General features: G+C 34.1%; 2 long non-coding RNA genes across 5 annotated transcripts; both read right to left on the bottom strand.

Moving 5' to 3' along the window:
* Nucleotides 1-57,630: 57,630 nt before the first annotated feature.
* On the bottom strand, nt 57,631-95,513 carry LOC311589297. 3 transcript variants are annotated; one of them, XR_014776487.1, is made up of 10 exons: nt 95,390-95,513; nt 91,973-92,152; nt 87,976-88,095; nt 79,236-79,404; nt 69,214-69,413; nt 66,578-66,695; nt 64,125-64,267; nt 63,537-63,796; nt 59,749-59,846; nt 57,631-58,068 (listed from the first exon to the last, which is right to left on the bottom strand). It is a non-coding gene; the product is annotated as an uncharacterized lncRNA (long non-coding RNA). The 3 variants fall into 3 exon arrangements; XR_014776488.1 differs by lacking the exon at nt 64,125-64,267; XR_014776489.1 differs by lacking the exon at nt 79,236-79,404.
* A 2,721-nt stretch (nt 95,514-98,234) lies between these two features.
* LOC311589298 lies at nt 98,235-117,212 on the bottom strand. Of its 2 annotated transcripts, none has more exons than XR_014776490.1 (4): nt 117,139-117,212; nt 114,884-115,084; nt 100,129-100,192; nt 98,235-99,195 (listed from the first exon to the last, which is right to left on the bottom strand). It is a non-coding gene; the product is annotated as an uncharacterized lncRNA (long non-coding RNA). The 2 variants fall into 2 exon arrangements; XR_014776491.1 differs by having other exon boundaries at nt 116,897-117,180.
* Between the last annotated feature and the right edge of the window lie 26,967 nt (nt 117,213-144,179).

Genomic DNA, 144,179 nt, shown 5'->3' with positions numbered 1-144,179 from the left:
TTCTGTTTTTCTATTTTGGCAGAGGTATGTTTTGGGTTGCACCATTTTTTCAGTCTTCTCAGTGATTATGCATATTTCCACTGCCTCTCTTTAATGTAGTAAAAAAAAATATCGTCTCACTCTCAATTCTGAGTATCCGTTCTTTATGGGCAGTTGTAAGTGTTTTATGTTAGTGTAATTTTTTTTATACAAATAAAATCTACCAATATTACAGGATGAGGAGGAGGCTAATTTGTCAATAATACCAAGGACAAAGATTAATGGTTAGAGACCTGTTGAGATACTGTTTATTCTTTCTACATTCATTAATACAGTAAATTGTTAAGATAGTAGTTTTCTGGAACTACCTAGTTCCCCAATGACAGACACAGAGATGCTATGATTTATTTTTAAGCTGAAAGCACTATGCTAGGCAGAATCTGAGTTACTCTAATGGTATACCCCTAAAACTTACAAATAAACCAATAATTGCCAATATGATGACTCCCTGCTCAACTTCTATTTCATCAGGCTCTTCAGCCACATTTGGTCCCATCTTTATAAAGAGGTTCTCAAACATATAGTTTATCACAAGCATTATAAACTCTTAACATTTAAATGTATGAGGTGTGTAGGATGCACAGAACAATTAAGGCTGGTTCTCTGCTCTGTGTATGAGCAGAAGAAAGACATCTGTACATCTTCATTCATGCCACATGAAAAAATGGCATCTGATAATAGGTAGTGGGAAATTTGTAACTAATAAGAATCTTTGCTTTTGCATAGACATCATGTCTCTTCAAGCCTCATAGTTATTACTACATAGCTGGATAAGCAATATAAGTTAACTGCTATTCTACTGTTTGAATTCATATAATTATAGACTGACTAAAGTTAGCAGTCTCTCTTTCATCCAGGTCTGTTTTGTTTTGCTTTGTTTTGTTTTACCTCTTTAAAAGAGGAAGCATAATATTACCATTACCAAAGAACATACAATCATTATCCAACTGAAATTAAAATAAGATGGTATAGCTCTAAATGTTCTTCTCTATGTTCTACGGTGCCTGATGTACAAGTCAGACTTCTCCCTCTTTCCAGAGAGAATGCATCCCATTTCAGAGCAGGCCTGTTGCCCTGAGAAATAGAAATGACAAGAAGTTTTAAATAAACTTTATATAAACTCCCATTTTTTTAGAGTTTATGCATACCTTCAGCATCTTGTACCTGGCTTTTACATTTGTTGCAGGTTTTTTTGTCTCAACCTTCTCTCTTAAGGGATGGACACTTCCACCTCTTAAACATATGAATTGTAGCCTGAGTTTCTGGGACCTAACTAAGCTGACATGTAATTTGTCACCTGTCTCCTTGCATTAGGCACAACCTCCACCTGTCCCGTGTGAAAGTTGCTCATGTTTAGAGGGAAAAACTTGCTGCCAGAGCACTTATACCTCAATTCATTCCTCATACAAAAGCTTTTCACTGTGGGAGGCAGGCAGCTTGCATGTTTGTCTTCCTGCCTTTCTTGGGTGTCTATATTGACCAACACAACATATTCCTTAAGCCAAATTACCCTTTGGTACCAGTTCTCCCATGGAGGCCCATCTTTCTTTTTTTTTTTAATTTTATTAATTTATTCAGAATACAACTCAATTGTTATCCCATCACTTGTATCTTCCATTCCTCCCTCCCTTCCACTTTCACCCTATTCCCCTCCCAGGTCTATGATGACCGAGTGGGACCTCCTCCCCTCTATATGGTCATAGCTATGAAGTCTCAACTTGGTAGCCTGCTTATTCGTTTTTGAGTGCCACCAGGCCTCCCCACCAAGGTGAGGTAGTCAAATGTGGAGCACCAGAGTTCATGTCAAAGTCAGTCCCCGCTCTCCACATAACTGTGGAGAATGTTCTGTCCATTATGTAGATCAGAGTACATGTTCAGTGTTTACTATTGTATTGTCCTTGATTAGTGCAATAGTTTGTGCAGACCCCCCTGGGACCTGATCCACCCATTATGAAATTCTTCTTGTAAGTTTTTAGGAGGCCCCACTTAGAAGGAGATTGATTGGCCTTTTTCAAGCATTATGATACCATTTCTCCTTATATGAACCTAAGATTGATGCGTATCCATTTTAGATCAGTAAGGACATATAATCCATTATTAATAAAAAGGGACTTACATAGTAATGATAAGGAACTTTTTGTCATTTTGAATCCTAGACTGTCTAAGTAGCTTATTTTATCAGCAGGAGTCACAATTTACTGCGGAGACCAGGCTGGTCAAGAACTCACAGAAATCTTCCTGTCTTCCTTTACACTGTATTGGGATTAAGTGTGTGTGCCGCCACTGTCTTTCATCTCAATAAAAGTTGAAATCTTCAGAAATCAAGAGGCAACAATCAAGCAAGGAAACAAGAAAATTCTAAGTCTTGGGAGAGTTGTTCCAAATTTGTCTTCAACCAGTGAAGTCCTATTCATCATTCTTTGGAATTTAATTGTTGCTAAATCCTATCACTGGGCCCTTTCTAGAAAGAGCTGATAAACATCTTGCTATAGGGCCTTGAGCTCCAGTTCCCATCAAATTACCATTCTCTATCAGGACAAGTTCTGTTTGTTCTTCTTAATTTTCTCTCTTTGTGTGTGTGTGTGTGTGTGTGTGTGTGTGTGTGTGTGTGTGTGTGTGTGTGCACAAAATCTCCAGGGGTCTTCCTTTGTCATATCTGATTTTTGTCAGTTTTGATGGAACCTATAATTTCTCCTTTCCTTTATGAACATATGCAAAATCTCTACCCCAGCATAACACATTTCCTGTTCTCCATTCTGAGGCTAGGATGTCCTTGAAATAGACAGGCTGATGTAATTCAGATGATTTTTCTGTAATCCAATGTCTCTCAGCAGCCATTGTTTTATGTTCACTAGAATTCAAGAAATTTAAAGTCCAAAATGCATTATATAATCTTATCTGGGGGGTCTTTGATACCCCTCTTTGTTTTATAAGCATTTCTTTTTTTAAAGTACTATTGGATTTTTCAATGACTGCTTATCCTGTAGGATTATATGGTATAACTGTAACATGTTTTATGCTATAATACATAAAAAAATATTTCATTTTATTAGAGACATATGATGGAGCATTGTCAGTCTTAATTTGTTTAGCTATACTCATAATTGCCATAACTTCTAATAAATATGTAATAAGAGAATCAGCCTTTTCAGAACTTAATGCTCTTGTCCATTGAAATCCTGAATATATGTCTGTAGTATGGTGCCCATAGTTCAGCTTACCAAAGTCTGTAAATGAAATACATCCACTTGCCAAATTCCATTTCTTTGACTACCTTTTGAGTTACTTCCTGTAGATAAATGGAGTTTGGTTACATAAAGAACAAGTTGGACATTTTCTTACAATTTCTTTCACTTGTTGGAAAATGATAGAAAATTCCTTCTTTAAATTTTGTTATTAACATGGTGATTTTTTTTATGAAACTCTGAAGCATCTAACACATACTATCAATAGTTGTTCAATTTCATCACTAGCTTGTGCTAGAGGGCCTGGTAGATACGTATGAGATCTTATGTGTTATACATAATGGATGTTTTCTATTTCTGATCACATGTTGTAACTAAATGAATAGGGAAGTTAAATATGAATCACCCTGAATTAGATCAGCAGCTTCCATATGCAAAACAACTCTTTTATTGTATTGAGAGTCAGTTAATATATTAAGAGGTTCTTGAAACTCTGATAACACCAACCATATTGCATAAAATTCTGATTTTTGAAGTGAATCATACGGACTCTCATTTACCCTACTTAGATTTTCTGATTTACAGCCTGCCTTTTTTTTATTAATTGGCATCAGTGTAACATGTAGGAACATGAGAAATTGAGATCCTATTAACTATATGAGGAAAAATCCAATTATTTCCTTTTATGGATTGAAGTTGCTTACTTTTGGGGTTCTATTGTTAATTTCTCTACAAAAATCACTGGAAGATCTCTGTCTATATGCATTGTCTGCCCATAATGAGGTTATCTCAGCATTAGTAAAAGGCACCACAATCTCAGCAGGCTCTATTCCAGCTAATTGGCAAAGTCACATTTTTCTATTTACAATCTATTCAGAAGCCTTTCTATGTATGTTTTTAATATTTTACTTTGTTTGTGTGGTAAAAATATCCATTCTAAAATACAGTCTTCCCTCTGCATAAGAATGCCTGTGGGAGAATGAGTAGAAGACAAGATAACCAAATAACAGGCCAGCTTTAGATCAAGGAGATCAATATATGAATCATGCAGTTTCCTTTATAAGAGAGCCAATTCCTTTTCAGCTTCAGCTGATATCTTTTTTAAGCTATTTAAGTCCTTATCACTTTGTAAGGTTTGAAATAAATTACTTAATTCTTGGATAGTCAAACCAATTGTGGGCCATAGCCAGGTACTACCTCCCAGCTATTTTTGAAAATCGTTAAGAGTCCTTAGTTGTTTTCTCCTGATTTGTAGTTTCTGTGATCTAATTTTTTGTAAGCCTGTTTTGCATCCTAGATAATTAACAGAATCTCTTCTCTTTTTTTTTGGGGGGGGGGGAGCAATTTGTAATCCCCAACAAGACAAAATTCTATTTATTTCATCAGAAATCTGTTCTAATGTATTGGTATCTGAATCAGCTAATAAGATATCATCCACATAATGGTAAATTATGGATTGAGGAAATTTCTTACAAATTATCTCCAATGAATGTTGCAGGAAATATTGTCACAAGGTAGGACTGGTTAACATTCCTTGTGGTAAAACTATTCAATAAAACTATTGGGCAGCATCTATTAAAAGTACGTACTGAGAAAGCAAACCTCTATCATGTTTACGTAAAGGAATCATGAATAAGCAATCCTTTAGATCATTCACTATAATAGGCCACTCTTTAGGTGACAAGGAAGGCAATGAGATTCCGGATTCTAAAGTTCCCATTGAATGAATAATTTTATTGTTCTGAGATCTGTTAACTTCCTCCATTTTCCTGATTTTTTTTAATTATAAATACAAGAGAATTCCAAGATCTGTTGGACTTCTCTGTATGTTGAGCCTCCAACTCTTCTTGGACTAGTTGTTCTGGTGCCTCTAAATTTTGTTTAGAGACCATTGTTCAATCCAAATAGGTTGCTCATTAGATCACTTTATCAGCAAGGCTGCTGGTGTTTTATCCGCAGTGGTTTCTCAATATAAAATAGAAGAGCCAACTCCTGCAATATACTCTTTGTGGACAATTTGGACAGTCTGTGACTGTCTTTGATAACCCTTTTTAAGAGGTTTATTTATTTATTTATTTTTTTAATCAAGATGATCACCTGTTTTCTGATTTGTCTCTGAAATTGAAGAGATGTTAATCTGGGATTTCCATTGTTGTAACAGATCTCTTCCTCATAAATGTATGGCTATATCAGCCCTGTATGGCCTTAATTTTACTAAATGAACTTCTGTCCCTGTACATTTAAGCCATCTGACACTTTGTTTTATATGAGACAATGTTCCAATCCCTAGGAGCTGTGTAGATATCTTTTGGAGTGCCCAAACTGGATGGCAGAAATCTTAAGAAACTATTGTAAAATCTGCCTCAATATCAAGTACCTCTCAATCTATATAACTGTATTTTTAACTTTGATCTCTTATCATTTATAGTAGGTTGCCAAAATATTTGTTTTTTTTTTAATCTTTGGTACCTTTTATTTTATTCCTGGGAGCCTCTTTATCTCCATTAAATGGGTTTTCTAAGTTTTCAGTAGCTCTATTTGCTTATCAGACCTTGAATTATCTTACTGTCTTTTAGAATAATCCTTTTTTGTGTGTACAACAGCAAAGAAATAGCTCAAGTTGGGTATTTTTTGGGGGTTGGACCTTAAACATAGTCCCTTCATCAGTTTTTCAAAATTAAGGAATTGTCTTGGGTATCTTTGGATGACCTGCATTCCTGAGCAACATGAACTTCCATACCTTTTACATTTTATAGGAAATATTTTTCCAGGAATTATTACCATTGTAGAATAATTTATCTTTAGGACCAATTTGTTCACCATCCTTTAGCGAATGATTTGAATTTTCACAGTCACAACAGTGAGCATTTTGTGTTTTGATTTCTTCTGTAGTTGTTTATCCAACTGTATCTGAATCATGGACATTTATTTCTACTTCTTGAGTAGTTTTAGTCCATCCGTGAAGAGGTGCAGATGTTGGCCTCAAGGGTCTTATAGCCTTTTTGCATTCAGCATTAGCATTTTCAAAAGCTAGAGATGAAAGTAGAAACTCTCTAGCATTTTGGGTCTGCTATCTATCGTTCTATTCAGAGCTTTAGTTGTTCTCTCCTGTTCCTGTTTTTCAGCCTCATCCCAAGCATTCACGGCCATTGTTCAGCATTGTTTTAAAACAACATCATCTATGATAATCTGTACTCGGAATTCAGAATATGGGCCTTCACCTACTAACTGACCCTTGATAATATCAATGCCTCTAGTCTTGTTGCATTGTTCCATAAGTGAGGCCGCATCTTTCTATGATGCCACCCATTGTAATCTGGGACCTGGCTCTAGAAGGGCACTCAGCAAATCTCTCCAATCTTTTGGAATTATATGATTTTGTGTGGCCCAGATACTTAGTATCTGTTTGACATATGGTGAATGTAAGCTATAACTGTTTATGGCCTCCTTAAATGCTTTTAAATCTTGTACATCTATAGGTTTCCAGTCAAAAACCTGATAACCTTGTGGATTTTCCTCATTTCCTACTAGTTCCCTTATCAAGACTGGGAAAATAATTTCTCTATTCTTGTTACAAAATGATGTTGCATGTTCTGGCCTTTTTTTCTTCTAGCTCTATCTTAGTATCATTATTCCTGGATATAATCCTTTCTATCTTCTCTTCTAAAGTTTGTTTCCAAATTTTCTATTTTGCATTTTGACTTTCATTTGATACCTTAGCATTTTCCTCGGTATGATTTATAAATTTTTTCTAATTTTTCCTCTAAAGCTTTTTCCTTTGAATAAATATAGAAAACAAGAATGATTAGTAAAGTAAAAATAGTAGTTACAGTCAGTAACATGATCTCTTTCTCCAATTGGTAAGCTCGCATCAATTAAAAGAACATTTAACAAACTACAAAAACTCTGTGTTGTTTCATCTTTCATCTTTATATGCCTATTATTTCAACCTTAAGACTATTTGTACCTGCCTATGAAATTTTAAATCCAATTTCTCACCTTATGACATAAACCCCAAAATTTTACCTTTCTGGAGCTTTGTTGTCACTGATGCTCTGAGAGAGCTTAGTCTCGCCTGTGGAGGCCCTCTTGCTAAGCTAGAGAAGTGAATTTCAAATCTTGCAAGGTTTTAGAAAAGAACCACCATTGCTAAGGACTCAGTCTTTGCAGTAGCTAAAGTTTGGGAAATGGCTTGTGTCCCAGGCAGGTGTGACAGGATCACTTAGAGACAGTCAGCTCTGCTATGTTAAGTGTGCTCCATTTGTCTCCCTCCTGACAGCAATAGGTTATAATCTTGGGTTATCTCTTTGGGAGCTTGTTCCCTCCTCCAAACTATGATAAATTATGATATACAAGGATGTGGATACATTAAATTCATTGGGCACCAATATGTTGAAATACTTTTTATTCTTCTTACATTAAGTAATATAATAACTTATTAATACAGTAGTTTTCTATAATCAGCTAGGTCCACAATGACAGACACAGAGAGATTATGGTTTATTTTTAAGATGCAACCGCTATGCTAGGCAGAATCTCAGCTACTCAGATTCTAATCCTAATACCCATAAAACCCACATACAAACCAATAATTTACCAATCTGATGACTCCCTGGCTTCTACTCCACCAGTCTTTCTCCAGGTACCTGCTCCACCATCCTTCTCATGTCCCCCTCTCCTACCCGTACGTCCAGCCTTCTGGACTTCTGCCCAGCTGATTGGGCAAACATCTCTTTATTGACAGCTGGTACACCCACTCAAGGCATTCCTCCACAACGACCATAGCTACAGAAAGGAAGAGAAACTTTCTCATAAAAAGTAAGAGGTGCCTGTGCACAGAATAATAGCAAAAGGGACAGAAATTTTCCTGCCCAGACAAAAGGCTTTAATATTAATTTACCAATAAAGCTAAAATGATAAAAATCATTCACTGTGTATAGCTTCAGACTGACATGGAAATGGGGGGACTTTGGAAAAAAAGTGGATAAATGTAAAGATAACCACTAATGAGTAAAGTAAAAATCATATAAATCTATGTTGTTAATTTTACAAATTTAAGTCTTCAATAGTGAATTATTTCCACAATTAAGACACCCTTAGAAGTGCATTCTTTTATCTTTATTTGCCTTATATTTGTTAAAGTTCTTTGCTTCTTTCCTATTATACAATGAATAATTTTTATAGAAAATGTAACAAAAGTAATTTATATCTGATATGCACTCTAAGGTTGAAATGAAAGAGATTTTGTAACAGCAAGATCACACAATCAATGTAAACATATTGACTTGGAAGTAACATAAAAATAAAATAAGCAAAGTTTTGAAATATTAGTACCATGAAACCAAAAGATCAAATAAAGGCACTATTTCCCATTGATTCCCTACTACTTATGATGGCATTTAAAATTAACTGGCAAGCATTGCTGACTTCTTGGGGAAGTTTGATAATTTTTTTTTTGCTAAAATTTGTGGTTATGCTTTTAAAGTCATACTATCTGTCTGAAACAAAGTATCTTCCTTTATAAACTGTAATTGACTACTTCTCTTACAAGTGATGCACACGTTACTTATGATTCTGGCCTCAACAATGACATTTAGATTAAGGATTTAAGAAAGTACGGGAAGAAGAAAGAATGTGAAACCTCATAAAAGTAACTATGTTTGGAGATTATCAGAACTTGTCATATTTCAATAAGTCAGAGGTAATTCATAATCTATGTGAGACAGCTTTCATTATAATTTTAAATAAATACTATGTAAATACAGATGAAGTCTACTATAATTCTGTCATTCTCTAAAATGCCCCACTATTACTTCTATATTTTACATCTTCCAAGTTCCCTGCTTTTAATTTCAGAATAATTATTTCTTTACATTTATTAGTAAGTACTTTTGACAAATGTTATTAGAATCACAATTTTAATTTTCTTTACTGAGCAGTCTCTATTCTTGGATTATTTTCTTCCTGTTTCTTTGTGTCATGTAACTTATTCACCATTCCACATTGATATAATAGCTGACACACTTGTTTTTTGTGGATAAGTTTTCCCATTAAATGCTGAGTAGTGTGCGGTTTTAATTCTAGCATCTTAACCATATTCCTTGTCACTAGCACATTTTCACTGTATTAATAGAGTGCTAGGAATATTTTCTAAAAAACTGGTAAATATTGTCTCAATGATACAAATAAGATACGTATTTGGTGTAAGGTTAAATCTCTTGTGAACAAAGGTTTTGTCAATGAGCTTTATGAAATTAATACACTAAAAACTAAATATACAAACTAATAAACAAGCAAAAACCTCTCTGCTCATTTGCAGTTTAATTTATCTAAGTTAAAATCATACAAACAGTATTTTACATACAATTTACAGGAGAAAAATTTTAAAACAAAAGTAATAACCATTTAAGGCATCAGGCCTTTGAATCTGATTCAGTTATAAACTGACACCATGAAAGCAGAGGGAATATAAGAAAATGAATACATAATTACATTATAAAAACAGTAATATTGTCTTTGTATTTAATTTTAATTTTCTTTATGTGTGAGATACACACATTTCATCTAGTTCCAAAAACAAATGTGCCAATAAGCTGTTTGCCTGTGATATATGTTGACATTGGAATAAAAGTAGAACCATATTTTATTTACCATTTTACTGCCATTTTCTGTTATTTATGTAAAAATGTATAAATTAATGCCTTAAAATACACCGTATTTGAAATTCCATCATTACTTTCTATAGTAAAGTTTTTATTAATAACATAAGACATGCCACCTCATTTCTAAGATATAATAATTGCATGCAAGAACATGGCTGTTTTTCCAAGAGATCACACCCAAAGGCTTTCTAAGTCTGTGTGACCTGGCTGAATTAAAAACACACTTAGAAATTTAGAAAATGCATGTGTGTTGCAAGGTATAGCTGTAGCTAATGACACATCTGTACAAACTCTGTGTATGTTGACTAGATTTTTAAATTCAGAGTTATGTACTCATGTGTAATATTTGTGGATTCAGTACCTTGGGATTAAATGAATTTCTCTGGTTTATAATGAAAATGCACAAGTGCAATTAAATATCTGAATCCAGAATACCCTAAGTGGCAATACAGAATATAAGCCATCCTAGTAGATAAATATCTAAGACATATATTTGGATTTTTACAAATTCTGGAGTAAACATTTCAGGAAGTAAATCTGCGGCTGCTTCCTGAACATTTATTTATTCATAACCCCAAAGAGTGGTCAGTGTCTTGGTAATTATCAAGTTTAAGAATTCCAACAACAGCATATTTAGATAAATTTACATAAGCATGGAGAGATTGCAAAGATCTCTGTGTCCCATTTGTGTCTTCACCAAATGTTAGCTTCTTCTTGAAATGTATTCAATAATCCAATGATCAAGAAGGCCTGGATGGTGAAAATCATGCATTTTATTTTTAACTACCCTGTCCATATATTATATATCTATGTAAATGCTCTCATTGGTGATGGTATGTGAACCTTCTCATGAGTGAAATTTTTAACTTCTAAAGCAAATATCTAACATGTAGATGTTATTATGTTCCATGTGGAAATAGTTTCTGGTATCAAAATTATTTTATTGAATGAATTAAATCATAGAAAATATAAATAATTTTCTTCACTGGTATAGAACTATTTTGCATTACTAACTGTTGTATATCTAAGTTTACCACCCATTAATTTACCAGCTGTCTATCTGACAACGTGGTTTTCTTCAAATAAATTATTTTATGGATGGATAGATTTCAAAGCATAACTAGTACATTAATGTCCTCATGCTTATGATGTTCACAGGACTTGCCACATGCCTCATCAACCAAAGGCAAGCTGATTACTGAATAATATATAATTGTGAATATGCAACCAAAATACATTATTTAGAATATGGCACATTGGAAAAATAGGCTTCCATTTATATGCTATAGAATTTTTTAAGTCTTTTCAATATAGAACCTGATATTGGATGCCCTATTATTGGTCTGAAAATCAAGTTTTATATGTATTGTTGTTTTGTCTTCTGATTGTGCATTTCTTTTTGCATTTTCTCCCATTTGTTCCTACAGTTTTGAGCTGTTGCATGTAAAGCTATGTTTGTAAAACCATTATATCAGAGATCACACTATGATGTTGCATCAAACTGGAGCTTGAGTCTACCTCACAGTTACTAGCTTTCTTGTTTTATACTTGATTTTATGGCCTTTTTTCTTTTGTTTTTGTATTTTCAAGATAGGGTTTCTCTGTGTAGGCTTAGTTGTCTTGGACTCACTTTGTAGACCAGGCTGGCCTTGAAACCACAGCAATCTGCCTGCTTTTGCCTCCCTGAGTGCTAAAAGTACAGGTGGTCTTAAGCCAGAAGAAAAAGCTTTTATTTTGGGCAGACTAGATCTCAAAAATTATAAGTAAATAAGCATTTCTGAATTTCATGAAATTCTAGAAGACTTGTGTCTGCAAACTACTTGGGTGTCTCATATTAATTTTAATGTCATATAATAAAATTAATGCAAAATCATAGTACATAAATAAAGAAAAACCCAAAGAAGGTATGCCACATACTACAATATATCTTTTGTTCCTCTATAGGTAAATATCTAGACATACTAAACTTTCACTAAAGAAGAAACACTTGAGGAATGGGTAATAACATATCAACCCTAATATTAAAGCTAAGTAAAGGAATTATAAAACATGCCATTCATACATATCTGTTCTCAGTTTTCCTAAGAACATTTATCTGTATTTCTCTGTTTATTTGCAAATAAATTTCCCGTTCTTTCCTCATAATCATTTTATAGTGTTTGCTGGTGACTGTTAAATAATTTAGCATACGTAGAAATAAAATGTTCATATTGGACTTAATGATAATGTCAAAAATTGCCAGCACATCTTTGAGAAGTATATCTCCAAATCTTGGATGTACTTAGTGAGTGTGGAGATGTTGTATAATTTTGTGAATAGCACAAGAGCAATTTTGTTTATACAATGGAAAATTGCCTCTTGTTAAGGAAATCACAGGTTATTTTAGTTGTAAAAAATACATAGAAATGTAGGACTAGATAATTGCCTACTAGCTCTTCCCTTCCAATGTGTCCTGTCATCTTTTGTCTCTATTGGTGTTGGGAATCAAAAACTTATTCTTATATCACAAGCTGGATATTTTCAGAATCTGCCCATCCTGAGTTTTAGAGAAACAAAGAATGGGAGTTATTCTTACTACTAGCCATCCATAATGTTCTCTTGTGGACAGTGAAGCTGTTTTTGTTGTTGATGATTTTTAAAGGTTTTGTTTTGTCGTTGTTTACTTTTTGCCTCTGGGTTTCCTACGTCATGAGAAACACTGTGACTATGTGTCTTCCAGCTTAAGAATGGTTGACTACCTCTCTCTTCTCAGAAGAATGAGTCTCAAATAACGTTGCTTATCAGTTTGAAATCCCATTCATATCCATTTATTCTTTTCAGATAAATGAGTTGTGGTTGTGCTATGCAATTCTTAACTCTTACTCATGCCCATTATAGACAACCAGGACCTAGTTAGTGGCTTTGTCAAGTGCTTCCTGCTAAAATAATCAGTGTGGATTCTACCAATGATGTGCCCTCACTAATGTAAGAATTGTGCAAAGAAATGGAAGCATAACAACAAACACAAATTTATATTCACAGAGACAAAAAAAGGGAGAGATAATGCAGACAAATAAAGAACTAGACATATTATTATGTAAAACTATTTTTATAAAACCTGGTGGTTATATTATTAAAGTCAGAAATGCATGTATTTTTATCATTATTGCTGTATTATGCTGATTGCATTTAACCCATAAATGTAATTTATATTATTAAACAACAGAGTTTATATCTGCATTATATTTTTGAATACTCTTTTGGGAAAAAAGAGAGAAAGTAGGGTGAATAATAATAATACCCTTGTGAATTATTCATTATTAGTCAGGGTTCTCTAAAATATCAGAAATTATAGAATGAATCTCAATATAATACCAGAAGGGGATTTATTAGCATGACTTGGGATATATATTTTGTTGTCTGGTTAATCCAATGACCACTGGTTATGAACAGAAATACAGTATTCTAGTAGTTGGTTAGTACAAAAGGCTGCATGCCTCAGATAATTTTCACCATACAATAAAATTATGAAGCAGTAGGCTGTAATGCCAGTGAAGGAATGGACTTTCTAGCGAGTTGAGAGCATTCAGGTAAAGAGAGAAGCTTCCTTTTTCTATGTCCTTATGTAGGGTTTCAGCAGAAGTCATGGCTCATATTAGAACTGTGTCTTCCTACATCAAAAGATCTTGATTAGTAGAGTATCTTTCTACTTCAAAGATATGGAGTAGATCTTCCCACTTCAAATTAAGCCACAGCCCTGACAGGGGCACCCTTTCAAATTTGGGAGATTAGTTAATTCTAGATGTAATAAATTTGACAAACAGGAATGATATGTCACCATGTAACTATTTTGTGCATCTCTTTATTCAAAGAAGACAAAATTATTGAATTCATAGAGACAAATATAAAATATAACAAGATTAAAAACTTTGAAAGGAAAAAATAAAAATAAGTAACAGCTTGTGGAAGCCAGTGAGAAATGAAAAAAAAAATAATTCTTGAGACTAAGGACCATTTTTCCCTCTTTTTAAAAATTTTATTATATTATTTTATTTTTACATATACATTTACATTATTACACACATATGCAATGGATGACCTATAGCAATTAGAATGATGACACAATCAGAAATCATATAAATGTTACATTATTAGTGTTTTGGCTATTTGTATTTGACAGCCTTGAAGAAGACATCTTTCCTATCTTGGTGCATCTAAATTTCTGACTGTAAGTCAATCTCTATCACATATTTTCATTACCAACTTAAAACACCTATTTAGACCAAAAAACATCTTAACCCCCTAAACAACTAAGCTTCATTGTAAAACTAAGCTACCTGGTCTTCAACTCCATCAGAGAGTTGAGACTTGAAAAGGAATCAACTTGGTTACTTGAGTATGCAGAGACTGCAGTTTAGTAACTTTCCAAATGAAAAGATGATAGAGACAGTTTTCTACCTGAAAAGTCAGCCAAAATTCTCTATAACATTGGGGCATCTTTTTCAGACTTTTGGCCCAACATATCTGACAAACATGTTTGTAAGGCAGGAACTATTGAGGACGTGCTTACCCTGTCTTGGCAGAGTTTGGCTGTTGACTCTGCCAGCATCCAAGCTTGCCCTTTTTATAGGCAGAATTTTCTTGTAGGAAATGACACTGTAACAGATCCTATAAGTTATGTATAATATAATTGTCCATAAGTGAAAAGTAAATATCCATCAAAAACAGCTGTGAATGCTGTCTTTTTATTGATGAAAGATCAATATAAAGTTGTAGAATGAATGCATATTTACTGAGCTTATATTTATGTTTTTACAACTATAATATAGGAAATAAATACATCCATCACCCCAAAACTTGATGTAACTATTTGTTTTGTTATTCTGTGAAAAGAACATAACATGAGCTATATTCACTTGCCAAACAACAGGTGATGATATAGCTCAGTAGATTAACTGCTTGCATTGAACACTTTAGGACTCTTTTTCTAATCCAGAAAACCTACTAAAAATTATTACACATTCCCTGAGGATTATATTTCATGCAGTCCTACTAGCTCTTTTGAAGCAAAAATATTGGGAGACAAAGTGATGTGAGAGATAGTTAGAGAGTGGAAAGTGATAAGATGTCTGACTTTTGCTTATACTTTATTACACCATGTACATTGCAAACGAAAAGGAAGATTTAATTTAAGGATGACTGTTAGTTAATCATCTCTTTGTCATTTTGGGGTATTCCAATACTCAGAAAAACTTTCAAAGAAGTAGATTTATTTTCTGACGTGATGACTCCTTGCAAGAATATGCATGTAGACATACATAAATATAACAATGAGTAATTGAACAATGAATTTGTGATGTTTTAAATGTTTTAAAAGGAGATGCTCTTGACTTACTTATATTCCGATAGGGTTTGTTTATACTAATGTATTTATTGATGCAAAGTAAAGTATTCCTTGTGGACACCTAAAGTCAAATACTTAGTATTCTTTAAAAATAGCTGTCTAGAGGTATTTATGCTCATTTAATCATGCCTGTTACTATATCACATGATTATCTAGATTAAATCACTTCACCTATCATTACATGTGCTTATCTATAAAAGGTAATATTAGTAGTTCTGTAGCTATTATATAATGAATATATTTTAAAAAACTATCATGCTAGAGCTAATTACTTTTCATTGTATTCATAATCAGCCAGAAGAGTATTATTAACAGGCCGACTTTCTAGAAGGACCTGATACACAAATAAGTATTGAAAAACAGAATCTAAAAGAGGTACAAAAGCATTGCTACTTGCCTGACAGAAAAAAAAATAATGAGAAAAGCATCTGTGGAACATGCTTTTTGAGTCAGGGAATAAGATTTAATTTGCTAGCACAATGAACTTTAATCCTGTTATTGTCATTGAAGTTTTCTATCATCTCTGAAGAGGGTTCAAATTTCGATCATTCATAATGTGTATCTAAGAATACAAATATTTTTAACCTTTGAAGCATATGAGTAATAATTTTCATTATAATATATAAATATGTGTGTGTATGCATTTGTGTGTGTCTATAGAATTTTTAAAAAATATATAGATAATTGTAAGACTTTTATAGAGAATAAGAAAATAGACCTAATTTATGATTAATGGAACTAATATCTAATGTAATAAACATATATAGAAGTAAATAATTAAACATAAAAATAAATATGTAAATGTACCAGATGGTACAGAACTTAGATACTGTGAAAGACACACTGAAAATAGTTCTAAATATATGGAGTAGTGTAATATTTAGTTAGGTTAGTCATAAAAGGTTTTCTATCCTGAAAAAGGTGTGGAGTTAAGTAGTATAATGTAGCAGAAATTACAGAACTAGAAATGTAGAGAAAGACACATAGAAAACCTGAATGAATATTTACTTGACCAAAGTTTAGCTGGGAGTAGAAGACGACGAAATGACCTACAGAAAATGGGCAGACTTAACCACATATGGACTTGTCTTCCCTAGATTTTATATGCCTTATACAAGAGCTTTTCAGAAGGATACTGCATGAATGTATAATATTATTTACTTTATTCTTAAAATGATCCTTCACCTTTGTAAAATCTATCTTGGCAAAATTAATACTGCACACTTGACACACAAATTAAGAGTATTTTAACAACTACAAAATGCCGAGCAACGATATTCAGTAACATGAAAGAAGATTTATACAAGTCATAGTTATTTCTGAAGTTATGGGCTTAGAAATGAAATGTGAGAGGATAAATAAAATTAATAGCAAATGTTACTCGACCTGAGCACATGGCAACATGGAGACTTCATAGTAGGAAAAACATTTGCAAAAGATAATAATCTAAGATATGTGTTTGACATCTCTTAGATTGTCATTAGCGCCTTGGTTGTGGTGGTTTAAATAAGTAGGGCACCATAAGAAGATAGATTTGACTGTTTGTCACTAGGAAATGGCCCTACTTGACAGGGACTAGGGAGTGCGGATTTGTTGGAGATAGTGTCATTGCATGTGGGCTTTGGGGTTTCAAATTCTCAAGCCATGCCCAGTGTATTTTTCTCTTCCTGGTGGTTGTCAATTGGATGTAGAATTTTTGACTACAACTCTGGAAATATTTCATCCTGCATACCGCCGTGTTTCCTACCATGATGATAATGTTATAAACGAGTAAAACTGTAAGACAGCTCAAAAATAAATATTTCCTTTATGGGAGTTGTCATGGGCACGGTGTATCTTTACATCAATACATTAACTAAGACATTATTAAAATTGGTTTTCTCTTTGATTTTTAAATTTATTCTCTTAATAATTTCATATTATTAAGAAATTGGTTAATACTAGCCACTTGCATTACCTCTTTTTAACTCTTCTGATTCCTGGTGAAACCTGTCTTCCCAATAAGTCTTATTGATACTTCCATGTTTTTAATATTTCTGTGTGACACACACTGAGGTTACTTAGGATTATCTGCATGACTATGGGTTGGGGTTTTTGGATAAACAATTTACCAGCAGTTATAACTCTAAAGATATTAATGGACATTTCTATCATCTTTACCATCTGTTAAATTTACTGTAGACATTTCTCTGAGGACTTTTAACATCTTACATTTCTACATCAACCCTTTTCCAGCTTCGAAGCAGTTAGATTTATTTGTGCCCCCAAATCCATTAAAGTGGTTAAAGTGACCCCTAAGTGAGGTAAAGGAGGAAGTGGGAGTTAGATAAATTGCATATTAGGCAGTCAGATAGGAAACAGGTTCATGACAAGATAATAAGGAGGGTGAACTTTCATCATGACTGGCCATTTCTTCTCCCTTTGACCAGAGACAGAAGCTTGTATGCCTTTTTATGCTGCCACTAGGCACCTTTATCTATGATAGCTTTAACGAATTCAATACCAGAGCAAGATATATATGTTTGAATCTTGTGTTCCAACCCCTCCCTCCTCTCTCTCTCTCTGTTCAAAATGGAAAAATCCTAAATTAGGAGAGGAACACTTTCAAAGACCTTCCAATCCCAGTTGTCAAGGAGAGGTTAGTCTTCAGCTTCCTTTGTAGAGGTTCTGTTTCTCTGTACCTTTCTATGTTTATGTAGTTCCTCACTCCTAGGAAAACAGTTTCTTTACTGTCTAGGATAAAAAAAAAAGAAAAAAAGAAAATGATTTCCATTTTGCCTACAGACCATTAAGTGCCAAGAGTTCTTCGGTACCCAGGAGATAGCAGTTCGCAAATACTTTTCTCCTGCTTGTTCCTATATTTTCTCTGTCCCTTATTCCACAATGTTTTCTAAGTATGAGAGGGGAAAATATAGATGTCTTATTTATGACTGACCATTCAGCAATTGCTTATCGTAAGAATTGTGAACAACCGCTAATTTCTGAATTAACCACCATCTAGAAAAAAGGAAGCTTCTATGATTGAGGTTGATAATAGCACTACTCCTCAATGATAGTTAATATAAATAGTTAAAATGTAGTTTGAAGACATGCCAATTTAGTAAACACTATTAGCAGATTCTAATGAAGAAGACATGTCATCCAAAGAAATTACCTTTAGACCTGGTTTAAAGTTCAAGCCATAATGTCCCTCCCATAAAGAAATTGACAAATTTGTTCAGACAGCATTTATTTACCTCCATAACAGTTGTATTTTTCTGTACCAATGGTCATGCCTTATCTACTAGGCCAGTCTTGCATCACAAGAATTCAAAACTGAATAATACCATTGATTACTTTTCTCCTCAGGCAACCTGCTTAACACTATCAAGTCTTGTGTGGTTTTGGTTGAAGATCAAGAGTGAGACTATGAGGATATATTGTTTTTTGCCATGGAGTTTTCTTCCTTCGTTTGTGGAGAGCCACAGAGCCCTTTGCGGACCTCGCCCCCAGATGGTGCCACAGATCTGCCTCGGTGAAGGTAAACAAATTCTTATTTGGAAGATGCCTGCTGCTTGCATTAGCTCTGCCTCTATGAGCCTATCAGCATGTGAGACATGGCTTAGTGTGATTGGCTGTTTGAGTGTTATAAATGAGCGTGACAGGAGTGGCTCAGGGGATTCTCCTGGAAACAAAGCCTGATTAAAACCACTTGAGAGAAGAACTGGTGGTCGCGTCTTTCTTGCTGGTCAAGCGAGGAGCGACAAGTGGTGGCCCGTACAGGGAACCGACTCCCCCACCGTTAAGTTCAGAATTCCAAGTGGTCAGGGATTGCCTGCGGGTAAGTTCCTGGTAAGTGGAGCTTACGACCCCTGGGGAAGGGGAAAGTCCTTGGGAGGGAGGCTATCCTTAGGTCTCCAGAAGGGAGCTAATTCTTAGGTCTCCGGAAGGGAGCTAATTCTTAGGTCTCAGGAAGGGAGCTAATTCTTAAGTCTCTGGAAGGGAGCCAATACGTGAGGTTTATCACAGAAAAGAAAGTGAAAATATGGGTGTGTCACAGTCTCATCCGGTTTTCGCCGCTCTTCAAGAGCTGTTAAAATCAAAGGGAATCAAGTTAAAGAGTAAAACTTTGGAAACCTTTTTGTCAGAATGTGATACCGTAGCCCCCTGGTTTGTTGTATCAAGTCAACTAATCTCTTGATACCATCCAATCCTTTTAACTATTGGCTCCTTTGTGGAGTCAATGGCAGCTGACGCCAATGGCCATGATTAATGGAGGAATATTTGGTAATGCTACTTTCAGCTGGAATACATCTGGCCTTTTTGAAACTTCTAATGCTTTAGTGGCTACAGGACGCAATGTTTCTTTCGGCCCTACTCCTGTATGCGTTTGGCTGCCTTTCCTGTTTATCCTATATAATGGTAGTGCTGAATGTGAAGATAGGATTAGTTGTGATAAGAATACCTGTTTTTATTCCTTGTGCTGGAATGCTAGCGATTTTCCCATCTCTGTGGTTACCCAAGTGCCTAGGTATGTGTCTGTCCCAGTTGTTGCACTCAGTTCCAGACAGAAGAGAGACTTTGGCCTAATAGCAGCCATTATAGTTGCCACCTCTTTGGCGGCCGTTGGAGCTGCCACAGCAGCAGTCGCCATGAGCTCCACCATCCAAACAGCGGCCACTTTGAATAACTTGTCAGAGAACATGGCCACCACCTTAGAGGTTCAGACCAACATAAATGAACACTTGAAAGGTGGCATCATGATTTTAAATTAACGCATTGATCTGGTACAAGAACACGTAGATATCCTGTTACAGGTGGTTCAGATCGGATGCAAATGGAAATGTCAGGGTTATGCATTATATCAGTGCCATATAACAATTTTACACGAGCTGCTAATTTGTCTAAGAGTCTTTCAGCTTATCTCCAGGGGAACTGATCCACAGAGTTTGGACATACCCTAAGAGATCTGTGCCTCGCCATTGTCACTGTGAATTCAATGCAAGTGGATCCTCCCATGGCATTTGGCTTCTCCCCCGGATGTCGGTGGCTATGAACCACCTGAAAGAATGGGCAGGAATAGGAGCTCTGGGGTTCTTGATGCTTGCAGTATGTGTGGTATGCTTTTTGGTGTATTTGTCGCTTACGTGTGTCTCAGATGCATACTCAAGTTATGATGGCTCAGGCATTTCTAGCGTTTGAGGCGGGGCAATCTCCACAAGTGTGGTTGTCGGTCCTGAAGAATTGATCACCTCGTCACGCTCAGGGTGCAAGGCAAAGCACTGCACAGGAGGTACATTGTTTGCAGTTAATGGCCTCCTGAGGAGCAAGTCTGATTGCATGTGGGTTGGTACCCCAGACCCCACCTCCAGAAAAAAGGTACCGGATGGGTCCAGTGCTGAGCCAATGAAGGGCTTTGGCTGAGTACTGTTGTACATCAGTGTCCATTCAACAGGACGGGTTCAACACTCAGTCTGGTGGAGGGCTTAGATTGTGGGCTGTTATACATCAGTGTCCTCCTGGAGATCAGACCTCTACTCTCACCTGTTGCGTCAGAGCTAATAAAACAAAAAGGAGGAACTGTGGAGAGTCACAGAGCCCTTTGTGGACCTCGCCCCAAGATGGCGCCTGGTATGCAGCCAGAGCTGCCTTGGTGAAGGTAAACAAATCCTTATTTGGAAGATGCCCGCTGCTTGCATTAGCTCTGCCTCTAGAAGCCTATTAGCGTGTGAGACGTGGCTTAGTGTGACTGGCTGTTTGGGTTGTATAAATGAGCGTGACGGGAGTGGCTCAGAGGATTCTCCTGGAAACAAAGCCTGAGTAAAACTGCTTGAGAGAAGAACTGGTGGTCGTGTCTTTCTTGCTGGTCGAGCGAGGTGCAACATTCGTTCATTCGTTCATTCGTTCCTTCCTTCTTTCCTTCCTTCCTTTCTTTCTTTGTTGTTGCTAATTTAGAAGTTTGGCTTGATAAATGTTTATTATTCATCCTAAAATTATTCTGGTGATATTTTCTAACCTGTTTGCAACCAATGAGAACACAGACACTAAAGTATTTTGTAATAAGTTTACTGTGGCAAGGCAGATACTACCTGCTAAGCTATCCTCCAATAACTAGCAGTCTCCATCCCCTTCATTCTGTTTATAATAATTTATATTTGTGCTACTTCACATTCATAATCTCAAAATACTTGCAATTGTTGTTCATTTTGGTCAGAGTTCCTTTTCTGGAACACATGGCTCAATTCTTATCCCATGGCTGTTCTCCTACTTCTTTCTCCTTCTCATCATGTCTTCTTCTCTATCTACTGATAATTATGACATTATATGGTTAGATATTTACTAGATGTCATCACTTTGCATGTAATTTAACATTTGATACTGAGCATTAGCTAATAGAATAATAGAACAAAATAGAGAGAAGATGGCTGGGCAGAAGATATTAAGATGAATAGTCCATAAGCATAGGTACAAATGCAACATCATGTGGATAAACTAATCCTAGATAAAAAAATAATTTAATAAATACAAAGTCAGTTGTCCCTTCTGCAGAAGTGACTTCATTACAGTTCCACAGAGTTTAACCACATGTCCGTGAGTGATTTCTGTATAAATTAGAATGACTATGGAAGAACAGAATGCAAATAAGACGTCCATGATTTAAAGAAATGTGGAGGACAGATTATATGAGTAAGCATGTTTCAAATCTTTGTGTTGACAGGGCATGACAGCTAAGTTTACATTTCAGTTTTGCTGGTTTCAGAATCACCAAGAAGACACATCTCAGGGTGTGCCTCAAAGAAGCTTCAAGAAGTTAACTGAGGAAGAGGATATTAAACCTGAATATGCCACATGTCTTCCCATGTTCTGGAATCCCAGACTGGGTAGAACAGGAAAGAGAAAAAAGTGGCCTAAGTGCCAGCATTCATATCTACTTCCTAGCTGAAGGCACAGTATACCACTCCTCTAGAGTTCTGCTGCCTTTCTGCCCAGGCACGATGATGGCTGGCCCTATCACCTCAAACCATGAACCAACAAAAGCTCTCCTCATTTAGGTTGCTTTTCTCATGGATTTTGTGACAGTTGTGAAACAAGTAGTTAACACAAAAAATTATAACCTCAAAAAGTAGAATGTCAGGTGCTTGAAATAATTTTAAGGATTAAACATAATAAAGTCATAATCAGTCAGACATGTAAAAATCAATTAGCTTTCACAACTGAAGAACTACAGCATTTGAAGAAAGAAAAATACGTACAATTCAGGTTTTATTTTAGAGATTATTCTCTGGATAGAAGAAGAAAAAGCCACAGACTGTAAAAATAGACCAGAAGAAAACATAGTTGAATGCAGTTTGGGGACTGGTATCAGTTTTATACAGTATAGAGAAAACTGTTTTTGTTTTAAGGACTACACTAAAATAAAAAGATTGATCAGATTTACATTACAAGAAATTAAACTGATAAATTTGAAATTATAGGAAAACATGGGTGTCACCTCATGAGGTACTAAAATATTCCTTCAGAATAAGTGAGCATTGTAAAGCATTCTATGCATGAATTCTTCAGTTGTGTAGCCATTCATTTGTTACATGTGCTTCTAAAAATATACCCCCATGTGTGCTCCTCAAGCATTATATCACAGAAAACAATATCAAAATAATAATAATCAAACAAAAAACTAATGAAAATCAAGGTAGAGAGAAGGAAGAGTTTGTGAGAGTGAGAGGAAATAATAGAGGAAATTAGGTGATAAATAAAATGACATAACAGCATATAAATCATAGGGTAAAGTGTTATGGTATTTATGCATTTTTAAAATGTATCTGTCATAGCATAGCATTTGTTGTTTGAATTACTGAATTATAGCTACTGTAAACCACAAGATCATTTTCAGAAAATCTTATTTGTTTACATGTACAGAATGACAGTTTATCTCAATTCAGAGGTGTATCATTGACACATCAAGTTAGGTAAAGAGAAATAGTAGTATATTTGGTGATATACTAGCTAAATACGATAAACAAAATTGGTCATTAGCTCTTAACCAAGACTAGAATATATAGGGGGGCAGAAGAGGCTAAAATTTGCTAGAATTAATGTATGTCCATAGAAAGGTTACCTATATACCTTAAAAAGGTCTTCAATCAGAAGTACCTGCAGAACAATAAATATAAAATAAGAAATGATGGTCTGGAAATGACAATGTTTGTGAGATATAGCTCAGAAAAGAGACCATGGTAGTACTTGTTTCTCTGAAAGTAAGCAAAGTAGCTTTGGTAATGAAGAATCCAGAAAAAAGCTTCCTAAAAGTTGAGATGGTATATCCCCATGAATGTTCATTCATGTATGGTGATGGCAAATAGTGAGTTGGAGAAAAGGTAGGAACCAAAAACTGAATATTACTTAAATGAGAGACCAATCTATGATTCATATCTGAGACAAGATAAAGATGGCATTATGTAGATCATTAGATAAAGACATATAACTTTAAGAGATAGATATTTTCCAAAAAATGTATAATATTAATATTCTACAAAGAACAGTAAGGAAAAAAATAATGCCACTTGGACCTAACAGAACAGTAGATATAATTATAATAATAGAAATACACAACACGTGTTGTTTTCAATGGACAAGTACAGTAATAGCTGACAAGAGTGTTTAAGTAATTCATCACAAAAATGATAATAATGTTTATTATTCATATTTAAATCTGAATGCACTGAATGGACATTGTTGATATTAAATTATATTATTCTTTTTAAAACATCCCAACTCTAAGGCTTGAATATAAATTTATTTGACACTTAAATACAGTTTTACATTATGGGCAAAGACTATACATTGCAGTCCTTTATTGGTTCTCTGGTCAGGGTTTAACTGCCACCAGCATTAGATTGGTAGTAGTATATAAGACCCCACTCCAGGCTTCTAACTTGTTATTCATCTTGTATTAATTTTTGTGCAGCTAATGGAAAAATCTTCCAGAAGTTTCAAAATTAGAAGTTTCCAGGAAGGTTAAAAAGTCATTCTGCTGTCTTTCCTTACTGTCTAGTCCTAAGATATTTTATACAGCTGGACTATCAACCCCTGTCAACCGTAAATGCACCGTCACTGTACTGGAGAAGGGACTCTGGGCAACCCACTGGCATTCCTTTGACCTGGAAAGTTATGCAATCTCGAAAGCAGTGGGGAAGAGCAGTGTGAGCAGAATGGCAGTTTCATAAAAGGACACAGAAGTACCAGAGTAGGCAGAAACTGGTGTGATTGGATAAAGAATGTTGTGCTACATGGTTTCCCACTGTGAGCCCAGCATTCATTTTAGAATAAAATCTTCTTCAGTATAAGATGCTGTTGGAATGTTATCTGTATCTACCACATGTATACTCTGATTTCATTTGCATAGTTACCATATCCTTTTGTAGTAATCAAAATGTATATTAGCACTGTCACATGTCCTGGGAGAGTGATCACCTGTGACAAAGACAAAAGACAGAGAAGTGCTTGTGACCATATATATGATATACAGATGGCAATAAACCCCAGAAAAATTGATAATAATGGACCATGCTACAATGGTGATGTAGCCACAGATTCAAGTTTTAATTAATAAACGCTTATAAAAAATGGATGTATTATTTTCGTTCAAATAGCTCAGTTTGTTATAAAGACTTCATAATACATATAAATATATTTATATCTGTGTATTACTTAACTTCTCTGCTTTAGTGTCCTTATTTATAAACTAGATAAAGTCCTCTACTTATTATCGTTTTAATATGTGGGACTCAAAGCCCTTCACTTCTTTCACACGCCTTTCTCTGAAAGGTAGAGTTGTTTTCCTCCTCATGGTTTTAACTAGGGCTCTAAGTGATTTCATTAGCGAAATATACAGCTAGTGATAGTATATGGCATCAACAGTTAGATTGGTAAGGCCATGTGATTTCTACCCACTAGTCCAGGGCAGTTCACTTTGGGAGAATCCCACTGTCTTGGAGGAGTGTGACCACCTGACGTTACCACGCTGGGGAGTTCATCCAGCTGCTCTAACCAGCAACCCCAGCTACCTTCCCAGATTTCACTAGCTGCTAACTGCATGAGCCAGCTTTGATAGTCCTCATGTCTGACTACTACACCATAGGTCTCCAAGTCAGCCCTTCATGCTCATACCTTTCTCAAATGCAAATTGGCAAGGTTATGAGCTAAATTACTCAGTTGCCTCGTTATGACCATTAAGTTTGAGCTTATTATGAAGCACTTGTAACCAGATCACTACTGATAATCTTACTAGAAAATTTCATTAAAACATGTGTGAAATCTAAGAAATATGTTTACTGTGCATTAAATTCAACAGACAGAGACATCAACTTCACTGCAGCACTCTTAAAACCTTAAAACGCAAGCTTTCTGCTTATCCTTTCAAGCATTTAAAACTAAGCCAAGGTAAATGCCTGTACATACTCAGTGTGTTCCCATACATTAGGTAGCTCCCTGTGAAACATTTAAATAATTAAAATTTTACCTCAGTTTCTCCAAATTCTCTGAAAATAATTGTTATAAAGGCCAGAAAACAAATGTGTGATATCATTAGTAAATAATACAAATCTTCTGTATACATTACTATCACTTCTGTCCTGGAATAAAGAGCTATTTTTCTCATGTTTTGCAAGAGCAAATGCCACTGTACTTTATTTCAGACAGGGCTACCTGAACTATTAAAATTAAATGAATTTAAAACTATGAATATGAATGAGTGTCAATTTTAACACTTCTGTATTCTTTGATGTACTGATATCAAACACTAATATGAAATGGTCCAAACAGAATTGGTCAAGCACTCAGGTTACAAATATTTGAAAAAAAAATACACATATCTCATTTTCTCAGTGAACAGCTTATAAATTGAACATTCACACAGGCACAAGATCATTAACTATCCTTTCAGAAGTCAATTTTATGCTTCCTAAATTAGATCCAGAGCTGGGCTATTTTGAGACAATGGCTGGGAATAATATACGGATCTTGTGAAATCACTTCTTGCCCATTTTCAGCTAAACAGCATTCAATTCAATAACAACCCCTGAAAACAAAGAAGGATCAATAAAACTAAGTTGCAGGAAACTTCTGGGTAGATATTACTATTAAACTTCAGAAGGTTTTATGCAGTTATGGTACAGTTAGCTGTAAGTTTGCCTCTGTAACATTTCATACAAAAACCAATTACTGCAATTGTGTGTTTATGTGTCCTAAATATAGTCTCATTCAGTATAATTTCAATTAGCGTTTGTTCTATCTTTATGTGCTGTTTTCCATGCTGTTCCCCATGATTGTGATAATATAATGTTGATGGTTAAAAGCCATGCTAAGTATAGAAGTTTCAGTAATCAGCTACAGTCTCAGCAGTGTGATCATTTCGTTACACTTTGTGTTGTCATAAGGAACAGTGCTGGGTTGTGTTACCATTCATGGAATAAATAGTACAAACGCGTGTTCTCATTCATACCTATAACTATTTTGATGTTCTGCTCTTTTAAAACACATTACTAAAATATTTTGTCCTTAAGGATTGATTTTTGCGGGAAACCTATAATATTGTTTAAATAGTGTTTCTTTAACTACTGAAATATGTCTTCTGACAAGGTACCAGTTTTGAATGTAATTATAGGTTTATGGCTCATATAGGTAAAACATTTCTTGTATCATAATTTTAATGTTTTATAATGAGAAAGGAGACAATTTTTCCTTAGGAAATAGTTTTGTCCAGGCTTATACTAGTAAAACAAGATAATTGAATGATTTCTATCCTAGTTAATATTAGTCACTAAATATTTTGCAAAGGATCTTATGTTTAGTTCCTGGGAGTTCTCTTGAGCCTTAACAGCAGATAAAATAAAAAAAAATAGCAGACTATGCAGGATAACCAACAGTAGTTATAACGGTTAGTATTAGACAAACTATTAAGTTATAAGAACACATCTAGTTGCTTAAAGTGCTTGAATTTGGGGAGAAATGAGTCACAGACTGATCTCCCATATAATATACCACATATCCGATACTATGACCCCAATAAGCACCTGTAGGAAAACACACCTAATACTGATAGGGTTCTGTGGTGCATGTCATACACTAGGCCCTTAGAAGAGAAAACTGTTATTAATTTGAACAATTTGGACTGATTCTATTGTAGTTAACTTATAGGAAATATTCTTTGTGTTTCTCTAAATATGCTTTGATTTAGCATATACTCGAGTTCTATATTGCTTATGGACTTATAAATGAAAGAATAAGATAAATTGCACTATGAGTACACCGGCATAAAAGAAAAGTTTGATCAGACAACTGTCCATGTATACTGGAGGGGGGAGCCCAGTAAAAGCAGACTATGAGGATGTGGAGTGGAAAGCCATGGACATTAAGGGAGTAGAACAAAAACTGATATTTGATTACAGACCTCTGATTCATAATAGGAAATGAAACCTGTAACACAGAAGAAGATATAAAATCATATGACTACATGTTGAAGAGAGACATGCTGCCCAGTGATAATATAGAATAACACTCATAACATCATTGGTCAGAGATGTCTTAGAAAGTGACTTCAGAATTGAAAAATCTACATCATAATACATTTACATCCTTTTTTAAAGGATTTTATTACGTACATGCTTGACTCATGGGATTTTCTTAAATCTATTTGGTTTCATAAAGAGAACCTGATGGTCCCCTAATAGATCATAATATCAAGCCTAAAACTTTTGATTCATTTTCTACCCAGCCTCTTCTCAAGAGCTAGTAACGCCCTATGATTTCCTTCTCCTGCTACATTTGTTCAACATTTAGGGGAAGGGCATTTTGTGTGTGTGTGTGTGTGTGTGTGTGTGTGTGTGTATGTGTGAAAATATCTTTTATTTTCCTTTCCTGAAGTGCTCATAATTCATATTCTGAATTCTAATTTTAAAATCTAATTTTAAATTCTATACAGTTTTTCATAAGTGATACCAGATTGCTTAATTTTTTAGTTCCTAATATATTAGTTTCCAGTGAGAATAGATCAAATTGAAACCTTTTAACTTCATGACTATGAATCCTGAATATCTGTGTCTAGAACTGTTGTCAAGGACCTGAACAGTCCCCACCCAAATAAATGTTTATACACTGTCTTACATTTCTAATGTCCTGAATAGTGCCATTTCTTTGACATCATTTATTGTTATGTTATTAATTAATTAATTAATTGCAAATTCCCACATTTCCATACTAAATACAGCTTTAGTTTTGCTCTTCCTTCCTGCTACTAGCCTCCATCAAGAATTGAGAACAGGACCAAACAAAGTGAGTATTTCATCTCTAAGTGGGTGATCTTGGTGTTAGAACTAGAAAAAAATGATTTCATTTTTAAAGCAAATTGCTGACCATTAGACCTAATATACTCAAGGGTAATGAGGACAACAAAACGAGAAGTGGCCGAAAAGTGTAGTGCTTTCAGGCCTTGGTTATTTCCCTGTAAATTAAAGACACTCCCACAGCTTTAGGAGAAATGCAAGGAGCATTGTAAACCTAAAAGATAAAAGGCAGATCAAAAAAACTATTGACCTGTAAACGTCAGAAGCTTGTTTACAAATGAAGCTATGTCGTTCTCCCATAGATAAGACATTATAAATTATGGATATTGTAAAAATGATAAATCTCTATATCATAGCAAAAATTCTTCTAGCCTCTAAAAAGCCTCAATTAGATTGCATAGATAACAGCTGCAAAACCTCCATGTTGTCTGTTTTGCTAAATCTAGAGAATTGCTTTTATTGCTTTTATGGCTCCCTATCTCAGCACCTTCATACTTTCATTTTGTCCTCTTTTCAACTCTGCCCATTTCTATATCTCAAAAGTTCCTACAAAAAATATTTGCTCATTTTAGGATTGTGCTGCCTAAGGCAGTAAATGAAGATTCCAGCTGAGCTAAACAGTATATTTGTGCTTTGCTAAAACATTATGTGATTTTGCTATGTTTGCAGTATTTTCCAATTATAGCCCTCTTCAAGATTCAATCACCTTTACACCTATCTATGTTTTCCCCACAGTGCTCAGAGGTATTCTAAAAAAAAAAAATGAGAACTTTGCATTCTTCTGTACAGATGTTGACTTGGATTCCATCTTCTGAGCCAGGATCATTCTAGATATAAGAGCTCCTGTGATGGATGATGACCTCCTCTGATATTTATAGTACAGGGGCGAACCCATTGGACAGGGCTAGTGATCTGTGATGGAAGATTGCTAGGCTTTCTAATATAGTGTTCCATAATTTAATTATAATTTAATTATGTGGTAAAAGCAAAGTATAAATGTATGTTAGCAAAATATAAATAAAATAACTTGTAATATGCACAAATACTATACCTATAAAATTTTATAAATATTTCAATGCTGAGTTAAAATTGGACTTTACATTTATTTATCACATATAATTTGATGTAAACTCATTTAAAGGAATAAATGCAATACAGTACTATGTTGAACTTAACAAGGCCAAAATAAAATAATCAGATGTAAGTAGTTAGATATTAAGTTATTATTTATTCACTTTAAGTTAGATGAAAGATTTAGTGTCATAAAATTGCATATTGTAAGACATTTTCAGGTGAAATTTTATTGGAATTTAATTACATTTTAAAAATTGCAGTACATTCTTTATATCATTACCCTTATATCACTGTGTAAATAACTAGACTTATACATAATATTTTACCCATCATATTAATATTTGGAACTGTTTTTAGCTATATATTCTTGAAAGATTAAACAAGATCACAGATGTAAGTATTTATCAATTAATAATCTTTTTCCTTAAAATAAATTATTATTTGTGTTATATACATACAACCCTCACCTGTGCATATAGATTTTCATGCATTCATCTGAAGAATATAACTTTCTATTATCATTCTCAAGAACTCTGTAAATACACATTCCCAGAAAATTTAACACAAAACAAATTTAGTATCAAAGCAGTAGAAAATCTCTCTAAACCAAGCAATAAACAACTCAGGATATTAACAGGAAAGAATATGAGAAAGTTAATCTTCAGAAGAACAGAGCAATAAAGAGAGGCGCTGTCCAAAACTCTTCATTAATAATTGAAACACGCGTGCAGACGTGAAGTGCTTTGTAAGTAACGAGTACCAGGCATAAATATTTAACAGTTTGCTTATAAAATGTGTCCTAAATTATGTCTAAATGTTAACAAGAGTGTCTTATACTTGACAGAACAACGAGGGACATAAATATTTCAAAGCTGTAAGCGTGGCAGGTAGAACCCAAGGAAATACAAGGCAGTTTCCACATTCATCTAGCACTTCAACCTTCAGATATGTGCTTTTTAAGTTTAATAGGAACAAAGTGTTTCCCCATCAAAGCCAGTGTTTATATCAGTGACATCAAAGCTAGACTGGAACCTTTTTAAAGTACATTTATCAGACAAATAATGCATACAAAGTGATGTGCCTTAGAGGAAAAGAGAGAGTCTACACATAAGACAACTTGTTTGAAGAAATGATTTCCTTAGAGATTATTGATTTTTTCCCCTGCTTTTCTGACTCACATCCTCTTGAAGACATATGTAGACTGTGAACAATTCCCAAGTATATTTTTACACACACACACACACACACACACACACACACACACACACACACACACAAATGGAGATGTTAGAAATACAAACACAACCTAAAATGATAAAAAAAAAAAAGTAGACTTGCACATGAATACATAAATCTAACAGATAGTGCAATGGGGCCACTTTTGAAAACTACTGTGATGACATAATATTAGGTGACCTATTTGCATATATGCCTCATGTTTTTTATCTTTTCTATATATAAAGGTTTCAACCAATTATAAGAGATGACCCTGTATAAATAAAGCAGGGTGGGATTTTTGAAGAACAAAAACACATGGAGGCAATATTGAAACAGCAGCTGTGATTCTGCCATAGTTGTGCCACAGGTGATCCGCACACCATTAGAAGATACAGCCACTGTCCTATAAAATAATACTCATCTCCACTGATGAATAAAAAGGAAGGAAAATATTATTTTGAGTTCATATCAAAAATAACTATTAATAAGAATGAAAAAATCTAGATGAACTCTCAAACTTATCTGAAGGAACACTATTCAGGAAACAGAACATGAAATTATTTATGTTAATTTCAGCATCTTTGGGATATCAGTAGACATGAACATTCATTACCAAGTTTAGTAAACTTTAACAGTAAGCGATGACTGTTTTTTATTTTGTTTATTTTGTTATACATGATAAGGGTTATGCCACATTTGATCTTCTTGTATTTTATTTTTTTATTGTTGCAGTCTCTCTTATTTAAAATCGCACATTTAGAGATGGTTAGTAACTATCTTATTGCTACATCAAGGTTTGTTCAGGAATCTTTTCTCTTCCTAAAGTATTAAAGTCCTTAGAACAGTGACACAGATTAATATTTTTATTTCTTCCCATGCATTCATTTATTCATTTGCATGTGTATTCTCACTGAGTGCTTTTAGCCATTGAGCCATATCTCTGAGCCCAATTTTTTCTTTTTGTTGCAGCTGTTCTAAGCTATATTCTTAGAATTCAGTCTACAAAAATGAAAAAGTAGAGGAAAATTTGCAGATGAAAGGAGAAATTGTCTTGCTTTTGGCACCTTTAAATGGAATGAGAAAAGGAACAAAATCTTTGTTCTTTGTTCTGATAGAGACCCGACTTGGGAAGTTGTGGTCTTTGCAAGGTCAACCTAGGCAGCTGTTAGTTATATTAGGAATCCTTTTGAAACCATTTGCTCTGAATATTTCATAAAGATAATTTCTTATTTGATCAAACAGATGGATTTTGATTTTCATATACCACATACACTCCAAATAAATGAAATAAAATATGTACTAATATATTTTTTTTAGCAATTTTTACGTATTTGTTATCTGGAAAGTATTCTGAATGTTTTATGCACCCAAGAAATTTGCATGTAAGAAACATTTTATTCACACCTTAAATTATTCTACTAATTATATTGTACAATATTCTGCTTATAATGTACAAGTAAATTATATATATATATATATATATATATATATATATATATATATATATATATATATATATATAAAGCTTGGTCATGAGGTTTTCCTTATTGAAAAATACTAGTGTTGTGAGAATTTTTAAATTGTTTTGAAAACTGTTCTTGTATTCATCTGTTGCATTTGACTCATACAGTTTTTCAGCTGCTCTTTCCACAATGAGCTCTGAGCCTTTTGAGAAAGTGATATGATATAAATTTTCTTTTTAGAGCTGAACATTCATAGTCTCCTATTCTCTACACTTTGGACAGTTGTGGGTCTCTGTGTTAATTGTGATTTATCTCTATTATGAGATTATGTGATAAGGGCTGACATATGCATTAATCTATGTGCATAGCAATAATACTTCGAAGTGTTTACCTACTATGCACATTTATCAAAATAATCTTGTAGTTTCTCTCCTAGCGTTTATGACTTGTGTAACCCCAACCCACTTGTGGGATGGACAAGGATGAAAGGTATGGGTATAATTTTGTGGAGCAGAACTTAAATTTAATAAAATTTTAGGTTGTTAATTCTATAATGATCATTCCAGTATTGCCCCTGTGGGCATGTTGCTCCAGGCCAGATATTATTACAGCTTGCAAAGTTCACAGCTGAGTAAGACTTTTGATTCCAGTTTCTATCTGATTGCTTCCAGGCACAATGGAACACTGCTGGTAAGGAGATAGGGATGAAGCAGGCTGACATCTCCATGTTCTGTGACTAAAGTACTTGGACATCAGCAACAGGTTCTTACAATCAAAATCTGAATGGTAACCAGTTTCATTCAAAATAACCTGCAGTGTTTGGAGGGAGACGATCTAAAAGTATCTGGCTAACAACTCAGAAAAAAAATCCAGACACTGCGATAATTTTGTGTTAGCCTGTAGTGTTGAGGATACACATTACCATCCCCTTATAGAATGTTACTATTTAATGTTTGAAAGTGTGTTTATTTAGCTTATTGATTTCTAGGTAGGTTTCCATGTGACTTTTTTGAGAACGTGTTTCATGTTACTTAAACATCTATATATTGCCTTGTCCACTTAGCCCACACATCACTCACAGCAGTTTAACATGTCATGTCCAATTAATTCTATTTTAAGTCATCTAAATTGTTTTAAAACTCTCTCTTCTTTGAAAACTCATGTCCTCAATGTCCCTTACATAGCATTGTGACTTGAGGTTTCGTCACTCAGAATAAGTCTTCCAGACTTATCTATTTACCTGAAATCCATAATTTTGGACTTTACTTTTATGTGTATGAATTTTATGTCTGTATGTGTATGTCTATATACAATGTGTTTGTAGTTTTATAGAGACAAGTGATGGTGCTAAATCTCCTAGAAATGGAGTTACAGACAGTTGTCAGCAATCATGTTGGTGCTAGAAACAGAAACTCGGTCCTCTGTAAGAGAAAAACAATAGTCTAAACAGCTGAGACCATCTCTCCAGACCTAATTTAATTTTCTAATAGGTGTATATGATTCCATTTTGTAAATATACCTTATGTCCCTATCTATTCATGTTTTAATCACATTAACATTGTTTACAATTCCTGGATATTGTGAGCATGGCAGCAATGAACATCGATGAACAGGGAAGGGTCTCTATAGTAGTATATAGTTCTTTGGATTATTTTAGGAGTGATAGAGTTGGATCAGGTAGTACATCAATTTTTAGATTTTTCTCAGAAACGTTCATACTGAGATACATAGTGCCTGCATGAGTTTGCATTTCTAGCAGCAGTAAACAATTTTTGTCCTGTATTCAGTTCATACTAAGAATTTGTAATCATTCTTTTGTTTGGTTATCGTGGCTTGTTTCAATAAAATTTAAAAGTGATTTTTGCAGATTGTAAGGTATTTGACTATTTATTTAATTGTTTCTCAGTAATTTGTATTTTGTCTTTTAGGAATTTCATTCCATTCTCACTAAAAATATGTTGTATTAGTTCTTTTCAATTTTCATACAAATTTAATTATATTTACCCTCCCACTTACACTTATTTAACTCCTTCCGGATGGAACCCTTTCTCTTTTCACCACAGTAATATTATTTTTTTTCTCCATAAAGTCCAATGTGTAGTACCCAAATATTGTTAGTTTGAGATCTTCTATGTATGTGTCAGTGGCTTGGCACAGATTACAACTTAGAAAAAACTTACACATCCTCTTGAAACAAGTAACATGGGCCAAGAGTTCCTCATCCATGGTTGGAATTTCATGCCCAACTTCCTTTTCCATGCTGATATATGGCCTGGGTTTGGACTACACATATCCTGAGTTTGATTTTTAAATCTGTGGTAAGTTTATGTAAATCTCTCTTAGAACCCATCCACCCAGCTGTGTCTAAGCTAAAAGATTTCTTTGCAGTCATTAATGTCACTGGATCGTCACTCTTTTAGCCCCTTTTTTAATGATCCCTCAACCTTGGGAGGAGACATGTACTCTCTATTCCACAAGGGAAGAACATCCTGCTGTATCTTTCTCTGTGTCTTGGGCAGTTGTGGATTTCCGTTTTAATCATCACCTACTGCAAAGGTGCTTCGGTGATGAGGATCAGGAGAGGACATAATCACTGGGTGTAATGAGACGTCATTAGGAGCTGGTTTAATACAATGTCCATTTAATAGAATAATTGCTGTAAGCTCTCTTCTAGCGGCTATAATATTTCTAGTCGTAGAATCTTGGCCCAGCCATGATACCAGATTAGATTTTCAATTTGTAGGTTAGGCCTCAGATCCAACCAGGATGTGGCCGACTCCTTCCAGTGCATGCACGCCACTATTGCACCAGTGGACAATAAATCCTAGGCCAATCACTATTGCGGCTCACAGGCCTTACGTGTGGGTAAGTTGATTACCATTTTTTAAACTGGAGCATTTGTTTTCTTGATGTTTAGTTATGGGAATGATGTATATATTATAAGGACTAATCTCCTTGATATTTAGCTGTTAGGTATATATTTTTTAATTTTAATTTTTACATTTTGTATTTTTACATTTTGTAGGATGTCTCTTCATTCAAGAGCAGATGACCTTTGTTGTATGGGAATATTTTAGTTTCATGAGTTTCTATTTACTAATTGTTAGTTTAAAAAAATCCATGAACTTGAAAGAGAGTAAGAAGGAGCATATAGGACAGTTTGGAGGAAGAAAATGAAAATGAAAAGTATTGAAAATGTAATCTCAAAATAAATAAAAATAAAATGTATGTAGTACTTGGGTATCGTATGTAAAACCTTCATTTCAATTCAACATACACCCAAATGATTGAAATAATATCTCTCTATTATATAATGGATGGGCTAGATAATTAGGATATTTAGGAGCCAACGAATATTTTTATCTCTGAATATGGATTATAATAGTGATTAACTTGCAGATTTACTGTTATAATTAGCAAGTACATATAAAATCTATGTAAAACATAGAACATGTTTTTAAAAACCCAAAATGAATAGTAATTGATTCTAAAAATCACACTCTCACTACTTTGCTATCAAATATAGTAAATTTAATTTCTCCTCAGGAAATGGAGACTGAAGTTATTTTAGGTATCCATATTCAAGGACATATTATTTAGCGCACAGTCTTGAAGTATGTGCAAAATCATGAGTTAAAGTTAGGAAATGAAAATCATATTACAGAAGTTTAAGTGATTAAAAAATGTTAGGGATAAAAGATTTAACTATTTGTGTATTTCTAGAAAAATAAATTAGACAATGTTCTTTTATGTACTTTTCATGTGCAGTAAGATAAATGCTTGCGTAGAAGAAAGATCAATATCTATTTTCTCTCTAAACAACTAATAACTACAAATATTAAGCACAATTTTGTTCTATTTTCCTGTTTCACAAACTCTTTTAAAAATTACTAAATCTTTCAAATATTGTATTTCTTAAACAATATTAGTAAAACCATAAGTCCTTAGAGGCTGCCATGAAGCTACAAGTTATTTGGATTTTTTTTTTACTTAGTATGTGGTTATGGTGTGAAATGTAACTGTGAAAATAACATTGTGGGCTGCTATATTTACCCTCTCAATGATTTAAGCATTACATCAAGTTTACCAAGTTTATAATTACTTTTTATCACTTGCTGCTGCAGGCGTAACCTGAGAGAAAAAATTAGCAGTTGCTTTCTGAGCCTTACACCAATTCCCACTACAGGAAGTCAGTACTTGAGTTTAACTGACAGATTGATTGACTGCTCAGGGAAATACAAGTGAGTAAACAGGAAAAACTCACTCTGCTATCCTGCTTTGCACAGTTTTATTTTCATTACCATTTTTAGATTAGATCCAAGAAATATGTAAGGCAGAGTGAAAATACTTTTGTGAAATATTCCTGGAGAAGTATAGTAATAGTGAGGAACAAACATTTAGTAAGGGATATTTAAATATAGATGCAGATTAGCATGGGAAATTATTTTTAATCATGCTATGTTTTTCTTTCCTTGTCTAATTTTCTTTCACTACTATCTTATTTTGTTGATTATTCCACATTTGTAATTTCTACAAGATAAAGGTTTTAAAATTTCAGATATTTGAAATTATTTAAGAAGTAAACTAGTCAAAAATAATAAATAAATAAATTGGACATTAGTCTTCCTTGTAAATGTTTAAAGTAAAATTCATGTTTTATGAATTCCTTCCTTCGAGATTTTCATGTGTTAAAATAAATATTTGTGAGCGAAAATTATGATATAATACAGCGAAAACCAGAACATATCTTCAAAGATGGTATTATAATTGCAAAATTAACTTTCTTGAGACAGTGACTTCATCTAATTAGCCATCAGTTTTCATAGTTAAATTTAAATATGTCTAATTATTAAGTATTTGGGTATTTAGTATATTGAAACATGTCAAAAATATTTCAAATGGATGAAACAGTAAATTATTAAAGAAAATTAAATACTTTTGTACAAATAAATAGTGAAAAAATATGTAGAACAGAAATTTTAGACTGTCACATAAATATAAATAATTAGAATATACCAAGATTTAAATTCATGAAAAGGCTGTGGCAGTAAGGCAATCATAATTTAATAAATATACTGTGCAAATTGATATATGCAATTTGGAAAACACAAAAAGGTAAAAGATGGATGAGCCTTTAAACCCAATTATTCAAACAATTCTAGTAATAATAAATATTGTAAAAAAGTCCTTATGAACATTTCTATATATATATTCAAATAAAATTGTTTATAAAAATGAAATATTATATTTCTGTAGTGTATGTCTGAATCATGACATTCTTTTGAACATTGAAAACTTTGAAACATACTATAGCTCAGTTAAATATAATTTTAATACTGTTATATACTTTATATTGTATTATATTTAAAATAAAATTAATACAATATATTGTCATTATAAATTAGCAATAATATTATTATCACTGTTAATAATTCTACTTTATTTTTTATTATAAGTTCAAAAAAGACATTTTATATTTGAAATGTTTAAAAAAAGATGTTGCACGAGTTTTGAATCAATTTTATTCAGAACTAAAGATGCATTGAAAAAAAGTAATCTGTAAAATAGCATATAGGTGAGCTGAAAGTAAAATTAGTATCTACAATAACACCTAAAATATTGAAACAGAGATATTAGAAAATTTAAGAATTGAAGAAAAAGTTAGGTTACTTGAAAAAAAGTACAAAATTTAACATAAAAAGTGTAACAGAGAATTAATGATTGTATTTTTCCAAAGGCTTTAAAACTAGACAATTTTTCCATTTTCTGTAGTTGGCATATTAATATGAAAATAACATGTGGACAAAATAAATGTTTCTTAAATAAATGTAGAACATATACTTAGTCAAAGAATATTAAATTGCACAGTAAAAATATTTTATTTTTAAAATACAAATATTTTAGAATTTCCTTCATGTAAACTGTATTCACAATAATTCTGTCCCTCCTTTTTGCAATATAACTCATCCCTGCCTCCTCAATCCTTCCTATATTAATGAAATTCTTCTTTTTAATTATTATTGTTACATCCACATACATATAAGTCTCTCTGTGTATTTGCAAGGAAAAGAAATTATATCTATATCAGTCTCTGTGTGTATGTGTGTTATATTCAATAGATACATATGTGTGCATTTGTACATATATAATCTATGCACACAAAATGTTAAATCTATTTTTGGTCCCAATGTATATGTGAGTTTAGGGTTGACAAATTGGTCTTTTTTTAACCTAGAAAGGGAACCACTGGAGGAGAGTGTTTCTATTCTCATAAGATTTTAATTGCCTCTAGCTCTTCATCTAATGGTGAGTTCTTTTTAGATTTCTCTTATACATCTTGATATGTCAACTTATGTTATCACTAAATGCATCACTTTTAGACAAGCAAATTGTTATGGCTCCATAGCTGGAATTCCCTGGTATATTGAAGGCCTTATCTCACAGAAGATGCCCTAGTCTTGGGCTTTTACAATCTTTCTGTTCCCTCTACTTATCCCTAGGTACAGGAGTTGTGTTTTAAATTTATAATGTGGGGTGCGTCAATTTATAGTCAGTTGTTCTTTGCTACTTAGATATTTGTAGATGTTTGAGGACATTTGTAGATATCTGCAAGAGAAAGAAGCTTCTCTGATGAAGGTGCAAACTATACATTTCCATGTAATTACACCAATTCTGAAAAGAGGACTTAGTAGGTTCTCTTCTAGGTTCTATGACCTACTCAGTTACAGGCAGTTGGTTAGGTTTACAGCATGATCCATGTTTTCATTGATATTCACCTGGCCTCATGTCAAACAAATCTCTTAATAACTGTACTACTATACCTTTGGGAATTACTTGTGCAGAGTTTCATCTTTCATCAGCTTGTAGATTGATTCAAGTGTTTTAAAAACACTGAATATCTTATATGCATTTTATAAACACATATACTTTACATATTACTTGAGGAAAATAGAGAATGATTTACAAATTAAAATATACACTTATAAACTGATTGTTAATCTATATAAATATCTACGACTTGAAAATAAAATTAGAAAAAGATATCCATTCAAATTAAGTAAGACATCTGCCAATAGCATATAATAAAAACTAAATGTCACTTTTAAAGATTTATTTGCTTGTAGTAGAAAATACCAATGATGATATACCTTTGTCTTGTCTCATATTTTTCATTTATTGAAAAAAATTATTAATGTATTATATTCTGATTATGATTTCTTCAATTGTAACTCCTCCCAGATATTACCACCTTCCTTCTCAGTCAAATTCACACTTTCTTCCCCTTTAGAACATAAATATGAATCTAAACCTAATACTAAATAAAATAAGATAAAACAAAAAGATATCAGAACAGGACAAAACGAACTGAAGAAAATGAGACCAAGAGAAAGTGCAAGAAACATAACAAGCAGGAATACACAGAATCACACAGAGAAATATCATAAAAACACAGAGTCAGGAACATATATATATGCAAAAACCTGTAAGATGACACAGAGTATGTGTATGTAACAATAATAACTAAAAAGAAGGAGTTTATTGACTTGAGAGGGACTGAGGAGGCATGGGATGAGTTATATTGAGAAAAGGAGGTATAGAAACATTGTGAATACATACACATATGTATAAGTCTGTCTGTGTATTTGCATGGAAAAGAAATTATATCTATATCAGTCTCTGTGTGTATGTGTGTTATTTTCATTAGATATGTATGTGTACATGTTAAGATTATATATCTTATATATCTTATATATCTTACATATAAGATATTATATATCTTCTACATCTTATATATATCTTATATATATAACTGTGGTATGGAATAAAAAAACAAATCAATGAGCATCAAAATCTTTTGTATTACATCTTTGATACATATAATTAATAAAGATGAAGCTACATACATCTCCTCCACATTAGAACACAATCAAATTCCAAAGAAAGTGCTTGCAAAGTAAAATGAAAAAGAAAGTAGTAAAGATAATGTTTATGGATGTAAACATATTTTTGTTTTGATCCCATATGTGGGATGTGAAACAGATTTATGTGAGGATGTGTGATGTTTGTCCAGTAACTAATAATTGGGTGACATAAGGCTCTAGCAAGCTACTGACTAGCTCAATTAATCAAATTAATTCATATGAGGATAGATCAATATAAAATTTCAGAACATTAAGAGAAGAGTAACAGAATTGTTTCAGGAGGGGGCTGTTTTGATGTACTGTCCCTCTATGTAAAACTAGCTGTCCTCAAACAACCTCTGTAGACCAGGAAGGCCTCCAACTCATAGAAATTCATCTGCCTCTGCCTCCCAATTGCTGGGTTTAAATATATGTGCCAATATGCCCAGTTCAGACATTGCTTCCAAGGAACAAAAAATCATAGCTCAGAAAAAGTTGAAAGAAAATTAAAAATATGAATTTTTTTGGTTTTTTGAGACAGGGTTTCTCTGTGTAGTCTTGGCTGTCCTGTACCTGCTTTGTAGACCAGGCTGGCCTTGAACTCATAAAGATCCACCTGCCTCTGCCTCCCAAGTGCTGGGATTATAGGCGTGTGCCACCACGCCTGGCTATAAACATGAATTTTCAAGCAATCATCACCTATGGGTTGTTAGTTTGTGGGAACATTATCTTTTTTGTTTTTGTTTTGTTTTGTTTGGTGTTGTTTTGTTTTGTTTTTGAGTCTTTTAGTCAATTATAGGCTTGTCAACTACTCCTGAACATAGCACCTGCCCTGGATATCTGGATATTAGCGTCCCAGTGTTACTCCCTTGGATCTCAGCATTTCCCCATTGAAGAAAACTGATTTACCACTCAAGCTGGTATTAAAGGCAGTGCAGTTGTTAATCTTTAGCCTAGCGACTAGGTTTTCTTTCACTCAATAGTTCATAATGTGGCCAGAGTCTTGAATACCTTGTTTTCTCCTGAAGTAGTAAGAATCTGTGAACTGACCATTTAGAGGAATGTTCGGCATGCGTGGGAGCAGGATCATTTCAAGACATTAGAAATCTTTGTCTCATGTGTGCCTGTGGCCAGTAAAGCAATTTTTTGAGACACAAGGTCTTTGCTGCTATCTGGACCTGGGACATGAGTACAGTTGACTCATTGGGAATATTAGACTAAAGAATAAATATCCCCAGTTTTCATGTTTTACCTGAAGTTCTCCTTCAGATACCTCATATTGAAGTATCCTTTGACCAGTGATTGGAAAGGTAAGCACAAACACACAAATCAAAGTTAATGTATTTGCATCTCTACTGTGTATGTGTTGGTTTTTTTTTTACTGTTTGTTATAATGATTTTCAGACATCTCACAAGTCTCTCTCCAGTGTCATCTAGTTTTAGTTGGCTACATTTGCTAATATAGTCATCTGAACAATTTTAAATCAAACAGCATATTTTATTTTGCTTTCTATATAAATGTTTGTACATCTCTCATCACAATAAACTTGAAGTCTCAGAGCTTGTGGAAATGGCCAACCAATGAGTTTTCTAACTTAAGGCCCTTGACAAAGAGGGAGTCCATTCCCAGCAATGCCTGAATGGCTAGGAACTGGCAGTCGAATGCCCCACACACCTAAGGTAGAAACAAACACAGTTGGCAAAACGTGTTAATGTAATCATTCCTAATGATATTCTGACATAGACCGATGCCTATCCCGACCATCTTCAGAGAGGCTTCCTCTGGCAGCTGATGGGAGCAGGTGCAGACCCACAGCCAAACATTAGGGGATGCTCTCAGGGACCTCTTAGAAGAGGCAGAGGAAGGACTTTAGATCAGAGAAGTCAAGGAACTACCACCCGTAAAAAACACAAACAAACAAAAAACAAAACAAAACAAAACAGAAACAGCTAACAGAATCATCTGGGAAGGCTCATAGGGGCTTACAGAGACTGAAGCTGCAATCAGAGAGCCTGCATAATCCTGCACTTAATCCTCTGCAAATTATGGTGTGATTGTTTGGTGTTTTTTGTGGGACTCTTAACGGTGGGCATGGGCAGATCTCTGACTCTTTTGGAAAGGGTAAGTGTGAGATGGACTGAGAGGAGTGTAGGAGGTGGAGGGTGTGCTTAGGATGTATTTTATGAGAAAAGAATACATTTTTAAAAATAAAAAGTAAAAAAAAAACTTTTGAAAATTGAACTTTATAGCCTTTATCTGACATCTCTGCATGTGTTATCTTCATAGTCCTTAAGAGCTATCTTCTTACTCTTGATTCTTATGAACTGGACTCCCTCATATTCCAATTTGCATGAAATTATTTAACATTTATACTTTTTTTCCAACTGACAGTGAAGCCTTCTGTGTGCATCTATTGTGTTATCAGGAAGAACAGTATTTATTTACTTACATAGCCAAATAGACAAAAGTTCTTTGATATCACCTGGTTAGGCCCTAATAATGTAAAGGTGAAATTCTATAAGTGAAAGAGGATTGCAATTTGGTTTACCTAATTTTTATGAGATATTAATTTAGTGACCGGCATCACTACAAAGTTACAGTTGTTTTCTCAACGATCATCTGACTGACAGGGAACTGTAGCTCTGCTCATTGTCCAGAGTCACAGGGGACAATGAAAGCACAGGCTGCTTGACTTAGAAAAGGCTCAAGTCCAAGTTTTCAAATATGATTTCCACTGAATTACTATTACCTGGGTAACATTGTACAAAAAGACAAAACACATCAAACAAACCTAAATAGTAATACTTTTGTTGGTCAAAGAGTGCCTGTAAATCTACAACTTGCATTTCTTTCATTCAATCAGGTGCCAATGAATATTTAATTTATGTCTATATCTCAATTACTGTGAAAATTCTCATATAAACACATTAACACTGATGGGTTGATCCTTTCAAATTAGAACTTAATTCCTTTTGGTTATACCTCAAAGTATATTTTATACTTTGTAGTGCTGTTCTCCTTTTTAGGCCATAGATATTCATTCTAGAAGAAATTATTGACGTACTTAATATGTACTTTGAGAATAGATTTTTATTGAAATAAACTTTTTTTAGTGTTTTATTTTCTTCTACTTACATGACTATTCTTTTTCTTAATTTTTAAAAAACTGTTCTGGCGATCAAAGTTTGTCTGTTACATACATGTAAAACATGACAACAAGCTATATTTTAACTATGATTTCCATATTTTTATTAAAATTCTAGAATTACAGCTGATGTCATTATTTTTTAAGGAAGAGAATTATCTGCTAGAGTTCTACAGTGATAATTAATGCAACAGAGATTAAAGCACACATTTTATAGGATATTTCATGTGGTGACTTTATACAAACTTTAAACGCTAAAACCCTACAATGTTCCAAATTCAATTTTAAACTCAGTAGTACTATTCGATTAATTCTGCTCGATTTTCCTGTACATCTTGGTAAGGACTTGCCTTTTATGTAAATGTGGCCAGTGTAATTTAGGAAGAGCTTCTAAATTAAACCAGCTGACAGCTACACTTCAAATTGGGTGTGCCTTCTCACATAACTTAAGTGAAAAAGAGCCAAGAATGCAAGTTCTAAGTCTGCTAGAGGAAGGAGAAAACCTGTTCAAGTCACATTTTAATTTTCAATTTTCATGTTAGAATCATCTATGGTGATATACTTATCACTTTCAAATTCATTCATATTCAACTAGATGGCTTATTTCAACTCTTATTTTCTCTACACAAGCATTTCTGATAAAGGATGTCCAACTTTTCCTTTAGCTAATCATTATTCAATCTTCATGCCTTTACTAAACTCAACTATTACTTTTAACATTTCTCATTTATACCAAACCTGCTACATATTATCATTCAATTCTTGCAGTAATTTTCACTGCATCTTCCTATCATTCTTCCATGTTATATTTCTAAGACATGTTTGTTTGTGTTTATTTTTATTTTGACCTTCCAAATCGATTCCCTCTTCAATAGTATATATTCACTGCAAAAATTATGGTTTCATTATGACACTTTTATACATATGTATCAGGTGTCTTCAGTTGTACTCACCTCCATTAATTTCTCTTGCTCTCATCCCCTTCTATTTACTAAAATGTCCCTTTGTAATTTATATTTTCACATAAATAAATTCAATACATTATAGAAAACTTGTAATATTTGTCTCTCTGAGTCTGATTTATTATTTTGTTTACTCAGATAAACTTGGGTTACATGGAATTTTTGTTAAATCATACAAAAAAACATTTAATGATTCTTTTTAGAAGTGTATTAGACACTAAACCTATTATTTCCACTACTAACATGTATTTTACTTTATCTTCTGTGCTTTTTCTCTTGTTATTCCTTTTTGATTTTATTTATCTCTCTCCATTTGCTTGTTAGTAATCCGTGGATGGTTTATGCCTTCCTTCTTCATTATATACTATGAGAAAAGTCAACTGAAGCCTTTTGATAACTCTTTTGATCTCTAGTTTTTATATTTGTCCCTAAGCTTTGCTATCATTATACATACTGAAACTCCAGCTGTTCTCACACCCTTACGTTGACTTTGCTGGCACAGCTCTCTGTCACTAACTTTTAGATTCTGTGTTTCTCAGAATACTGAATCTAATTAGTGTCATTGATTACATTTAATAGGGTGCAGTGACAATGAAACAGAAGGATGTCCCTTAGTTGTTTTCTTTTTTCCCCTGCCCTCAGCAGATGCTTCTCTGTTTCTTTTCTGCTTTTAGTTACCTCCAGTATATACAACTTTCACAAGGTAACTTTACACCTTGAGTTCTCCTAACACTGCTGTTGTTTTTCATTTTTCATTGCAAAGGGGCTATTAAGATTACTTAATGTCCTAGCTTCTTGATGGCTTAAATATTTATCTTCATTTATAAAGTCATATTAAAAATTTCTAATTGAATGATTAACATAATTCAAGTTTTAAATCTTTTATATCAAAAGAAACTAAAGTTTCATATATCAACTATATCTAGTATGTTTTTTTAAATCTGAAATTTACATTGAATACAGAGAGAGAGAGAGAGAGAGAGAGAGAGAGAGAGAGAGAGAGAGAGATATTATTTGTTTGTCTTTTTTTGAAATATGATTTCTCTGTGTGTCCTTGGCTCACCGTCACAAACTCACAGAAATCTGCCTGCCACTGCCTCACTGAGGGCTGTGATTAAATGTGTGTGACACCATGCATGCTTTATATTATTTTTCTTAATCTCCTATATATATAAATTAAAATCAATTTTTGAATAAAGAGCATATGTGTAATATATTAACTATTGAGTTTATGGGATTTAAAATCATGTAGAAAAAAATCTGTGCCAAGAAAGGAACATTTAAAATTAGCTAATTGTAATGAAATGACCCATTTGAAAGGTGAGCAGAGCCTTGTTGTGGGCTGTCTTACTGGACTGAACACAAAAAGAAAATGATTTAAGCAGCTTCATTTCATCTATCTCTGCTTTCTGAGTGGATGCAATGTTATAAGGTGCCTTAAATGCTAGCTATCATGCCTTCTTTAAAGTGTTGAACTCTGTCCCTTAAACGTTAAGTCACAGTAAACCCTACCTCCCTTGCTACTTCTTGTGACTCCAATTAGTGAAGCAACAAATTTCCTTTGTCTTTAAGATAGTTTCTGTTCTTCTACCGTATTTTTTAAATCTTTTTTTATTAATTTATTCCTGTTACATCTCAATGGTTATCTCATCCCTTATGTCCTCCCATTCTTCCCTCCCTCCCATTTTCCCCTTATTCCCCTCCCCTATGACTGTTCCTGAAAGGGATTACCTCTCCCTGCATATGCTCATAGAGTATCAAGTCTCTTCTTGGTAACCTGCTATCCTTCCTCTGAGTGCCACCATATTTTTTTTTTTTTTGGACCATAAAATGCACTTTTTCCCATCCAAAAGTGGAGAGGAAATTAGAGTGTGCCTTATGGTCTGATTGCTGTTATTTGTTTGGTTCACTGGTTGGTTTTTCTTTGTTATTTTCCAAACCTTGACATTAATTACTTTAAAAAGTTGCGTATTTATTTTGCTTTCTGACTCTGTGCTTGTGCCTTCAACAGTTTCACAATGCTTTTCTCTTCCTCAATAAGGAAAGCCTGTTTGATCCTGTCGCAGACACACTTGGCACACATGTGTAAACCACAGGCCCTGCTGATGTGCGTCTTTGTCTTAGACAATCTCATAAGGACTTTGAGCCTCACAGCACAAACCCCTTGCAGTCAGCCTGGGCACACAATACATGCAGGTGTAGTTGCTTTCCCAACTTTTTTGGTGTTCAGATGAACAATCCTGTTGCCAGGGGTTCGCCACAGCCTAGTTTTGTTAGAGGATTTACTGTAAGAGAGCCTATGATGGTAAGTCAAATGCTGGACCATTCTGAGTGCTGCTCAGGGGGCACTGGAACCACCAAAGGCTCTCTGCAGCTACAAGCCTAGAATTCGCCCACCACACAGCTCTCCTCCCTGCTCCCCCTCCCACCAGTTAGGGCACTGTCAACCAGGACTTCTTGGCCACCTAACTGCAAGGATGGTTGTGGATCTTAGACAGAAAAAACAGTTACCAGATTTCTATTTTTACTGTTTTTCTTATTTTACTGCTCTTTAAAAAAAGGGTGCATCTTACTCTCAAGTACATCTTATGATCGTAAATATATGGTACTTTAAAAAAAAATCTTATTCTTTTTAATTGTTTAAACTGTGGTGGGCCATTTACTTCACTCTTATTTGCCCAACAGAACCTTTGTACCCACCTGTGAAAGACCAATTTAATTGAGACCAAATTAAATAATCCTCAACTTCATGAATGCCATTGGAAAATCAAAGCATTGGTTAGCCTAGTTCTTTAATCTGTGTGTTGGTTCAAATTCCCGTTCCCTGTGCTTCTGAGTAGCCTTCAGCTGTCCAGCCTGGAAAATGTTATATGGGATGATACTGACTGAACAAACAACACAAGCAAGCATCCTTATCCAGCTGCTGTTCTTCCATGATGCTTGCCAGAGTGACATAAACAACTTCCAGCAGTAATTCAGTTTACTGTAAAGAGTCATGGTTCAGGAAAAGGAGTCAGGGAAGATCCCAGGCACCTTGAAAATCCTGCTGGCAGATTCACAGAATCTTAATTTGAATGACATTGGAAAGGGTTATTGGCTAAAATATCATAGTCCTTGAAACTTGCCAAACATAACCTCAAGTGGAGTTCTGTGTCCTTGATGCTCTAGAGAACAAAGATGTCAAAGGAGCCTGTGTCCCTCCACAGTGCCTGCTGTGTGGTTAGGAAGTGACCTCAGGAGACCCAAAGGCCTGGCAGGGGCTTGGTTGGTTTTCGCCCTAAAGAAGAACCAACCAGCAGCTTCTTTCCGGTTCAGCTCAGCATAGCCTGTCAGATTTGATCTTAGGAAGAAATAACAAAAGGCATTTTACATTACAGAAATAAACACACACATTCACAAAAATTCACCCAGGTTCAGTGGTCACACACACACACATACACACACACACACACACACACACACACACACACACACACACACACAAACACACACACACACATTTGATCACATGCACACATGCACATATCTACTGTTTTTCTCAGTTCCTACAGATATCTTAACTTGAAATGCAAATTGTGTGTAAGAAAGGCTTTGCTTCTGAGATACTTATTAAAAAAATTCTTTTTAATTATGCTGGACATTTATGGTCAATCTGTTTCCTGTTAGTAATTCTTCTTATTTGATTCTTAAAAAATAAAGAAAATGTAAACAAATCTATTTTACCTGTTGTTTTTAGTTCAAGCTATTTCAGGTTCAAATGTTGACCTAAGAGAATGTTATTGTTATTTGTGGGCCTGGCACAATGAGATATTTCTGTTTGCTTTATTCACTGATATAGCTGCCTTCCCTGCTAGCAACTATCTGGCCAAATCACTTTCTCCTTCTTAGAATTTCACCAACGTGGACTCCGACTATGAGTTGCCCATTATGACCATGTATATAGCTTCATTGCTCCCTTGTACAACAGCTAAGGTGAGATGACAGTTATTCTGTTGCTAAATTAGATCTTGAAGTTTTGGATGTTAATCAAGTCAGGAAAAATACGGTACTTTATCCTCATGGATAAGCTTTTGAAATTCTGAGTATCATTGAGAATTAAATGATTATTTGTGACAGGTTGTAGTGGCACACACCTTTAATTCCACACTACAGGAAGCAGAGGCAGGACAATTTCTGTGAGTTCGAGGCCTGACTGGTCTACAGAGAGATTGGAGGACAGACAAGGTTACACACAGAGAAAACTTTTCTCAAAAAAACAAACAAATAAAAATGACTCTATATTTGTAAAATGAAACAAAACATTTACTTAATAGTAAAAGTTTAGAAATAATAATTAGCCATCATTTTGTCCAATGTTGCTATGAGAAAATAAATTTTTAATAAAGAAATCCTTACAACAAAGCCAACTAGTGAATCATTGCACACAGATATGGGTGACATATGTTCATAAGTGTCACAATGATATACATTGTTAAGTGTGGTATAGCATCTTTCTATGGAAGCATTAGGCTAAGTATTTCCAATATGATATCTGGTAAATCTGATCATCTTTAAACAACTATATATGCTTCTCCTCTATAGCTGTGAGATATTAAAGTTTAGTTTTATAGGTCACTATTAACTGCTATTACAATTGATCAAGCAATATCAAAAATTAAGTAAGAAAAATTTTAAACATCCAGATATTTACATAGTATTGATAGCATAGGAATAAAAGACAACTAGTCATATTTTAATATTCTGTAAAAACACATCAGAGTGATTGTATAGCCTATTAAAATATGTCATCATCTTAACAGCAGTGAACACGTCTCTCTAGTATAGAATTCCATATACATCTTAGTGACATTATGTTTGAATATTTTATGAAAGGTGAGAGATTAAAAATATATATGCCATTTAACAACAAATATTGAAAAAAGAGGGTATTTGAAAGAGAACAAGAAGGAATACATGGGAAGTTTGGATAGAGAAGAAGAAATGTAGATATGATGTAATTATAGTATCACCTCAAAATTTGAACAAAACTCTGATTGCTTAGTGGATACTATAAATGCAGGGTAGGTATAGAGATTCTATTTGTCCCTCATAATCATTACCAAGGAGAGTCTGAAGTTTCTTGGTAATCAAATATGTATTCCACTTCTAACAAAGAAAATGGTAGATTGTTAAGCCCTTATATTGGTAGATTATTAGGTCCTTATATGCATTTGTGTTTGTGCTGCAAGGATCATGATGTTTCTGCCTCTCCATTGTTGGAATTAAAAATGTTTGTCATTGCTCGTTGCTTTCTGTAGTTGCTAGGGATTTAATTAGGTCTCCATGCATGCACAGCAAAAACTATACTCATTGAGTCATGTCACCAGTTTCTCTTTATTTATGGATTGTGTTAGGATTATACAATTAGCATTTCAAGGTTTCCAATAGCATGCAGTACAAATGTAAATGGTGTATAAATGTTATTGAAATGCTAAAATTCATTATTAAGTAGTTAAAATTTTAAACAAATGTTTACTCTCAAAATACGCATTTCACTCTTCTTGTAGTAGAAAAAATAATGTTCTTATTTTGCATATTACTTCACACACTGTGCTATCTTTAGCTTCCAAATAAATTAAGTATCGTATTTTACTATAAAAGGTGTTGTAAATCAAACATCACAGTTTAAGCATGATAATTTTTAAATATATAAGAACATATTTTTATTAGCTAATATGACCATACAGGAAGCTGTAACTTTGGCAAAATCAAGACAGTGGAGATGGTGACTTTCATAGAATCAGGACAAAGACATGAGTACTGTGCCAATCCAGAACATGAAATCAAATATCTTTGTCAGGAGCATGTTAAATGCTAGCCTATGGTGTATATAAAATGAACATAATAGTGTATGATAAAATTTCTACTGTGAAGAGAGATTATTCTAATGTATCTTAGAAGTGAGAATTAATCAAAATATGAAGCAAAATGTATCTATTCAAAGCTTAATTATTATCATATATAAAGCCAAATGAGCAATATGACTAAAAATTATCACAAGTGAGAATACAAAATTATTTTAATTATAATGGCTTATAATGCATAGCATTTTAGCTGCTTTTTTATTGAGATTAATGAGCCACTAGTAACTATGTTCAGAGAGGCTAAGTAAGGTGGTCCATCTGTATATTCCTAGCTGTTATATACATGCATGAGAATCAGGAGCTCAAGCTGCTCCTGCACAACATAACAAGCTTGAGACTAGCTTCACTAAATTAGAACCTGTCTTAATTTAAATAAGTGAGTAAATATATAAACAAGTAAATAAATACTCTTTTTAGGTGAAGACTTTTTAAACAGAAATACCATTACAATAAAAAGTTTTGGCACCGGTAAAGGCCAAGGTCAGTTTGACTGAAGATTGGTTAATGAAGAAGAATGTAATTTAAAAAAATATAAGTTTAGAACTCATGGACATTGCAGAAAACTGGCTTCATGTATTTGGTGTGACTAAAGGTAACATGCATTCACGGGGCATAAAAATTGCCTCCATTTTTGGTAAATAACACAACCTGAAAGGGAGGCAAGAACGCTTATTTAGGAATATTTAAGTGTATTAATACAGATTAAAAAAGAAAAGATAATTATAATTCATTAAGGAAAGTTATGGTATGCCCTTCTCTTTGATTTCCTTGTTTGGATAATTTATTCCTTCTGTTTTCTTGGCTGTGGTTGACCTCTTACAGATGTTACTTATTTTCTGCTTCTTGATACATACAGACATTGAAGTAATGTCTAAAACTTCAAGGTACTTGAAAATTAATGGGTTTTTTTTTGTTGTTGTTGTTGTCAGGTTTTTTGTTTGTTTGTTTGTTTTGCTCAAGGATTTCCTAGAAATGATGTATTCATTTTAGGTTTAATCTTAGAAGCACTGAAGCAACAGGGAAAGCAGAAAAGCTAGATTAAATCAAAACTCTAATCTCTGGATCCCATAGAGAACAGTTGAGAGAGGAAAACATGAGAGTGAAAGCAAATGTTTGCAATATTTGTACGTTTCCCTTCTACTAGGTAGCCTCATGCAGTTTTGATGACAGGGATGTACTTATCTAATGGTTGCTGGTTATGTCATGCTTGGTTCTTATGCCACAGAGTCCTGCTCTTTCCTGAAGGAAATGAAAGAGGAGTGGCTCTGAAAGAGAGGGAAAGTGAAGTGGGCAACTAGGAGGAAAGTAGGAAGAAGAAACTGCAATTGTGATTTAAAATAAAGAGAAGAATAAATAAATATTTAAAACCATCCAACAGGAACCAAATATACCACACACAATACTTTAGAATCCATTATATGTTGTTGAACTCCTCTTGAACATTTGAGGCCGGTCCTAGAATGCTTGATATATTTCATTCTATTGGGAAACCTGATTTTTCCTTTTCGATCAGGTAAAAGTGACAGATCAGTGGTTAACCTTTATCCTACTTGCAAAGTTTTAACTCATTCATCCATTCATTCTATATTTTGTTCCCTTTAAAAAATTGACAAGTAAAATAAAATATAATATAAACAACTATCATACCAGAGTTGGACAAGAGAAACAATAATAGAAAAAGAGCCCAAAAGAAGGAACAAGAAACAGAGACCAACTCTTTCAAACACTCAGAAATCCATAAGATATAAGCAGAGGACCTAGTGTAGACCTTTGCACGCCCTTTGTATGGTGCTTAAGTTTCTGTAAGTTCATGTGAGTTTTGTTCATGTTGATTTAGAGGGCCTTGTTTTCTTTGTGTCTGCCATCTCAGCTAGGTTTTTACACTCCTTCTGCCTCTTCTTCTGTGAGGTTTTCTCAGCTTTTAGGGAAGGGGTTTAATTAAGACATCCATTTAGGGCTGAATGTTCTCATGTCTGCATAATGTCTGGCAATAAGCAAACATTAAATTCAACTAAAAGATCAGATTTTTTCCCTTAGCCAATTTGGACTTCTGATGCCAACAGTCTAAGAGAGGAATAAATGCATTGGTAAAGGTTATTGACTAAAATTTCCAAGAGGAGATTGGATTGCTTTTCCACACTGGAGGTAATAAAGCCTATGTTTGGAGTATATCTTATCATGTGCTATGAAGAAAGTGAGTGGGAACCTACAACAACCTAATCCATTCAGAATAACAAAGAACACAGATGCTTCAGGAATGAAGGTTTGTGTCACTCCTGGAAGAAAGCCAAGACCTATTGAGGGTAAAGGAAATATAGAATGAGTAGTAGAGGAAGGTAGTTATAAAAAACAGCTAAGGTCATATGACCAGTGGGAGCTATAAGGATTATAATTGACATGAGTGTTTCTGTCATACTTTGTTAAGATTATTCTGTACAGACATTTGTATTTTCCCTTGTCTTTATCATGTAATGGAACATGAATATCAAAAATTTTCATATTTAAGTTTGAGATTCTAAAGAAATGTCCCACAGAGAATATCGACACTTATCTATATAATGCATTTATGGTTGTATAAGAGATAGTGATATCATCTTAGATTAAATTAAACACTAATTATCATTTCCATCTGTAAATTAAGCATGATTTAAGATGATATGTTTCTGTATCAAGTTGATGGGACAGACTTGTGGTGGCTGTTTTTGGTTGCCACCTTGACTACAACAAGAAATAACTAAAATCCGAGTAGCTGGGTATATCTGTGGAAGAATTTATTTTAATTAAATTATTTTAAGTCGGGGGGAGACACTTCTAATCCTGATCTTTTGAGGTGGGAAGATGCAATTTTAATGTAGTCCACACCTTCTGATGGCATCCTAAATGAGGAACATGGAAGAAAAAACTACCCTTTGCCTGTTTTCTCTCACTAGCAAGACCACGCTTTCACTGACATTATAGCCTACTTCTTTTGGAGTTCAGTGTATACAAACTACCAGCTGAAACATACAGCATCATGGGCTGGAAAACTACTCCCAGAATCTGTTTTGAACTGCTGCTAGGTGAAGTCTCTTAGAGGTCAACTTTATTAGGCTTTTGTCTGTGTTTGCAGATGCACAGGGAGTCTTGTTAGAAAATTGGGGAAGGAGAAAATGATCTGGAGGTGACGGGCGCTCCAAAAGAAAACCAACAGAACCAACTAGCCATGGCCCAGATGGGCCTGCTAAGACTGAAGCATCAACCAAGGACCATGTATGGACTGAACCTAGGCCCTCTACACAGATGTAGCAAATGGGCAGCTTAGACTTCATGTAGGTCTTTTAGTAAGGAGAGCAGGGGCAGTTTCAGACATGGATTCTCTTGCCAGCTTTTAGATCATTACCCCTCGGTGCACTGCCTTGCCAGGCCATAAGGGAATATGACATGCTCGATCTTGGTGCAACTTGATGGGTTGGTGTGGTTTGGAAGGGAGATCCCCTGTTCGAAGGGATAAAGAAGGGAGTAGGGGAGACAGTGAGGGTGGGACTGGGATGAGAGGAGGGATAGGGCTACAACCAGGATGTAAAGTGAATAAATAAAAAATAAAAATAAAATTACTGGATAATTGGCCCTACTATTGACAGAAAGCTATTATTGAATTATGTGTACCACACTATTTCAGTCATTATAATAAATAACTCCCATATATATGTACATATGTTTTTTTCTGTCTGTTCTTTTCCTCCAGAGCAGCTGACTAATATTATACAGGCAATGAATGTTGCTTCTTCCCTGCCTGACAAGTTTAAGACTTTGAAAAAGTTGCGTACACTCAATCAGCCTACCAATCAAGCCGATGGAGAGCAGGCAGCTTCATTGCCTGCATCCGTGTTATTTTTCATGTCCTTAGCTGAAAAGTGTTACCTTGACCCATGCTAGAAAAGATAAGTGAGATTTAAAATATCAGATTTTGTTTACATTGAGCAATCCAAATGTGGAGTTTAAAGATAATAGATAAAACTTTCATGGCAAAATATTCTTTTTCAAAATTAGCTCCTTTAATTATCATTTATGCTAGTCATTAGTGGTACAAACCTTTGATGCTAGTGATATGTTATTCCTGAGGGGGGAAAATGATGATAGATAGATAGATAGATAGATAGATACATACATACATACATACATACATACATACATACATACATACATATACAGACATAATAGATACATAATAGATGTCATTTAAACTGATATGGAGATTTATTATAAAGAATTGTAATTCTTTTATGTATTAAATGTATTATAAAGAATCTAACACAGCTATAAAGGTCATGTCCTTCAAGACCACTCCATAGCAGTACATTAGGGGTATTCAAGGCTAGAGTACAATAAAATAAAATTAAAATTGAGCCTTGTATGGTCATTGTAACTTGAGGAAATGATTTTAAATGATTAGGATGGCCAAGGTGGCAGATATTTTGAGAACCATAGAGGAGAAGGCTACCTAACTACACTACTAGCTATCATGCAAAGAAATTCTTCTCAGCATTCAGAAGAGTCAGAATCAATGATTGTGTGTGAGAAGTAATTAAAGAAGCCAATTCAATCAGAGAGAAAAAAATGATTCACAACATTGAGAGCACAGGATGTTACCTGAGTATGAAATTTTTCATAAATCACACAATTGGAAGAAACATCAAGCCAATATATGACTTTATGTGGATGAATAGTGAGAACCATATTTAAGACTGTTGTTATTTTACATATAATATCTTTTACACATAATTGGAAGATACTTCACAAATTTTAAGTTCCTTTTTCTAAAATATTTAAATGTTCATAATGTGCTTTGGCCAACTTGCCATGCTTAACCTTTCCCTGCAATTTATAACTTATTCATTCACCACTTTTACCTTCTATCAGAGAGAGTTTATTTCTTTTCTTTTCCTATTTAAAAATATTTTATTAATTTATTCATATTATATCTCAATTGTTAGCCCATTACTTATATCCTCCCATTCCTCCCTCCCTCTTGCTTTCTCCCTACTTTCCTACCCTATGTCTGTGACTGAGGGGGACGTCTTCCCTCTATATATACTTATATGGTATGAAGTCTCTTCTAGGTAGCCTGCTATCCTTCCTCTGAGTGCCACCAGGCCTCCCCAACAAGGGGACGTGGTCAAAAATGGGGCACCAGAATTCGTGTGACAGTCAGCCCTCACTCTCCACTCAACAGTAGAGAATGTCTTGTCCATTGGCTAGATCTGGGTAGGGGTTTGAAGTTTACTGCCTGTATTGTCCTTGGCTGGTGCCATGGTTTGAGCAGGACACCTGGGCTCAGATCCGCCCATCAAAATGTTGTTCTTGTAGGTTTCTATGACCCTCGGGATCCTTGTAGTTCCCCATTCTCCCATGCTTCTCTCACCTAAAGTTGCAATAGGATGTCCTCCCCTCTGACTCACTTTCCTGGCAAGTGAAGACTTTCATTGGACATGCACCTTAGGCTAGTGTCTAGATAGAAGTAAGTATATACCATTTGACTCTTTCTGCTTCTGGGTGATCTCACTCATTACAATCATTTCTAGTTCAATCCATTTGTCCACAAATTTCAGGAATTCCTTGTTTTTAATAGCTGAGTAGTATTCCATAGTGTAAATGTACCCACAGTATCTTTTTCCATTCTTCTACTGAGGGACACTTAGTCAATGTACACTTTTAGGTTAATAATCCATTGCTGAGGGTCGTAAGAGATGTAACTCAAGCAGAAAAGAAAGGAGAAATACTAACTACCTTTCTCACTAGTTCAAATTCATCTAACTTTTTCTTGTAGCAAAAGTCCACTGGTGTAGGAAGGCACTGCCTACAATAACTTAGGCCTTCATATATATATATATATATATATATATATATATATATATATATATATATATATATATATATATATATATATATTCATTTATTTTATTACACATGTATAAAACAAACTACATACAGCAGGGGGAACCATGTGACAACCATGAGAATAATGAGTTCTATACATGTTACATTCATAGTGACCTGGCCATCTGCATTCATCCAGTTTGAGGTAAGTGTCTTTCCTGTCTTGTTGGGTCTAAATTTCAGAATGAAATTCAATATTTATCCTATCTCAACTAATGTTATAAGAAGGCATAAGTTTCCAAAATGTACAAATTGACTTGAGACATTTTACATTTTTTTTTCTGTCAAGACAGACCCTCACAGATGTGGCTACAGCCCAGATTGTTTGAAAAAGTTTTGCCACCAAGGTTATGTCCTTCCAGGTGATTTTACAGCATATAAAGTTAACAATACCTGAAAGATGTTCCACCGTACAACAAGGGCAACTGCTCAACTACATTCATAGCAGGTTTATTTGTAATAGTGAGACTCTGGAAATATCCTAAATATTCATCAACTGAAAGATGGATAAAGAAACTGTGGTACATTTACTCAGTGGAATACTACTCAGCTATCAAAAACTAGGAAGTCTTGAAATTTGCGTTCAAATGGAAGGAGGTTGAAATGATCATCCTGAGTGAGATAACCCAAAGGTAGATCCAGAAAGACATGTATGACATATATTCACTTATAAGTGGGTATTAGCCCAGCATATATGTCCTCTGGGAGATTCCACCCAGTGAGAGATTGAGATAGACACTAAGATATGCAACTGGATTACGAATAAAGAGCTGTGAATACTATGGAAGAGTGGGGGTATGGAAAGATAGTACAGGATGTTGGGAACAGTTATCAGGACTTCCACAAAAAGACAGTCACGGCTGGAGTATCTGGACCAGGAAAAGCCTGCACAAAACCCCTGATCAGATTTAGCCAATGGACAGCTCATTATCCACATAAGGAAGGGGGACAGCAGGGGGGCTGGCTCTGATAAGAACTCTGGTGCCCACGATTTGATCACTGCCCCTTAGGGGAGAGGCCCTTTGGGAACACAGAGGAATGGGATGCCAGCTATCCTGATGGGACCTGATAGATTTTGGTCAGATGATGGGAGAGGAGGACTCCACCTGTCAGATGTCAAGGGGAGGGGAATAGATCAAAAAAGGAAGCGAGGGTGGGAACAGGAATATAAGTGCAAGGGGACTACAATTGGGATTTAATGTGATTAGTTATAATCACTATTATAACTAATCATATTATATAACTAATCACTATAATAACTATTAGTAATAATAGTTATTATTATTATTATTATTATAGCAATTAAAAAATTAAAAGAAATACATAGAGATAAATACTTTAGAAAATTGTTGTTGAATTGAATTAATAATAATGTCTTCTGTTGCACAAAAAATTAAATATGAAAATGGTTTACTACTTATAAAAGTAAAATATCGTAGAAGGATAGAGAAAGTGGCTTGCTTGTCATTTTTATTCATGGTTCTTTCTTCTTATTTATGGTTACCAACTTATTTAGAGTTATGTTGGCATAAAATTTTCTTCCCACTAATTGCAGTTTGAATCTTTGAGTATTCCATTATGATAAGAAGAAAACATCAGCTGGTTCAAACGTTAAACCCATTAGTACAAAGAAGTGAACATTTACAAAGATATTGACCCCTGAGTTTGATTATTTCCAGACGTCTACTCCTTTTGGGTGTTTCTGCTTCTTTTTTTTCTAGGGCTTCCAGTTGTGTCGTTAAGGTGTTTATGTGCGATGCTTCCAATTTCTTTTTAAAGGCACTTAGTGCTATGAATTTTCCTCTTAGCTCTGCTTTCAATGTATCCCACAAATTTGGGTATGTTGTTCCTTCATTTATGTATTAAAAATCAGAAGTTCTACATTACAATTGAAACCCTGTTAAAAACAGAGATGATTCCAAAATAAATATACAATTGAAAATATGTGTTATGCAGAAATGTATTTTATAAAAAACAATGATAGTATGACTAAATTCAAAATAAATTTAAAATCAATGTATTAAACTTATATGACATTATATAAAATTGATCATATATAAATTTAATACTATAGTCTAGAAATTGATCCCTCTTATATTTGAACAAGCACATTTCAAAAAGAAACTACAAAATTAATCCAAAGGAATAAATAATGTTTCATAAATGGGCAGTTATATGTAAATGTGAAAGATAAAAAAGAGAAGCGTTTCTTCAGGAGTGAGGTCACAGTGGTTAAGTACTCAGCCTTTTTTATTAGGGTACATAAGGACTCACGTTGGATTGCACATGACCTCTTGTTATTTCCTTTCCAGGGATATCTAATGTAATTTTCTTGTCTTAGCAGACAGACATGCTCAAGTCTGTGCTCCCTCACATGCACACACACAAACACAAATAACAGTAAAACTAAATATTCAAAGATTATGTAAATACATGGAAGGCCTACAACTGTAAAACTAGTTGGAAATATAAAAGACAATTTCATCATTTTAACTAGTCACATCTACTACATATATCCCCAAAATAGTGATGCAGAAATTGACAATCTGAATGTTACAAATTTCAAAGGCATTTTCAAAATTTATTGTTAAGTAAAAGGCAAGACGCCTAGCAGTATAAGCAAGTATGGCTATTTGCTTAAGCATTTATTCCAGACCAGTCTTGCTGGAGCAATATTATTAACATGTGGGTCTGTTTTTCTTGTTTTGAAGAATATTGTCTTTGATCTCTGTATTTCAGAAGGCATTTCTATGCCTTTAAAAAGCCAGGCCATAAACATGAATATGTGCCTCAATAAATATAGGATTTCATAACCATTAAGTTTACATTATCAATGAAGTTCAATCAAACATAAATAAAATATTCGTTTGAAGACAATCTTTAAAACAAAACTTCTCAAGAGAGCCCTTCAGACGGAAAATGAGCACATACATATTCAAGCTAAGTAATTCTTAGCAACACAAATGTAAACAAAAGTAATATATTATGCTAGCCCTACTGCAATGATACAATGAAGCAGACTGTTGGTAAGAATGCAGAACAAATCTAAGCAATTGTTCATATGTTGCTACTTGGAAGGTAGCATGGCAAGACACTTCAAAAACACTTGAATTTCTCTGAATATAAGTGTGTACATCTGTGGCTAAAATCAACAAGTCCTGGCCTAGATTATTTCCCAAAGAAATAAAGTGATGAAAACCTGCCTTGTCTCAGTAATATAAGTATTTATAGAATCAAGACAAATATCAAATAAAAGGATATAGATATTTGTCAATGGGCAAGTGAGTCCACTATTAAAAAAAGTTATACACTGTGTAATTTTTACAAGGGGAAAACCAGCCATTGGTGCATGAACACTGTTGGATATCCAAAAACACACAAGAAATGAAACTTGGCAAACATTGCTAATAGTAAAACTCAGTAGCACAAATAAATTGTAGTGCAAAAATTAAAATTAACGGTCACCTTAGTGCAAAGTCATATTAAAGAAGAGTAGTTTCAGGAAAAGAGGTGGACTTTAGATGCCACAGCTCAGACTTACCCAGCTGTGATAACACTCACTGCCCCTAAAAGGTACCTGAATTTACTTCCCAGAGCCCACGTCTGAGAGCTCACAAATGACTTTGTCTCCAATTCCAGGGCACCTGATATACAATGTTCTTCCTCCATGAGCACCTGCACTCATAAAGACATATGCATATACACATTAACAAATGGAAATATTTAAAATTAGTTAAATTTATTTAAAAATGGTTTTAAAGGTATTCAAAGATCCTCTAAATTCCAAGAAGTGAAATACATTAGTGAGTTAGTCATAATTTCATATATACAAGCAACTTGATTTTAATTAAATTGTATAAATTAAAAGGTATAGTTTGTATTGATATGATCTTTACCTTAATATGGCTTTTGTTTGTTCTAGACTACAAGAGTTTAAAAGCAAGAAGACCCATGAAATATATAGTGCTAAATAGCTTCGACTGATTATAGGCAAGGAAAATGCTCACGGTTTATAACTGGAGAAAGTAAAAGAAAAGAAAATGTATTTGAATTAAAAAAATTCTGAAAAACAAATAGTTTCTACAATTCAGTTTTGAAATAATGTTTTAGAGGCTGTTAACTTAATAAGTATTCTCTTTGGCAATTACTACTTGTTGGTATGCCTGTAACTTTCATGTAAAGAACCATGTCTGTGTTACACATATTCAAAGAGGTTTGTAAGTCAGGAAGAAACATATTCTTTCATATATTAATACAGGACTGTGGTGCCTATTGCCATCATGCAGAAACAACATGTAAAGATTTGATGACATGCTATATACACAAAATTCAACTCAATTAGAGAATTATTGGATGCAAATCAAGTTGATGGACTCTTGGAGTTGCCTACACTCAGGAGCATGGTGGGAGTCGGGGAACAAAAAATATCAGATAATGCTATTTGTCATGATGCCATTTTTTTATTTGGCATGAACTATGAACTTGACCAGTCCTAGTTGGAAAATAAAAAAGTGGATAAATGAAGACTAGTATCAAAGTTTAGAGTAGTTATTATTTGTGTGGAACATAATGGACGCAAGACTCTGCAGTTCTTTTGTTACTAATGCAAGTGTTTGGTTGTCATCTGAGATGTTAGCAAATAGGCCAAAAAACACACAGTAAGGGCAGTGCAATGATATTATGTGAACATCTTCAAGGAAAAGTAGTTATTCTCAGGAACTTAGTTTTTTACAAGAGTCTTTACGAGCAGAATCGCAGAGCTATTCATGAGCCACTGAGTCCTCTCATGTTTCTATACCTCTACAGTGAGAAAGCACTTTTACAAAGGTCCACTGCAAAAGGGAGTGTTTACTCAAAGCGGGCTGAATCTTTAAAGTCAATTTCAACTGAAAGTCATAATAATTATTAATTCAAAAGATGTAGCAACAATGCAATAAAAGACACAAAGATTTCTGAAGGATTACAGTGATTTACATTAAAGCAGGACAACACTCATCAATTTTAACCTTAATATGCCCAAGAGTTAAATATTGAATTGGAAACAAAATTTCATTTGCAATGAGAGGGGTGATAAAGATGGAACGAAGCCCTGAATGTGTAGTGCCAGTAACTCATCATAAAGATAAAAATGACACAACTTTAAATACATACTGATTCTGCCACAAAGAATTTCATGGGATTTATCAGCCGAGACTGGCTTATATTTTCTTTCAAACTTCAGTTATCTTTAATGAGATTTTAAGCTACTATTTAGCATGTGTTCTATATCAGTGGACAAGAGTTGTTCATAAATATTCTTCAAGCATTTTTTTTGCAGAATTTAGGGTGATATGCTCTAAATGGAAGAGTAAATATCTGAAACCTGTTTTTTAACATCAGCTTATATTTCAGTATGTCTGAGAAAAAGAACAGATTTGTGCTTGAATAGTTTCCAAGCAATCTGTTTAGCTCTTCTCTGCTTCGATTCAATTTCATAAACAAGTTGTATTTTAATCTACTCTGCTGTTAAACTAAAGCTAACCTTTTGCTGTCGTTATATAACATGGTTTTGCAACTCAATTTGAAATAATAGGACATTTTGAGGCAAGGTCTGCTTTGAATAGATTTTTCAATCATTTTCCTATGTTGTCATCTAGATCATATACTATTTAAGGTTGCTGAATTTTACTGAGAAGCAGCTCTGTTTTCTCACATTTTGATTGATTTCATTTATCATAAGTGATTCTACTTAGCTGAGTTACTGTTAGAAATGATAGTATGTGCTTTCTTGAACTATAAAATCTAAAGCTTAATAAATGCATGTGATTATTACATGATGCTCAGTATTAGAAAACAGAATGTTATACAGTGTTATAAGTTTTTAATAGATTTAAATCTGTCTGCTCTAGGGATATAAATCACAGGATAGGTTTTTGCTTGCAAGTGTGAGGACTAAAGATCAGAGCCCATGTAAAAGCACAAACTAGTTTGAATACTTAGAATTAAAACACAAAGTATTTCTGAACAAAGTTGGCCAGCTTGAATAGTCCTATTCACAAGGCGTGTCTTAGCTGATAGACTCTACCATGCCCCAGTGAATAAACTGGAGAGTTCTGATGGAAAACTGATACTAACCCTATACTTACATGTTGGCATATGTATGGACACAGAAGTGTGTTTACACACATTGGCACATGCACGTAGATACACAAAATACTCTTGAATTATTTAATTTTATTTCTATTCAGTTTCAATGAAATATAGAATAAAAGTTAATTTAATTTTAATTTTAGTTCATCTATTTATCTATGAGAAATAGATATTCTGGTTGGTTTTTGTGTAAACATAAGAAATGGTTATTTGAAAAAAGCCAACATTAGTTGCAAAAATTGCTTCTTTCAGATTTCTCTATAGACAAATCTGGAGTACTTTACTTGTAATAACTGACATAATAATAGTAATATATATTTTCATATATATGTACACACACACACACACACACACACACACACACACACACATATATATATATATATATGCAACCAAACAAAAATAGACTAAGTGATAAAGGAAAAAGTAAATAAACAATATTTCCCTATGCCTTTAAGTTTTTTTAAAATATTTTTTATTTAATTTTAATTTATGTGCATTGGTGTAAGGGTGTCAGATCTTGGAGTTACAGACAGTTGTGAGTTGCCATGTGGGTGCTGGGAATTGAACCCGGGTCCTTTCGAAGAGCAGACAGTGCTCTTAACCACTGAGCCATCTCTCCAGCCCCTGCCTTTAAGTTTTGTTTTTTTAATTTAATTTTAATTTTATTAATTTATTCAGGTTACAACTCAATTGTTATCCCCTCACTTGTATCCTCCCATTCCTCCCTCCCTCTCTCCCTCCTCCCTCACACTTTCACCCCTAGGTCTATGACCAAGGAGGACTGCCTCCCCCACTATACGGTCATAAACTATCAAATCTCATCTTAGTAGCCTGCTTGTTCTTTCCTTGAGTGCCATCAGGCCTCCCCACCAAGGGGATGTGGTCAAATATGGAGCACTGGAGTTCATGTCAAAGTCAATCCCCTCTTTCCACATAACTGTGGAGAATTTCCTGTCCATTGGGTAGATCAGAGTAGGGGTTTGAAGTTTACTATTGTATTGTCCTTGGTTAGTGCAAGTTTGAGCAAACACCCCTGGGCCCCGATCCACCCATCATCACGTTTTTCTTGTAGGTTTCTAGGACCCTCTGGGTTCTTCTATTTCCCATCTCCTATATTTCTTTTACCTAGAATCTCAGTAGGTGGTCCTCACATCTATCCCAATCTTCTGGTAAGTGAAGACTTTTGTGGGACATGCCTTTTGGGCTAGTGCCCAATTATAAGTGAATACATACCATGTGAGACTTTTTGCTTCTGTGTTACTCACTCATTATGATCATTTCTAAGCCCATCCATTTGTCCACAAATTTTGGAATTTCCTTGTTTTTAATAGCTGAGTAGTATTCAATAGTGTAACAGTCCAACAGTTTCTTTATCCATTCTTCAACAGAGAGACATTTGGGCTTTTTCCAGGTTCTGGCTATTATAAATAATGCTGCTATGAACATGATTGGGCATATGTTCTTGTTGTGTGAGGCCACAGTCACGTTGATACCTAAACCCCACAAAGATCCAACATAAAAAAGAGAATTTCAGACCAATTGCTATTATGAACATTGACGCAAAAATACTCAGTAAAATAATCGCAAAATGAATGCGAGAACATATCAAAGACATCATTCGCCGTGACCAGGGAGGCTTCATTCTAGGCATGCAGGGATGGTTTACTATCCAGAAATACATCAGTGCAATCTGCCATATAAACAAACTGAAAGAAAAAAAAACACATGATAATCTCCTGAGACATAGAAAAAGCATTTGACAAAATCCAACACCCATTCATGTTTAATGTTTTGGAGAGATAGGGAATAGAAGGCACATACCTAAATATAATAAAGGCTATGTACAACAAGCCAATAGCCAAGATTAAATTAAATGGGAGACACCCAAGAAAAATCCTCTAACATCAGGGACGAGGCAAGGCTGCCCGCTTTCTCCATATCTTCTCAATATAGTTCTTGAAGTTCTAGCCAGAACAATAAGACATCAAAAGTTGATCAAGGGGATCCAAATGGGAAAGAAGGAAGTGAAATTATCCCTATTTGCAGATGATATGATAGTGTACATAAGTGACCGCCTTTCAGTTTTTACATCTAAGTTCCTTCTAGACTTCCTGTCTTGGCTTCCCTGAGCATACTATGACCTTGGAACACTTTTCTTTCCCAAATTACTTTTAGCCAGTACTTTTCCTCAGCAATAGAAAACAGAATAAGACAGTGTATTAGAGAAAACCTTCACCACAAATGGAGGCTAACATACTATTATCACAAAAAATTGTTAGAGCTATAGATATGTTAACTTGAGAATTTGTATCCTTAAACTGGCAAAAATTGGGTCAAAAGTGTTTTGTTTTACTAAAATACTTTCTATGCATCCATATAAATTCTCTTATGATACTGTTCAATATGTTAGATAAATTTATTTTACATCTGATAGAATAAACAAATACATATTTCCTGACTGATATCATTGTATAGTAAATACAATATTTCTAAATTTTCCTACCACTGAAGATATGACCTAACATGAAAACCATTTTATTTTCCTCAAGAAAAAACATGTTAATTAGGTCTTAGAATGCTGTGTTGACAAAATATATTTTTAAATAATTTCTTCATGTCCTTAATAAAAACACAATTTAGAGGTTAAATCTTGGAGCTTTCTAATGGTCTTTGAGTATCTTTCTTATTGTTCTTCCTTAAATTTCCCATTTATTATTATTAATAAGATGCCTGGCTTCTGATTGCTGAACAGAAAATGTTCAGTAAACTAATTTATTATTTTATTCTTGGGTCTATTAACAGTGTATTATTTATTTTTAAAACTTAGAAGGATTATTTAATTGCATTTTATCTACTGTTTCATCAAAGTCAAGAATTTGGGTTTGAATGTGAAGCATACGCTGTAGACTCCTGTATCCAAACATTAAGTATCCTTCTGGTCATACTCTTGGGGAGAGTGGTAAAATATTTTAAGAGATAGAAACTTGCTGAGTCATTGATGTGACTCATATCCTCTTTACACTCTTCCTTTGTGACTACAGATACAATATGACCAGCAGCTTCTCACTCACGCTGTCATAACTTTCCAACCTTGATTGCTTTTTCCCCTTGAATTGTAAGAAAAAAAAATAAACCCTGCTTTTCTTGAATTGTTTTTTTTTTCAGAAATTTTGTCACAGCTATGACCAAAGTGACAAATACACATGTGATTTATGTCCTAGAAGAAGCTATAATTTGTATGTTTCATGTCAATAAGAGGGAGGACCTGAGTACTCTCTATGTGCATGTAGCATAGACTTTAACTTCACTATAGTTAAATTTGTCTACAATTTCTAGTAAACATCCATGACCAGGGAATGTGAAAATTAAAGAGTATAAACCTTCATAAACATACAAAAATAAATATTAACTGTCTACTTATTTTCTAGTAAACTGAGAAAAATTTAATTATTTAGTTTTATAAGACACTAATTACGCTTTTGTTTACTTGAATCTATTCTGTCCTTTGCTGTTGTAAGATTTATATGCATTCAAAATTAGAATCATGAAGTCAATATAATTTATACAAATCAGGGTTACATATAAAAATACAGATTGTGTTATTATATTTGTACTTTGTTAAATATTGCTTTCATAAGTCATAATACTTATTCTAATTTAGGCCTTGCGAATATAGTGACATTATTAATATTGCATTCTATAACACTTAAATGTTTAAACTTAAAATCTCAGCTTAAATATTATTTTATAGTAATATATGCAATTAACATATTAATATAAGAATTATCTCAACACTTACATCACTGTTTTGTCTTTCCTTCACAAAATAACTATATATGCATATATACATACTTTCATATATTTGCATATATATGTACATCTTACATATTCTATCTTTGCCATTGTTAATGGCTCATAATATTCAATGATCCATGAATTCATTGTGACCAATGAAACATATATCACCTTATTCTTAACATCTACATTGGAGAAGTTCTGAACTAATTGAAGAGTGGCAACATATGTATTCAAGTTAAACACAAATCAGATATTTAGTAAGAAAACATGTAGATGTATATAATAGAAAACCAACCTACTTATTACAATTTCCATTCCTCTAATGGTAGTTGTAAATAAACTCTTATTTCTCAGGTAAGAAAATACTTCAAAAAGGAAAATAGCTTACATTTCTCAGTGAATCATTCAAAACAAGTGTTAGTGCCACTCACAAGGAGTCAGGAGTTCAGGACATATAGCCTTAAGAAAATACATACCATAGCTAGCCATTTGCAATTGCAGAGCACCATCAGTAAAGTGAATCCAGATATTCCATACATTATGGTGAATAACTTCAAATCTCATCTTCCTTGAAGCAACTCCCAGTGAAATGAGCTGAATAAAACAAATCCTGGTTTTTCACATTTACTGTTATTAAAGAAAGGAACAAAGTAGTGCCAAGGGGAATGAAGGAATAAAGCTATGGCTATTCAGTTGTGAAGAAAGTAAATTAATAAAACTAATCTCATTTCTTTTGTACATGCTTTCAGTAGATGCCCCTGGAGAACAATTCCCTTTATGGAATAGAGTGAGTTTGAAGGTAGGATGTGACAATTTCTAACTGGCTCTTATCTTTGTCATATTTGCACTTGGTGTCTCACGAAGAGCTAATAGTCACCTCTCTTACCAGTTAATACGTAATTCTTCCAAATGGCAATTAGTATTTTAAACTGTTTACAATAACATTGGTAAATATTATATTCTTTTCAAATATACTACACAAAATATTATCAGGAATAAAGGAGAAAAATAACCCTGCAAATATATTGAGAATTCTCTAAATTTTTAAAACATGTGTGATGCTCTGGGCTCATTTAAAATATTAAAATTTTCCTTTGCCATTTCTGTGCAAAGCTTATTACACCATGCTAGAAAAAAGCCCTCACCCACCATGACAAACACAACAAGCTCCAGGCTATTCATCTGCTGAGAGGAGAATTTCTCATTTCAATGCCACCTGAGTTATGTATGTACAGATACTTTCCAACCTATCTGCCTGCCTGATACTTTCCTTTGGGGGCTTCCATTTAAGATTAGTTCAGCTTCATTGAATAACATGCAATACCCTATAAATAGAATAATAGACTGAAATGCACATACACATATCAACTTCTAAAAGATATTTTAAAATCCAAATATATCAATAAACAATATTTCATAAGAAGTACAATTTATCAATAACCCTTGATGTAGTACCTGAATATATGACTTTTCCATGACTTTGTGCTTCAACCATGTAATTTCTTCTAGCTATGCATTTGAGAATGTTTAAGTTAAATATGCTATATGTACTGTATGTTAACAATTTCCTTTATGCTTACGTTGAATGATATTTGTAAATCTATATCATTTAGTTCTATTATATTCACAAATATGTCAATATAACATTTTGTCAGGACATGTTAAATACATTTATTCAAGTATTTACATGTTCAATGTTTTTTTTTTCAAATATTGAACTTCTGTTCACATGAAGAAAATTTCATTTAAACAGTAAAATTAGAAAATTCACAGAAGACCAAGTAGCTTAGTTTTACAATGACACTTAATTTTTTAGGGGTTAAGATGTTTTTTGGTCTAGATAGGTGTTCTAAGTTGATAATGACAATATGTAATGGAGATTGATTTACATTCAGAAATTTGCATGTGGGCCTTCATAAAGTGAAAGCCTACTGTGCACCTGAGAATACAATCAATTCTTTCAAGAGAATGAAGACAGAACAGGAAATAATCTTTGACCAACTAAATGTAAATTTCAGCAAAAATATCCATCCACAGTTCAGCTGTTAATGGAAATCTCTCTCTCTCTCTCTCTCTCTCTCTCTCTCTCTCTCTCTCTCTCTCTCTCCATCTAATCTATCACTTTGTTTTACTTTTTTTTACATTAAATGTGAGCTTCATCAAGACTAATAGCACAGAGATAAAATGTGTGGTTTAATTCCAAAAGACTCATCACTTTCATAACATATTACCTTGAAGTCATTGTCCCATTATTACTCTTCCCCACTGTGAAACAGATAACATAGCTTTCATCTGAGAATTGCTCTCATGAATCCAATAGAATAAAGAAAATTCTAAAGCATGCTTTGATTTAACATGTGTTCAGTCTTTCCACATTACTTCTCTTCTCTCTCTAATTATTCTTAAATTACTCGATTCAACACTTCATTCATTATTTAACCAGCAATAAAAAATAAAGGGGGGTGGTGGGTGGGGTACTGCTTTTGACAAGAACTCTGGTGCTTAAGATTTAATCACTGCCCCTTGGCAAAGAGACTCTGTGAGAACACAGAGGAAGGGAATGCAGGTTATCCAGATGAGACCTGATAGGCTATGTCAGATGGGGGAGGAGAAGGATGCCACCTTTCAGAGGTCTAGGGGAAGGGAATAGAGTGGAAGATGGATGGAGAGTGGGGAACAGAGAAATAAGTGGGAGGGGATTAAAATTGGCATGCAATGTGAATAAAGTACAATAAAAACTGAAAAAAAATAAAATTGTTTTGTCTCTAAAATATAGCAATACATATGGCAATATGTATATCTATGACATGCTTAATTTTAAGAGGCTTATTTGTTTGCTTTTAATTTAATATTAGAAAGCACTGGTTAGCATTCTTACTACCAACTTTTGTGCTAAATATTACCATAATTTAGTTAGTTATGAAGAAAAATATTCTCTTTCCTGAAAGTAACCATTGGTCATAAGATTAACATTTTTGTTTATTTGTTCTACTTGGCTTATTATTTATCAGTTATTATTATCTTCGTGGATGATGGAGGTGGCAGGATTCTCTAAACGAAATGAACCGATAGAATTAGTATTATATTATGGGGAATCATTAGATTGTCTTACATGACACAGAATGAATAGGTCAACAATGACTGGCTATGCACTGGAGAGGCTGTGAAACCTGGAGGTATTTAGTTCCTGAGGCAAGAGCCTCAGCAATTACCACTCTGACATTGAAGGCTTGTAGGTTTCCTGAAGAGTGCCTGGTCTTCAGCACCTATTGGAAGGCTGAAGTAGCTGATCGAATCAAAGAATCACAGCATCTATAAAAGCAAAATGATATATGGATTCTATATTTCAGCAGGAAGCCAGTGAGGAAAAATTATCATTGTTTTACCCTCAAATTTCTTTATATTTGGGCTACAACAGGAATGGCTTCTTAACTTGATATTATCAAATCTTTTTGTTCATGTAATATAACTATCTTATTTTAATCATACACAAAGAGTCAAGCCCCCAAAATGTACACTGTTCAGTATCATTGATATCTAAGCATTCCAAAAATAAGTCTATTTTCTTTTCCATTGACTTATATACACAATTAGATTGGATTTGTAATACAATTTATGTCCTTTAAAGTTCATATCTAGATTAGTTATTTTTAATCACAAACTTGTGTCTATTTCATATTCAACTTTTTGTCTATAAAACTTTAATTAGATGTGCTACACAATGTTTGACTTTTATAATCCTGATGCAACTATTTTTTGATCACACACGTCTGCAATGAGCATGCACATCTGCAGTTATAATTCAGATCTGTAATTCTAGCACGTGAGAAAAGGAATAAAAAAGATAATCTAAGATTATCATCTAAACATATTGACACCCTTTCTCAGTACAATATACACAAAATTCTTCTTATAATACTATCCATTTGTTATATGGTATGGAGAACAGGGTGAAAGAGGGAGAGCAGGGGAATGGGAAGATACAAGTGAGGGGATAGCAGTCAGCATGTAACCTGAATAAATTACTTAAAAAATAAAAATGAACTAAGGTTCTAGATCTCTATGTTTTTCACTAAAATAAATTATAACTATGATAATTTTTTATTGAATGTTATCATTATCATAGTTTCAATATTAATATATTATCTTTAATTTGTTTGTTCATTGGCTAAGAAAGTTCCATTATTTCATTAAAATATTTCCTTTCACAGTGTATTGTATATATTTTTATTGTTAAAAAAATGTGGAGTTTTGTTTAACTACTCAAGGATTATTATTTATAATGACTTGGATATACTATGTACATGTTCCCTATGTGCTCAAGTGCTAGGTAAAAACACACCAGTGTGTACTGTGTTGTGATACACTGAAACAGTTGAGAGAAAGGAGCCTGGAGGAAGGAATTAGGCCATGGATGCATCAGTGGTAGAAGAAACGATTGTAGTCATCATACAGCCAAAACAGTTCCCGTGAGAGCAGACAGCCATAAAGAGATTGGTCTCCCTTGAATAGCCATTCTACAGCAGCTGTCTGCCTTTCTGTTTTCTGACATGGTGCTACACAGGCGAGGGTACAGTCAGCAGCTGCTATACCAGGCAATTTTGACTTTATAGAAGAATCATGAGCCAAATAAGCCTCTTTATTGTTTGCATTACAGAGTTGCAAATACTGAGTTTTTAACAAACAGTGCAGAAAATACACAGCTAAATTGTAAACATGTTTATATTTTTTTTATTTCATTTATTTAGCAGTGTATGCTTTAAATTGCCTTCCTGTCACATTTCAAATTTCTTCATCTGTAATTCATATATCATAAATGATATTAGAGCACTACTTTTCAGTTTTTCTGTGTTTTCTCTCCATGCACTCTAATGAAAATTCTCATTGTAATATTAATCATAATCAGTGTCTTCTAACTAAACTGTAAAATGATTTAGTCAGTTGTGTTTATCTTTTCCAATGGCCTGTTATACATATATGTGGAAATACTTTACTATCATTATACATAACCTTTTCAATAGAAAGGGATATTTAAGCGGTTTTGATACATTTAGATTTGCTTTCTGTCCTCAGGGTTCTACACATATGATGCTTGACATTCAAATGACTCTCAGAAAATTATTGCCAAATGGTTAAATGAATGCAATACACTTAAATAATTGAGTTTCTTGTCTCTTAGTGTGAGAATTCTGAAGGGGAAGAAACAGTTTTAGTGTGTAGTTAGGATAGGTAATGTGTAGAATATGGTAATTTTACTTAGGATTGAGTTTATATGTCATAGAACAATCATAATATTGTTAATTTAATAATTTAGTGAATGCTACATATCGTACACATTAAAGAATCATTATTTCCACAATGCCCATGTAGATGTGTTAGCTCACCATATCTGCCTGCCACAAAGTTCACCCTTACCTAGAAAATTGGAAACTATTCCTCAGCAAAATAATCCATGGATTCAAGTAGTGGATTTTTAATTATTATAGTAATGAACACAGATCACGAAGTGTGTGTAAAATGTAAAAGTCTAACTTCATTGACAGTTCTAGGAAATATATTCTGAAGCAGATTAGTCAGCACAGATAAAGATTAGGGCCTGCTATTCAATTTTATAGTTGTGTATATACTTAATTAAAATTATTGCAAAAACCCCACTATCATCATGTTAAATTTCATAAATACATAGTTTTAAATCACATCCTGATAACATTTCTTCTGCTATTAAACTTCTAATATTCTTTCATAGAAAGTTTTGTAGTCATATTTTTTTATTGTAAACAATTCTTTTCTGGAAAATCATTAATATTTTAGACTGTGTACTTTCATATAGTAAGCCCCAAAGCATTAGGAGAGGGAGCAGTGGTACTTGCCACCATGTCTAACCTTTTTGATAACTGCTTGCAAAGAAAAACTCTAACAGAGTTTCACATTATACAAACTACACAGAAACACAGGCCCCATGCCCATTAAGAGAAGGCCAAAACAAAAATACCTCAATTACATGTTCGAAGATGCTTTGTTTAATAATGCACTGTTTAGGCGTTTTCTCCCTTGTTGATTTTTTTTGCTTGTATATTATAGCTTTTGATAATGTGTTTTGTGTTTAGGTGTATATGTGTGTGCATTTGCGGATGTGTGTTTCTAATATTTTCTCTTGTGATTGTTTCTGTGTGGTTTTTGTTTTGGTATTTGTTGATGTATTCGATTCTAGTGTGATAGTTTTTTTTTTAATTTACCGATGTATTTTCTAAAGAAAGAGAAAGAAAGAAGGTGTGTAGTTAGAGTGGTGGAGATCTAAGAGATGATATGGAGCAACATGGCAGGAACTGTTATAAAACTATGTTGTATGAAATATTTTGTTTTTACTAAATAAAAATAAAGAGCTCTGTAACCACATTTTGGCTTTTAAAAACATTATTTAAAAATTCCATAGCAAATGTTTATATTGCATAGATTATTAGTACTAAGCAATTATGTAAAATATTAATGATAACAACCAAAGAAATCACAGTTGCTATATATTGAAATACTAGATACTCAATAGAAAGCTTAAATCATACATCAGCATATAACAGCCGAAACATTTTATGTCTGTTATTTATCACTTGTCTCACTAATCATGGGTAACATATTGTATAGGACATTTCACATTGCTTTTTTTTTTTTGTAGACTTTGAAATTCATTTGTGGTAGTTCTAAGCCTCTTGGATAATATCATAGCAAACAATAAAGATATCATTAGCTGTGTAACTACATTCAAGGGTGTTGTGCATATAATAATCTATTTTTTCAAAGTTTCCTAGTATATTAAGATGCATATTTCAGTGGATGTTGTGCTACTTTTTTATTCCAAAGTCATTTCAAAGTGTTTTGTCCTCGTCTGCTTTATTTTATGATGAGCACTAATAAAGCTACCTCCAGTAACTGATATTATCAGTATGGGTACTGTAAGATTTATGTTGCACCTTTAGCTATAAGATTCTCACAAAATCAATTCTTTTCTGGAAAGTTTTTATGTTATCAGTTTTTGCCTCAATCCAGAGCTGTTTTCTTTAATGTGAAAAACGTTATAAACAGGCAGTTACCATCACTCAGCTTTTATGGAGCTTAGCAAAATTCTATATTGCTAGATGTTTTTATTTTCTTGTACTCACCTTTTCTTTATTTTTTACTGTACGGGTATTAAACCACTAACAAAACATGGAAGAATGCACACATTTGAAAAGAGTTTCTATAATAATCAGATCTTAGGTAGCTATCACAGTTTCTAAAGCTGGGCTCACTAAAGGGTATATGTGTTCCAGGATATGCACTAGGTATCTTTTAGTCTCCTCTTACAGAAACCCTCTGTGTAGCTAATATAAAACATTGAAGCAGTAGTAAACGATGTTATGTCAAGTCTGGTAAGATTGTATTACTAGAAGATTCTCCACAGCACAAACTGACCTTCCAAAATACTATTTTGAGAATTTGCTAAGAATATAATTATGTACCATTTGAAGGTGATAAATGAGTTTAAAAGACGGCATTCTCATGTAATTGGTTTACAAAGCTTTTTAAATGAGTAAAATATAATTTGAAACTTCATATATACACATTTGCATAGCCTTATGCTACAAACTTCACAAAAATACTAGTAAAGGATAAACACAATCTGCAAATATGATTCAAGTCTAAATCCACAACTACACACTGCAATAAATCTGGTAAGCAAGGTTAATAGTAATAACAATGCTCTAGTTTTCAGTGTCCCTAATAGAAGGTAGTTTTTTGGTGATTGTTGTAGAAGAGCCCAGCTCATCTTGGGCGGTGCCAGCCCTTCAACAGGTAGCTCAGGCTTTGATAAGAAATCATGTGAATGAGAGTGTAAAGATATTATAGAACCAAAAGATTAGGCAATATTCTTTGAGATTTTTGTCTCCTGTTAATATCAGTAGCTATCCCTGTAAAGTCTCAACCACATGACCACCCATACAAGAGTGGAACAAGAATGACACAGATGAATATGCCAAACTGAACTAGTAAAAGGCCACAAGGTCTCAACATTACAAAAAGATTTACAAGCAAATGAATACATCTGGGAATGGGAGAGATGTTCTTCCCTAAGAGAAGACTCCAGCTAATTGTCAAATGCCAGCATGCCTTCATGAAAGCATGAATACAAACAACATTGTATAGATTCAACAAGTTATATCAAGAATATATATTCTTAGAATGTATATAAATATATACATATATATACACTCATTTAATAATAAATTTTTAAAAAGTCATGAATTTGGAGGATAGTAAGGAGTGATAAAGAGGAATTTCGAAGGTAGAACCGAAATGTTAAAATGTTATAATTAAATTACATTTGCAAAAATAAAAACCAAAAACAAAATCTCAAAGAATGGATGATACTATCTGTCAGGACAAGGTGTCTTCTTGCAAACATTTATGCCAATAATTTTTATTGTGATTAAGTCCAGATATACACTCAGGTGTTCCAGCACTAAATCTTGTAATGTTACTAAACTTTATATGACTTGAAGACCAAAATAAAAACAATGCATTCAAATATTACTTAGGCTAATTGTGGCTATCAAAACAGACAAATTTGTTTACTTATCTTTTTGTTTAGGAATAAAATTAAATCAATATTTTCCCTATTAAATAAAAATGATGGCAAAAATTTCAACTGTTGGATATAGATATATTTTTAAAAATATGTTTAATTAATATACATTGTTTTCCTAGTGAGAAGATGGTGATAAATTTCATTGGGAAACTGAAGTACAATCAGATGAAGTAGTGTTAGGTAAACACACCACTGGCAGTGGGAGGCATTTTCATTTCCAGCTGCTCTTCTGGCCTGTCAAGCCATTCAGATCAGTGAGAAACCATTAGAGCAGGTGGCTGCTCATTTTACTTTGATATGGAAGATTAACCTCAGAGCTATTTCTGCATTCACTAGAAAACACTGAGTCATGACAATTGTAAAAACGATTGCCAGTGATATGCAATCAGATGCTTTTATACCAGATCTTACTCTCTGAGGGACTGCATGGTACTGTGGATGCAAATTGCTTAGAATGTCTAAATTACTTCTTTTTCCCCCTATCTGATTCACAGTTGTCAGCCACTTGTGTATGAAAGCTAAATGGAAGGGTTATCAGTAACTATACTATATAGCCATTGGTTTAACTTCCTAAACTGTGAGTATAGCAGCGCAACTAGTAAAACATAGATGAAGTAAAAAAAAAAAAAAAAAAAAAAAAAAAAGCTTAACCCTTATCATACAGCTTGGGCACTTATCACTTTTTTCCTCAAATATATTATAAAGTAGACCTGTCTCCATGTATATTCTCCTTTCTTTTTAAAATATGAAATTTGTAGCTGGGCCTGGTGGTGCACAACTTTAATCCCAGAACTTGTGAGGCAGAGTCAGGCAGGTCACTCTGAGCTTGAGGCCAGCCTGGTCTACAAAGCAAGTCCAGGACATGCAAGACAACATAGAGAAACCCTGTCTTGAAAAATAAATAAATAAATAAATAAATAAATAAATAAATAAATTTGTTATATTCCCCTAGAATATATTGTTAATGAAATATCAACACCTCATGGATTTATATTAGTACTAGGACTATCTTGACCTTGCATATTAGTCTTGTATTTCCCCCATGACTTTAAGAGTTAAAAAAAAAAATAATACATATTGCTGGCAGTGACCAAAGAATTAGCCACACTGTAATCATCAATAGTCAGTTTTTAATCAATAATATTATCTGCTTCCACAGAACTATGATGTGTTTACAAGTCATAACACAGAAAGACAAGTGATAATTTTGAAAGTTTAAAGCATACAGAAAAGATTGTATCCCACATAGTAAACTCCTACCAATACATATCCCCAGAAAAGATAAATGTATGTGAAAGTGCCCTAAGAAAACTTTACATAGGCATAAACATCATAGTCATGTTGAAAACTACCTTGTGTCTTCAATATTTTTTGTTCTACTTTAGAGATTATAATATAATGTTATTTCTTCATTCTTTTTCTTCCCTTCATACCCTTTCATGTAACCCTCCTTGTTCTTCAAAATCATGGCCCTTTTCACTATTTAATACATATACATACATATTTATATACCCACAGCTATTCTTAAATATAACATTTTCTGTGTTTATAATGCTAAAATAGGTATGTTTTCTGGGTTGGGTATCTAGACTGGACAATAAATTGGTGCTTCCTTCCTAGTGAAGACTACCTCTGCTGCTTCCACTTTTTTTTTTTCAGTTAGTGCAGCATTGATGTCTACTTGGCTTTTCTTCATCCAATTTTTTTTTAAACACACTTTATGGTTAGTCTCCATTCATCCTCAAGGAATGTTCTCTTGGCAACAGAGACCAAAACAGAAAACCATAACCAATACAGAGTTGTGGAGTCCTATTCCAATGAATGCATCCTCTAATCAACCAGTGCACCTAAGGTGCAGAGCATTTTGTGGGAAAATTTTAAGAAGCAGAGGATCAGAGAGTATTTGAGATTGTGTCTCTTAGTAATATCATGAACTTTACTCAGAAAGTCCTTTTTCAATTTTTAAACAATGGTTAATATTCATCATATGATATAAAAGCCACTTTCCTTCCTAATGAAGATGTACTCTGTTGAGCATTTTAAAATCAAAACTATTTCAATTTCTTGTTAATTTTAATGAAATAATTTAAAAAATATGACTGTGAGCTATGAAGATTACTCAAGAGATAAAGCACTTTTTGCCAGAGTTAAGACCAGAGTTCAGATCTTTAAAACACACATAAAAATACCCAGATATATAGGATATATGTTAAGTAGATAGGGACAGTAAAGACAGGACTTTCAGGAAATAGACAGAATATGGAACTTTGGGTCCAGAGACTGCCCCATGCTAATTTAATAAGATGCAGGGCATCTAAGAAAGAGATATATTGATATCACTCGATTCCACAGGCATATGCAAACACAAACACACGCACACACATACACAAACACACAACTCATACAATACATTTATACATATGTATAAAATAAATTACAAATAAAAATGCTGGTTGTGATACTTTGTATATGGCTCATTTTGGTGCTTAGTTGTCAGTCAATCATTAAAGTAGATGTTGTTACAAAGGTATTTGTTGTCATGCCCCTCCAGTGGAGTCTGCGGGACAAAGGTTCCTACAGAGCCCAAGACAACGACCCAGACTCAAGGAAGAGTCTCCTGGAACGGGCATGCTGTACCTGCCAGGAGTGACTGATTACAGTGCTCGTTATTGTGGGAACATTCTGATGTTTTCCTTTTCTGCCTTTGTTTTTTACTTTTCTTATCAAATAACTTTCCTGAGATAGCTATGTTGCTAGGTGACGCTTTACTTGAAACTGCAAGCAGGGGTCATTCAGTCAAGTTTACCATTAAGTTCCATTCCACTTGTTAATAAAAACATGGCTAAGAATTAGTCACCAGTGAATAGTTCATATTAAGACTTACAAATATAGTATTTGAGTAAAACTCCAGATAGTGGCTGATGAGCTAAAAAAAAAAAAAAAAAAAAAACTGTCCTGACTCACAGATGTTTGACATAATGAGAAAACATGGACCTTTGATAGAAGGTCTGATACCAATCTAATGACTTAAAAAAAAATGACTGTTCAATATTGATGACCACATAATTTCACTATATCCTGTATTTTTAATATATTTTATTAATTTATTCATGTTACATCTCAATTGTTATCCCATCCCTTGTATCCTCCCATTCCTCCCTCCGTCCCATTTTCCCCTTACTCCCCTCTCCTATGACTGTTCCTGAGGGGGATTTCCTCCCCCTGTATATGCTCATAGGGTATCAAGTCACTTCTTGGTAGCTTGCTATCCTTCCTCTGATTGCCACCAGGCCTCCTTATATTCCAACACATATCCTATATTTTCAAATTGTATGAAAAAATAATGTATCTATGAGAGAACACCCCCGTTTCAGAAGATATGTATAAAAACCTGGCTTGCTTGTCTCCAAAATACACTCACACTCAAATTTCCCCTGAGTTTGTCTCTGTTTGTCACTTGCCTAATTCTTGCCCACCAACTCTTCAAAGAGTCCCGACCTCAAGGACCTATACCTGACTAAAACTGTCTGCCACAATTTGTACCTGGTATTAATATATTTAGCTTGACCATATAGTGGGCGAGGAGATCCTCCTTGGTCTTAGACCTAGGGGAGGGAAATAGGGTGAAAGTGGGAGGGAGGGAGGAATGGGAGGATACAAGTGATGGGATAACAACTGAGGTGTAATCTGAATAAATAAATTAAAACAATAAATACATAAATAAAAATCTCATAATAAAACCAAACATGGCTGACAAAAAAATAGACCTATAATGTGAATATGTTTTCAGTCAGTTAAAGATATTAAGACCTTGAGGTTTATATTAGATGACTTGTGCTTCAATAGTATACTGAACACACACACACACACACACACACACACACACACACATACACACACACACACACATACACACACACACACACACACACACACACACACACACACACACACACAACTTCACATATTTCCAGCATGCTGTCCTGCCTTAGCATAGCAGATTCAACAACACATATATTCCTATTATTCTTAAAATTAAAATATAGTTACATCATTTGTCCTCTTTCCTCCTTTCAGCCCCTTCTAATGTCCCTTTTTTCCCACACTTCTCATCCCCCAAATAATTATCAAATTTATTAACTTTTTATTTTATTACAACTGTTACAAGTAAACATATTGTATATGTACATAAATACAGGAAAATTCTGATGAGTCCATTTCGTACAGTCATGTATTTTATTTGAGAACTAACTACTGGGTATTTCTCACCCCTTTGAAGGCTAATGCTCCTCCATTTAAATAGTCATTAGATGTCTGTAGTAATTTGGCTAGGAATGGGACAAAGTAAAGATTCTTCTTTCCACGTTACCTGTCTTTTGCTGTTGTTATTGTAAAGATCTTGTTTATGTAACCTCCCTGTTGAAGTATCAAATGTATACCTTCCCTTCTATTTATAGGACATGAAATATCGCATCAAACTGGGTAGACTTCTGGTTCTTACAATTTTTCTGTACCTTTCACATGATGCTCCTTGAACTATAGACATAAGAGCTGAGTAGATGATGGATTCATTGGGGCCTGAAAACCCATAATTAGTTGATGCTTTCTGTATTCGACCAAGTTTTTTTTTTTTTTGTGGTGTTCTCTGTGGCTTCATTAATAAGGGGTGAGGCTTTCATTTCTCTGTAGGTATAAGGACACATCCTTAGGATACAAATATGAATTATGCTGTTCGAATAAAGTTGTAGAGGTATGGTTCAGTCAAAAAATCCACATTATTACTATTCCAGAGGAGTTGGCTATATTTCAAGCATGAGGCATGGATTCGATCATGATGAATGGGCCCTAAAATCAATTAGAGAGCAATTGGCTACTAACAAATTACGAACGCTATTGCTTCGTCTTTGGGGATATCTTGATATTGTTGTGGTTCATAGGCATCACATCTTCACTGTGCTCCTGATGGCTTATCCCTTTGGCAGCTTACACCATGGCTTCTAGTACTATGATAGATCATCCCTGGGGAGGAGGCTTCAGGACAAAAGTATCTTGGCTCTTCTCTCTATGTCTTTCTGTCTGTCAGCTTGGTTTCCTAGGAGAACTTTGCATAATTCATTAGTTGAAAAGATTTATTATAATTATGAGATTTCTAAAGTTGGCTATGAACGTATTAGATTCAATAACATAGTTTTTCAAAGTGATTGTTCAACTGTTCACCCATCAGACACACACCTAATTTGTTTAATTTGTTTACGTTTAAAATCTTGCCGTTTTGCTATATGTAGAATGTCATTGTAATCTGCCCTCACACGTTCTGTATCTTCTCACTATCACGTAATGTCAAAAAGGAATATGCACCAAAACTGAGAGAAGAAAGTTAAATATTGGGGATGATTATTTATTTCAGTGCCTACTTTGAATTCTAGTAACCTTGGAAATTTATTGTCTTATTATGGCAATATCATTCTTTTATTGATAAGTGATACCATTCAAAGCCAAATGCTATTACAAGGCCTCTTCCTTACTTTTGTATATAGTCAGAATTAGGAGACAGTACTTACAATAATAGAAAAATTGATGTCAGGAAAGATGACATAGGGATAGTTATTAGGTCAGTTATCTCTTTTGATACATAACATACATATTTGAAAGAAAAATGACAATGAGAGAGAGAGAGAGAAAGAGAGAGAGAGAGAGAGAGAGAGAGAGAGAGAGAGAGAGAGAGAGAGAGAGAGAGCGCACAAATGGCACATATCTAGGACAAACGTACACATGAGCAATTAGTGTGAGAGAATTCAGGAATAGACATTTAAACATTTTGGGGCAATCATTAGTACTTAAAATAATACTGGATGTCAAGAACTTGTCAAATAGGTGAGGGTGGAAAAACAAGAATCTATGAAAAATTATTATATTTTTAAAAAACTTATTGAGGGTGAAATTTACTAAAGAAATAGTTTGTTGATGTGTCCTGTATTAAACATATCTTTCCACACCCAGTTTTGTTAATAAAATGCAGTTATTTGCAAATTTTCAGTTTTACTTATTGAACAAAAATGTACAAAACCAAAAGGAACAAAGTATTATTGAAGCTTCTCTATCTAAGATTTGGAGTACTATCTGTTTCTGGTTATAGAGATAAATATTGAGAAAAAATGCTGTCATAGGTCATATATGCCAAGTTCAGTTTCAAGACCTAATACATACTTAGTCATGGGTTTCCAACTAGTTGACAGTTACAGAAATGAATGTTATTTTGTGAAGTGCACCTCAAATCCTATGAGAGCACTGCTTGTTAGTCCCGTAATGGGCATGCCACTATTATAACAGGGGACACATCTTTCATGTCCGGCTTGTATTGCAGTTCATAATGTACACAGCTAAATAAATTTTATAAGCTATTGGAAATCACCATAAACAGCCTGCATGTCATACTTCAGCACCATGGAGAATTGACATCAAATTAGCCAGCTGCAGGCTCAGTTGCAGGCTGACTTCACTATCAAGTCCTATAAAGACATGTGATATATTTAACTTCGAGTAAGGTTTTAGCCACTAGTCTCAATGGGTATCAAAGTGGAATAGTAAGATCCTGTGTAACCTGGGAGAAAAAATGGGCCCTCTCTCAGCAGCAAGTAAAAAAAAAACATTACAGGAGTATTAAGCACTAATTTACAAGTAGGCAAAATTTGTATGGATAATTCTGGAATGAGGTAAAGTATAAACAATTAAATCTTGAAGAGCACAGACTACTCTCTTGTTTGATGAAAGAAAAAATTATATTTCTAAATTTCTTTAAGATAACCTCTAAACTGGATGGCTGTCCTTCTATTAATGCAGCAGGGCAATCAAGATTTTTAAACAACAATATTCTATAACATAAGTTTTGTAAACAATATAAAACTGCTCCTTTGTTTTCAAATACTAGACTCTTAGACTTCCATAAAAACTTCTGCTTGTACCAAATATACCTACATATATATATATTAAAGTGTTCTGCTTTGAATGGACTTGTCTACTACAATCTCTGTAAATCTTTTATAAGTTTAAGGTTTAGTATCAAAATGCCTTAATTTTCTATAAAGTGTAATAAAATTGCTGTCATCTGTGTTTGATTTGTGATGCTTTATTAAATAATACTATGACTTATAAGTCTTCTTTTCTGGATAAAATCTCAAGGTTATTGTGTTCCTGTAATTTTGTTTGTATACAAGATGTATCTTTGGTGCAGTTTTATTGTAATATTTATCATTTCAATGACTTCAATAATTTTTGAAACAAGTAAATGTGTCCATTGTGGTCTGGCTTTAGAAAATGCCAATATTTCCACTATTTAATATATGTTACTGCCACTTTAATAAAGTTTAGGTGCAACAGAGAGTAGTTGCTTCTTTAAAGAATTGCAACATTAATGATTAATTTCCTATAGTCAACAAAAATACTGCTGACTTAATATACATGATGGAATCTGACAAATCCTCACATGCACATTTAAATTGCTTTCTTTTTCCAAAGTATTGCAGGCACTCAGGAGTAGAGTCTTTAATTGCCAAATAAATGAGTTTCTTGGAAAAAATGCTTTGGTCAGTATTGATAAGCCTAATATATTATATTATTTTAAACAGTACCCATTATTTTGATATTTTGTTTTCATCTTGTTAAGGGCTTTATAATAATGTTTGATTACTATTATATCTACAGTAATAATATATGTCATATTTCAAATAACATATTAATTTTCTCTCATGTCAGGAATATTCATATACGGGTTTATATACTAAAGAACTTTAAAGAGAGGGAAAAGGTTTAGAATGATAGCTCAGTGGTTAAGGGAACCTTACGCTTTTGTGAAGGACCTGAGATCAGGTTCCAGCATGTATTCATGCAATTCAGGGGATCCTATAATTTATTTTTTTCCTCAACATGCCTGGTACTCTGTTGTACAAAATTAAACACACACATGCACACACACACACACACACACACACACACACACACACACACACACACATGAATACCCACACTTAGAAAATAAAATGTATCTTCAAAACTTTGGAATAAGAAAAAGGAAACAGAGAACTAATTTGAAGGAAATAAGATGATTTATATATATACATTTATATTATTATATTACATTATATTATATTATTATTATATTATTTATATTTATTTATATTATTACAGATATATATAATAAACTACCTATAGCAAGAGGAACCATGATACAATCAGGAATTATATAAATGTTACATTTTTAGTGTTTTGGCTATTTGTATTTGACAGCCTTGAAGAAAACATCTTTCCTATATTGGTGCATCTAAAATTCTGTATGTAAGTCAATCTCCATCACATCTTGTCATTATAAACTTAAAACATCTATCTAGCCCTAAAAACAGTGAAGCCAATGGAACCAAGCTGCCAAAAGCTTTCAGCCAAATATTCCTGGAATATGGGGTTTCTACAAACTCTGGGCAAGCTGCCCTAGTAAAATTACCATTAAGTTAAATTTATGACCAGCTAATGCTGCATACCTCTCCTTAAGGACAGATCTCTATCTATCTGGACTCAATGGTTATCCATTCCCTTGTATCCTCCCATTCTTTCCTCCCTCCCATTTTCCCCTTATTCCTCTCCCCTATGAGTGTTCCTGAGGGGGATTTCTTCCCCCTGTATATGCTCATGGGGTACCAAGGAGAATAGCAAAACAGAAGGATCCAGAGGTTCCTAGAAACCTACAAGAAGACCATTATGATAGGCACATTTGGGCCCAGGGGTCCCTCTCAAAATAAGGCACCAGCCAAAGACAATATAGGAGGTAAACTTTAAACCCTTATCCAGATCTAGCCAATGGACAGAACATTATCTAAAGTTGAGTGGAGAGTGGAGTATGACTTTCACACAAACTCTGGTGCCTCATATTTGACCATGTCCCCTGGAGGGGGAGACCTGGTGGCACTCAGAGAAAGGATAGCAGGTTACCAAGAAATGTGTGCCTTTATGAGTAAATTCATACATAGTTGTTATAAATACTGTGATATCATTATTATTATTTTGCTAAGACTTTTGCTACTTGTTAACATATAAGTAGATAACACAGGACAAATAGTATCAATGCCAATTTTGATGTATGTTAATAATATCTTCATTATCCATGAGAGTATTTGAAATGATGATGACATCACTCATAATAGACCATTATGCCCGTAGGAAGACGTCTATTCTCCCAAGCTTTCCATGTTTCTTATTACCAGAGTCTGAAGTCTGATTTGTAATCACTGTAAATATTTCTATATATTAGTTGAATTTTTATAAATAATTGGAATTATATTTATTATTTTAGGTAATTTTTATTAAACATGCTTTTATTCAAATCTAGTCAGTGCTACAGTATTAGTATTTGCTGCTATTCTACTGCTAATAACTGCATAATGAATAAATATACTTTTTTACATTTCAATGTTTATGGCTTGTATCTGTGATTAGTTGTTTATAATTTAGAGTAAATGGCTGCTGAATATTTATTTTGACTTGCTCATGTTAAAAAATGCCACAATTATTTCAGACAAATACCATAATGCTTTTATATCACCAGTAGATTTAAGATTTTTAAATTTATTTATTTCATTGTGTGTTTGTGTGTAACTTCTTGTAGGGATAAATACCACATGAGTCCTTGAAGTCACAAAGGAACTCAATTTCCTATAACTGCAGTTAAAGATAATTGTGAGCCACCATGTGGATTTAATAATAACTGGAGCCACTTCCTCTTAAAAGACCCCAAATCTCTCCTAACAAGCCCTATATTTGGGAATTTAAAGAACAGATACAGAGTTAAACAAGGGTCTGTCACATTAAAATATATTCAAGTAAACCGTGCACAAGATTATAAAGCTTCTAGGAGTTGGTCAGCATTGTCTGTGATTATTCTTTATTTGTTGACTTGTTTTACTCACACAATGCATCTCCACCGCAGTGGCCACTCCCACCACTCCTAGAATTCCCTATACCACAGTAGGAGAAAAAGGGTCTGAAAGAACAGGCATATGGACCTATGACACCCCAACTCCCAACCTTAGGAGTACCACAAAAACACCAATCTAAAAGTCATAACATTCAGGGGACTTATCACAGATCCATGAATGCTCTATTTTTACTCCTTCCATTTCCTCCAGGAGCCCCTATGAGGAATGCTTAATTGATTCAGTTTGCCTTGATCACACTGGCTTCTATATGCTTCCTCTCCCACTTCTGTGTGGTTTGCTGAGCTCCAGCCAGAGTGACCCAGAGATGATCCACCTGATGTTTTCTTGTGGGTCTCTGCATCTCCTCTTATAACCTGCTAGAAGAAGTCTCTCTGATAGCAATTGGCCTAAGCACTAGTCTATTTAAATAGAAGAATTTCATTAGGAATAATTTCATTTTTTTTTAATCCTACATCTCTGAACTATCTATCCTCTGGTTCCCAGTAATCCAGGCAGTGTGGTCACAAGAGTGGTCTTGTAGAGTGGCTTAAAATTGGACCAGTCATTGGATGGTCACTCCACAAACTCTGGACCTTTATTGTCCCAGCACAACTTACAGGAAGGATAGAATATAGGCCAAAAGTTTATGGCTGGGTAGATATATCTGTTCTACAACTGGAAGTTACCTGATAAGATGGCCAGTTCAGATTCTATATTTTCCACTACTAGGGTCATCTTTGTAGTATCCTAGATTTTCTACTGCACTAAATTTTCACATCATCCCCCAAATTCTCCAATTCCAGCAGTCTCTCCCCATATTCTCTCCATGTATTCTTCCCCCAAACCCGATCCCTAGTAGATATGTGGTTTATTATACTGTAATTTTAATTTGAATTGTTCTAATAATTTGGAGTTTAAAATTTTTTTATGCTTGATGGCTCTAAGGATATTTTATTTGGCAAAGTGTAAGTAACATCATTTTCTCACCTAATAGTTTTATTTAGTTTGTTACACAAAATATCCGAGAATCTGGAACAGTAGGGAAATATAAAACTTGTGATTAATAGGAATAGAAGAACAAAAAGACCCCCAGATATAAGGCTCAGAAAATATTTTCAACAAAATAATAGAAGAAAATTTCTCTAACCTAAAGAAAGAGATGCCTATAAACATAAAAGAAGCTTACAGAACTCCAACTAGATTGGAACAGGAAAGAAAGTCCTCCTGCTACATAATAATCACATTACTAAATGTATAGAACAAAGAAAGAATATTAACAACTTCAGTGGAAAAACACATATAAAGGCAAATCTATCAGAATTACATCTGACTTGTCAATATACTCTATGAGGGACAGAAGGGCCATGAAAGATGTCAGACAGACACTAAGAGACCACAGGTGTCAATCCATACTACCAAACCATACAAAACTTTCAATCACCATAGATGGAGAAATCAACATATTCCAGGATGAAAACCAAATTTAAACAGTTCCCAAAGACAAACACAGGCTTACAGATGATAATAGAAAAAAACCTCTAAACCTACAATGCTAAATGCAACCAGAAACCAGAAATCCACAAAACCAAAAGAAAGGAAGCATACACATATACTCTACCACCAACAACATCGAAATACCAGGAATTAACAACCTCTGGCAATTAATATCTCTCAATGGCAATGGCCTCAACTCCCCCCCAAAAAAGACACAAGCTAAAAGAATGGATGTGAAAACAGCACTCATCACTGTGATACATATAAGAAACACAACTCAGCAATAAAGATAGAGATTATCTCAGAGTAAAGGCCTGGAAAAAAGGTTTTCCAAGTAACTGGACCCAAGAAGCAAACTGAAGTAGCCATTCTAGTATCTAATAAGATATATTTTCAACCAAAACTAATCAAAAGAGATGGCAAAGGAGACTTCATACTCATCAAAGGAAAATATACCAATATGATATGTCAATTCTGAACATCTATGCCCCAAACATAAGGGCCTCACATTTTAAAAAGAAACATTACTCAAGCCTAAGTCACACATCTAACCCAACACATTACTAGCAGGAGACTTCAACACACCATTCCACCAATGAAGAGATCATCGAGACAGAAACTAAATACAAAAATAGTGAAACTACTAGGTGTCATGACTCAAATGAACCTAACAGATATCTGTAAAACATTTTACACGACCATAAGGGAATATACAGAATCTTCTCCAATATTGACCATATACTTGGTCAAAAAGCAAACCTCAACAGCTACAAGAGGATTGAAATAATACTTTGAATCTTATCAGACCACCATGGATTAAAGCTGGAACTCAACAACAACAGAAGCAACAGAAAGCCTACAAACTCATGGATGCTAAACACATCCCTACTCAATGGCCCCTGGGTCAGGGACGAAATAAAGAGAGAAATTAAAGAATTTCTAGAATTCAATGAAAATGAAGGCACAACATATTCTTATTTATGGAACACAATGAAAGCAATGTTAAGAGGAAATTTCATAGTACTAAGCTCCTTCATAAAGAAATTGGAGAGACTCTATACTAGCAACTTAACAGCAAACTAAAATGCTCTCGAACATATACAAGTAAACATTTAAAACAGAAGTAGAAGACAGGAAATCAAACATCTGGCTGATATCAATAAATTAGAAACAGAGAGACCTATACAAAAAAATCAATGAAACCAAAAGCTGGTTTTTTTAATTTGTTTTGGTTTTGTTTTGTTTTGTTTGTTTGTTTTTAAGAAAATCAACAAGATTTAGCCAAACTAACTAAAAGGCAGAGGAAAAGTATCCAAATTAACAAAATCAGGAATGAAATGGGGGCAAAACAACAGACACTGAGGAAATGCAAAATATCATTGGTTCTTACTTCAAAAGTCTGTATTCTACAATATTGGGGAGGGGGGAAAGGAAGACTTTCTTGATAGACTTCACATACCAAACTTAAATCAAGATTAAGTAAACAGTTTAAACAGTTCTATAGTACCTATGTAAATAGGAGCAATTATCAAAATCCCCCTGTTACAAACAAACAAAAACCCAAAACCAGGGCCAGATGGCTTTAGTATAGAATTCTACCAGGCATTCAAAGAAGAGCTAATACCAGTAATCCTCAAACTATTCCACAATATAGGAACGGAAGGAACATTATCAAAATCATTCCATGAGTCCACAGTCATCATGATATGAAAACCACATAAAGACTCAATGAAAAAGCAGAATTTCAGACCATTTCAATAATGAATTATGATGCAAAATTATTCAATAAAACACTCACAATTTGAAAACAGGAAAACATCAAATATAATATCCAACATGATCAAGTAGGCTTCATTCCATGGATACAAAGATGTTTCAAAATAAAAAAGCAATCAATGTGATCTACCACATAAACTAGCTGAAAAAAAAAACACGATCATGTCATTAGATGCAGAAAAATACCCTTGGCAAAATACAACACCTCTTCATGATAAAAGTCTTAAAGTGATTAGGAATATAAGGTTTATACAACTCTTTCCATGTATGTTTCAATATAGTACTTGAAGTTCTGGCTAGAGCAATAAGAAAACTAAAGGAAATATAGGAGATACAATTTGGAATGTAAGAAGTGAAAGTATTGCTATTGGCAGATAATATGATAGCACACATAAGTGACCCCAAAATTCCACCAGACAACTTTTATAGCTTTCATACACCTTCAGGAAAGTGGCTGGTTACAAGATTTAATTTAAAAAATCAGTAGTCTTCATCTATACAAATGATTAGTAAAAAACTAGGGAAACTACACTCTTCAGTGTAGCCACAAATAATATAACGTATCTGGTATAACACCAACCATGCAAGTCAAAGTCTTGTATGACAATAAATACAAGTCTGTAATGAAGGAATTGAAGTTATCAAAAAAAATGGAAAGCTATCCCATGCTCATGGATTGGTAGAATCCCAAGAGTAAAAATGGTCATCCTATTAAAAGCAATCTAAAGATTCAATGCAATCTCAAGCAAAATACCAACACTTTGACAGCCAAATTCTAAACTTCATAAGGAAAAACAAAACAATCCAAATAGAATAGTTACAACAATCTTATACAATAAAAAATATTTAGGAGGTATATTTGATCCATGTGGACTTGATTTTTGTGCAAAATGATAAATATGGACCTATTTGTATACCATACCCTGCTCCAGTCCCATGTATTTTCTGCCTCTAATAATTTCTATTGAGCTACTTGCCATCCATAATCCTAAATACTTGCTAATGCTCTTCATTTGGCCTGAACCCTCTACCCATCCCGGCTATGAGCTTCTTCCTTTCTCTAGCCCATGATATGGCTTTCTACTTTCTTTTTTTTTTTTCAAAGATATATATTATTTTATTAAGTTGTTCTTGTTACATCTCAATGGTTATCCCATCCCCTGTCTCCTCCCATTCTTCCTTCCCTCCCATTTTCCTCTTATTCCCCTCCCCTATGACAGTTCCTGAGGGGAATTTCCTCCCCCTGTATATGATCATAGGGTATCAAGTCTCTTCTTGGTAACCTGCTGTCCTTCCTCTGAGTGCCACCAGGTCTCCCCCTCTAGGGAAAATGGTCAAATATGAGGCACCAGAGTATGTGAGAAAGTCATATTCAACTCTCCACTCTACTGTGGAGAATGTTCTGACCTTATATCTGCATATTAGTCCAAGGGGCATGTCCCATGAAAGCCTTCAAGTACCAGGAAACTGGGACAGTGGGGAGGACATCCTATTGGGACTCTAGATGAGAGAATCATGGGAGAATGGCAAAGTAGAAGGAGCCAGACGGTCCTAGAAACCTACAAGTAGAACATTATGATAGGCAGATTTGGGCCCAGGGGTCCTGCTCAAACTGAGGCACCAGCCAAGGACAATACAGGCTGTAAACTTTAAACCCCTACCCAGATCTGGCTTTCTACTTTCTGCTCTTCTACGTTCCTCTCTTTCCTAAGACTCCCTCTCTCTCCCCAAGCCCAGGAGCCTAAGCCTTGCCTATCCTATTTGTCCTTCCCAGGTTTTACGACCCTTTATTAGTCAAACAGGAAGTCCCTTAGGCAAAGTTACATAGTACCTTGGAGTACAGAGACAGCAAGTAGTAATTAGTATCAAAATACACCATACCAACCTCCAACAGGTACTCAGAATAATTCTACCTAAAGGCACAGCTATACCACTCCTGGTCATATACCCGAAAGATGCTCCACCATAAAACAAGGATACTTGCTTATCTACATTCATAGAAGCTCTATTCCTAATACCCAGAATCTGGAAACAACTTAAGTGTCCCTCAAATGAATAGATAAATAAATTGTGGAACATTTAAGCAATGGAATACTACTCAGCTATTAAAAACAAGGAAATCATGAAATTTGCAGGCAAATTGATAGAACTAGAAAAAGATCATTCTGAGTGAAGTAACCAAGGGACATAAAGACATAAATGATATGTACTCAGTTTTAAGTGGATTTTAGTCTTATAGTACAGGATATGCATACTACAACACACAGACCCAAACATGTTAAGGAACAAGGAAGCTCCTAGGAGGTATGCTCTAAATCCCACTCAAAATTCGCAATACAATAAACAGAAGTAGTGGCAGAAGACAGGGAACAAAGTAGTAGAGTAATAACACAGGTATATCAACGTGGAGATAACTTAGGCTGTGGCCAATCTCTATGACAATCTGAAGACATAAATCAGTGTAGGCTCTAGGGGACATATGACAGGGACACTAGCAGAGACACCTACTGACAAGGGCCTAGAGATAGAAAAGGATACCCTCTAAGTAAACAAGTCTCCCAGTAGAAGGAGGGGAACACCAACCAACCCACAAAAACTTTGACTTAAAATTCACCTTGTCTACAAGATGTGCAGGGATAAAGATAGAGCAGATATAGCAGAGATTGCGAGAAGTTCCAAACAAAGCCTTGCCCAAAACCCACACCGTATAAATGAACCAACCCCTGACACTATTAATAATGCTCTGCTATGCTTGCAGACAGGAGTCAAGCAGCACTGTCCAACAAGAGACTCCACCCAGCAGCATTTGGAAACGTGCTGAGATTCACAGCCAAACATCAGAAAAGGAGAAAAAGATGTGGAGGTAACAATAGCTTCATAAGAAGACCAACTGAACCAACTAACCAGGGCCCAGAGGGGCCTGATGAGATTGAAGCACCAACCAAGGCCATTGAATGGAATGAATCCAGGCACCCTAAAAAGATTTAGCTGATGGTAAGCTCAGAATTCATGTGGACGCCATAGTAAGGGGAGAAGGGGGTATCTCTGGCATGGACTTTCTTGACATTTTCTCACTTATGTCTCCCTGGATTGACTGCCTTGCCAGGACACAGGGGAAAGGGACATGCACAGTCCTGATATGACTTGATGAGCTGGAGTGAATAGGAGGGGGGCTCTCCTCTTTTGCAAAATAGTGGAGGGGCAGGGGAGAGGGAAAGAAGTTGTGACTGGGATGTGAAAAAGAATGAGCCTGTGACCAGGAGGCAAAGTGAAGAAAGAAAGAAAGAAAGAAAGGAAGGAAGAAAGAAAGAAAGAGAAAGACAGACGAGCTAGCTTAAAAATAATATATATGATAAAGTTTTAATATATTCATCTATATCAAAATGATTAAAATATATATATATGGGCATGGGCAGAAGATATTACAGATTCTTAAATATTATTACACATTTTTTCTCTTTTTGCCAGAGAATAAAGTATTTGGTTCCTAATAATCAACAATAATAACCACTCCTTAACTAAATTTTCTCCTCTCTTTCTTTCTCTCTCTTTCTCTTTCTCTTTCTTTATCTGTGTGTGTGTGTGTGTGTGTGTGTGTGTGTGTGTGTGTGCATGTGTATGTGTGTATATATATGTGTGTGTCTCAGTCTCTTTGTCTGCCTTTGTGTCATCTCTCTCTCACACACTAACATAAACATACACATACACAGAAGATACACCAACACAGGCATATACCCACACACCCACACAGGCAGTGAGAGAGAAAGACACAGACTGAGAGACAGAGATTCTGATTCAGTTTTGACTAATTTTTTTCTAGTTAATCCCATTTTTTGCTAAAAGTTCCCAGTAAAGCTTAGGATTTTTACCTGAATATGGTACTGCATTGAAACTCTTCTAAATAAACTGGTTTATCTCAATTATGTTCACTCACTCCTTTTGAAGGTATTATCGCAGGGTCAATATGCATACACTTTCTATGATTATGGTTGGGAGCTGAGAAAATTTCCTCTACTTACATTAATACATCCACTGATATTTCCATCGTTCAGCTCCTGCTATAGCCATTTTTAAGAGATGTTTCATCTCATTTTTACTGGGATTCTGTCTTTCATTCTGCCATCTAGTCTGTCTTTTCTGTGATGTAGTCCGGGCCAAAATACAGGACTTCAGATGTATATGTATCTTCCTTTTTCCAACTTCAAATTTTAGTACATATTGAAGAAACTGTAAGATTAACTTTATCCTCCTCCAATTTTATTTTGTACCAATATAAAAAATTCTATACCAATGACTTAAAAATAACCTTATTTGTTAGTAACAAATAAGGCCTTAAGTTGAGGAGTAGATTCAATAATCTACATTTTTTTCTATCATCCCTGTATATTTCTATATGTCCCTTCTTTCTTTTCAACCCCTATCTCCATACCTACAAAAGAAAGAAAAAAGGAAAGGAGAGACATCTCTGAGTAATACCTAATTTTCTCTCTGTATAAACCAATAATAACTTTTAACCAACTCCCAATGAAAATAAACTTCTGTATACTGAAGGAGCAAACAAAAACCTACCCAACCTTTCTTAGGGGAAATAGGGCATTGTTTTTTCAGGTTTCTTCTGGCTAATTTGGGGTCAATAATACTGTTGTAGGGGTCCAAATAAAATTGGGGAAGATGATTAAACAAGCCAGGAATTTTATAGAATTCTCCCCATATTCATATGTTAAATTCTAATTTCCTTTGTATGCTATTAAGAGAAAGGACTTCTAGGAGGCAACTAAGGCTAGATAAGGTCATAAGGGCTGTGCTGATTTAATATAGTTGGTTGCTTTAGAAGAAGTGAAAAATGTCTCTTCTAAGATATGCATCAATTACATGCTGTGTGAAGACAGAATGGGAAGACAGATGTCTGCAAGCAAGGAAAAAGTCTGTACCAAAACCAAAATATACTGCTACCCCAAGCATGGATTTCAAGCTCAAAACTGTGAGTACAAGGGTTTAAGTCATTCTTAAAGTGGAATTTTCTGTGGCAGCACAAGTAGAAAAGATACATCTCAGGAATTCTCTGAAAAAAAATAATGGAATGAGAACTGTCAAGTTAATGAAGATGCATGGGGAGGGATTGGAGAAAGAGAGAGAGAAAAAGAGAGGGACAGACAGACAGAGAGAGACAGAGAGACAGAGAGAGACAGACACAGAGACACAGAGACACACACACAGAGACAGACAAAGACAGAGAAAGAGAGAGATAGAGACAAAACGGCAAAGACAGAGAGACAAAGAGAAAAAAACCACCAATACTTTACAAATTAATTTTAGGACTGAATCCTATGGAATATTACAAAGAAATCAGAATATTTACTTTGCCACCTTTATTATGCTACCAACACTTTAAATTAGCACAAGATAACTGAAAGAATTATTATAGTCACTGAGAACAGAGATAAGTTCACAGAACTGATGACACTGGCAGATTATATGAGTGTTTACATTTTTAAAAATCCACAATGGATGTGCCAGAACATTTATAAGATAAATAACCATATTGCTAAAGGGAAGAATATAAAAAAGACATTGAGAAAATTCTTTCTTAAATATATAATGGTGTGTAACCTGCCAAAGAAAGACGTAAAACAATTTATACAGGGTTAAAGTGTTTAGACCTACAAAATGTACAAGAAGACATTTTGAAAAAATTATATATATATATATATATATGATTTGTCTAACATATGTAAAATATGAAATAAGAATATGCTGCAAGATTTTGAATAATAATATAGTAAATTAATATATACAATGCTAATGTTTATCACGTAATTCTGCCAATAATGGCGGTTGCACATGAATGTAGGTCAAAACTTAGGTCAATGGAATAAAAATAGGGTTAGAGAAATAACTGCACATTAATGCACAGAAAAAGTGAATTTCATGTAGGAAGTACAGATTTTCTATATATTGTCCTGAAGTTGCTTAAGTTCATGAGGAAACTTGAAATATAACTTAGTCTTAAATATTATATAAACCACAACAAAAATACCCTAATGTATTTTAGTATAGAAATAAACTATTTTTGATGTTTTATAACTAAAGAATTTTAAAATTGAAAGTAAAATGTCTGTATACAGAACTAGGATAATAATAATTTGGACCTCATCAAAATATTTTAAGATTGTCTCATAACTATTATATTAAATATATATAAATTACATATATGTTTTGGGGAAAAGTAGCAATCCATAGATCTGAGAAAGGACTATACCATAAAAAAAGATAAATATATCTTGATACATCTAAAACATGAACAGAAGTTATGATTAAATGTGTCAATGAAAAGTAGGACAAGTACATGAAAGTACACTCAACATCATAAATAAAAGGAAATAAAAGTTAAATATGAATTATCTATGACTATAGGCTTGCCAAACTGACTACATAGATAAATAGATAATTTATACATGTATCGATAAACATGTACATAAATTATATATGGATGAATAATTAGATGGGCAGAAAAATGATACATAGATAAAAATACAATTGAAGATAAGTATGCATATAAATAGTAGTTCTCAGACACTTCACAAAAATAATGGTTTGATAGATACCAAGGAAAGTGAAAATCATAGTCACTTCATATAAAATAAAGAAATCTTCACAGCAGCTTAATATGAAAGAAACAAATCTTGAATTCACATAATCTACAAGTGAAAATTTTATACGTTCTACAAAGCAATATGAAAAAATTAACTCTTGATTTGATTCCAGTGTTTGTTAAAATAACAAAACAATAAAATATTTTCTAAAGTATACCACAGAGATTAAATAAGAAAATTCACACTCGGTATGAACTAGCTATCCCTCTTCTAAATATTTACTCGAAATCCACCAGCGCAACATATTACAAAGGTACTTTCACATTAATTTTGGTGGAAACACTATACATAATAGCCAAGTTATGGAATCAGCCTAAATATCCAACATCAGAGGAATAAGTACAAAAATGTAGTTCATGTACAAAGTGGAATTCTTTTCAACTGTAAAGGAAAAAGAAGTTATATTGTTTGTAGGAAAATAAATGTGACTAGAGATTAGCATAATAAGAAATGAGTCTTGAAAAGATCAAAGTTGTATGTTGTCTCTCATTAGTGGGTACTTCTAAATATTATAGATATGAAATCATATGTATAACATTAAAATAGAATCAAAGATGTGTTTAGACAAGTAGAATGAATGTTAATATGGGAATAATGATTTGTAGGGCATTGGATGAATATATACAAAGTTCATTAAGTATTTTTTGAAAATGGCCTTAACTAAATATGTATAATAAAAATGGATGTCATGAGAAAATATAAATATACTTGTTTCACTCACTAAACATACACTTAACATCTTAAAATCAAGGGCTAGTAGGAAAGAATGTAGTTGGACTATACCTGAGAACTCTGTAGGGTGTTCATATTGATGAAACTATGTTGGAGGATCTTTGATGCCTTTGTGATCCCAGAGGTGTGAACTGTAAAAAAACTGTCTTTTGTTGGGAGCAGGTGAGGACTAACATACTTTCAATCCAAGAGCTTTCTGGTCACAGGATTTAATAAAGTTAACCCTAGGTCAAGAGGCAGAGCAAGGGGCAGGGATTAAAGAATAGAAGGGACATTGAGTTCAGTGGTATTTAAGAGAGCATGTAGAAGTAGAAGGAGCCCTTTCGCTTTTAATTCTTTCATTCTTGAGCTCATGAGCTCCTGACCTTCTTCAGATTTTTGGGCTTCTTGAGCTTGAGTTGGCAAGCCATTGGCCTTGAGTTTTGGGGCCATTTCCTCCTGGGCTGTGAACTGAGCTAGTGAGTCATTTGGGCCTCTTCTATTGGTACTTGAGCCGAGTAGTAAGGTCAGCTGGGTGCTCTCTTTGTCTCTCTCAGCTATCAGGTTTTCACACCAGTATCTGCTCCTGAGTCTTTATGGATAAAGTAGAAAGCTTGGCATTTTAATTTAAAACAACACAATTGTTTTGTATCTGGATTGTTCTAACAGCCTCAAAATTTTACTGCAGTATCATATTTTCACAATGTAACCACTAGGAACAGCAGCATAAAAACTGCATGGGATTATGTTGCTGTACTCATTTATGAGTATAAATTCACAACGACATAAAGGTAAAAGTTTAAAGTTATAGAATCACATGGATAGAGATTGTATAAGTCATGGATTATATATATATATATATATATATATATATATATATATATATATATTCTTAAGTTTATTTTGCATAGAAATGTGGAATATTGTAAACATATAATTATTAGAACATGTTTATATTATAATTAAAATACCTAACATTTAATGGTAGCATGACATTTTTCAACATATGTCAATTTTGTAGAATTTCGATACCTATTTTTCTTTTTAATTTTAATTTATTATAATTTATTCAGATTACATCCTGATTGTTATCCCTTTGCTTAAATATTTCTGATTCTACCCCCCTCCCTCTTCTACCCTATTTCCCTAGCAAGAGACTCCTCCAAATAGGGGATCTGAACAGATGTTAAGTCTTGCTACTGGACTCTTGGGGAAGTACTGATAGTGATATGGAAGAATCTGGGCATAGAGGGATCTAGAGGGTTCAGGAGCCTCACAAGGAGACCATCATGGCTGGTGACTCTGGGCCCAGGGGACTGCACAAACTGTTGCATCAAGCAAAAACAATGCATGCAATAAACCTAGACCCCTTGATCAGATCTAGCCAATGGACAGATCATTCTCCAGGAGAGTGGGAACTGCCTCTGGCATAATCTCTGGTATCCCCTATTTGATCACTTCCTCATAGTGGGGAAGCCTGGTGGGCAAACAGAGGAAGGGGAAGCTGGCTATCATAGATATTTTTCTTTTTTTCATAGATAGTTTTTCTATGCATTTTTATTCATTTAAATTTAATTATTAAGGGCCAATGACAAAGATAGAATTTGTACCACCTTTGTCCACAGTTCTACCAAAGAACTTAAGGAATTTTGCTTTGTAAACTTTATTTATTTGTTTTATTTACTATATCATGACAACAGTTCCCCCTCCACCCACTCCTCCCAGTCAAGCTCCCTCACCTTCCCTCTTCCTCACATCTTCCACTCCTCTTCCATTTCCCTTCTCAGAATGGCTAGCCTTCCATGGATATCAACCAATCATTCTATATTAAGTTGCAGTAAGACTAGATACCTTGTTTCCTATTAATGCTAGACTATACCACCCAATATGAGGAAAGGGTCCCAAAGGCAGTCAAGAGAGCCAGAGAGTCACTGTTCCTACTCTTAAGAGCCACATAAAAAGACCAAGCTGCACAACTATAACATTCGTGCAGAGTTTCTAGGTAAGGCTGTTACATTGGCAGGTCAGTCTCTGTGAGTCCCTAGGAGCCCAGGTTAGTTGGTTCTGTGGATATTCCTGTCTTGTCCTTGACCTCTCTTGTCCCTAGAATCCTTCTTTCCCTTCTTACACAGGATTACTCAAACTCCACCTAAATTTTGGCTGTGCTTTTCTGCATCTGTTTCCATCATTGGCTGGGCACAACTTTGTGATGAAAGTTTAGCACATCATGAGTCACTGTGTATAGCAGAATATTATTAGAAATCATTTCATTGACTTTTAATTGCCCCCATTTGGTTTGGTTCTATCCTGCTTCTCTGGGATATTCATCTGATTCCCTGTCCTTCATTGAGTATCCTCAGTGATGGGGTCTCACTCTTGGTATGGGTCTCAATCTGAACAAGTCATTTTCTTGGCCACTCCTACAATTTTTGCACAACTTTAGCCCAGCACATCTTATACGCAGGACATATTGTACATCAAAGGCTTTATGGATTGGTTTTTGTCCCAATCTCTCAGTCTAAGTCTTGTCTGAAAAAAGGAAATATTGTCCTCAGTGAAGTAACCCAGACTCAGAAAGACAAGCATAATCTTTCATCATATATAAGTGGATATTATCCATAAATAAAGGATAATCATGCTACAAACCACAAACTCAGAGGAGCTAAATAACAAGGAAGATTTGAGAGGGACACATGAATCTCAGCGTGAAGGGGAAACAGAGTAAACATTACAGCTAGTGGGGATCTGAGTGGGGATTGGATATAGGAACACAGGGGAACTTAAGGAAAGAAGACTGGAGGAAGAGAATACTAGTAAAAAGAACTCTAATTGGAGGGAGCATCTGGGGGCAAGCTCTAAACCTAGTGCAATGGAAACTCCCAGAAATCTGTAAGGACAACCCAAGCTAAGACTCCTAGCAATGGAGGATATGCATCCCAAACTAGCCATATCCTGTAACCAGGCAAAACTTTGTAAACCTGTAGAATACAGATCAGTACATTGACCATGCTGGCATAATGAATGAATGTCTATTCTATAAATTGACCCATTAATACAAGTCTGGAGAGATATGACCTGCTGCTGCCATGAAACATAATCAGAGTCTCTAAGGAATATAAGTATATGCTTGCCCATAAGGAAACAGAGGCCATCTGCTAATATTACTGACATAGTAGACAGCAAAAAGAGGAGATATAGAGACATTGTTTTTATATGGTACACTTATTTGTCAGGGAACAGGTGGTAGCAGTCACTAGGTAGTTGATTTTCAATTATCTTCAGCAATGAATGGAAAACAGTCTATATAAAGCAAGAATACGACACTTAAGCAATTTTAGGAATACATGAAATTCCAAGTTAGAAACTCTAGAGTAGGGACGAATTTGGAAGTCAAATTTGAAAACTATAAAAGGAGAGATTTCTGATTACACTAAGAAAAATAATTATTCAGCTCTCTCCTTAACTACTGTTCATAATCATTCCATGTAGTCTTAAGTATTTCCTGTCTCAAGTAATTCTTATGTTTTTAGTTCTTTCAAATATTGCCTAGAATATTGACTTCAAGTGTGGATTCCTGGAATAATAATAAAGTACTTGGAATTATATAGCTGTGTATCTGACATGCCAGTTGGACACCCACATACTTCGGATGCATATCCATAATACTATGTAAATCCATATAATTGTGATTACTAAAGCAAACTTAGGAACACAGTGCTACACCAGAAAGATGTCTTGTCCCTCAGGAATAACCAAGTCGAGAATACCCATCTGTGGAGATGAAGTAACAGCATTGAATTTGCAAATACTTATCAGTACATAATTTGGTAACTATGCATGTACTGCAGGCTATTTCTTCTGGCCCAAGTCTCATCATCCTGTGGTTTATAAAACAAACAGAAAGAAACACAATGTTTTATCTTTAGGGAATACTTCTATTTACAATATTCTAATTATAATTTACTTGCTTCTCAGTAAATGGGTTGGAAGCAGAAAGCAAATGATTTTGAACAATAATGTTCAACCCCATTGAGAGCCATTTTTAATAATGGGTCACCTTTTCAACCTTAGGACTTGGGAAAATTAGGTTAGTTCTCTAAGGTGCAGTGGTTATATCCCTTGTAGAATTAATGTCAACTAGGCTAAATGAGGAGAGTGGGTAAATTACAGCAGTGGATATGCTGTTAGTTCACTTTTTTAGCCTTCACTGTAACTGAAGCCAATGTCCTCATTAATTCTTCATTTTCAAAAAGTTAATTAACTAGTATATAGTTCAATGTCCTCATTTTGAAAATTTGAAAGAATAGTATTTTATTTATTTAATGTATTGTGATCATCCTTTTTTTTATAAAACTGACTAAGGAGATACTATTTAACATAAATTATGCCAATATTGTTTAAAGTCTTTTAATTAAAATTTTAACTTATAATTAGAATATAATCACAAAGAGAATAAGATCAAATGTGTATGTCCATATTAAAATGTCTCCAAATATAATTAAATCGTAATAGCTACTCAAAATACCATTTTAAGATTCTCCATGCATTAACATAGCATATACATCTGCCCTTTTAGCATCATTATATCTTATGATACTTTCAAAAACATATGAGAAATATTTAGGGTTTATCCTGTGATTACTGTTGTATCCAATAATTTTTAAAATATATTGTATTAATTTATTCATATTACATCTCAACTGTTATTCCATCCCTTGTATCCTCCCATACCTCCCTCCCTCCCATTTTCCCCTACTCCCTTCCCCTATGACTGTGACTGAGGGGGACCTCCTCCCCCTGTATATGCTCACGGGTTATCAGGTCTCTCCTTGGTAGCCTGCTGTCCTTTAATATAACCAAAATCTACAGGAAAATCTGTTTGAGACAAAATTATGTAGGTTAACAGAGCATCATATACATGACAGCTAGGTACTGAAGTTGAGCACATCCAGTATTCTCATCCTACACTATCAAAATATTTGTTTTATAATTGTCTTTTGTTATAAGGATTATAAAAACATTATAACAAGGTAAGAGATCTCTCAGAGACTAAGAGTACTTGCTAGTTGAGGAGATGATGTTGTTTCCCAGTACCCTGTTTTCCTACAGACTTCTGTTCTCTACCTCAGGGCATCTAATACTCTCTTATGGCCAACATACAAAGTATGATGTAATACACATACATATATGCAGGCAAAACACTCATTCATAGCAAATGAAAAAAACTAAAAATCTTTATAAAACATAAAATTCTTATCTAATTCAATTAATTTACCCAATTTAATTAAATGGTTTAAAACACCTAAGAGTCAACCAAATTAATCATCTTCAATATTCAAATTAAAAAGTATACATCAATATCCACAAAGAAAATCTGATTAATGGCCATGTAAATACCAACAATGTCCATTAAATAGATATGTGTGCGTTTTATTTTTTAAGTTTAGCAAGCAAAGTAATCAAAATTTCACAAGCAGATGAGTTTTCCTACTTACATAAGATGAACATTATTTATTTTTATAATTGACCTGCTTATTAAAATGGAATTATTATTTTATTTCTGTTTTTCTCATTATTGTTATGATAAATTCTGTACATATTTGTATAAAGTTTGAGCTATCTCTTTGAATTTGTATTTAATATGTTCTTCTCTTCACATCTTGATTCATATTCAGGCTTCTTTTCAGGGTTTATTTCTAACTTTTTGTTTCCTTACTGCAAATAATATCCATTCCTGACCCAGTGTTGTTAAGTTTCAATGTTATTTCTGCTTTAAGAACACCACTGGGACTTCTAACACAGAGATCAAACTGCCCCCTGGGTAATAGCCATAGATGCCCCTGAACGAATAAGAAACAGAGCAACCAAAATTAAGGAAGTGATCTTTTGTTGCTATAATGTTCCTTCTCCCAAAGCATGTTTTAACCATTAACCTAATCTGGCAAGACATGAACTTAGCATTATCTCACTCGTTTCTTCCTTTTTCTCTTAAAAATTCACTATCATGCTATTTTTATTCATATTCTTCTAATTGTTCCTTAATTTCTTCTTCCCTTTTCAACTGGACTCAGGCAACAATAGATCCATTCTGTAATTTGAAGTTCCACAATATCCTCTAAAATAATAATTTTCTTGCCAGGGGCTTATACAGTGTATTTTCTTATATAAGCAATAATAAAATTCATTATGTTTGGTGTCTTTTTATTTATTTTTATTTTTTACATATACACTTATATTATTATACATATATGCTATAAACTACCTACATGAAGAAGAACCATGACATAATCAGGCATTATATAAATATGAGATTATTAGTATTTTGGCTATTTGTATTTGCAAGCCTTGAGGAAAATATCTTTCCTATCTTGGCACATCTAAAATTCTGAATGTAAATCATTATCAATATTTTATTAATTAATATTTTTATTTTTATACATACATTTATATTATTACACATACATATAATAAACTACCAATAGCAAGAAGAACTATAACACAGTCAGGAACCATATAAATGTTACGTTCTCCGTGTTTTGGCTATTTGTATTTGACAGTCTTAAAGAGAATATCTTTCCTATCTTGGTTCATCTAAAATTCTGAATGTAAATCAATTGCCAATATATCTTGTCATTATCAACCTAAAACATCTATCTAGACCTAAAAATATCTTAACTCCTAAATATATAAGCTTCATAGTAAAACTAAGCTACCTGGCCTTCCGCTCCATCACAGACTTGAGTAAGAATAAACTTAATTATCTGAATATACAGGGAGTGTAGACTAGTAGCTTTCCAAATATGAAGATGACAGAGACAGATTGCTACCTAAATAGTCCCCCAAAACTGTCTATAATATTGGAACATCTTCTTCAGCCTTCTGATAGACATATTTGTGAGGCAGGAACTACTGAGGACTTGCATACCCTGTCTTGGCAGAGTTTGGCCGTTGACTCCACCTGCATCCAAGCTTGCCCTTTTTTAGGCAGAATCCTGTCTGTTGTAGAAACAAGGACATTTTGCCCCTTGGCTTGTTTGCCACATTTGAAAACATCTCCATAAGGAGGTTCTTTGGTTTCCTGAGTAAACCAAGAGAGCAGTAAAATTCTCATGTCAAATTATTATTGTGGTAATTCTTGGAGTAAACCGTAGCAAGATTTCACTGATAAACTCTATAATGCTTATTGTAAACTAAAATTCACTTCATGCACAAATTTTGGGTTTTTAATATTAGACTCTTTCATTTCACTATTGCTTAAATTATACCTAAAAAATGATACTTGATCTGATGAATGTTGTAACATCTTTATCTATATTGATAACTACTCAGACAATGGTTACTGTGAATTCTACATGTCTTTTGTTCCTTTAGTTACAAAACTTAATGTTTCATTTATGCCATACTTAGTGTTTTAATTATCTTGTACTTTAATTTCTTGAGGCCTCATATCCACCTCCAACATACCTGAAATTTACCTATGAAAAATTGTAGTGTCACATGACATATTAGCACAAGCCTTGAGGCTATTAGTACTTGAAATGTGAGGCAAAAAGATCTAATTATGGATGCCAGTGTAACATACATAGATAAGCCTCGTTACACACACACACACACACATACACACATACACACACATATGCATGCACATGCACACTTATACTACTTTCATAACCAAAAGCTAAGTAAAGGTGATGTTCTTACTTTCCTTTTTTTACTGGATCATATTCATATACAAGAAAAAAAAATATATATATATTGGTATACACATACAATATATACATACATTTGCCTTTTAAAATAAACCTTAATAAAGAAAATATATTAACATTTTCAACTCATATTACTATTTATTTATTTACTTTTATTTCAGAAAAGTAAATTTTCTGAAAACCTAGTTAACTCTTAAGGATATAATTATTCATACACGGTGTACAAAACCACAAATGATTGATATTTCAGAGAGTAGTGACAGTAGTGAAGGTAAGTATTGGGTTAAACATATTTCAAATTAAATTGCCATTAAGTAATTGCATATGTTCTGGTTAAGTTTAATTTATCGAATGGCTGTCATTTAAATGGAATAATTGCATTCCTCTACTAAATTTCCAAAGAAGAGTAAATTACTGGTAAGAAGTAAATCTGTTCTCATTGTCTCTGTCAATTGATCACATACTCACACTTCAGAAATAATTATTTCTCTTTTTTTCTCCTTTATTAATTTATTCTTGTTACATCTCAATAGTTATCCCATCCCTTGTATCCTCCCATTCTTCCCTCCCTCCCATTTTCCCCTTACTCCCCTCCCCTATGACTGTTCCTGAGGGGGATTACCTCCCCCTGTATATGTACATTAAAACAAACAATAAATAATATGTATGAATGTCCTAAGTACAAAGAAATATAAAAAAGTATTATATTCTCAAATACGACTGGCTATGGATATGAGAGTTTCAATAGCTATTCAGTTCTATCTCTGATGGAATAAGTAATTGTATTAGAAGGTCAGAGTTTGGAGCAAAGGAGGGTTGTTAAAGGCATATGGATATACTGAATATTAATGTACTACAGATCATATCCTTATTTTATAAGTAAGTGTGACATTCTTAACATGGTGAACTTTTAGAGTTTATTAATTATATGATATATGCAGTAGGAAACAAGCCAGAATAATGTCTCTTATCTGTGGCAGCTTTTCAACACACTTCATTAGGAAGATTAATATTTTGTGCTATCCACTCATCTGCATTCTTTGCTGTAACTAGTACAACGGAGAAGATGAAAACAGGTTCTTATTCTTCCCTCTGACACAAGAAAGAAATAATATGTTTCATCATATAGCGCCACCAAGTTTTAAAATCAAGTGGAAGAACTGGAATTTTCCAAACCTCACTTATTCATTTGGCTTAATTTAGACGACTAAAGACAATGAATATATGTTCAAGCTGATATCCTATAAATGTTTTATTTCCTCAGAGGAGGGCATGAGTTGAGAGCCGTTCCATGTCTTTCTAACTCTTTCTGAACTTTGGATGGTTGGTTTTCCTCAGATTACTTAGCTGTTTTGGCATTAGCTGCTCTCCAAGCTTACTGATTCAAAATGGCTCCTCTTGGCTTCTGACTACATTGCTTTGCTAGGCTTCAAACTAATTCTAGGATTATGTTTTAATCTTTTGGCTCCTTCTCATTCTCTGGTGAAGATTTGCATCTAGCTTCTCCTCTCTGCAATCTGTCTCTGTAAAACTGTCCCAGTAAGAAACAGTAAGTATCAACTTTCCTCTCTCTCTGATGTTCTTAAGTAGCCTCTTTCTTCTCCCATTTTTCTAAGAATTTCACGTACTCTATCTATGACTAACCTGCCAAATATTTCTCTGAATTGTCATTTTTTCTCTACCTCAATCAAAAGTCAGTTTCCATCATGCCTGTTTCCTTCTATAAACTAAACATAGCTTCATTGCTTGAAATAAAGGTGTGCATCAAAGGCACGTCTGTAATCGAGCCAGATCATACTGCAATCCAGAACATGTCTGGATTCCAATTTATCCCATAAACATAGAGGTTTTTTGTTGTTGTTGTGATCCCTTGCCAGAGCTACCATGTTGCTTGGTTAACATTCCAGTACAATATCCTTCCCTATCTACCGTGCCTCTGAAAAATAAAATTGAAATTTACACTCCAAGATTTTTGTCCAGTTCTTGACCTAAACAGCAATCATCAACAAGTTAAACATAAATTTTCTGTTGTCTCTTTATTGAATATGAGGAATAAAATTCATCAGAAGCTTCAACGTTTGTATTTTTTCCTCCTATGACTACCATATTTTAATAACATTTTAATGTAATGGAAATAACACTAGTAATTAAAAAAAACTTATTACAAAAAAGACCCTGGCGATGAGACTCTGAATTTAAAATCACTTGTTGTTCTGTCCAAATAGTCAGGTTTAATTCTCAGAATTCTTATGGTGATTTACAACTTTCTGTAACTCCATTTCCAAATGATCTGACATCATCTTCTGATATCTATGGTGCTGAGTGAACTTAAATACAAGCATATAAAAAATAAAATAAAATAAAAAGTAACCACAGAGAAGTCTTGAAAAAACACTGATAAATTCATTTACCCTAAATTTGTTCCATGTTCCAACAAAATTCATAGTTCAAAATTCAAACTTATGCTAATTTTCCAACAGTGTATTTACATACATGATGATTGAATAATACCAACATCTACTTACAGTGTTTATTATAGTACTTTATGTGTAAATCTGATGCTAACAGTATTTGAGTTACTTTCAGTCTTATTTCCTATATGTGGTACTCTTATGCTATTATTTACCATTTTATGACTATGCTGATTTCACATATTTTTCAAAATTCAATGAGAAATTTGTTTAATTTAAACTTTGCTTAATTTTTCAAATATTAGCAATAGAGACGGTTACTAATTCATTTTTATAAATGTGAAAGCACTTTATCATTTCTATTTTTCCTTTACTAGGACCTCTGTCTTTTCAGGATAATGTGGAAATATGAACTGTTTCTTTGTTTTATGTTATGTGATGAATTAATTTTATTGGGTTAAATTGAATTGAAACGATGCATTTTTCTGTCATTTCTCATTTTTTATGTATTGGAAAACACATCTACCCCTGAACCCTTTGAGATATGCAATTGTTCCAGTAAAAAGGCATAATTTATGTTTTTTCTCCTCACGGGGTTCAAATCATTCAGAAACACATGGAGAGGTTTTCAATGAGGCATCCAGAAGATGGCTCAGTGGGATGTCTGACAGTTTACACTAAAGGGAGAGGAGGATCTGGAATTTGTAAGGATGACCTACAAAAAGCCTGAAAATAAAACCACCTCTCTAGTTTTATGTTTTCCTTTGTCAATAAAACTGGATCGACAAAACTATAATACAAACAGATGATCTGTGTTTGGCAACTTCTCCCATATAATGTCACCTTGGGCTGACATTTCAGTTTCATTATAATGGTTATATTACATTATATTGTGTAAGAAAAAAGAGTAAACTTATCTAAGAATGTGGTGTAATAAATTAAATTAACTCCTTTATGAAATCATTTAAGGAGAAAAGTGCTACATGTGTAAATGGTTCAGATTCTTTTATATAAAATTAATTGTTGAAATTCATGTTATATTATCCATTGAAGGCTGTTAACAAAATTCATTTATTATAACATACATATGTGTTCTTATTTCTGATGTTTGTTCTATAGACAAAAACATCCAGAAATGGAAAAAAATCTACCACTGGTTTTTATTCCAAGTATGATTATACCTAAATAAATGTAAAATGACTATTGTTTCATAGTACTATATATGATAACAGATGGTAACAGATTTCTCCTTTTTCTAGATATGGAATCAATGATATATCAAAGTAAGGATACTACCAAAATCCAACTACGTAAAACAATGAATTTGACTAGGTTTACTGATAGGTGTAGGGGTGAGGGGATACAAGCATGAGTAGAAATTACTCAAACATAGCTGGATTACTAAATTCCCACCAACCAAACCTGAAAACCTGCAGCTTTCATATGGACAGGTGTCGTCTAGAATGCTCTATGAACACAGTTTAATTTTGTATATTAGTGACATGTATTTTTAATATGATATAATGTTTGTAACTCTTCAGAATGTAGTTTTATTCAAGGTACTAAAATAATGATTGCTCAATTTCTTCCTGTGTATGATTCAAATCCATGGTTTTTTCACTACTGTTTCTGTATGTAAACAGTGCTAATATAGCTGATAAGAAGCCAGAGCAAATCATTAACCTGAATATGGAATTACAAATTATTAAATACTACAAAGCTTTATATTCATTTGTGGTAAGTACTTACCAATCAGACATGTATATCCCTTATTGGTATAAACATGAATTATAAGTGTTAAGTTATCTCTGATATTAAGTATTCATTGCATATATTCGTTGACATGCCACACTAAGACATGTTACTCTGTAAAATTACTACTTGTTTTTAGAAAGTCAAATTTAAAATTATTGAATAAAGAATGTGTTAGCTTGAAGATTACCAAGGTGCAACCTTTTAACAACATGACAATCAAAATCATAAGAAAGCAAATTTTTTTGCATTGTTGGTGAAAAACATTGCCTCTGAGGTGCTTACATGAACAAAGCATTGATATTCATTACACAGTGTGAAAAGGAATGGTGAGTATACAAGTGCATTTATATGAAAGTGTGTGAAGAGTCTTTAGGAACTCTAATTAAGCTGTCTGTAATGGAGAAATTACTTGCCAGAGTAAATACTGCAAAGGCATTATGACAAAGAAAACAAGAGAAGTCTAGTGCAATAAATCTGACACAGCAATAAGCTATCCAACATGGGTTAGTATAAGTAAACTATGGTCTTCAAACAAAGACAAATCATGTCTTTACTCATTTCTTAAAACATGCACTAATTTTTATACATAAGAGTATCAGTGATTTAAGAATACTAATTTAATCATATGAATGAAAAAAACCTAATACATCATGAAAATAAAAACATCTATTTGAGTTTCCAACAATTAGCACTTTTCCCTTGGCTAGGCATGGCTGCATAGGCATTTAATCCCAGATGTCAGGAAACATAAATAGACAACCCTTATGAATCTGAGGACAGCATAGTAAGTTCCAGGTAATCCAAAGATATACAGTTGAGAACCTGTTTCAAAAACACACGCAGAAAAGAAAAACATAAACAGAACCCAAGCAAATGAATCCCCTTCTCTTCTGAAAGTAAAATTCCAATACTGAAAATGATATTCTGTCTTATATGTAGAGAAAATTAATAATTTAGGGTAACATACTCAAATTCCATACTTTCTTCATTGTCTGCTGGTGAATGTGCTCATTAACAAAACTATAAAATAATTTTAGATACAAACAGGAGAAAGGAGTAATGTAGAATTCAAGAGGCAAAAATTATAATAGGAGAAAAAAATAGTTATAGACAAATTGAAAGAAAATAATCAAGAGTTAGAAATACTCAGGGAAATAGAACTTAGGTGCATTTGGAACAGAAGATATATTTCAATTAATTGATGGGGACATTTTGCATTTCTTTTTGCAGCCCTATTCTCTGTTATATGTCTTTCCATATCTCACAACTAATTGAAATTTCAATTCACATATTATAGAAGAGGAAAATGGAAGTTAAACATTTGCCTTAGGTCTCGCAGCTGTTTTGTGTAGGTATATTATTAGAGCATGTGAGTCTGGACATAGCCCATACTCATAACTACTCATGCTGTGAGGAAAGAAATTTCACAATAATCTTATAATACACAAGAAAGGAAAAGCTAAAGGGCAGATTGAAGAGAGAAATTACAGATAAACCCTTCTATGAACAAAGATATGAGATCAATGAGGTAAGAGGAGAGATGTTAAGCCAGCATGGATGAGTAATATTGAAAAGTGAATGACTAAAAGAAAGTAGAAAATTTTGTCCATCATAGAAGCACAATTAGAAAAAGAAAGAATTAAGAAAAATTAATGAGGAGAGAAAGCAATTGCTTTCTACTGTTCTCTCTACTGTCAAATTTAATTTCACATTTATTCCTTCAGTTTACTACAATACAGTTAGGAGAATCTGGGGCCACATCTGATATCATGGAGATCCTGAAGAATCATGAAGACAGGAAGGACACTGATAGAGAACACCTTGCTCCCTACCAGGTAAACAAGGTGTAGTATCAAAGAAAACCTAAATTTGAAAAATAATAAAAGTGCCGAGTCAGAGATACTGCTAGTGTTTCCAAGTCCGCTATTCTTCATCTCTTCTATAAGCACACAATTTTGCATCTTTATGCTTTATCATTAAACCCAGAAAGAGGAAAAATGGGCATACCAAAATTGTTTGAAAAATGAATTTAACTAAGCGTACTTTACTCAGGATTGACTCCAAACGAACTCCCTGAGTAGAAATGATGATGGAACTTGCTGGCCCAGGCAGTAAGTTGATTGAATTGTGCAGATTTGAAGAAAATCAATTAAAATGCATTATCTTTCCCAGTTTCAGCTAGTGTTATGATGATGCACGCAATAGCCGTGCTTGTTAGCCAACGAGGTGAGATGTTACTCACTAAGGGTCAGTTTCAGAAAGAGAACACATAGGAAGAGCTTCCTAAGAGTCTGATAATAAGGAATTGGCTGAAGCAGTCATAGGGATAGTTTAGTCAAACCAGAAATACATATGGTATCTGTAAGAAAAGGCCCCTAGACCTCTACAATGAGACTGAAGCTGTTGTCTGCAGACAGAACTTTCCTCTAATACTTCAGCTCACAATTGCTATCAACTATTTAAAATAGACTCAATCATATTAGTACATTACCCCTTCAATAATAACACTGGATTTTAAATGTGTATGAAACACCTTCTTGCATCTGCAGAAAAAAAAATTAGTTACCTGGAGACCATAGCTTATCATGTTTACTTGTAAAACTGACTGGGAAAACACTGATGAAGTTAAAAAGCTTTTTAGTGTGGTCATAATGTAATTCTCATCACAGTCTATACCTGTGATTTGAGCTGAGGATTCAGAACTGTTCTGGATGAAGCACCAGTATGCAACTTTTATACCACCTTATAATAAATACTTTTCATAGTGAACCATAAGTGGTTTGTAGACACTCATGGATTCACTCCACTCATTATAATTAAAAGTGCTGGTATAATTCAGTGAAACAATTTATTTTTAAAATGCAAGCAGTAGGACATCATTCATCCAGGGAGTCATTGCATTATTTAATTCAAACCAATAACTCCTGCTGCCGACATCCACATTTCTACTCTTTCCTGTTATTTTCTCTGCTTGTGTCCTTACTAGCTGTTACTGGATTTTATTGACAGCTGTGTAACCATTGCAACCATTGCATTTCATGACATTTAACAGATATGTTAATTTTAAACTTGGATGTAACCAATGAGAATCACAGTGCCATCAACTTTCTGCATTTCCATTCATTCCCAAGCCATGGGTAAGCCCCATAGTGGCAATTCTCAAAATTTTAAGAAAGACTAAAGATTTTTTATATTTAGCTAAATGATTACTACTTGTTTCTATAATCTCCAGACTGCTTGATATAGCCTATATTCAAATAGAAAGCAAACTTCTCTTCCTGTATTTGTGACTTTGTTATTATAATTCAACTAGTAATTACTTTTTAAAAAAGCATTGGTATTTCTGATGTTTTAGATGGATAAATCATGCATATGAGAAGTATGTGTTTATGAGATTGGCAAAAGAGTTTATTGCATAATTGCATTTTAATCATCTGAATTGATATATAAAAGGTAAAAGTTCAATGCATAATTTCTTTTTGGAAAGTCAGGTTTGAAAGAAATCTTTTCATAATACAAAATATATGCAACATGCTTGTACTATAAGTAAAAGCACAAACATGAATGAAAATACTCATGTGGTAGACTAGTCAAAGATAAGGTTCAATTCCATCAGTTATGCAATTAACAGCATTACATGTTAAAATGCTAAATAAAAGTTATCAGAGCTTAACATCTATCAAACTATTCACAGTTATCATAAAAGTCTCAGAATAGTTAATTTTTTAAAAATCTGAAGCTATCTGAGAAAACTGGGAATAAGGCTTCCCCAAGACCCAACTATTCCCCTCTTTGGAATATACCCATAAGTACTCCAGCACACAACAAGAACATTTGCTCAACCATGTTCATAGCAGCCTTATTCATAATAGCCAGATCATGGAAACAGCCTAAGTGTCCCTCAGTAGAAGAATGGATAAAGAAACTGTGGTACATTTACACTATGGAATAATACTCAGCTATTAAAAACAAGGAATTTCAGAAATTTGTGGACAAATGGATTGAACTAGAAATGATCATAATGAGTGAGGTCACCCAGAAGCAGAAAGACTCAAATGGTATATATTCACTATCCCAAGAGGCATGTCCCATGAATGTCTTCTCTTATCAGAAAAGTAGAGCATAGAGGAAGACTTCCTATTGGCACTCTAAGTGAGAGAGCAAGGGAGAATGGGGAAATAAAAGGATCCAGAGGGTCTTAGGAGCCTACAAGAAGAACATTATGATGGGCAAATCTGGGCCCAGGGGTTCCGCTCATACTATGGCACCCGCCAAGGACAATACATGCAGTGAATTTCAAACCTCAACCCAGATCGAGCCAATGGACAGGACATTCCCCACAGTTGACTGGAGAGTGGTGACTGACTTTCACGTGAACTCTGGTGCCCGATTTTTGACCACGTCCCCTTGTTGGGGAGGCCTGGTGGCACTCAGAGGAAGGATAGCAGGCTACCAAGAAGAGACTTGATACCCTATGAGCATATACAGGGGAAGGAGGTCCCCCTCGGTCACAGTCATAAGGGAGGGGATTAAGGAAAAACTGAGAGGGAGGGAGGAATGAGAGGATACAAGGGATGGGATAACAATTGAGATGTAATATGAATAAATAATAAAACATATTAAAATATTTTCTCTTGCTCACTACATAAGTCATGGTACTTTGTGTATACTTTGCTTATTAATTTTTTCTTATATTATTATTTTTTACTTTTACATATACATTTATATTATTACAGGTATACACAATAAACTACATACAGGAAGAGGAACCACAAAATGTTCTGGAATTATATAAAAGTTACATTCATAGAGTTTTGCCTATTTTTATTTGTCAACCACGGAGAAAACAATTTTCCTATCTTTTTGTGTCTAAAATTCTGAATGTAAATCATTATCTACCATATCTCATCTCTAGCGACCTAAAGACATCTATCTTGACATAAAAATATCTTAACCCTAAACAATTATCTACCCTCAACCACATCAGAGACTTGAGAAGGAATAAAATTAGTTATCTGAGTAAATAGGAAGTGCAAGTTAGCCACTTACAAAATGAGAAAATCATAGAGACAGTTTGCTGCCTAGACAGTCACCCAAAACTCTCTATAATGTTGAAACATCTTCTTCAGCCTTCTGGACCATTATAACTAGGTGACATATTTGTGAAGCAGGGACTATAGAGGACTTGCTTACCCTGACTTGTCAGAGTTGGCCATTGACTCCACCTACATCCAAGCTTGCCTATTTTAGGCAGAATTCTCTCAGTGGTCAAAATGAGGACATTTTTGCACAGTTGCTGGTTTGCCACATTTGAACCCATTTCCATAATGAGGTTCTTTGATGTTCACAAATTTTGATGAGATATGTTCACTGTTGCCAGGAGTTAACATGTCTTAATTTCAAAGAATCCTTAAAACTATAAAAACATCTTTAAAAATGACATATTCTGTGGGTCACAGAGGTTTTTGAAGCCATTATCTAACTATTTTACCTTATCTATCTGTAGAATCATATCTATCTGTTAAACCTCAGATGTATATTTTTGTGATGAAAATAGACTAGTCATTGACATGGCCAAGAATTGATCTACTAAAAATTAACTTCTTTTATTCAAATATCCTAAGAAGACTGCAATACCACCTTCAATGAATTGGAAGTAAACCTTGGATCATATTTGAGTTGTATGAGTACACTACCTCATATTAAAGTAGAAATATATTTAATGTCTGGGAAGAATAATCTTAAACTTGAATTATATACCAATTTATCAATATTGAACTTATTTTTCATCAATATACAAAATTATTTACCAATAAATAAAAATAACCTTGTTTATCTGTTTATTGAATTTATTTATTTATTGCTCTACCTTATTCTAAAACACAGGTTATAATTTTAACAACTCAGAGTCATGTTGCTACCATCTTATAATCCACTGGGTAGGCTTCTACTGTTTTTATCCATCAAAAGAATCATTCTCAGACACTTAAAGAAGCAGCAATGCTTATGAGAATTAGAATTTACACATAATAATATTTGCTTTATTAGCACTATGGTTGATATTCTCTTTTTTTTCCCTTTCTTTATCATTATACATGAATTATCTCTATACTTAATTCTTACTACTAAGGTATAAATTCAACTGTATTGGATGGATGTAAAGAACATATTTATTCTATATAATTATATTGATACATACAATTATATTTATATGCATATCTAAATTTATACATATGAAATGTTGAATGAAAGTATGTATTCACAAAATGTTGTGGAAAAATCAACCACACCATACAATAGATATTTCAAAATATCAATAATAAAAATGAGCATCAAAGAACCTCTTTAGGAGATGGCTTCATATGTGACAAACAAACCAACAAGAAATATGTTGTCATTTCTAACACAGACAGAATTATGACTAAAAAAAGGGCAAGCTTGGATGCAGGCAGAGTCAAAGGCCAAACTCTGACAAGACAAAGTAAAAAAGTTCTCAATAGTTCCTGCCTCACAAATATATCTGTCAGTTATATTAGACCAGGAGGCTGAAGATGATGCTCCAGCATTATAGAGAATTTTGAGTGAATGCTCTGGTAACAAACTGTCTCTATCATCTTCTCTTTTATGAAGCTGAGAAACTGCACCCCTAACTCAGATAGTTAATTTTATTCCTTTTCAAGTCTCTGATATGGTTGAAGACCAGATAGATAGTTTAGATTTACAGTTAAGCTTAAATGTTTAGCAGTTAAGATGTTTTTAGTTCCAGATAGATGTTTTAAATTGATAATGACAAAACATGATAGATATTGATTTACTTTCAGAATTTTAGGCTCACCAAGATAGGAAAGATGTGTTCTTAAAGGCTTTCAAATATAAGTAGCCAAAACACTTAAGAAAGTAACATTTATATAATTTATAATTGTTTCATTGTTCCTCTTGCTGTAGATAGTTTATTTTATATATGTGTAATAATATAAATAAGGTAAAAATAAAAAATGAACTAAATTCAAGACACAGTTGAAAAGATTAAGTGTGCTTTTAAATAAAAATTTTTTAACTCTATTTTTGTAAAATTTTAAACTTATTTTTCCTGTATATCTTCAATACTAAATGCTAATTGATATCTAATAAGAAACTACAGTAAAGTCTGATATTAAAAAGAAACTTATATTTCATATTAAATAAAATAGTATCCAGAGTAAGCATAAAAAGATTTATTTTTTATTTTAAAATATTCAAAATTATTTTATTTTATGTCATTAATATAAAACATAAATAATATATATTTACAGTTTATAGTGTATATATATGTATAGTATAGTATATATATGTATACACACACATACATATATATGTGTGTGTGTGTGTGTGTGTGTGTGTGTGTGTGTGTGTGTGTATTCCAAGTGACCTCAATGCATGCTGAACACTTTCAAAGATTGCTTGTTAAGTTTTTTGCTGTGGTTTTATTCCTTCAAAATACCATCCCACCAATTCACAATTTCTTTGAATTCAGTAAACCACATCCAATCACATGATAATCAGCAGATATTAAAACACAATACAGTAAATGTTTTTTTTTCCATAGGTAAATTATCGTACTCAGAATTAATTGGTTCGTAAATTTCTGTTTTTAAATCAATACAAAATATAGAATATTGATATTTTTCTCATCAGTATGTTCATTGTCTTACCAGTCATTCTTTGTTGCTTTTTCTTCCTTCATGCCTATGGAATTCTTTCTGTTTCCTTTAGTAACAGCTGTTACTTCCTGAATATTCAGTCCCCAAGCATGGCTTAGTTCCATCTTATATAAATGGTAGTGCTCTCAGTTACTTCAATGGCATTCATGTTAAAGGAGGTAATCTTATTTGTCCTGACGTTATTTCTGTGTCCTAGAAGAAGGGCACTTTCTGACTCAACCTTGCTGTTTTGTGTATTAAAAGAGCATCTCACATCATTCTTACATGGCGCCTAAAACAAGTTACAAGGTGATGTTGGGTGTAAAAATGGCTTAAGTCACTTATGTTCATTTCCTTTTACATTGCCTTTAACTACTCCATCTGCACTACAACTGAAATAGAGTTTTAGTGCTCCACAAGTATATACATCAGGGCATACACCCAAGTCTATGCTTCCCAGTAGATTAGCACCACTACTGTGCAGATATGAGCTAACATTTTATGGAAGCATATCACTTTATTCAACTCTAAAATAAAATCTAAACTTTTTTGAGCTGGACTTAGTTTCAGTTCCATATCTTTTTATAACTTTATTGCCCTCATTATTAATTTGAGAAAAATCACCCAATGGTTTTTTTCTTTCATTAGGTAAGCAATAATGAGAAAATGTAGAAAAGAAAATCTGTGCATTGAATGGAAAGGAAAGGACTTGTTGTCTTGTCCTCTTAGACTTTTAAGAAAAAAAAAATTGTCTCTGTTGCTATCATTTGAAGATAGGAACGCTGCTAGAAAGTGATTCAACCTGTATTTTGTTAAAATTTCTAATGACTTCTAGAGGAACATGATGAAATTAACTCAAAAGAGATATAATTAAAAAGTAGATGAGAAGACAAAATTGTATTTATTAAAAATTTATAGAAATATAAAAATGAAGAATGCATAAAGAAACTGTGGTGCATTTCTACAATGGAATACTACACAGCTATTAAAATCAAGGGAATCTTGAAATGTGTGGGCAAGTGAATGGAATTAGAGATGATCATCCTGAATGAGGTAACCTCTACCCAGAAAGACATGCATGGTATATACTCATTTATAAACAGATATTAGCCCAACATAGATGTTCTCTTAGAGACTCCACCCAGAGGGGGATCCAGACAGATACTGGGAGTTGCAGCTGGATTATAGGGAAGCACTGCATGTTGGAAGTTGCATGGAAGGGTTGGGGAATGGAAGATGAAGAATGGTAGCTAATTTAAGGGAAAGCAACATTTTCAATAAATATAAGGTTTTAAGAACTAATAGACCTGAATTTAATCGTCTGTAAGACTGAATTAATTTCCCCTACTGCAATTTGAAATTACATCTTTCCTTTCCAATTCTTCAACTTCAAATAATCATTTACTTTGAAGACTTAAAAATATTGCAGTGTGAAAGCAAACTTTATAGCAGACAGGAAAACAAGGTACAATACTCTAGAGTTTATATTTGTAAAGATTAAAAGTAATTGCCTCAACATATTTAAATCAATGATTTAATAATATGAGTCCTCTAGTAAGAAATTCTGAAAAAAAAATAAGTTCTTAATATTCTCAGTATTTAAACCTTTACTCACAATTTTAACATCAGTGCAAACTGATAGTAATGTTTTACTTCTTTTAGATATCTTATAATTTGTTTTTGTTTTCATGTATCTCAAATATTTAAGGACAGATATCTTGTTAAAACTTGTTTTGCCAAATAGAAATTTCTTCCTTTTTGGATAGCTTTCCCAGAGTGAAAAGGTCCTATAGAGGACCTTTTATGATAGTGAAATTTGCTTCTCTTTATAGTTTATGATCTTTAATCACATATGATTTTTTAAATGACAATTTTGTGAACTGTACTAGTGTATATTTGAGCTCCCTGTACTTGGGATGTTGAGACAGAAGGATTGCCTCACGTTTCTGAACAGCTGAGCTGTAGAGTAAGACCTTGGGGTTGGTGAAGGTACACCTGAGGCCACTAAAAATAATCCTGAGTTACCTGGGAGGTTGCTTGGAGTCTGGAACAACCCCAGTGGCTGAAGGACACCCTGGCTGTCTCCACGTGAGCACTGCTCATGTAAGAATGAAGGGCTGAGTCAGGCAGGACTCCAACGATGGTGTAGCTATCAACTCGGAGGGTCGTCTCCTACCATGGTCCTCTCCCCACTGTGCCAGATTTTAACATCAGTTAAACACAGGGAGGAAGGTTATAATGGGGTCATGTCACAGCCTCTCAGTTACCTGATGAAGGAGATTCTTGAAGGAGGTTTTCTGTGATTAATAGAAGTGTAGAACCCTGTGTCCTCCATCCTTGAGCTGAAGCAGCGAGCCTTGTGCCAGATTGGTGCAGGGCTGGCATCAACTGACGAACCTATTTACAAACTCTGTGAATTCCAGCTCCAATCTGCCTATCAAGAGTCGGCCAGTGGTGTGACTCTTAATTTGGTAACTTCTCTAATCTTTGGTTTTCATTTAATACCAGTCTGATACTGAAAGCATGGTTAAAAATCAAAAGCTTAGGAAGATCACAATCTTGGTAGTAATTCACAATTACTGCTTAGCTAAATTCATATAACATCAATTAAAACCTTAATATTTATATTTATTCTCAGTATAACATAACTGTGATTCATAATCAAAGATATTCCTCTTTGAAGTAAACAATGGGAATACAGAAACTCAAGGCCACTTAATATGCTTAGAGAGTTAACAGTTGAGTACTTAGTCCTAAAGAGGAAGTTAAAACATTCCTATAAGGCACAAGGATATTTAAGAAGAGAAAACAAAAAAAATGTAAGAGCAAGAGAATAGAGGGAAGGGTTGAGAAATGTTATATTTAGGTAATGACACAGCCATTGTAAACACATTTATATTTTTATAGCAACTGAAGTCCATTACCACACAGATGATTATTGTTACAAGACTGGGTCATAATCTGTAAATATATGTATGTGACTATCTATGTACGTATGTATGTATGTATGTATGTATGTATGTATGTATGTAAATGTGTGTGTATGCATGTGTGATTAGGGAAATTGTAATGGAGAAAGAAGGATAAAAACAGAGGGAGAAAAGTAAGTAGAAGTGTGATATTAAAGGGAAAGGTGTATTATGTAAGTAGTAAAAATTGTCAGAGAACATAATTAAATCATAAAAAAGTACAAAACATTTTAAGATTTATAGTCTACTTATCTATTATTATAATAAAGTACAATGTGTCATTTTAGTGTAGCCATGGAAATTAATATTACTAAATTTATAATGAAGAGGTACAAGCTGTAATTCTCCTACAACTTTCCCATAAAATGTCACTTGTTCTCAAGTATTACATAAAATAAATGTAATGGATAACACTGATAAAATATTTAGACATTAAAATATTTCAATAACAGTAGAATTAAAAAATAAAGTAATTGGTAATATAACCATTTAATAAATATGATCACATCTCATTGAATGGAATTTTATAGGGTAGTTGGTCTTTGGTTGATAGTGAAAAAGCTAAAGGTTTGATCTGAGAAATTATCATTGATTGTGAGGAGGCTTAGATTCACTGCTGACCAATTCTACTGAAGTCTGCTTCAAAGATGGTTAGATAGGAAAATAAATCTATAATATTCCAAGCCAGGAACACTGCCATAAAGTCCTACACACTATAAAACTCTTCTGATGTCACTGGTACAAGTTACATGTAGAAAACATAAATATGTATGATTAGACATAAGAAGTAACACTTGATATTGAATACATTTCACACAATGTTAAGACTTATTTTACTTTATCATATATTTTCCCTAAATATTTCTAAATTGTCCAGCAACCAATGATAGATATTATTGCTATTTTAGTGCATGAACAATGGATCTCTGGGAGGTAATAGGATGGTGTTGTTGTTAACAAGCAAAATATTAACAAAATAAAGATGCTTCCTTAATTTTCCTGAGTGAATTTAACTTATAATAATTTATCAATTTATCAATTTATCAGTTTACATATCCTTCAAAATTTACATGCCAACTAACTTTTTTAAAAAAAATTTGAGTCATGAGTTTTATTAGGGCAGTTCTTTCTACTCCCACATTTTGTTGTGTTACTTATTTCTATCAGGCATTTAATTCATATGAAAAAATACTGAATTACATTACTCACTCCATGACGTGTAGTCAATATATGTACATATATATGACATATATGTTATTAATAAACATACATATATAGAGAATATATAATTTCAGAGCAGCAAAATGATTTCTGTAAACCAAAGCCCAGTATAGAGACATCACTCAAGAATTACTAAAACTAGCCGGGCGCGGTGGCGCACGCCTTTAATCCCAGCACTCAGGAGGCAGAGACAGGTGGATCACTGTGAGTTCGAGGCCAGCCTGGTCTACAAAGTGAGTCCAGGACAGCCAAGGCTACACAGAGAAACCCTGTCTCGAAAAAACAAACAAAACAAAACAACAACAAAAAAAAAGAATTACTAAAACTTTTTTAAACTGAAACACATAAAATTAAAACTTTTGTAGGAAATAAAAAATAACATTAAATTTGTTTACAAACTATCAAACAAAGGAGACAACCACAAAAATACTAAATCACACAACTATAGTATGATAGCTACATTAATTCAAGTTTACAATCTGTTTTTAAAGGCATCAATAAAAATCTCTGATGTTGTTAACTAAACCAAAATAAAACTTTAGTTAAAATCCAGTTTGAGATAAGCAGGTGATGGAGACTCCATGTAGCAAATAGAATGCTTAATGTCAACATGGAAAGATGGCAAAATAATTAAGAAATGAAAATAACTAGCTGATTCCTTCTTTCATTTATGGCATATTCTACAAATTAAGAATTCCAGAACATACCAAAATCCAAACCATAAGCTTAAATTCCTGACTGTTCTGTTTCCTTTTAATAATTTAAATGACCTTAACAGTGATGTAGCAAGAACCCTTCTGAAAGCATGCATTTTTATTTTGTCACATCTTCTAAAATCAATATTTAGTACCGAAGAGTTTTAACTGTAAAGTATATTAATATTAATTATATACAAATAATCCTAAAATATTTTGACAAGTTTTTCATTTTTCTTGAAGAAATCATATCCAGTAAACTCTTGTTCTGCCCAGTCCCCATTATAAAAAAAAAGCATTACATATTTTGCCTAAGAATGGCTGTGCTGTATGTATCTTCTTGTGATGTGTTCACTTCATTAGCAAATGGTCATTAGAATTCATTTATGAGTACCATAATATAGGAATTCCACAATAGATTTTATAATGTCACAATGTCATTGACACAAAAACATGTATTTCAGGCCTTTCATGTGGTAAATCAGGCTTCTTAAGGTATATATGAGTATAGAGAGAGAGCTCCTGTTATGTCCTAAACATAATAAGTCACTTAAGAAAAAGTTCGTTGGACTTTATCAAATGCTTTCTCTGCATCTAAAGAGATGATCATGTGGTTTTTTATTTTCAGTTTGTTTATGTGGTGGATTACATTGATGGATTTCCGTATATTTAACCATCCCTGCATGCCTGGAATGAAGCCTACTTGGTCATGATGAATGATATCTTTGATGTGCTCTTGTATTCGTTTTGCAAGTATTTTATTTAGTATTTTTGCATCAATGTTCATAAGAGAAATTGGTCTGAAATTCTCTTTCTTTGTTGAGTCTTTGTTAGGTTTAGGTATCAATGAGACTACAAGTAGAGCATTATGATAGGCAGATTTGGGCCCAGGGGTCCCGCTCAAACTAAGGCACCAGCCAAGGACAATACAGGCGGTAAACCTTAAACCCCTACCCAGATCTAGCCAATGGTCAGAACATTCTCCACAGTAGAGTGGAGAGTGGGATATGACTTTCTCACATACTCTGGTGCCTCATATTTGACCATGTCCCCTGGACGGGGAGACCTGGTGGCAATCAGAGGAAGGACAGCAGGTTACCAAGAAGAGACTTGATACCCTATGATCATATAGAGGGGGAGGTAATCCCCCTCAGGAACAGTCATAGGGGAGGGGAATAAGGGGAAATTGGGAGGGAGGTAAAAATGGGAGGATACAAGGGATGGGATAACCATTGAGATGTAACAAGAATAAATTAATAAAGGAGAAAAAAAAGTTTAAAAAAAAAGAAAAAGTTCGTTATAGATATTTTTGTGTCATAATATTTTTAAACAGTTTCAGTGAGTCCCTTTAACAGTATTAGTAGTTCCATGACTTAGCATATTTTTAGTCTCAGCAGCAGTGTACAGCAAATGAAATGCAATAAAATAATAATTAACAAAAATTTTTACGTTGTTGATTAATTATCATAGTTATCAAAAGATCTCTCTCAGCTCAAAATTATATAAAACTTGGTGCAGTTCTATACTCTACCCTTCATAAGCGTCAAGCACTGGGTTACTCCAATAGATATATCTCACATTCATTTTTAAAGTTTCAATTTGATAGGATAAGAGCACCCTTCATTTTCAAAGCAAATCGAAGCTTTTTAAATAAAGACTAATGAATTCATTTGGAAATTCTTTTGTGGGACTCATGAGTCGGCCAAAATTGAAATGGCCGGCTGGATAGGTACAAAGACCTGGGATTGGAAGAGCCCATCTGTAGAAATACAGACTGCCAGCTATGGGCACACACATGAAAATCTATAGAAAGAGAAAAATAGAGTCCTGTTCTGTAGAGAAAGGCTTTTTTTTTCTAAGATACTGCCTCATCCACTCAATTAATTTAAAGGAAAAACTGAACATAAGAACAGCTAAATTCCTTTAAGGCATAGTGGAACTTATGGCATCATTCTGAAGAAAAGTTGTTTAAGGATGCTCTGAATATGGTATGTTAATAAACTTTTCACAATAACTGAAAATAACAAAAATCTCCTAATTTGTATGAGGTTCAAACACTTAACTGAACAGTGTACCATAGGTATCAGATGCCATGTATAATTTATATCATATTAAATACTTATTTTCATCTGCCTCAAACATTCTGAATATGTGAGGACAGAGACACAGTTTCATTCCATAATCTAGCACACATTGGAACATCCTCACTGATTTGATTTATAGTGGCTCCCTCATTTTCAGCATTGGAAGTAAAATCAACTTGTACTGACACTCAACAAATGCTTATTGAGTGAGAAATGTATTCAAATGGGAAACCCTTTACTGTTACAGTATTTGGGGGATTGTTGCCCTGACATCACCTATTTTGGTAATGTTTCTAGTGTGCCCATAATGATAATTCATGGTTTTTCCCTTTCATTTGTCTTCTGTTTTGTGTGAGATGCTGCAAAATTCCAAGGCCCAGTTGATGCTATTCATAAACATGGATTGCATTATAGCTATTTATAATTAGAGTGACAGTTATGTGATTTAAATCTAAGTCCAAAGAAATGGCTTGCTTTAATGTGAAATTTTTGACATGTTGATATTTGAATGTTTTCCTTTTTATGCTTTTCAAACCTTTGCCATTTACAAAGAGTAATCTTGACAGAAACCATAAAAGAGAGGAAATGACTATTTTGGTTTTTCTGTATTATCTTTAAGTGAGATACCATTTGTTTGAGAAATGTTCTAAGTTTTCTAATTCTTTCTTATTCATTTGTACACAATCTAACATCACTCAGAGAATTACAAGGACATTTTACATTCACTGCTTCCATCTGTCATGTAATGTACATTTTCTTAAACTTCCTCTGAAAGCCTGTGTTGTGTAATTTCCCCTTGATAATATATCGCATCCACACCTTAAAAGCTGGGCGCACAGTAGTATCATGACAACCTCATCCATATTTTTTTTATAATCCCTCATTTAAAAAAAAAGACATGTTTTTGTTTTTAATAGTTTGTCTCAGTAACTAGGCTAAGCTAGAAACACCATAAGTCAAGTTATAGTACCTAGAATGCTCCAAGTAACCCAAGCCTCAGAGAAAACTGTTTTTTTTTTATGCCTGGTATTTGTGCATGAGTCCCTGGAGTTAAAGTTAAAATGTGCACATATTAAAGCACATACACTTACTTTCCCATTTTGGATGATATACGGCATACTGCTCATTAGAAAAGGTTATTTATAAAGTTTTTTAGACACCTGCAATGCAATCTGCTTGAGGATTATTACAATAGCCTGATTTAAATATCAAATTTGTCAGTTTGAAGAATTAGAGTTCTACAGTATATCAAAAATGACTTCTGGTTCTTAATAAGATGACAAACTAATGTGGGCTGCTGACTCCGTCTCCGAACAGTAACCCTAGAAATGCTGTAGGAGGGAACTGACAGAACTGAGATTCAAACACGAAAGTTGTCTAAAAGTCTTTCAGAAAAAGAATTTGATTTGATCTATTAAAAATGAAAAATGTCATTCCACACTGTGAGGGGTGTCATCTGCTGGAAATGGGGCAAGATTTGGAATATAAGATATTTTTGACCCTTGCATTCCAGTCCTTCATTTCTCATCCTACCTCCATTAAGCTACGACAGACTGAATATTCAGCTGTCTCGAAGCTGGACCCAGTCAGGAATTCTGATATTTTCTCTAAGTATTCAATAACAAAAAGGCAGAGCTAAGTCTGACCTTGACAGTGAGCAGACAAACCATCCATGTGAAAAGATGGGACAATAGAACACCGCTAAGACTGAAGGGAGATGGAGCTTTCAGCCTGGAACAACCTACTCCTCAGCAGAGAGCATGGAGGCTTTTCAGATGGGAGCATTTAAAGAACGCAGTAAGAAAAACATATAAAGAACTCATATACAGGGGGAGGAAATCCCCCTCAGGAACAGTCATAGGGGAGGGGAACAAGGGGAAAATGGGAGGGAGGGAAGAATGGGAGGTTACAAGGGATGGGATAACCATTGAGATGTAACAAGAATAAATTAATAAAGTAAAAAAAAAAGAATAGAATGGACAGATATCCTTTAAAAAAAAAAAAGAAAGAAAGAAAGAACTCAGTAAACTAAACATCACCAATACAAATAACCCAATAGAGAAACGGGTTTCAGAACTAAACAGGTGATTTTCAACAGAAGAATATCAAAGGCAGAGAAACACTTATAGAAATGCTCAACCTCCTTAGTCATCAGGGAAATGCAAATCAAAACAACTCTGAGATTCCACTTACACCCATCAGAATGGCTAAGATCACTCAAGCGACACCACATGCTGGCGAGGATGTGGGGAGAGAGGAACACTCCTTCATTGCTGGTGGGAATGCAACCTAGTACAGCCACTTTGGAAATCTATCTGGTCCTATCTCAGAAAACTGAGAATAAGGTTCCCTCAAGACCCAGCTACTCTACTCCTTGTAATATATCCGGAAGATGCTCCAGCACACAACAAGAACATTTGCTCAACCATGTTCATAGCAGCATTATTCATAATAGCCAGAACCTGGAAACAGCCTAAATGTCCCTCAGTAGAAGAATGTATAAAGAAACTGTGGTACATTTACTATGGAATACTACTCAGCTATTAAAAACAAGGAATTCCTGAAATCTGTGGACAAATGGATGGAACTATAAATGATCACAATGAGTGAGTTCACCCAGAAGCAGAAAGAGTCAAATGGTATATACTCACTTATATCTGGACACTAGCCCAAGGGGCATGTCCCATGAAAATATTCACACACCAGGAAAGTGGGTAAGAGGGGAGGGCCTCTTATTGGGTCTCTAGGTGAGAGAAGAATGGAGAATGGAGAAATAGAAGGATCCAGAGGGTCCTAGGAACCTATAAGAAGAACATTAAGATGGGTAGATCTGGGCCCAGGGGTCCCGCTCAAACTATGACAATATGTGCAGTAAACTTAGAACCCCTACCCAGATCTAGCCCATGTATAGGACACTCTTCACAATTGGGTGCAGAGTGACGTCTGACTTTCACACATACTCTGGTGCCTCATATTTGACCACGTCCCCTGGATGGGGAGGCCTTGTGGCACTCAGAGGAAGGATAGCAGGCCACCAAGAAGAGACTTGATACCCTATGAGGATATACAGGTCCCCCTCAGTCACAGTCATAGGGGAGGGGAGTAAGAGGAAAATGAGAGGGAGGGAGGGAGGAATGGGAGGATACAAGGGATAGGATAACAATTGAAATGTAATATGAATATATTAATAAAATATATTTTTTAAAAAAGAACACGGTAAGCACTCAGCTCCATCAGAGCACATTGTCAAGACACCATTGCAAGCCACAAAATCATGCAGAAAAAAACATTTATGAATAGAAATGAAAAGAAGACAAATAGTAAAAGATTGATTTGTTTTGGAGAAAGATTTGTTCAAAAATATAATGACTATGAACATATGTAGAAAAATAAATGACAAAAAGATTGTGAAGGTTTTAGCACACATTTCTCAAACATAAGTTTGAGAGACACAAAGTTATTGAATTATTCAGTAATTTTATTACTCCCTACAATTAATAGATATGTATTTTCATCAACAATAGTGTGATTTCAGTTTTTTTGAACATATTTGAAGCCTACAGCATAAGTAATTATCAGTATACAATGGTACAAAAAAGAAACTTCCAATGATTGTAAAATGTGCAGTGTTTCTTAGTGCTTTAGGACTCTGTAAAAAAATGTCAGAATATAATATGAAGACAATGAGGAATAAATTAAAGTCTATTATTGTAAAACTATAACAACTGACAAAAATAAAACTCACTAATTTCTTAGATTAAAGCATAGAAAATGGAAGGACGGAAATATGCATCCCTAATTAATCAAACTGAAATTTAATTCTACAACAAACACTTAGAAATTTACCTTCCTGGAATCCAGATAAGATTCCTTTGTTTCTTGAAACAAGCCTTGCTTTCTTCTGATAACATAGTAATGTCTGTTTTGCAGGCTTTTTCTGCAGTATCTACAAACTAATAGCATCTTCTCATCAGCTGTTAGGTTTTCTTAAGATTAGTCACAGACCCTGTTCCCTATCTACTGTTTTCTAACACACCTTGATCCACTCAAATGTTTCAAATTATCAGATACCAACACAATTTGTCTATTGTCATATTTCTGTCCCTCACACATCTCCTGATGCCTGTCCTCAAATTCCAACGTCCTATTTGTCTTCTCTGCCAGGTGTCCTATGGTACATAGAACACAAATATCTAAAATGTATGGTATGAATTTTACACTAAACTCTCAAATTTCACACTGATATATAAACCTTATAGCATTAATGTGTAATGCTTCCTGTGTTTGAACTCTTCCTCCTCAGTAAGTGACACTGTACTGGAAGGTGGATGAAGTCACATGAAGCTTAGATGGAAGAAGTAGGTTTCTAGGGACAAGATTTGTGGTTGTGTAGTCGAGCCCCAATTCCTTTTAACGCTCCACTCCATGAGTACAAAAGCAACGTGACCAGGTCCTTCTGCTGGCCAGCCTTCTCCACACTGAAAAGCTATAACCTCCTCAGACTGAGTTAAAATAGACTTTATGTCTCTCAAGTATTTTCCTAGTTGAAATTTAGTCAAAGCAAGAAGAAAACCAGTTAATAAAAATGCAAAAACTAATGTGTCAATATATTAACATTTAATATAACTAGTAATTAAACATATCCAGTTATTTTGAGAATACTGTCAGTAATATACTTATATATGAAGCACTTTTTAGATGAAAATTCATTGTGGACCCAGTATCCAAATTTTAAAAATTATGCAGAGAATTTGAACTGTTCATAGTTTAATAGTAATGAAGTTAGTGTGGTAAGGTATTAACACAAGTTGTATGCCTCCACACCTCTCTCTAAATTCCCTTTTGTTAAACAGCCATCACTATACATAACCAAAAATAGTCTAGCCCTTTCTATTCTATTCATTGAATTATAATGCTGTAACAAATGGTCACCCATTGTGTAAAATGACAAGCCAAGCAAAACAGTGTTTGATTTAGAAACTGTTGCAAAGGAGTATGCCTAGATGCTCCCTTTCCAATAGTTGTCTGAGGTGCAATCTAACCTAATTTTGACAGGGTCCTCTGCTTTCTATATGAATTAGTACATAAACCATCAAGCGGGGGTAAACACGTGTTAACTGAATCCTCGGTAAGTTACTTTGGGTACCATTTTGTACCATTTTTCCTCACACAGTAGTCATCAAAATTCATTCATTAGGCCAGTACCAACTGGAGATAGAAGGAACTGTGGAGTAGTTCTCTCTCCCTACAGCTTTTATATAAAGCTATGTTTGTTTTCGTGTATAGACTCCTATCTTGACTGCTTTCACTTTTCCTGAGCATTTTGAGTTTATTCCCTCCTTTTCACCTAATTTGATATTATCAAAATGACTAAAAGTTCTTGGCATTGATTTTGAGGAAAAGTAAGTCCTATAAAAGCTACATAAATGTTGAGCCTCATTGCAATTAACAGTCCTTTTTTTCAGTGCTACAAGCATACAGACTATCCTCAGCTTTACCAAATACACTCCGTCCCTCCAATGGCTGGCTTGTCTCCCTGGCAGGCTTTCTGATCTTCCTTCCTGTGATTAAATCTAAGGAATAACACATTCTAAGTTCATGCTCTGTCATAAGCTGTGCACTCAGCTCCTGCTGTCTATGTTTCCCCTATGTGCTCATTTTAAGTAGCTCACACCTAGACACTGTTTTTGTTGGCTGTTAGTACTCAATAAATAATCACCTTGAAGAGGTGAATCGATTCCTAATGATAAAAGTCATAAAGACTGTACAAAAGTTCTACTTGTTTTAAACCAGAAAAGTGTTAAACATTATCTGAAAGTTCATATGTAAGATTTGCTTACTTGAGCAGATAATTGTTATTTTTTCTCATAAGTTTAAGCTATCTCTACATATCCTTAGTTAGTATTTATGAATTCAAAGATTATTTGTACAACATGGAATTTAAATTTTGCAGTAAAATAATAGGTTATAATTATGAGAAATTTAGAGAGAAGTTGAATAACAATCCCCAAACCACGGAACTATAAGTGAGTGAGCCTGCACTCCAGAGCTGTTTGTGAAGAATTCCCTGGTGTAGCTGATCCAACCTGATTTCCCATCTTGAACTGTATACACGTGTGATTCTGTTTCCAGGGCTGGCAAAGGCAACAACAGGGAAAACATGATGTACAATCCTGAAGGCATCTTTATTCCAAAACGTTTCTTTCTACTCTCTGAGTAACATAGTGAGCTATGAAGTGAGGCATATTTGGTTGGTCTATTCTTATGAAACCTGAGAAGGCAAGATGTAAATTTTCATTTGTGTGTGGCAACAGCATTTTGAATGTGTTTCCTGTGGTTCACAAACATCAACAGTTCCTATCATAATTCTTCCCAACTTCATTGGATGAAAGTGATGATGAGTGTTCCTGAGTGAGAAAAGGTGGGGGAGACATTTTATGAAGAACAAACTTTTTGTTCTTTCATGTAGTAAAAGTCAAGAAATTTAATGGTTCACTTGAATGTTAATGTACACTTTAACAGTGAAGATGTTGAAACCCTCTGATACATAAAAAAGGTGAAAGTGATCTTTGGTTTACTAGAGAAATAAAACAACTATTCTCTAAGAAATGAGTGTATTATATCTTTCGTGAATCTAAATTTTAATGTGTTGCTTACATCATTATAATGGTACACAAGACAAACTAAGCAGATACTGCTGTATGTCTGGCTCAGCATTTGGTCCTCCTGACTTGGAATCTTAATCAAGTTAATCACATTGTTTCTGGGAATGAATGTGTTTTCCTCATTTCTCTAAGTTCTGTTGTAATTCACTAGCTTATGAAGAAACAGGATTCTGAAATGTACATAGGAGGGCAAGGTGTCTGAAATCTCAGACGACTTTTCAATTCTCACTGCTTCCATTAGGATGTTTCTAGAGATAGAAAAAGTGTATGGAAGTGAAATGTTCTTTTCATATTAAAATGAAGAATTTATTTAAATACACAGTCTTATTTTTTTTTATTTTTCTTAATAAATTCTCTCTGGAATCCAAAGATGAAAATGGTAAGTTCCATGCCCTTCAACAACAGTACTTACCAAGCAGGAGAGAAGAGTTTGCAAACAGTGAGCATTTTTCATACAAGTAAAAGTGGCAATGACTGTAGAAGAAAGTCCCAAGCAGCTGTTGAAGGATGAGATGAAATCAGAAAGCCACAGGCATTTGGACAGAAGGTGCTCCTAGCACAACACAAAACAATTTCACATAGTCACGGGTGTTTGGAAAGTGAAAGCAGCAGACAGACCACCCTGTGTGTGATCATCTGAGATGCATTGGCTCCATTTCAGCAAAACTGTCATGCAGCCTCAGGGAAAGATCCATAAAAGTTAGAACTGAAATTAGGAGGTAGGTTATAGTTTCCCACATCCATTCTGGAAAGCAGGAAGAAAACCAGAGACACAGATAAACAAGTCTACACAAAAAGGGCAACAAATCTGGTCTATTTAAACAGATACAAATAAGAGTGTCAACATCTTTAGATAAAGCTATAACTAATAGCTTTCGACAAAGAGAGGTGTTGAACATTAGTCTATCTAGTTTAAAGGTGATTATCAGGTTGTGCTATTGATACAGTTAGGACATGCATGTTTAGAGTTGACACTAGTCTAGAGTAGATGTCACTAATTTCTCCAGTGGTTTTAAAAAATATATTTTATTAATTTATTCATATTACATCTCAATTGTTATCCCATACCTTGTAGCCTCCCATTCCTCCCTCCCTCCCCTTTTTCCCTTATTCCCCTCCCCTGGACTGTGACTGAAAGGGACCTTGTCCCCCTATATATGCTTATAGGGTATCAAGTCTCTTCTTGGTAGCCTATTATCCTTCCTCTGAGTGACACAAGGCCTCCCTATCTAGGAGACGTGGTCAAATATGGGGCACCAGAGTTCGTGTAAAAGCCAGTCTCCTCTCTCCACTCAACTGTAGAGAATGTCCTGTCTGTTAGATCAATCTGGGTAGGGGTTTGAAGTTTATTGCATGTATTGTCCTTGGCTGGTGCTATAGTTTGAGCGGGACCCTTGGGCCCAGATCCGCCCATCATAATGTTCTACTTGTAGGTTTCTAGGACCCTCTGGATCCTTCTATTTCCCCATTCTCCCTTGCTTCTCGCACCTAGAGTCCCAATAGGAAGTCTTCCCCTCTGAACCACTTTTTTTGTAAGTGAAGACTTTCATGGGACTTGCCCCTTGGACTAGTGTCCAGATATAAGTGAGTATATACCATTTGACTCTTTCTGCTTCTGGGTGAATTCACTCATTATGATCATTTCTAGTTCAATCCATTTGTCCACAAATATTGGGAATTCCTTGTTTTTAATAGCTGAGTAGTATTCCATAGTGTAAATGTACCACAGTTTCTTTATACATTCTTCTACTGAGGGACATTTAGGCTGTTTCCAGGTTCTGGCTATTATGAATAAGGCTGCTATGAACATGGTTGAGCAATTGTTCTTGTTGTGTGCTGGAGCATCTTCTGGGTGTATTACAAGGAGTGGAATAGCTGGATCTTGAGGAAGCCTTTTACCCAGTTTTCTGAGATAGCACCAGATATATTTCCAAAGTGTTTTTATTAGTTTGCATTCCCACCAGCAATGGAGGGATTTATCTCCACATCCTCGCCAGCATGTGGTGTCACTTGAGTTTTTTATCTTTGCCATTCTGTTGGGTGTAAGATGGAATCTCAGAGTGTTTTGATTTGCATCTAACCTTATGAGGCTGAGAAGCTTCTGTAAGGCAGGAGACACTCTCAACAGAACAAAGCGACCTCCTACAGACTGGGAAAAGATCTTCACCAACCCTACATCTGACCAAGGTCTAATATCCAAAATATGTAACGAACTCAAGAAAATAAACATCACCAAACAAAATAACCCAATTTAGAAATGGGGCTCAGAACTAAACAGGGAATCCTCAACAGAGAAATATCGAATGGCTGAGAAACACTTAAAGAAATGCTCAAAGTCTTTAATCTTCAGTGGTCTCAACAAAAAAATTCTGCCTCTTCCATCATGAGCAGTGAAACATTCTGTCACTATGCTTAGACAGACTCTTAAAACCTCTATATACCAGGTCAGTTTTGCCTGTTTTAGTTTACCAATCATATTTTAACTTTTCTAAAGCTATACGGAGCTGTGTGTATGGGGGATAATATTGGCATTGGGGAAAGAGAATAAGTCAAAGTTAGAATTACTAATTTTATATATTTTTAAAATTATGTATATGAAATTATATATATTCATACATATGAATATATTTCAAGACAGTTGATTATTTTTATGATATTTTCCTATGTGTATTTACTCAGTCTGTGTCTAAGTGCATCACATTCTTTTGTACATATATTTTATTTCTTATCCATTTATTTATTTATTTACTCTCTTTACAACCTATACCCAGCCCCTCCCTCCTTCACTTCCAGTCCTAACCCTCAGACCCTCTCCCCACTCTTTCACAAAACTGCCCAAGCTCAGCCTATTGTTTGTCTGTGAGTCTCTGCTTCCCTTTCCATCAGCTGCTGCAGTATGAAGTTTTTTTTAACAGAGAATTATGCCAGACTTCTGTCTACATGCATAGTGATTGGGTTGGCTCTCTCCCATGTGGTGAGAATAAAATTGGGCTACTCACTGGTTTGCCATTTCCTACACTTCTTATAGGCAACAAATGGGGGTAGAAGGTTTTGTAGGCCAAAGTTTCATTCTAGGATAGAAAAAAAGCAATTTAATTTGTGAGTTGAAAGAGACAGACAGAAATGGAGGGTGAGTGAGTGATGGTGCCACGAAAAGACAGCAAGAGAGAACAGAGCAAGTGTGTGGTATTCATGAAGTTGATAAGAACAGAGCAAGTGTGTGGTATTCATGAAGTTGATAAGAACAGAGCAAGTGTGTGGTATTCATGAAGTTGATAAGAGGGTTTTGGATCTTCTGTAACTGCATGGTCATGGAGGTGTTAGCCTCCCAGTGCGGATGCTAGGAACTGAACTTTGGTCCTCTAAGAATTAAGTGCTTTTAACCCTGATCAATCTCTCCAGTGGCCAACACAATTGGTTATGCACAATCTTGAAAATATATAAACTTTTAAATGAACTTCATGAAATAAAAATTATGCCCCTCTTTATTTTCCCCCAACAACATTATTGAGCCCTTCCCATTTAGAATGGGAAAATTAATAGAAAGGATGAGTAAAAGGAAGGAAAGAAATGAAGACAGCGGTGAGAAAATGTTTTTAAGCAATGAATTACATTGATTATCAGAGATATATTCCAATGTTCCTTGACTAAAGTAAATTCTAGAGAGCGCCTTGTTTTCAAGAAGAATGCCCTCAAAATCTCTCTCTAGTGATAAAGCACTCAATAATAGCTCTTCATCTTGTCTACAGAGGATGCTGCTTTCTCAAAATGCAGGACATACGAAGGTGAAGTCTAGAAGGCCCGTGCTTCAGTGGCTCATCCTTTGAGGTTTCCGGATTTCCATGCAGGGTGGCCTTTCCAGGTTTTGAGAGTCCTAAAGATGAACTTTAGCACTGTCATAGTTTGGTGGGGATGGGTGGTGAGACAGTGTTTCTCTGTATAGCCTTGGCTGTTCTGGATGCCTTTTGAAGACTTGCTGACCTTGAACTCACAGAGATTGGCCTACCACTGAGTGCTGGGATTACAGACATGTGCCACCATGCCCAGCTGGCATAGATTCTCAAGGGGAAGTTTGCCCTTAATTCAGTGTGGAGTGAAACCAAAGGCTTCTGGATCTCAGACAGAAGTAAAGGGCTGTTCCTTTCAGCGATATTCCTTAAGGTGAGGAAGAATTGTCAAAGGCAGAGAATTTTGTTTTATACTCAAATAACAATTTAAAATAAAAATTTGAAGAACTTTAGTTTGAATATGAGGAACTGTTGATGTGCATATATGAGATCATATATATATATATATATATATATATATATATATATATATATATATATATATATATATATATTTATGACCCTAATGATTGATACATAGTATAAAATAGTATCTTTATCATCTTAACCCTCTTTTTTCTCTTTAGCCTATGATACTTAAGTTGTGATGACATGAGCTTTAATCAATATATAAAATTATACTTGCCTTTGTGTGTGAAGTACATTGATATTTGTACACACTGTAGAATGGAAAGGACAAAAATCAAGATATTTAGTGTTGTTTTAAATAATAATGCCAAATCAATGGTTTTTCCAATAAAGACTCAGGAACCACATGCTGGAGTGAAAACCTGCTAGCTCAGAGAGGCAGAGAAAGCACCCAGCTGATCTTCCTACTCAGCTCACCTCCAATGGAAAAGGCCTGAAAGGCCTGCTAGCTCAGCTGACAGCTGACAGGAGGAAAAGTCCAAAGGAAAAAAAAAAACCTGAGGCCAATGGTTTGCTAGTCAAAAGCCAAAAGCCAAGGAGTTTAAGATGCTCAATAGCTAAAGAGCTGAAAGATAAAGGGCCAAAAGTCCAAGAGGTCTTCCTATTTCTCCATGCTGTTTTAAATACCCCTTATGCTCTTTAATTTCTGTCAGCTGGTTTCTTGCGCTGCCTCTTGAGCTAAGGTTAACTTTATTAAATCCTGCATATATTCACCATTAAAGGTGTTTGCTAGGGCTGCCTGAACCACACCTTAATCACCTGTTTAAAATAAACAGAAAGTTCTTGGATTAAATGTGTGTTATGGCTCAACCATAAGAAACAGGGATTTATAGTTCACAAACTCAGGGATGACAGTGGGTTCAATGACAGGTTTTTACAGTTCACAATCTTAGGGATCACAGTGGGATCAAATATCCTGCAACAATTTAGCATGTGGGTGACTTCAAATAATTATTTTTAGAATGAAAGTACTTTATGTATAAGCTAATAAAATACTGAAATCGTTACTATTGAAATTTGACAGGAATGAATCTATCTATTACAATATTAAGTAATAAAATTGAAATTATTTCTATCTGTAAAGCCAGACCCAGAAAGACATTAGTGGTGTATACTCACTTATAAGTGGCTATTACATCAACATAGATGTCATCTGAAAGACTCCACCCAATGTGGGACGGGGACAGAACTGGTAGTTGTAGTCAGAAGGGTGCACGGCAGAGGGGTGTTTAGGTGTTCCACAAGGAGACTAACGCATCAAGGCTGATGGATCTGGACCTAGGGGGACCTACACGGAATGATACGCCAACCAAAGACAGTGCAAGTCGAAGAGCTGGACCCCTTATTCCGGTGTAGCCGATGGACAGCTCATTCTCCACAAGGGGAATGGGCAGGGGGCGGGGAGCGGGGAACCGCATCTTACAAAATCTGCAGTGCCCGGAATTTGATTACTCTTCCTTGGCAAAGAGGCCCACTGGGAACACAGGGGAAGGAGATGCAGACTGTACAGATGAGACCTGATGGGCTGTGGTCAAAAGGTGGGGAAGGAGGACCAAACCTGTCACAGGTATAGGGGAGGGGAATAGATCGGAGGGGTGGGGAAAGTGGGAACGGGAAGACAAGAGTGAGGGGATTACAATCTGGATGTAATGCAAAATAATAGTAATAATAGTAATAATAATAATAATAATAATAATAATAATAATAATAATAATAAATTTCAAAAATATATAAGAAAAGTATACATATCAAATAGAAAATATTATGAATTCTAGTTTATAATTTTTAAGTGTATGCTTTTTCAAGTCCTCTTTTTGTTTACCACTTATCCAATTTATTTTATCAAATATAGAAAATATGCCAGCTGTGGCGATATCATTTTTAATGCCACTAATCCAGGAAGATCAAGTTCAAAGGCAGCCTAAGCAATTTACTGCCTTGAATTTCAGTGGTTTACAGAGATTGTTCCTCATCGCAAAATGTTTCATACTTTCCTGAAATATATGTGAGTGGAATGATTCTCCTTTTGCTTATATTCTATTCCCAATTATAATTATGAAACTTTATTTTTCATATAAATGTGTATTCTATGTATTTAACATTTTATCCATTGATTATGGAGTGATATCTTCATGCGTTGATATTCCAAAAGTTGTTTATCCATTTGCCTATTGATGGACATATGGCTATATTCAGTGTTTGTGTAATACAAATCCCAATAAAAAACATTTTTATGCGAGTCTATTATGGGCATATGCTTTTACTAAACTTGGATGAATGCTAAGCACCAGAATGCCAAGGTTTGTTTTCCAAAGTGAATATATCATTTTCAGTTACAACAGCAGTCTATTAAAATTTCAGCACTCATCAGCCTTGCTTGCTGTTAATAGCACTGGTCATTAGCATTCCATAAGTCTGTAGTATAGGGAGAAATGTTTCATTATACTTTTCTATTTCAATTGTATTTTTGTGACTTGTGATAGTAAAATGATCTTATTGTGATATTGGCATTTTTATACATAATTACTACTGATATATTTTCAAGCCAAAATATAGACTCATAGTATACTTTGGCATCATGGATTTGTTTTTGTTTTTGTTTTTTTTATGATAAAATGTCAGAGCACCTGGAACTGGGGTTACAAATGATTGTGAACATCCATGTGAGTTCTGGGAACTGAACCTAGATCCTTTGCAAGAACAGCAAGTACACGTAACCTGTGAGCTATCTCTCTAGCTCCCAACTTTTCTATATTTGGCCTCCTTTGTTTAGTGTAATTTCCTCCAGTGTTATCCTCATTGACACAAACTTATATGTGTGTCTTTCTACTAATTGATGAGGACTTCATACACATTCCAGGTATCATCTTTTTGCTCAAAATAATGCAAAGTGACCACAGTCTGTCCTTGACCTTCTGCTTTCTATATATTCCCATAGGTTTATTGTTTATATTTTATATTTTTGAAAACATTTATTTCTTTGACTTTACTAATAAGAGAAATATTTCCTGTTAAATATCCACTCTTTAATTTTTAATTCTTCCACAATATGTTAAATATATTTTGACATAATTATATAATTATATTTCAATGTGCTATGGAATACTGGCAGTATAATATTGCTATGTAGTTTTTTTATTTTTTCAAATATAATTGAGAAATGGTTTTTGTAAATTGAGTTGCTTTGTCAGAGATTTGGAAATGATTTTTTTCACATACGTGCTGAGCTGTTGAATTACACCAGTTCATTAGTGTGTTTTAGTATGAGACATGCAGGAATTTTCATTTTGGCTCATGAGGAGTTTTAAATTTTTATTATTATATTTCAAAGATATTTTTGCTACTTAGGTTACATAAATTACCATAAAACTACTAGAATCAACTATGCAACAAGCATAGTTAAGCATCATCGTGCAGTCTGGAATTAAGTTAAAAATATACTTCAATTTGAAAGTTAGTGACGCCTAAATCATAGTGAGTATTCTGACCCACTTATATCAATGTCCTCAAACTTACAGAACTTCTATTTTCCTTAGGAATTTTTAGTACAGTCCAGGTAGGTCTTGTGGGTGTTTTTCCAATAGATCTCTATATATTTATTATAAGCCAAAAAACTTCAAAACTTTTTATAGCCAGTTTATTTCCTTTCAGTTTTCAATTGTTCACTCTCTAAGCCAGCTCAATTTTGTGTCCAGAACACTATAGTCATTTCAAGTTAATTGTTATAGTAACGTAAGTATTCTTGAGATTTCGAAATATTTTGTACTTTATGTATAATGAGCTACCGTTTTATGAATAACATACATCTGAATGCTGAATTTTATTAAACCTGGTAGTTGTCTTAGAATTTGAAGCATATAAAATTATGTAATTATTGATAAGAATGTATCAGTTATGTTACATAAATATTATGTTATATGAATACAACATGTATGTTATATCATATGTTGTTATATATCAACCTATCATATTATTTGTATTCAAATTTATTTTCTTTTTACATTTATTTTCTTTTAATTTATTATGTAAGCTTTACGATGATAATACAGTTTTTTCATATCAATTTTATAAAATTGTTTTCATTTTTTCTCTTTTTTAAAGTCCATATTTAATCTGTATATTCACTTTACATCCTGATCATAGCTCCCTCCTTCTTCTCCTCCATGTCTCTTCCTTCTACGATCTTTCCTCTAGCCTCCTCCCTCCTCTTGTCCTAGAAAAAGGAAGAACCCGAACTACTCACTCCAGCACATCAAGTTGCATCAGTACTGACCTCTTCCTCAACCACTGAGCAAGGCAACAGAGCCTGGTTAGGGCAAAGTTATCAAAAGCAGGCAGCAAAGTCCATGTCACATAGAGTACGTGCTCAACTCACTAGGGTGCCCATATGAAGATCAAACTGCCCACTGGTTACATATGTTTAGGAGGCCTAGGTCTAGTCCATGCATGCTCATTGCTTGGTGCTTTTGCCTCTGTAAGGTCCCAGGGGCTTAGGTTAGTTGACTCTGTTTGTCTTTTTTGAAGCATTCTTGTCCCCTTCTGGTCTTTCTATCCTCCTCTACTCTTCCACAGGATCCCTGAAGCTCTGCCTAATGCCTGGCTGTGAGTCTCAGCATCTGACTTGTTCAGCTGATGGGTGGGGTCTCTTTAATAATATCTAATTAATTGTGTGATGTGTGATGGCATTAAATTTTTCCTTATCAATTTTATACATCTACTTTTTAATGATTTTTAATTATTTATGATTCTGTAAGACAAGGTTTTGTACAATTCAATAGAATGCAAATTTAAGTTAATTATTCTCTCTTAATAAATACTATATAACTCACTACCTATTGTTATAAACTCAGGACAGAACAATTTTATGCTCGCGACTTTTGTGTGGATTATTATGTAATATTTTACTTATGTCTTTTTCCAAAACAAAGCTGCTAGTTTTTGCTATGTATATCAACTGTTTAATCAGAGCCTCAGATCCTGATAACTTCAAGTCTGGGTGCTATTTCCTTTGGACTGCTGAGATCACAAGTGTTTGCCAATAAGCAGGTACATTTATGTTTAAGCTACTTTTGAAAAGTACTAATGAGAAGCATTACAACTCTTTGTTCTTCATTCTTACTGTTTGCTCAGAATCCCAGGTCACTTTTCCTGAGTCTACATTCTTGAGAAATGTGGTCAATGTTTCTATGGTGAGCTGTTGTGGCTGAAGTACCATGCATTTGAATTTTAGAAATATGTGCACATTAAATTTTTGAGGTATATTTTTTTGGGTATAGCATTTTAACTTCAAAGTCCTAATAAGCTGAAAATTGCTTCATTGTCTGCTGATATGTGTGTATGTTTTTCAAAATATAAGTTGCTTTAACTATTTCATATCTTCTAATTTCCATTTTCTCCTACTGTTACTTTTTAACAAAGATACATGGTATCTTTGTCAAGGTTTTAATAGTCTTTTAAAAGTTTGCCTATGTTTTTGTTTTATTGAGACTCAGTATTATAGACATAATCATCATCAAATAAAGTTTTAATAGGTGCTCTAAATAAAAGTACCAATTACAGATGTTTTCTCTTTTGTGGATAGAAAAGTGTTGCTCACCAGGTATATATTCTTCCCCCCCTATTTTATGAATTTAATTTGGCTTATCCTAAAACATGATTTATCTGTGTATTTTAGATACACTTACACTCTATTGAAATGAAATGCTCTATCAAATATCTAATTCAAATTTAATTCTTGACAGTTTAATCATTTATTGAATTTCATCCAAACCTCTATTTAACATATTTTTTTCTGTTGCATGTTTTTGAAAATCTAACCCTTTGAAATTTCTTCTTTATTATACTTCCTTTGTACCATAGAATAATTAGAAGCCTATTTTATTCTCACCTGCTGATATAGTTTTGATATCATAGCTTCTTTGAATGGCAAATTCAAGACTAGACTGGCCTGGAGAATGCATTCAAGACCAATGTGGAAACTGATTGAGACCAAGTCTAATTTCTATGACATTTTTATACATGGTACTAGACTTTACTCATCTTATCTTTAGAAACAACAAGAACAAACCATACATTTCCTCTGCTCTACAACATTCTAGGCTTCTAGGTGCTAAACGTTTCTACCAGGAAACTTTCTGCAGCTGGTAAAATGATATAATCACAGGTTTTATCTCAGGAAATTTCCTTTTCTCAGTCATCAGTGTCCATAATGTTTTATGTCCAATGTCTGGGAGCAAATAGAACAAGTCATTATTACTGTATCTACTTGAATTACAGATTTAGTGTCTCTGGTGTTATGTTGCGGTCTTTAATGCTCTTAGACTTTAGTTTTGTGCAGGGTGATGAATATGGGTCGCTTTGAATTTTTCTACATGTAGACATCCAGTTAGTCCAGCACCATTTGTTGAAGATGTTATCTTTATTCCATATATGAATAACTATAAGATTTTTGTTAATTATGCTTAATTTTTTATTTTTCACTTTCTAACCCACGCACATGTAAAAATATGATAGATAGAGGATACATTGATAGATGATAGACTATTAATAGATGATATTGACACAAAATGTGTAATTACTCAGTTAATATAAACTAAATAGAGATGAATATGATCACAAAATTTTTTACACTTAATGAAAGTGTCCTGCCTGTAAAAGAAAATATTTATGTTTAAGGATAATCTTAGGATAGTTGAAGGGATAGGTCAGTGGTTAAAAGCACCTGCTACTCTTGCATATGAACTAGTTTCCATTCCCAAAACCTATATGGGTGTTCACAAACACTTGTAACTTAATTGCCAAGACATCAGACATCTTCTGTCATCATATGTGTGATACACATATTTACATTCAGGCATACATTATACACATAAAATAAGAGTAAATATTTTTAAAAAGTCATGAGTAAATGATGTGTTCTCAAGACACTATAGACTAAGTAAGGGAGAATTTCTCTAAAATAACAAATATGTAATCTCCTTTAAATATATATGCACAAACTATGTGCTATGGTACTCATATAACAGAAAAAAGATCTCTAGATATGTTTGTATTTTTGGTGGGGTCAAAACTCTACATATGATAATAAATATAGGTGTTGTTGTAAATTTACTTAAGAAGGCCTCTTATCATCTAAGACAAAAGAGTATCCTTTGATTCCATCTTACACCAATCAGAATGGCTAAGATCAAAAATTCAAGTGACACCACATGCTGGCGAGGATGTAGGGAGAGAGGAACACTCCTTCATTGCTGGTGGGAATGCAAACTAGTACAGCCACTTTGGAAATCTATCTGGTGCTATCTCAGAAACATGGAAATAGGGCTTCCTCAAGACCCAGCTATTCCACTCCTTGGAATATACCCAGAAGATGCTCCAGCACACAACAAGAAAATTTGCTCAACCATCTTTATAGCAGCCTTATTCATTATAGCCAGGTCATGGAAACAGCCTAAGTGTCCCTCAGTAGAAGAATGGATAAAGAAACTGTGGTACATATACACTATGGAATACTACTCAGCTATTAAAAACAAGGAATTCCTGAAATTTGTGGATAAATGGATTGAGCTAGAAATGATCATAATGAGTGAGTTAACCCAGAAGCAGAAAGACTCAAATGGTATATACTCACTTATATCTGCATACTAGCCCCAGGGGCATATCCCATGACAGCCTTCACTTACCAGGAAACTGAAACAGAGGGGAGGACGTCCCATTGAGACTCTGGATGAGAGAAGCATGGGAGAATAGCAAAGTAGAAGGATCCAGAGGGTCCTAGAAAACTACAGGTAGAACATTATGGTAGGCAGATTTGGGCACAGGGGTCCCGCTCAAACTAAGGCACCAGCCAAGGACAGTACAGGCCGTAAAACTTTAAACCCCTACCCAGATCTAGCCAATGGTCAGAACAGTCTCCACAATTGAGTGGAGAGTGGGAGATGACTTTCTCACATACTCTGGTGCCTCACATTTGACCATGTCCTCTGGAGGGGAAGACCTGGTGGCACTCAGAGGAAGGACAGTCGGTTACCAAGAATAGACTTGATACCCTATGAGCATCTACAGGGGGAGGTAATCCCCCTCAGGAACAGTCATAGAGGAGGGGAATAAGGGGAAAATAGGAGGGAGGGAAGAAGGGGAGGATATAAGGGATGGGATAACCATTGAGATGTAACAAGAATAAATTAATAAAAAAAAGAGTAAAAGGGAGTACTTTGGTTTTGTCTAGAATTCATTAGTTGATGTCATGGTTTAGGAAGGTTATAATACATAGAATTAAATATCAGTATGTGATGATGCTATCAAAAATGGACACAAAGTGAAGACAAATTACATCTAATGGAATGACTTTTTTGAAAACTAAAGTACACAGGCGCCAATTAGAAAGTGAATCATGGAAGAAAATAGAATGAGATAATGTTTCTAAAGTTTTATTACATTATTGAATTAAATAAAGTAAATTTAAACTTATTTTACTAAAGTAAACTATAGAAAGTGAAGCACAGATATCTTTGTATGTCATGAAATATTTAAGGGCATCTGATTTAGTCTAGACAACATAGTAAATTTAATTGCTAATAATCGAATCCCTCTTATAGTGTTCTCACTGCTTTAAAGACCAAAATACTTCAGTGAATAAAGGATAAAACCTCTAAGCTGATTGTCAGGAAAGATTTTATTTTCAAAATTTCAGTGAAAAATGAAAATACAGGATCTACTCTTAAGAAAATATATGTTTAAAATGTCATGATTGTATCTATATATTATCAAGCCAAGCAATTTCTCTTACTTTTAATACATTTTTGAGAAATAAATACACGAATGCAGTACATTTTGATCATAACCACTCTTTTCACCCACCTTACAGGAACTCTAATGCCACCCACACAGATTTTCCCTCACAAACACTTCCCTTCTTTTTTTAAGTGATATACAATATGGAGTCCAATTATTGCAGCCCATATTCTCATAGGCTAATAACCTATCTTGTCAATGAAGAAAATTGTTATATGTTTTTTTTCTCCCTCAGCAGCCATTATCTGCATGCAGGTTCTCATCTAAGGGTAGGACTTTATGACTCATTCCATGATAAGAGTTCTGAATAGGACATTGAATTTCCAGGCCCTGAATTATGTGAAATAAATTTACCTTTTCTGTTGCAATGTTTCCTGCACCTTGAGTATACAGGTTATGTTATATATGGCATACATAGTTACAGTACTTCAACATTTCTGATCTCTTCTCAGTCTGGTCATTATGTTAACTTGCATAAAGCATAGGAGAGTGTTACTGATAGCTTTCTTCTCCAAAATTCTGCCTAGCCACTTTAACAGCATGCGAGGTAGCTTTTAGAAGGAAGGTTTGAGGTCAGTACCAGCACGATTCCTCCAACTTCTATAACCAAAGTGTGTGATATCTTTACCTATATTTCATATAGTAGCAGGAGATTAAGAATGATGGCAATAGCCCATAGTCTGGTTGTTAACATATACTTTCTCAACAACTCAAAGGGAGGATTTATATGACTCGAACGTTTTCTTTGAATGTCTATGGCGTCTATATAGAGCATTAGATTTAAAAATAACATCAATATTTAGAATAAAAGATGCATTGTCTTATACAAACCATGTAAGAAACATTGACTCAAATCAACAGATAATATTAGTTAATGTGTGTGTGAGAATGGAGAGTTTTTGTATTGTACTATCACTTTTCCTTTTAGTAAATATTTTTACATATACATTTATGCAACTACACATATATACAATAAACTACCTACAAGAAGAAGAACCATGACAAAATCAGGAATTATATAAATGTTACATTCTTAACATTTTGGCTATTTGGCAGCCTTGAAGAAAAAGTATTTTCTGTTTGATGCACCTAAAATTTGGAATGTAAATCAAAATCGATCATTTTCAATCCTCATTCTCTAGCCTTTGTTTGTTTTATACATCTAAAGAAAATACAGGATCCACAATCAGGAACTGTATATATTTCTGAATATACAGTATATACTCACTCTCATTTTTCCAAAGATATGCAACCATTAATGTTCTAAATTATAGACATCTATAAAAAACTTGGAAGTGTTTCTCTACTACACTTATAATATGGGATGACCATTGGAAGGTCAAAGGTTCTGCTGTCATTAGAAAAAAAGCAGTAACATATGCATGCTGTCATTATTATAAGACTCACTCAGTAAAAAAGCAGCAATTATGGTTTATAGTAACCAAGCACACACACACAAACACAATTCCCAGCTCCCAGTTAATCATCTCAGAAAACATCCTTATAGACAATCCCAGAGGTGTGTTTTCTAGGAGATTCTAAATTTAGGAAGGTTGAAAATATAGACCAAAAATCACATGATACATTTGAGGAATCTTAAGAGTATTTCTTGTTTTCATTTCCTTTTTAAGGTGGAAGAAATTAATATTTATGATGTGTAACTTAATTTAGGTTCTAATACTTTCAAACTGGAAGCTCTCCACATAATTTGAACAGCTTCATTTTCTTTGTGAGAAGAATATTCCACACACTTCTTAATTCTATAGCTAGAAATATCAAATTCCAGTTGATTTTAGGTTAGGTACACACAAATCTGTGTATTATAGCACATCTTTATCTTGTTTTAAAACATTTTTACTACATATAGACTCACCTCGCAACGTGGCTTCTTAAACCAGTCTCCTAATTGGTGCTACTGCTACGAGGGGTCACCACTTACTGCTTGATCTAGTACAGCTGAGGAGATATTAGGTTCTACTCTTTGTGCACTACTGATGTACTGTTTAGTTACCCATTTGCTTTCTTATTCTGTCCACAACTTTATATGTGCAACACTGTGAGATTGGCTAGGGCAAAAGATATCCCATTGAAGAAAGAAACTGAAAATAGCAAAAGATGGTGCTACCTTATCTCCAAGTATCACAGCTACTAAGATTAAACAGTTCACACTATTGAATTGTGAACTCTTGCTAAGGAAGGCATTGGTCTATCATATTTGGAATGAAAGCGATGGCAAGTAAACACTTAATCTCACTATATTCAAAACTCATTGCAAATGATCTCCATTAGTAGTACACAATCTAGAATTAAAATGTTAAATGAGTTCTTTAAAAGATCTTTAAAAGATACTGTTTCTGGAAGACCATTAAATTATCTATCATAACAGAAAAATTAATCCCTGATATGAAAAATATCAATTAAAATAAAATTGACTGTATAAGTAGTAGTATATCACAGAAGTAGCAATGGCACTAGAAAAAAGAAGTAGTTATAGTGTCCTGAAAATTAGGTAAAGAAAATAAAAGATAATGTAACCACTAATATAAAATTTTTCTAATAGTTCCTATAGGATGATAATTGAAAACTAATGGATTTAATTGCATTATATTCTGATTTTGATAAAAG

Source organism: Acomys minous (genome assembly GCF_964271855.1).
Source record: "Acomys minous genome assembly, chromosome: 18".
NCBI lineage: Eukaryota > Metazoa > Chordata > Mammalia > Rodentia > Muridae > Acomys > Acomys minous.
This window is presented reverse-complemented; position numbering and strand designations above follow the sequence as displayed.